This window comes from Mirounga angustirostris, unplaced genomic scaffold (genome assembly GCF_029215605.1).
Source record: "Mirounga angustirostris isolate CCGP_5_RB_7025 unplaced genomic scaffold, mMirAng1.0.hap1 SCAF_16, whole genome shotgun sequence".
Lineage (NCBI taxonomy): Eukaryota > Metazoa > Chordata > Mammalia > Carnivora > Phocidae > Mirounga > Mirounga angustirostris.
This window is the reverse complement of record NW_026991724.1, coordinates 55,275,007-55,419,185: the sequence shown is the minus strand read 5'-3', so window position 1 is coordinate 55,419,185 and position 144,179 is coordinate 55,275,007. Positions and strand designations below refer to the sequence as shown.

Below are 144,179 nucleotides of genomic sequence, written 5' to 3'. Positions count from 1 at the left end.
AAAAATGTTCATCATCATTAGCCATCAGGGAAATCCAAATCAAAACCACACTGAGATACCACCTTACACCAGTTAGAATGGCAAAAATGGACAGGGCAAGAAACAATGAATGTTGGAGAGGTTGTGGAGAAAGGGGAACCCTCTTACACTGTTGGCGGGAATGCAAGTTGGTACAGCCACTTTGGAAAACAGTGTGGAGGTGCCTCAAAAATTTAAAAATAGAGCTACCCTATGACCCAGCAATTGCACTACTGGGGATTTACCCCAAAGACACAGATGTGGTGAAAAGAAGGGCCATATACACCCCAATGTTCAGAGCAGCAATGTCCGCAATAGCCAAACTGTGAAAAGCGCCGAGATGCCCTTCAACAGATGAATGGATAAAGAAGATGTGGTCCATATATACAATGGAATATTACTCAGCCATCAGAAAGGATGAATACCCAACTTTTACATCAACATGGATGGGACTGGAGGAGATTATGCGAAGTGAAATAAGTCAAGCAGAGAAAGTCAATTATCATATGGTTTCACTTACATGTGCAACATAAGGAATAGCATGGAGGACATTAGGAGAAGGAAGGGGAAAATGGGGGGTGGGGATTGGAGGGAGAGATGAACCATGAGAGACTATGGACTCTGAGAAACAAACTGAGGGTTTTAGAGGGGAGGGGGGGATTGGTTAGCCCGGTGATGGGTATAAAGGAGGGCACGTACTGCATGGAGCACTGGGTGTTATACGAAAACAATGGATCGTGGATCACCACATCAAAAACCACTGATGTATGGTGACTAACATAACATAATAAAATTTTTAAAAAATCAGTTTGGAAATTAAATAATATGAGCATTTGGTGGGAAAATATAATCTAACAATATTGGTCCCAGGATTAATAGCAATTCTAAACAGAACAATATCCATGAAGACAGCAAATGTTATAAAAGAGTCACAAAAACAAATGAGGAAAAAAGTTTAATAAGCAGATTCTGAAGGGGAATAAAAGAAGATTCTGCTATTTTAAAAAATATAATTAAATTTATTTCTACTGAGTTTAAGAGCACTGAATAGTTGCCATAGTTCTCACATTTTTGTAATGGGCTTTAGTTTTCTAATTATTGAAGAAACACTGAAAAAGTAACTTCAAACCTTTCAAATTTCAAGGAAACCTATCCATATTTGATCCCTGTCTCCTTCCCAGAGTCACCACAATCCCAAGGCATGGATTAGAGCCATAATAGGAGACAACTTATATTCTATACACACAGAGACCACATCTACACACAGGTACAACCACAAGCCTGTATTAACACTCAAACATTCAACTACAGAATCACATATACTCACACACAGTCACTTGCATACTCACTCAGTCCCACATTCAGAGACACACACACACCACATACAGGCTCCCTTTCAACATACTCCTAGTGAAACACTTATGACCGCACAAACTCACACAGTCACTCTCGGATTCACAAAAATCTCATCCAGTTACATGACAGAAGTGTTTGTATATGGAAAAAAATAAGATTAACTACAGTCCCCTGGATGTATGAAAACAAAAGCTCTTTCTACTCTTTCCAACATAGCAAACCTCCACAAGGACCATATTCACAACATGTGCCACAAAGAGTAAAGAGCACTGCCCCTTTGGGTCAAGGTGCTTGGCATAAAGATGGGGAGTGATACAGTGAAGTCAGAATGAGGGCACAGGGATAAATGGAGTGCACAGAGGCTGGGGGCTTGGGGTAACAGAGCCACAGGGGAAGAAAGGACAGGACCTGGGTTAGTTTCCTAGGGCTGGTGTAACGAATTAGCACAACTGGGTAGCTAAACAAACCAAAAAATTACAGTCTCAGAGTTCTGGGGGTTCTTCAATGTCTGAAGTCAAGTTGTTGACAGGGCCACACTTTTTCTCAAGAATTGAGTCTTCCCTCTACCTTCTGGGGACTGTCAGCTATCCTTGGCCCTCCTCAGCTAGTAGATGCAGCTCTCAGTCTCTGCCTTCATCATCACACACTGTTTTGTGTGTGTGATGGGGATAAAAGGGTGAAGGAAATCATGGGAAGGAAGGGGATAATGGATGAGGAATTAATTGGCAAAAGGGAATTAAGAGGCAAGATTGGGTAAAGAGCATGCAAACCTTATTGCCTATGAAGGGTTAAAGAATATAGGGATGGAAGGGGGATAGTTGCTTGTGAATGGAGTCCAGGGGGTATTCAGTGCTCTAACCAGAGATAAAGGATAGGAAGAAAAGCTGAGGCCTTGGGAACATAATGGACACAGGTAGTTAACGTGGGTGGAGGGGGATCATCAGACCTGCAATAATAGCAGGCATCAGTAAGTGAAAGGGCCCATGAGAAAGACTTAGGGAGTGGGGTCATGAGGAAACTAAGGATTCCTGATAAATGATGGCAGTGGACATAAAGGACACAATAAATGGGCTGAAGTCATGGAATGGGGGAAGATAAATGGCAGTGGAGAAGGATGAAATAATGGAGGATGGAATATTTGAGGACAACAGAAGGGGAGGAAGTTTGGGCTGAGGCCTCTGAGATCAGGCGAAAAGGAGTTTATTGGTATAGAAGTCTAAAATGCACCTGATGGACTTAGAAGAGCAAGGAAGAAGACTGGAAGGGTCATTTGCAGGGAAAGATTGAGGTCTTGTGGATATCTAAAGGTCAGAAGGGTGGAGATATTGAGGTCACAGTGGGGGATAGAGAGAGGTGGAACTGGGGGTGACCGAAGTTGCAGGGGTTCAACTGGAGGTCATTAATTCATTCTCCTACTCATTAATTCTGATTTGCACTTGATTCATAATTGTCAACGGTTTCTAATTTTAGCCCATGAGACAATAACCTTACTTACATAAAATACCCAGAAATCCTTTCAATTAAATATACAGTAAAGGACCAAATTTTGAGTAAACAATGAGAGTCAATGATTTCTCTCTTCTTTGGGGATACCATGCACAAGGTGTGACCATGTAGGGGGTCACATGGCAACCATAAGAAGGAAGTGGATTCTACTGACAACTGAATGGTCCTGGAAGTGACAGGTGACCCAGAGATTCCTGAGAAGATCCAATGCCTCATGAAACATTAATTTTAGCCTTATAAAGCCCTAACTAACGAGAAATCCCAGCCAAACCCACTGAAATTCAGACATATAAACAACAAAGTCATGTTTTTGTTGGCTCTTAAATACCTGCAATTGGTTATAGTAGTGATAGAAAACAACTACACACGGGCATATCATTAATTGTAAACTAAAAATTAAAAAAGTATAAACTTATAAAATATTTAAAGTAAAAATTCCCATTAATTACCCCCAATCAGTAATAGTTTGATCTTCAGACATAACAGTTTGTCAGGTTGAGGTGGTTCCTCCCTCTTATGCAATTTCAGAGTATAACACCCACAGACATGAAAACATTTTGTTCTTGGTTCAATGTTTACATTATTATCATATCAAACTTACTGTCAATCAAATTGCTTTCCTTAATCAATGCTGCATGAAGGTGGCATTTTCACACCAGTAGAAATGGATCTATAGCAACACAAAAACACATCATATCCCACGGTAATTATAAATATAACACCCTTGTTGAAACACTCTTATTTATACAATTACATAGTTGAACGTTATCTGTCTCCTATTACACACCTCATGAAATGTGGCTCTCTGATTTATACACATGTGACTTAACTGGGTAGTTCTGGGACATGAGATTGTTGCACCTTCATGACTGTGCATTCTTACAATGGGTGGACAATTGCTAAACTACCCTTGCAAATGGATTTTTTTTTTAAGATTTTATTTATTTATTTGACAGAGAGAGAGAAGAGCAGAGGGAGCAGCAGAGGGAGAGGGAGAAACAGGCTCTCCGCAGAGCAGAGAGCCCGATGCGGGACTCGATCCCACGACCCTGAGATCATGACCTGAGCCGAAGGCAGATACTTAACTGACTGAGCCACCCAGGTGCCCCGCAAATGGATTTAAAAACGTATAATATCCTACCAATTGTGTTTCCACTGTTAGATAAATTTTTTTTTTTTTTTTTAAGATTTTATTTGGAAGTGTGAGTGAGAGTGCGAGTTGGGAGAGAAGCAGATGGAGAGGGAGAGGCACACTCCCCACCAAGCAGAGAGCCCGACGCGGGGCTCCTGGGATCATGACCTGAGCCAAAGGCGGATGCTTAACTGATTGAGCCACCCAGGCGCCCCAGTGTTAAAGAAATTTAACAGGGAAGCCATTAGACTCAGGTGGCTCTAATGCCTTGGTAACCTCTATAAACAAACCGCAACTTATTCCACAGTCACTGCACTGGAATGGAAGAAAATGAACTTAAGAACAATGACAGTCAACTAGGCCTTCCAAAAATAAGGCAACTGCCTAAGGTATATCCGATCAGACACGGTCTTCGCTTTTTGTTTTTCCTCTCTGGAAAAACCTTACCGCTATCTCCTATAGGTGGACCATGCCTAACCATTTGGATAGACAGATTAACTGGCCAAATTAATCCTTAAAAATCTGAATGTACATGGGGCGCCTGGGTGGCTCAGTTGGTTAAGGGACTGCCTTCGGCTCAGGTCATGATCCTGGAGTCCCGGGATCGAGTCCCACATCGGGCTCCCTGCTTGGCAGGGGGTCTGTCTCTCCCTCTGCCCTCTTCCCTCTCGTGCTCTCTCTCATTCTCTCTGTCTCAAATAAATAAATAAAATCTTAAAAAAAAAAAATCTGAATGTACATCATCAGTTCATCTTCTACCACCACCACCTTTCATTTTGAACACTTATCATCTGGCCTGAACATCTTGCCCACTTGGAAAGTGGAAACAAGACTCAGAGTAAGGCCTTCCCCTGCCCCTCTCCACCCACTTTTGCACATGCACACAACACACCGACATAACTCTGCCCTCACTTGCTTGGACTTCACTCTTGGTAATGGCTCGCCCCAGCGCCTGAGCAGATCGTGTTCCACCAAGTGTTGCACATGCGCAAAGAGGACTTCTGGCACATAGAGGACACTGCCGTTCTCAAAGCCAAACCCACAGTCATGTGTTCCTCCCTTCACCAGCCCAGGTCCCCAGAACACCAGCCCTGAATCCCATCTTAACCAAGCCCACACACCTGAATTCCCAGTTCAGGCAAGCTAGAACCAGAGTCTATGGACGGACCAGTCCTCCCTTTGACCAAGGTTGTTATCATACTTAAGAGTTTTTGATGCCCTCTCCCGTTTCTGCCTTCCTATTGCCAAAACTTCACACATGCACACAGAGAACACGGGTGAACCCCTCAAGGACAATAATTCCGCACCTCCTACAATGCAGGGGACCTCAAAGCAGATGGGGATCAGGGACTGGCCACCCAGGTCACCCTGTGCAATATAAATGCATAAGGCACCCATCAGTCCCATCTCCCAGTGGACCTTCTGATGACCCCGGATTCCTGTTTCATACTTCAGGCCTAACATTGTGGGCACAGAGCTCAGCTGCCCAGGATTTGCATCAGATACATCCCTGTGTCAAAATGGGGCTTGCAGAGCCTAATAGAGAATTGTCAGTTCAGATTTATCAAAAATGTCCTCCGACCACAAAACTGCCAGGGCGCCTGGGTGGCTCAGGCGTTAAGCGTCTGCCTTCGGCTCAAGTCATGATCCCAGGGTCCTGGGATCGAGCCCTGCATCGGGCTCCCTGCTCCACGGGAAGCCTGCTTCTCCCTCTCCCACTCCCCCTGCTTGTGTTCCCTCTCTCACTGTGTCTCTCTCTGTCAAATAAAATCCTTAAAAAAAAAAAAATGACCTGCAACCACAAAACTGCCCTCCACAGCGCCAGTAGCAGTCCCTGATCTTCCCTTTTCAGAACAGCTCCAAGAACAGAGTTCGTGGCAGGTCCACCTCCTGGGGGGTCCTGAATTGGCATCCCCACTTTTCTGAGGCTCATACTGAGATAAAGGTGAGCAGATGACTTACAATTTGGTGAGTCAGCTTCACCTTTCTTGTTAAAACAAAACTTCCAAAGTAACAGGTAGCATCCTGTCTTCCATTATTGGGGTGTCCATTGAAAGTCCACACATCAAAAATTCCAATACACTTACCTGGGTGTATGACTACTGCCTCCTTCCTCTTTATGTCCTAGGGCTCTTTCCTCTTCCAAACAAGGTGACCAGATTCAGGCTAGAAACAGCAAGACCTGTTCATAAGGAAAAGAAACATGACTCTTGCTGGAAAATCTTCAATTTCAAATCCAGCACTATGCACAGTAGAGAAAAGAGCACATTACAGAAAGTTGTAGAAAATTATTTCTCCAAATGCTGTTTCCTGATGGCCTCTTCAGAATACTTAGGCATTTTCAATTTCAGTTCCTTAACTCCACTTTCAAGAACTACTGAATCAAAAATAAGGAACAGATATTAATTTTAAGGTGTGGGCAACAATATTCTATGCCATTTAATGAATTATCACTACCCTAGAGTGATGGTTAGAGGTAACTTCAGAAAAGGGGAAGATTCATGAGGTTTCATCTTAACATTTCCTTCTTTACACCAACAAATGCCTAGTTAATTCCTTAGAATGATTTCATTTATCATTTGTGCTGAGTTACACTATAGAATTTAAGATATTTGAACATACAGAAATTATACAATGCTTGTTTCCTTTTGCTGAAAATAAAAGCAAAGAAAGAAGAAAATGTGTGTGACATTAAGGGTAATAAAATGGAACCTTACTGGACCAAGGACTAATTTAGAACCTTTGCTTACAAAAGCCAGGATCTCCACAAATCAAATATGAGGGACTTCATTTTCCAAAGCAAACTACTAGAAAGAGAAACTAGAAGATGGGAGTTTCCACATTAAATATGATGGTTTATGCACACCTTTCAGTAAATCCCTTCCAGATTCTTATTAATGATAATGGGAACAATACTAACTTTATAGAGGGGGAATCTGGCAGAGAGACCCTCAACCAAGTCAACAAAATTAACAGCTGTAATGAGACAAATTGATATCAGCTGCCTGATGCACATACAAGGACTCATCACTGCTATAATATTGTTTGCAAAATATTAATTCATAATAGGATTCTAATCATGAGAAAACAGTTTTATGCACATTTCAAGTGACACATAGCTCCCATATCCTATAGTCTTTAATGTATTTTAAATAGTAAGTCTTTCTTTGAAGCAATCTAGACAGCAAGGCTTTCTTTTTCAGAATGTTGAGTTATTCTGGGGGCCCAATAGCCACCTTGTTGACCTTTCCTCAATCTAGTTTCCATAGACTCAGGCCATACCAAGACAGAACCTAAATATTATATATACACCCCTCCTTCACTGGAGTCCCCAAACCCAACCCATCTCCAGTGAGAATCTTGGGTACCAACACATCCCCATGTTGATCCATCACAGAGGGAATATTTTCAATAGTTACAGGTCTTGAATTCATGGTAGGAATTCTTCAGACTATATAGAAAACCTTGTTCAAGAGAATGGAGAGATGGCCCCAGGATATAAAAGACTAATATCTAGGGGCACCTGGGTGGCTCAGTCAGTTAAGTATCTGCCTTCAGCTCAGGTCATGATCCCAGGGTCCTGGGATTGAGCCCCGTGTTAGGCTCCCTGCTCAGCTGGGAGCCTGCTTCTCCCTCACCCTCTGTTGCTCCCCCTGCTTGCGCTCACGCTCTCTCGCTCTCTCTCTCTTTTCTGTCAAATAAATAAAATCTTTATTTGGGAAGAGGGAGAGCGGGAACACAAGCAGGAGGAGTGGGAGAGGGAGAAGCAGGCTTCCCGCTGAGCAGGGAGCCCGATATGGGGCTCTATCCCAGGACGCTGGGATCATGACCTGAGCCAAAGGCAGACGCTTAACGACTGAGCCACCCAGGCACCCCAAATAAAATCTTAAAAAAAAAAAACCAAAAGAATATCTAAAGAACTTACTATTATAAACAACAAATTTCCTAGGCAAGAACCCCAGAGGTAGAGAAGTCAATTTTTACACCTTCTAACTATACATTTCAGTAAGAAATGAGGACACAGCCCCTGAGCTAAATCAAGACAAGATTTACCTGAGAAGCAGCCATTTCTTCCTCTCCCTTCTGTTACAGGTTTCTTTCTCAGGTGAGATTATATAGAGAAATCCCACCTGTAAGCCTTTAAAGATCTTAGCATGGCCTCTTCACTCACATCACCTCAGAGGCAGAAGGATCTTGAAATGCACAAAAGGCCACCCTCTCCTTTGCTTTGTCACGGGAAAGATTCAGAAAAAAGGAGCTCCTACGGGGACACTTGTGTGTGTTCCTCCTTCCCGGTTTCAGATGTCCTCCCCTCCCACAGACAGCCACAAATCCTGCCACAGGGAACGGGGGCTGCACTGACCTGCCCCTTCCAAGGGAAGGCCGAACACTCTGATACCTTCTCTTCAACTGAAAGCAGCTCTCACAAATATATCTGTGAATCCTTGTGCTTCACCCTGACCTACTAAGAATCACCTGGGGCACATAGTTAAAGCAGCACTGATGTTCTCACCCTGACCAATAGACAGACTCTGGCAGAGGGCCCAGGTGATGGTGGTTCTTAAAACTCACCCTGGGATCTTTACTGTAAACCCAGGCTGATAAACGATGATGTGTTTCACATTTCATTGTGCACAGAAATCATTCGGTGTTCCAGGTCCCACAGAAGAAATGGTGATTCTGCAGGTTGGGAATGGGGTCTGAGAATTGGCATCTTTCCCAAGTACTTGTTAGTGCTGATGCTGTTCCTGGGGACCCTCGTTTAGTGGCGACACTAGAGAATGCAGGCACAGCGCACCTGAGCCCCCCACACCCACCATCTACGTCAACACAAACAACTCCTGGGGAGTTCCCAGGAAAGAGTTTACTTTTCACTGTTGTGAGTTTACTGTCGGTTCCCAGCAGAGACTACAATCACCATCCTGAGGGACTATATGCTTTCATAGCACTTTAAAGATTACAGAAAGGCTAGTGAATGCACTAATATCTGAGTAAGTCTCTTTTTGGAAAAGAACATCTATACATTGATTACTGCAATTACTGCAATGTTGATTGAGCATTAATTTTCTGTTCACAAGGAAGTTATGGTGCACCGTGTTGGGAACTTCACACATATAATTTCATTCGCATAATACCCTGCGAGCTGGGCACTAGGTGTCCTATAATAACTATGAGGATGTAGATACTGGGCCCTACCTATCTGCCTTGTCCTCAGTTTCCCTATTGGATTAAAAAAAACCCAGCTTGTATACAGTAAGAACTAAATAAATATGAATGGAAGAATACAGAAAGAAAGGGTAGATTAGAAGTTCGGAAAGTTTTCATTGTTGTGATTACATTTTTTAATTTTTATTTTTTTAAAGATTTTGATAGAGAGAGATAGCTAGAGATAGAGAGCGCACTCGAGCACAAGCAGGGGGAACAGCAGACAGGGTGAAAGGGAGAAGCAGGCTCCCTGAACAAGGAGCCTGACTCAGGGCTCCATCCCAGGACCTGGAGATCCTGACCTGAGCTGAAGGCAGATGCCCAACCAACTGGGCCACCCAGGCACCCCATGATTACATTTTTTAATAGGATAGAAAAATGTTTGAGTTCATAAATAAGAGTTTTCCTAACTGGATGTACTTTGTACACTTCCATCCGCAATATGTGATCATTTTAATCCCTACATTTTTACTAAAATTTGGTGTTACCAATTTTGTTTTGTTTTGTTTTGTTTTCAAATTTAGCCATTCTAGAAAATGCAAAGTGGCATCTCCTTGTTTCCCTGCTTTCTAGGAGAAATGGTTAAAGAAAATGTGAGATTATATGTATATATAAAATTCAGCCTTAAAAAAAAAGGACATCCTTCCATTTGGGACAATGTGGATGAGCCTAGAAGAAGTTATGCTATGTGGAATAAGCCAATACACAAGAGCAATTACTGTATTATCTCATTATATCTGGAATCTAATAAAGTGGAACTCATCATAAAAGCAGAGTACAATTGTGACTGCCATGAGCTGTCTGTGGGTGAAGTGAGAGATGTTGGTCAAATGGTACAAAGATTCAGCTCTTCAGGATGAATACATTCTGGAGATCTAAAGTACAGCATGGAGAATACAGATAGGTCTATTATATTTGAAATTTGCTAAGAGAGTATATCTTAGATGTTCTCAACAAAAATTAATTAAAAATTAAAAATCCTAACTATATAAGGTGATGGACATACTAATTAGCTAGATTGTTATAATCATATCATAATGTATACATATATTTATATTTTGTAACTTGAGCAACAGCTAAATCTACAGGAATGGAAAACAGGATTATGGGCAAAAGGCTCCTGAAACACAAGATTTAACGGGAAAAAGAGAAATTAAGACACTAATATATATAATCCTTTTCCGCTATTTATCTGCTTCTGGGTTTCAGGAGTCGTGAGCACCAGCCCTGGAGAGATGAAAGGAGCAGCCACTCAGAATCTGATCTCCTCTAATCTGTCCTGGGAAGGGAGGAGCTCCAGAGCCAGGCCAGACCTGGACACAGCCTCAGAAGGGGATTTGATCTGATCTGGGCTATGGGAGAGCTCGCTATAGGCTCTGATCTCCTAGCCTCTGGGATAATTCCAGCTTTGTCATTCCAAAGCCTGCCCAACAGAAATTTAACTCTGAGAGTTCATATTATTTTAATCTATTTAGTCACTTTCCTGTCTACTTCATAAAATAAAATAAAAATCAACTTAACACAAACATTTAGAATTTCTGGAACAATTATGTTAGAAACTTTTTTTTTTTTTTTAAGATTTATGTATTTATTTGAGAGGAAGAGAGAGAGTGAGTGAGTTTGCACAAGTGGGGGGCGGGGAGGGAGAGGGAGAGAGAATCTCCAGCAGACCCCACACTGAGCACAGGGCCCGATGCAGGGCTCGATCCCATGACTCTGAGATCACGACCTGAGCTGAAACCAAGTCGGATGCCCAACCAACTGAGCCGCCCAGGCGCCCCAGGAATCTTTTATTCTTAACAAGAATGTAAAATAAATGCTACTACTACTGCTAATAAAAGTGCTTTGGTTCATGGATGACCCATCAGGGTGAAGCAGAAACACACAACACAGAAAGGGAACTGTCCCAACTGAAGCAAAGTCCCCTGTATATTACTGCTTCCTTGCACTGACCCTACAATCCTGAATTCAACCATATACCCATTGCTCTAGATTAAAGGTTCCCGGGTGTAGGGATCATGACTCTTCATGTTTTTCTAATGACCAGATGCCATGGAAACAATCAGTTTCTATCTGTTTGCATCTCTACACTTGCTCAGTGTTCTTTACCACAGCACGAGGAACCTGGAGAGACTCCCATCTGGGTACCAAAGTCATGAACAAAGAATATATGGATAATATTTATAAGACAAATGTACACATAATTTTATTGGTAATTGATACATGGCTGATTCCTATTTGAATTAAATCCTACACTGTCGGGGCGCCTGGGTGGCTCAGTTGGTTAAGCGACTGCCTTCGGCTCGGGTCATGATCCTGGAGTCCCGGGATCGAGTCCCGCATCGGGCTCCCTGCTCGGCAGGGAGTCTGCTTCTCCCTCTGACCCTCCTCCCTCTCATGCTCTCTGTCTCTCATTCTCTCTGTCTCAAATAAATAAATAAAATTTAAAAAAAAAAAAAAATCCTACACTGTCTTCAAATGTACTGAGTTGAAAATTGTTATCCAAAAACATAAAACATAGATAAAACAAAAACACAGTAAATTAATATTGTGGAAACTATCATACAAAAGGAAGCAGTGTTATGGAATTGTAAAACAAGACTAGGAAAAAAATTAACCCCCAAAATTCCGAATAAAACATACACTCTTAATTTTTTTTTTTTTTTTTTTTTTTTTGACAGAGAGACACAGCGAGAGAGGGAACACAAGCAGGGGGAGCGGGAGAGGGAGAAGCAGGCTTCCCGCTGAGCAGGGATGCAGGGCTCGATCCCAGGACCCTGGGATCATGACCTGAGCCGAAGGCAGACGCTTAACGACTGAGCCACCCAGGCGCCCCAAAATGTACACTCTTAAAATGATGCTTCTATGTAATTATAATTTTAAACTGGGATTGTGCACCCATGAAAAGTATTTAAAGCACCAGTCAGTGTTATATGGCAGTAAAATTGCTCAGAAAATTCATTACAATCAATCATAAAATGCCCAAATAAAAACTTTATGAATAAGCATTTAAATAACATTGAGAAATTTGTTATTAATACTCCCAGTTTTACACAGAATGCAAAGGCTGCAGTTCATCCTTTAGAAACAACAAAACATTTCTGAATAAACACCATGAGTTGTAAAATATCCTGCATATCACTGGTATATAAACATTTAGGTATTAATTATGCCACATTTCAGATACATTTTGAGGAAAGTGGTTGCAAATGCTGATTGCATTTATATTTATGAAAAAACCTTTTTTTTTTTAATTTAATTTTATTTTTTTATTTATCTGAGAGAGAATGGGAGACAGAGAGCATGAGAGGGGGGAGGGTCAGAGGGAGAAGCAGACTCCCCGCCGAGCAGGGAGCCCGATGCGGGGCTCGATCCCGGGACTCCAGGATCATGACCTGAGCCGAAGGCAGTCGCTTAACCAACTGAGCCACCCAGGTGCCCAGGCGCAGAGCCTTCTTAAACAACAAAAAAACAGATTTTGCACTGACGATATCTCAATAATTCTTTTCTTGACCTTGGGCTCCTGGCCCACATCACATCAGTTTTCACTGGACTTTGAAGACTCTCAGCTTTGTGTGCTAGAGAGAGTGACTTCTGGGACTGGAGGTTCTAAATCAGCCAGACCTCAATCCCATAGGTTTTTATTTTGCTCCACACTCATGTCACAAACATATTCTTTTTTTTTTTTATTTAAAGATTTTATTTATTTGACATACAGAGAGAGCGAGCCCAAGCAGGGGGTGTGGCAGGCAGAGGGAGAGGGAGAAGCAGGCCTCCTGCTGAGCAGGGAGCCCGATGCGGGACTCGATCCCGGGACTCCAGGATCATGACCTGAGCCAAAGGCAGTCGCTTAACCGACTGAGCCACCCAGGCGCCCCGAAAAAACTTTTAACATGGGGATTTTTACTAATTATCTAACTTCTTATAAAACACATGTATATTTAAGCATGTTCTATCAGAACTTTAGAATCTAAAATCGCAGCTGAATTTCACAGAAAACTAATCACAAATTGAAAACATATAGGACACATATAGGAACTTCATATAAATAAGACAAAACTAGAAAATCATAGGTTTTAAGAAATACGGTAACACGCTGTGTCTCTGTCAAATAAATAAAAATAAAATCTTAAAAAAAAAAAAGAAATACGGTAACAACTGACGTCTGTCGTGATGCAAAAATAGAACTTAAAAAATGGCTTAGCATAGAGTTCCTCAGAAATATGCACAGATTTCCGTAGGTCCCCAAAAGTCATAGAAAAGCAGACAGATCACACAGGCCCTCACAGGCTATGGAAGGGTCTTTGGCCCTCCCTGTGAATATGATGGAAGACCAGGGGGGCAGAAGGAGAACCTTGAGGATGTAGGAACATGGGGAGTGTTAGATAGGATTGTCCCTCTGTGATAGCAAGGGAAATGTACTGAAGATTCTGGAAAATTATTTCCATTCAAGCAGAGCTTCCCAAACCACATTTTAAGTTTTGGCTTCCTCCTTGACCTTTGGAACTCACGTGTCATCTGCTTCATTCATTTCCACCTACCTGGTTGTACAGCGACTGTCTTCCTTCACTTCGCATCCCAGGACTTTTTCTTCTGTTCCAAAAAGGGTAAGCAGGTCTGGCTTAGATGTAGCAAGACCTGTTTATTTAAAAAAAGGAATATGAGTTTTGCTGGAGATTCTCTAATTTGGAGTCCAGTATTGATTGTCCTCAGTAAAAAAAGAGGAGATTGTAGAATTCTAGAAAATGATTTCCCAATATACTGTTATTTGATGAGCTTGAATGGAACAGTTTTTAGGGCAATTACAGGTTTTACTAGAACACCAAGAATGGCAAACAACAATCATTTTTAAACATTTACTAGTCACTAGATAGCATTATAACAGTTTTTCATAAGTTAATGCAAAAAAAACCCACAAAAATAATTTATGAGATCAAACATTTTTTTTAAAGATTTTATTTATTTATTTGACAGAGAGAGACACAGCGAGAGAGGGAACACAAGCAGGGGGAGTGGGGGAGGGAGAAGCAGGCTCCCCGCTGAGCAGGGAGCCTGATGCAGGGCTTGATCCCAGGACCCTGGGATCATGACCAGAGCCGAAGGCAGACGCTTAACAACTGAGCCACCCAAGTGCCCCTCAAATATACTATTCTTCCTCTTTTATGAGAGTCTTCTGTCAAACATCCAGTAAATGGAAGAAATGAGGTTTTAATCAAGGTCGTCTGACCTAGAGTTTATGTAACATGACACACAGGTCTATATACAGAGACTACCTTAAAGCAATGTTCCATAGGGGCCAAGGGCAGGCTGTCCCCAGATGGGACACTTTGGCATAAAGTGTTTTTTGAGTTAAAGGCAACTGACATCCTGTAGGCCCAAGAGAAACTTTGGCCCCTCTTAACTATGTAGAAGGATCTACATTAGGGGTCTTTCCCAGAATAAGGGCTATTATCGGAGATAAATTTTATCTAGGTAACCCATCTGTGTGCCAGGTCAAACATCTAATTACCAAACATCTGCTCTTCTTATTGCTTTGCAAAAACATTCCTATCTTCAAAGTACCAGACCATTCTTAGTCCAGGATGCCATATATACTTCATTTGGCTGGACTGACTTTGGGATTTCCATGTCTGTAGGTTTCCTTATACTTATGACATTAAATTTGATTTTTCTCCTCTTCATCTGTCTCATGTCAGTTTTGTTCTTAGTCTAGCTCGAAGGACCTTCTGTCCCCCAGCTAGGGGACAGAAATTCTTGCTCCTTGAAAGTATCAACACAAAATATATCTAATGAAGCCGGCATTGGTCTTGTCAGTTCAGATGGAAGAATGTCCCCTGGCACAGCTGTACCAGATAAGGAACATAGAGCCTAGGCTCAAGAGATAGGAATGTAAGCCACTAATTTACAAGTAATCAGCACTACCCTACAGATATAACTACCAGATGCACCTAATAAAACCTCTACGATAAAGAAGAAAGATATTTTTCGGATTCAAAGTCTTTTGAGATAGAATACACCTCCGGGGTACTAGGTGAGGTAGCACCAGAAGCTATCAAGGACTCAGGTCATGATCCTGGAGTCCCGGGATCGAGTCCCGCATCGGGCTCCCTGCTTGGCAGGGAGTCTGCTTCTCCCTCTGACCCTCCCCCCTCTCATGTGCTCCCTCTCATTCTCTCTCTCTCAAATAAATAAATAAAATCTTTAAAAAAAAAAAGAAGTTATCAAGGAACATCTGCTAACACGGCCTCATGGGTCTCCAAGGAACAGCATCCATCTTCTTAGTGATACCGAACCAAACCGTGCCCTTGGGCTCTCTGAACAATAGAATTTGACAAGAGGCCAAACAGGAGTTTCAGGCAAGGCTTTACTGGGGCTTATGCTCCAGCATGAGGGAGAGAGCACAAAAGAAAGTGTCGTCAGGCTGACTCCCCGAGGAGAGGTCAGGGAGAATTTTTAAAAAGAAACTTAGGTGGGAAAAGAGTGCTGTCTAAGCATAGAGTGGCAGGGATTTATTAGCACCTGCATGCTTAAAGATCATCATGCTTTTTTACATACTGCTTGTCTAATTAACATATTAAATCTCCACTCCTGGGCATGATTTCTGGGATTAGAATGAGGGAAAGAGTCAGAGAAATTTCAGCACTGTGGTCCCTCGTGGCACAACCTGGTTTGGTCCAACCTTCATTAGTGTTCATAGTTAGCATACTTCCTCTAAATTCCTTCAACATAACCTACTTAGGAGGCATAGAGTTTTGGCTTCCCTCCCCGCCACACCAGTCCCCCACCCCGCCTTTATGGAGGCAGCCAAAGAATGCTGGATTTCACAGTCAGCACTGAGAGAGCCTGAGTCCAGTCTCTGCTCTGTCTTGGCCCTTGCCCCCAATTTTCTCCTTAAAAATCTTCGCTTGCAAGCAATCAAGGAGTTCAGGACTTTTGAGCATTAACTTCCCTCTTCTCCTGGGTGGTACCATAACAATAGCTGGAGGAAATATAAAATGGTGGAACTTCTATGAAAAACACTATGCAATTTCCTCAAAACATTACAAATAAAATTATCCTATGATCCAGCCATCCCACTTCCAGGTTTATATACAAAAGAATTCAAAGGAAGATCTGAAATTGATATTTGCACATCCATGTCCATTGCAGTTGTATTCACAAAAACCAATAATAAAGGAAGAACCCACACAAATGCCCACGCACAGATGAATAAATAAATAAAATGTAGCATATACATATCATGGAACACTTTTCAGTATTCCAAAAGGAACAGATTTTGTGACTTGATATAACTTAGATAAGCCTTGGGGACAGTACGTTAAATGAAATAAAGGAGTCACAACAACAGATACAATAGGACTCCACTTTTGTGAGTAATCTAAGACAGTCAAACTCAAAGGAAATTATAGTGGTATGTGCCAGGGACTTACAGTAGAGGGAAAAAATGGTGGTTAAGAGATCTTAAGTTTCACTTTTGCAAAAAGAAAAAATTCCAGAGATAGTTTACACAGTAATGTGAATATACTTAACAACACTAACCTGCCCATCTAACAATGGTTTGACGGTAAATTTTGCCATGTGTTATTTTTAACCACAATTAAATTTGTTAAAATACCTAAAAGAGAACAGATGATGAAACAGTCTTCATTTTCATGACTACTCATCTAGACAGAATAAAGCAACCACTGACCATTAACCAAGAATAGAAATAAACAAGAAGTCATGAACACACCAGGTAATATTTTTATAGACAAAAGCAGATAATTTTGTTTGTAATATACATATAGATGATACACATTTGAATCAAGCCTTACATTATCTTTAAAGTTAGAGTTGAAAATTACGATCCAAAATCATAATATACAGGTAACAACCTAAATTAATCAATATTGGGGATCCTACCAAAACAACACATAGTGATAGTACTGGAACACAAGAGAAAATTTAACAACCCAAATTCTTAATACAACATAGATGTACTATTAAAAACAGTTTCTATTATAACTATAAATATTAACCATGACTGTGAATTCATGAAGCGTAAGCAGTTTGAATCATGGGTATGTACTGTATGGAAGGAACTTTTCACAGGAAATGCTTTATAATCAATCATGAAAAGCTCACATGAAAAGTTCAATGAATGAAAATTTAAAAGGCACAATAGACGCTTATTATGGTGTTAATAGATCATTCCTACTCTTACACTAAATGTAAAGGCTATAAGCCAACCTGTAGAAGAAAAAAAATCCTGTATTTCTAAATAAAGGAACAAATGAAAGCTGTATAATATGGTGAACATCACTAATATATAAAATAAATATTTGGGATTAAGTTATACCATGATACAGATACACATTGAGGGAAGTGGATCAAAAACCTAATAACATTTTGACTAATGTAAATTTAAATTTATGAACCAAATATTTTTTTAATTTTTAAGTAATCTCTATATCCAACGTGGGGCTCGAACTCATGATCCTGAGATCAAGAGTCACATACTCTACCAGGTTAGCCAGCCAGGCACCCCTAGGAACCAAATATTTTAATGAATATGCATGCCAACTATTATCTAACTTTTTTTTTTTTTTTAAGATTTTACTTATTTTTCAACAGAGAGAGTGAGACAGCGAGAGAGGGAACACAAGCAGGGGGAGTGGGAGAGGGAAAAGCAGGCTTCCCACTGAGCAGGGAGCCTGATGCGGGGCTCCGTCCCAGGACCCTGGGATCATGACCTGAGCTGAAGGCAGACGCTTAACGACTGAGCCACCCAGGTGCCCCTATTATCCAGCTTTTTTTTTTTTTTTTTAAGATTTTATTTATTTATTTGAGAAAGAGAATGAGATAGAGAGAGAGCATGAGAGGGGGGAGGGTCAGAAGGAGAAGCAGACTCCCTGCTGAGCAGGGAGCCCAATGCGGGACTCGATCCAGGGACTCCAGGATCATGACCTGAGCCAAAGGCAGTCGCTTAACGAACTGAGCCACCCAGGCGCCCCTATTATCTAGCTTCTTATAAAACATGCGTGCATTCAAGTTCTGTCATATCAGAACTTTTGAATCTAAAGGCACACACAAATTTCACATAGATCCAATCAAAAAATGAGAATATTCAGGACAGTCCCAGGAATTTTTGTACAAAACAAGACAATTATAAAATGACATAAGTTATACAGAAATAAGGTAACAGAGACTGTACTATATGGTGGACAATGTTCTAACTTCCTCTATAGCACTCATTTAAGAATTCTATGAGGTTGGGCGCCTGGCTGGCTCGGTTAGTAGAGCATGCGACTCTTGATCTCAGGGCTGTAACTTTGAGCCCCATGTTCAGTGTAGGGATTATTTAAAAAAAAAATAAAATCTTTTAAAAAAATTCTAGGAGGTAAATAGATACATTAACTATTTTATCATTGTGGATTTGAGCATATAAGTGAAATTTCAAATGATAGTGCATAACAAAAAAAGACATTTTGAAGTAAAATAATTACATTTTCTCATTTTAGGGAAGTTCTCAGTGCTATGATGAAATTACTGAGTCTGAATTTTATGGGGTCATGTTTGAAACTGCCAGAGGTTTGGAAATAATAAAGCAGACAACACATCACTTCTGTCCCCAATGTTTCTGGAATTTCTGCACCAAATCTCATTGACTGCACCACTTTTCTCACGCACTTCCAACAAATTAAACTTAAGAGATAGCTTAATAGAGTTCCTCTATGTGCACAGATGTTCACAGGTACTAAGGACTGAAGAGCAAACAGATCACTGAGGCCCTCACAGTCCAAGGGAAGTTGTTGTTTTTGTTGTTGTTGTTGTTGTTATGCACTGAGGATGTGATAGAGATCTCTGGAGCTGAAGGAGAATTCTTGGAGGATATAAGAGCACAATAGTGTTGGACAGATGACCCTCTGTGAGATGAAGAGAAATGAACTTAGGCTTCTCACAATCATTTCTGTAGAAGCAGAGCTCCCCAAATCACATTTTCAGGTCTGGCTTCTTCCTGGAACTTTGGGCCTCACCTCCATCATCTGCTTAATTCATTCCCACCTACCTGGATGGAAGGATACAGATCTGGCTTTGACACAAGATCGGTTTATTAGAAAAAAAGGAAAATGAGTATTGTTGGAGATTCTAACTTTCAATCCACAACTGAGCTCAGTAGAGAAGAGAGGACATTATAGAATTCTAGAAAATGATTTCCCAAAAGCTGTTGCCCAACAGCCCCTTTAGAACATGCAGAAGGGGGGCCCCCGGTGGCTCAGTCGGTTAAGCGTCTGCCTTCGGCTCAGATCATGCTCCCAGAGTCCTGGGATCGAACCCCCCTTTGGGCTTCCTGCTCAGTGGGGAGCCTGCTTCTCCCTCTCCCACTCCCCTGCTTGTGTTCCCTCTCTCACTCACTCCCTCTCTCTGTCAAATAAATAAATAAAATCTTAAAAAAGAAGAAGAAGAACATGCAGGAGGGATTTCCAATGTTCACATCCTGACCTCCACTTCCAAGTACTACTGCTACGATAAAGAGTAGAAATAGGGAGTTTAAGATGTAGGCAATATCATTTTATGCCACTCAATGTTTAGAATTGCCACTAATCTACACAAGTGATGATGTTACCCCTTTAAGGAAGGGGAAGCTAAAGCTGAAAAGCAAACATCATGAAGATTTTTCTGTACATCTACAAACTCCTACTTATTTCCCTTTCTGCCTGGATCTGAATTCCAGTCATGCAAAGAGGAATCTTCCAAGAGACAGTCTACAATGGAAGGAAGAAAACCCTGAGTGTGTTTTGGGAAATCTGGAAGGAGTTATTCTCACCCAGGAAGAGGAGGTGTCCGTAGTTCTCTAACATCACATCCCTGTACAATTCCCGCTGAACGAGGTTCAGGCATCCCCACTCCTCCTGAGAGAATTCTATGGCCACATCCCTGAATGTCAGCAGTCCCTGCAATAAATACCACAGTGACCAAGTGGCCATTGACAGAGTTCACAGAGTTCTCACAGAGTTCACAGTCCCTAAGATGAAAGAGGAGGTTAATGTCACCAACTAGACCCCAAGACCTGACCTTCACTGCTTACCTGCTTTGTACCCACTGACCCTTGTCCCACATTTTAGTTAACCTCTTCTTTCCACCTTATCTTTTTCTTCAGGCAAAAGACCCCATGTGCATAGTCTCCTGTGATGGAAACAGAAACTACCCTGCAAGTAGTAACAACTGCCATGACAAAGAGCTCATGCTGGTCCCTACCACCCAGCACAGTTTGAGTTTAACCCCTGACTCACACCTGCACAGATGGACCATAGAGTGACCCACAGAGTGACTGACACTTACTTTTACCTCATTATAATACTAAAATCTCTGCTCATGCCTCATTTACATAATATACAAAGTATGTATAGAACTATTTACTTAAGGCGCATGTGCAACCTATGCCCACCTCTACATATGATGACAAGGCTCCCATTTCTAAATATTCATCCTAACTCTAAATAAAAGGAACCCATTCACCCTTGCTTGGGGAGTCAAGGCTTTGGAAGTTATTCCCTGTAATCTCCTTATTTGCTGCAAATAAAATTTCATTTGTGTGACAACTCCACCTGGTGGAGTTTCTATACCTTAGTTCACTTACCGAGGGACAGGTGTCCTGAGTTTCCGCCCTCTGGTTCCCTGGTTTCCAATGGATGGAGTGTTGGACACTGGCAACTCACCCTGGTTAACCCATTCAAGCTACTGGGACAAGGGCAGATTCCTGGAGGGGATGGTGGGAGGTGGGGGGGGATACTCTCACTTTTTTCGTTTTAAGTAATCTCTACACCCAACAGGCGGCTCAAACTCATGACCCTGTGATCAAGAGTCGCATGTTCCACTGACTGAGCCAGCCAGGTGCCTCATGGGAGCTCTTACTTCCTGGTGCTTGTGACTCCCAGCCTGCTCCTCTGATCTCACCTGAAATCTAGTGACCACCCTAATGATTTTTACTTAGAAGGACATCTGTTGTATAAGTTACACCAGATCTGTGCCACAGCTTTCAGAGGTAAACTAGAGTGGTCTCACCAAGTCTGGACAAGCTGACATAACAGGATACTGTGGGGGAATTAAATACTCATTGGAGTGGAGTCTAGACATCCCCAGTGAAAGAAGACCCCATGACCAGCCATTCAGAGGCTTAGATGCTCCATCCTGATGAAACTGGAGTGATCTAACAGAGACTAGTCTAAGGTCTAGGAGAATGAAAGAAATCTCCATCCCACCTGGTTGTTTGGTCTGTTTATTGTTATTCCCAATTTAAATCACCCTGGCTGTTTGGCCCTTGTGCACCTCTTCCTTCACTTAAAATCCAAGACAAAGGAGGCAGCAGCTTCCATCACTGGAAGCATGCACTGGGAGCAGGTCAGAGCTCTATGTAAATGGTTAAAAGACAAAGGTTTAGGAGCACCTGGATGGCTCAGTTGGTTAAGCGTCTGCCTTCAGCTCAGGTCATGATCCCAGGGTTCTGGGATCGAGCCCTGCATTGGGCTCCCTGCTCAGCAGGAAGCCAGCTTCTCCCACTCCCCCCACTCATGCAATCTCATGCTCTCAAATAAATAAATAAAATCTTCTAAAAAATAAATAAATACTGGTGCCTGGGTGGCTCAGTCATTAATGGTCTGCCTTTGGCTCAGGTCATGATCCCAGTGTCCTGGGATCGAGTCCCACATCAGGCTCCCTGCTTGGCAGGAAGCCTGTTTCTCCCTCTCCCACTCCCCCTGCTTGTGTTCCTGCTAGCTATCTCTCTCTGTGTCAAATAAATAAATAAAATCTTTAAAAAAATAAAAAAATAAAATAAAATAAATAAGTAGGCCTTCTCCATAATTCATGCCCATGGAGCCGTATGGCAGGAAAGAGGGCTCCTAAATACAAAAACGGACAAATTCAACATGTCAAGGAAATCCAAAGCCTGCTAGAAGCCATACATACCCCTAAAGAAGTGGCAGCAGTTCATTGCAGAGGCCTCAAAAAGGCAATTCTGAGGTAACAGGGGAAAATAATTTGGCTAATGCAGCCATAAAAAGGATACCCAGGTCTGGGGAGACTTCGTATTTGCCAGTAACTTCTTCTCTACCATTATATAAGTGCACTTCTTCCTACTTCCACAATGAGATAAAAGAGGCTGTAAAATTGGGCTGTCAGTGGTCCCCAACAGTCAGAGGATGGATGATGAATAACAACCTGAGAAACTGGGTACCAAGGAGACAGCTTGTAGACTCCTGAAGAATGCACCTGACTCATCCCATTATGGTAAGGAAGCCTTATACCTATGGCTACTAAAGATTATGAGCACCCCAGTGGTGAAGGAAATTGAGAAAATAACGAACCAATGCGCCTACTGTAGACTAGTAATGTACAAACCAGACCTCTGGTACCCCTCTAGCTAGAGCAACTCAAATTCAGGGGGCAATGCCAGGGGAGGATTGGTGAACAGACTTTACTGTAATGCCAGTGGCCCCTGGAAGGGTCGAATCCCTTTTGGTATTTGTAGATACATTCACTAGATGGACTGAAGCCTTTCCCTGAAGGACAGAAAGAACTAACAAAGTAACAAGGGCCTTGGAAAAGGAGAAAATTCCTGTTTCAGTTGCCAAGGTCAGTCCAGAGTGACAATGGGCCAGCTTTTATATCCAAAATCATATCTGAGGTAGCCAAGGCCTGAAGTATCAAGTGGAGGTTACACTCAGCCTGGAGACTCAGTCTTCTGGGAAGACAGAATGGGCCAGCAGAACCCTAAAATAGACTCTGGCAAAGTTGTGCCAGGAAACAGGAATATTGGTTAAAGTTAGTACCAATAGCTCTCACCAGAATGAGAGCTGCCCCAAAGGACAAATTAAAATCTCAGCCCATATGGGATGATTTATGGGAGCTTAACCCCCTACTTGCCTGCACAGATGGACCAAGGAGTAACCGGCAGTTCTATTTACTTCATTATAACACTGAATCTTCACCAAAGGAGAACAAGCCACATTTATGTAACATACAAAGTATGTGTAGACCTGTTTCTTTAAGACACATGTGTGACCTTATGCCCAGTGCTACATAAGATGACAAGGCTCCCCGTTTCTAAACATTCATCCTAACCCTAAATAAAAGGAACCCACTCAGCTTTGCTTGGGGAGTCAAGGCTTTGGAAGTTATTCCTTGTGATCTCCTTATTTGATACAAAGTTTCCTTTGTGTGACAACCCCACCTGGTGTAGTTTCTATCTGATACTCAGCAAGGAGTGAACTCATGTTCATTTAGTTGTATTAGAACTGGTTCTGGCTTAAGTGAGTTTCTTGCTTTATGCAGTAAGATGATTTTTAGCATGGTAATACGCTTGAATGTATTCTCTAGCTCTGAGGTAAGAGGATGGCATATGATCCACAAAACCAATATAAATACTGTGTATTTCTCCAAGATAAGTTGTAAAATGAAGGCATGAACACAGGCATACACATTGTTGAGTACTGTGTTTATATCATACAGTATAAATTGCGTCTATTTCTTAGATGGAACATTTTGGTGGGTTACAAATATATGTATCAAATTCTAATGTGAGTTAGAATTTCACAATAGTGCATTGGAGATCTTGCTAAAATGCAGATTCTGTTCAAGAGTTCTGGGGTGGTCGGGGCGCCTGGGTGGCTCAGTTGTTAAGCGTCTGCCTTCAGCTCAGGTCATGATCCCGGGGTCCTGGGATCGAGCCCCACATCCTGCTCCCTGCTCAGCGGGAAGCCTGCTTCTCTCTCTCCCACTTCCCCTGCTTGTGTTCCCTCTCTCGCTGTGTCTCTCTCTGTCAAATAAATAAATAAAATCTTAGAAAAAAAAAAAAAGAGTTCTGGGGTGGGATCCTAGTCTGTGTTTCTAATAACGCAGTAGCCTATGGGCCAAGGGATACATTTTTGAATAACAAAGAGGTAGAACTCAAAGGCAAGAATTCTTGGAGGACTTGGAACTGAACGCGTTTTATAGCACTTACAGGTTTACTAGTATAGCAAGAATGGCAACAATACTTTTTGAGCATTTCTAGTTACTAGATAGCATTCTAGCAATTTTTTCATAAATTAATGCAAAATAATAATAATCTAAGAGAGCGAACATATTATTCTTCTACTTTTATGCAAATATTTTGTCAAACAGCTAGTACATGGAAGGGATCAGGTTATTAACCTAGCCTAGAGTGATCTCAAATGACACACAGGTCAATGTACAGAGAAGACTCTAAAGCAGTGTTTCATAGCCGGTGTCAAACCTGAGAAGAGTGTTGGAAACAAGAAGGGATCCACAAAAAATCAGCCTCCCTTTTACATTTTATGTACACATCCATATATTTAAAAAGTAATTACAAAGGGCGCTTGGGTGGCTCAGTTGGTTAAGCGACTGCCTTCGGCTCAGGTCATGATCCTGGAGTCCCGGATCGAGTCCCACATCGGGCTCCCTGCTCAGCAGGGAGTCTGCTTCTCCCTCTGACCCTCCTCCCTCTCATGCTGTCTCTCATTCTCTCTCTCTCAAATAAATAAATAAAATCTTTAAAAAGAAAAAAAAAGTAATTACATGATCTCAGGGTCCGTGGGGAAAATGTCATGGCAATTTAAATTAAGGAACATTTTCAATGACATAAAATTTATGTATCTACTCGTGGAAGATGATGCTTCTTTTAATCACACTATAAAGACAAATGGCACAGAATGATATAAAGAAAATAGCCAGTTTCTGAGTCCAGTATTTGACAGTTTTTGTTTCAGTCATTTGTGCTACATTATGTTTCAGAATTTTAAGACACTTGAACGTGTTAATTATGTTGTTTTATTTTTCTGAAAATACAAAGAGAAGAGTAGGTCTGTGACATGGGTGGAGTAAAATGGAAATTTATAGGCTCAGAACCACCGTTCCCAGAAGTCAGTCAGTATCTCCAGTGCACAAAAGTGAGAGCCTTCATTATCCAGTGGAATTCATATAAGAAAGGAATTTCCAATTTAATTGTGAAGGCTTCTGCACATCTTTCAGTAAATCCATCTCACATCCGCATGAATGATAAAAGGGAAATTATTAACATTATAGAGGAGCAATCTGGCAGAGGGCACCAAGCCAAGTCAACAAAATTAACATCAGCTGTAAGGAAGCAAAATAGTACCAGCGCCTGAGACACACAGGACACATTATTACTGCTGTGTCCTTGTGGCCCACAAAAATAAATCAGAAGATTAATCTAATTATGAGAAAACAGTGGATTTATGTAAATTTCAAGCCACACATAGCTCCCATGTCCTGTAATGTCTAGCATATTTTATTTTTTTTTTAAGATTTCTTTTTTTTTAAGATTTTATTTATTTGACAGAGAGACACAGAGAGAGAGGGAACACAAGCAGGGGGAGTGGGAGAGGGAGAAGCAGGCTTCCCGCCCACCAGGGAGCCCGATGCGGGGCTCGATCCCAGGACCCTGGGATCATGACCTGAGCTGAAGGCAGACGCTTAACGACTGAGCCACCCAGGCGCCCCTTTCTAGCATATTTTAAATAGAGCATCTTTTTTTCACATTCTGAAGAGCAAGACTCTTTCTTTTCCAAAACTTTGAGTCATTCTGGGCCTAATATCCAACCATTCTGCTTATTTGTGCACATTTCTTCCCTTGTGGAACTGTCACAAAGGGAGTATTTTCAATGGTTGCAGGACATTAATTCAAAGTGACAATTGTTGTCACCCTATTGGAAGTCAGGTTGGAGAGAAGGGAGAGAAGCCTCTGAAATATGAGAGAAGTGTTCTAAAGACTAACCTTGAGTATTATTTTTTAAAAGGTTTTAAAAAGTAGGTGAAGGGGCACCTGGCTCGCTCAGTCAGTGGAGCATGCGATTCTTGATCTTGGGGTTGTGAGTTTGAGCCCAACATTGGGTATACAGATTACTTAAAAATCTTTAAAAAGTAGGTGAAAACACTCATGAGGCAGAAACGTCAGAACTAGAGGAATAAACATTTGCAATTTCTAAATGCACAAAAATTCAGAAGGAAAAGATGACACTGCCTCTGACCTGGGAAGCAAGGCTTACCTGAGAACTGGCCATTTCTTTTTTCCTCTTCTGGTCCTTTAGCTCTCTTTCTCGCAAGATACTTGTGGAGAAATCACAGCTGCATCAGGAGAATATGCCTTTAAAGTCACCAACAGAGCTTCTTCACCTGCAAACTGCTAGCCAGTGGGTCAGATTTGCAAATGTAGAAAAGGCCCAACTTCCTAGTCCTTTGTGTCAGGAGCTATTCAGAAACTATGAGCTCCTACTTGGAGACCAATCTCTGACTTTTCCTTCTGTTTTCTGGGACTTCCCTCCCACAGATGCTCACAAATTCAGCTACAGCATAGGAACCCCTTCAGCATAGGAATCGTGTGCTGCTTGGACCCGACCCTCCCAGACTCATGTAGCAGAGACCCTGTTACCTCTCTTAGAGCCAAAGACTGCTCTCGACTCATAAAATATTGCAAAGCCCTCGTGCTTAACCTTGGCCTCACTTAGAATCACCTGGAGCCCTTAATTAACACAACACTGTTGTTTTCACCCAAACCAATGGACAGAATTGGAGAGGGGGGACAGGCACCAGCAATGATCATTTTTGAAACTCCACACATGATCCAGATTGAGATCCATGGCTTCTCCACTGGTCAGTTTCTGGGATGACACATTCTCCCTCTTTCCGCTGCATGGAGGGAGGCACCCTTACAAATGGAGTTTTCCCTTATAAATGCAAATGTCTCTTTCAAAAGGAAACTTTCCCTGGGTTTCACAGCTTTTCCTTTGCTCTTTCTTTAAAATAACCAGCCTAAAATAATTCTTACACCAAAGAGAACTATTTTGAGATGACAAATTCTGCTCTCCTTCCAGTAGGTAAATGTTTATTTTCCTAAGTAACTGCCACACAATTTTCCAAAGTGAATGTACAACTTACCCTCCCATCAGCAATATATGAGAATTTTAATTCTTCAACATTTTCAAGGAAATTTGGTGTTATCCTTTTTTCTTTATTTTAGCCATTCTAGAAAATATTAAGTGGTTTCTCACTGTAAGATATGAAGTGGTCTTGCTATATTTGTCCTGGTGACTGGGATGAATGTGTAGGAAAAGAAACTTTTTTGTTCTTTGCATCTAGATTCTTTGGCTGGTCTAATGATCAAACTGACATAAGACAGATTCACGGGACAAAAACAAATTCATTTATTACAGGAATCCCAAAGATATGAGGCTCAAAGACAGGCAATTGATGCTTATATGCCATTCTGACCTAAGGAGATGGGGGTAGGGATTTACAGTTTCAAAAAGGGGAAGTACATTCACAGGAGAATGGAAAGAACAAATGTTTGGAAAACAAATGTTTGCCACACCAGGCAGGTAATTCTTTCTGATATAAAAAAATTCTCTCTGGTATTAGCTGTCTTCCTGGTAGAGGTCTCCCATCTCATTTCTTCTTGGTATATATATCAGCCTCAGAAAAGAAGAAAATCCTACTTGCAGCAACAGAATAAAACTGGAGGAGACATTTGTTAGGTGAAAGAAGCCACACAGAGAAAAACAGGTACTGTATGAAATCACATATACGCACTGATATGGTTTGGAGTTGTCGGTCTGGAGCCGATGACCAAGAAAGAATTCTTGAGAAGTCTTTGGTGCAAAAAGGTGGTTTCATTGAAGCACAGGGACAAGAAAGAGCTGCACTGGGGTTGTGAGGAGTGACTGATTATATGAGATTTTCTATCCTATGGAGGGGATGGTGATGTTAGGGCAGGAAATTGAGTCTACAGGTTTCTGGAAGTTTGGTTATTGATGAAATTGCTTTTTTTCTTGTAAATCTTTAAGACAGTTGCAAACTGATGGATACTCCAGTCCTGCAGGACTGTGATCTCTATCAGTTAACCATTTGTTTTTCCCTTTCCTTTATTCTAGGGCAGTCAGGGGGCCTGAGGAATGTCACAAGTATCCCACCTGGGGGGGTGGGTAGGGGGAGGTGGCGTTGCGGGGTGTAAGCTAGTGCTTTGCCCTCAGCTTACATTCTGCTCCATCATCATGTGGGATCTTAAGTCAGAATCATAAAAGTGAAGATGAGCATGTTTGTTACAAGGGGCTAAGGCGGTGGGGGGAGTATGTTCAGGTGTTGGTCAAATGGTAAAAAGGTTCATTATGCAGGATCCATGAGCACCAACCATCAAATGTACAGCATGTATAGTTAATAATACTGCATTGTACACTTGCAATTTGCTGGGAAGAGCCTCTTAAGTGTTCTCACCACACACACACAAAAGATCTTAACTGGGGCGCTGGGTGGCTCAGTGGTTAAGCGTCTGCCTTCGGCTCAGGTCATGATCCCAGGGTCCTGGGATCAAGCCCCGCATCAGGCTCCCTGCTCGGCGGGAAGCCTGCTTCTCCCTCTCCCACTCCCCCTGCTTGTGTTCCCTCTCTCGCTGTGTCTCTCTCTGTCAAATAAATAAATAAAATCTTAAAAAAAAAAAAAGATCTTAACTATGAGAGGTGAGGGATATAATCGTTAGCTTGACTGTGGTAATCATTTTTTTCTTACAGATTTTATTTTTAAGTAATCTCTACACCCAAAGGTGGGGCTCAAACTCACAACCCTGAGATCAAGAGTCGCATGCTCTACCAATGGAGTCAGCCAGTGCCCTGAATGTGGCAATCATTTTGTAGCTGGGGCACAGGGGGTTCCCAAACAGACCAGGTTTGGCCATTGGCCCCTGACAAAATCCAAAGGCAGAGAAACAAGCGGTGGTGAGACAAGAAAGGAATTTACTTCCGTGAGATCAAAGGGGATATGCAGGTGGGCAAAACTCTAATTTCCAAACACCTGTTTTTCTTATCACCCTGTGAGGTGCATTCCTTCCCTCTGAAACCCAAGATCCCTACCCCTTTCTCCTTACTCCAGAATGACATATACATCTCATTCTGCCTGACTGTATTTAAAATTTCCGTGTCTACGTGGTATTCCCCATAGGTATGCTATTACATTTGGTTTTCTCACGTTAAGCTCTCTCGTGTCAATTTGAGTCCTTTTTTTTTCCTTCCAATTTGATTCTTAGTCCAGCTAGAAGAACTCTTGAAGGGGACACGAATTCTTGCTCCCCCACAGTGGTAGATTTTTGTCCTGCCAACAGATGGGTCACTCAGATAAAATTTATCTCCTGTAATAACCAGAAAGAGCCCCCAATTTAGATTCCTCTATGTAGTTAAGGTAGGAGCAAAAGTTTCTCTTGAGCCCACAGGGTCTCAATTGCCTTCAGGTCCAAATAATCCACATGCCAAAGTGGCACATTCTGGTGGGGCCTGTCCCAACCCTTTTCAAGGCACTGAACTTAATGAGAAAAACAGAAATCAAGGCACCAAACCATACAATCTTTGCTCTCATATATCTGATTTTGGATTTCAGCAAAATGTTAGCATCTACCAGAGACACAGGAAGAACAGCAAACCAAACCTCTGACCTGGTCTAATCTGCTCACCGAGGGGAGAGCCCAGTGGGGCCACACATGGAAAAGCGTGAGAAGAGAGGATTCTGGATGGAGCTGGGAGGCAGAGGGCTCTAGGTTTCTGATCTCCCTGCCTATGGGATATTCCCAGTTCTGTCTTCGTAAATTTGCCTAGCAGAAGCTTTCTATGATTGTGTTCTACTTAAGCCAATTCCCTGTCCATTTTATAATATAAAATAATAAGCAATTTAACATAAACACCAAAGAGTTTTCTTTCTTTCTTTTTTTTTTTTTAATTTTTGTTTAATCAAATGGTGGAGCTTCTACTGGTCTTTCAACTCTTTTGGTCTTCTGATGGCCGACTTTACTGTGATGGCAGAACTTACTGTGATGGCAGAAGTGGTGTTGTAGGTCCAGGTGCCACCAGTGACAGTTTTCATGCAGGAGCCACAGTGCCAGATCCCCACAGCCCGTCTTTTCATCTTGGTTTTGCCACAGAAGGAGCAAGTGTGCTTGGCGTGCTGGCTTATTTTATAATCTTCACCATTTTCCTGAGGGAAGCACCATAACCGGTCCTGTATTTACCCACGATTCCGACCTTCTTGGTGCGTTTAGCCATGTTGCCGCAAGCCCAGAAAGAACATTCCTAGAGGGCACATGGGTAGCTCAGTCTGTTAAGCATCCGCCTTTGGCTAGGGTCATGATCCCAGCGTCCTGGGATCAAGACCCACATCAGGCTCCCTGCTCAGCAGAGTCTGCTTCTCCCTCTCCCTCTGCACCTCCCCTCTACTCGTGCTCTCTCGCACGCTCTCTCTAATAAATAAAATCTTTAAAAAAAAAAAAAAAGATTCCTAGAGCTGAAAGTTGAAAGAAGTTTCTTCAGCTTGAAAGGATTTACGTATATTTCAAAGATACGGAGAAGGAAATTACAAGATTGCTAAACCGAATATTCTAAGAAAAAGGAGGTGAAGGAAATCTTTTCCCTTGAGCTCAGAGTATTACACTTCCTGTGTTGTATGTGTATTTGTTCTTAGCACAACCAGGTCTAGGGCCCTGATCACCTAGGGGTGGTGGACATCTAGATTCCCACAGGCACAGGATTTGGATAGCTAGGGGTGGCCTTGAGCTCACTGGGCTCCTGCACAAGGGTTTGAGCAGGAAGGAAGGGGTAGCACTGGACAAGGCTCAGCAAGGACACAGGAGTGGGGAGGCAGCACAGGCTTGGTGGAATGACTGCTTTGTGCTGCAGACGCTGACTCAGGTTGAGGCTGTGCTCGGCCTTGTTCCTGTGTGCCTGCAAGCAGATGGCATCATGAGGGGTGGTCCACAGCCCAGGCTGATGGAGGGCCAAGGTTGCTGCAGGAGACTCAGGGCCAGGTTTCCTGTGGGCACTTGTGAGGGTTTGGGTGGAATCTTAGGAGCACAGGCTCTGTAGCCCCACTTCGCAAGAGGGAAGCTGTGTGTGTGTGTGTGTGTTGTGGGGGAACACTGTGTCATTGCTTAGTGTGCATGTGAGTGGGCAGAAGTCACATGGTGACAGCATAGTGGGTGAGGGGGACTCAGTGCCAGAATTCTGTCCTCCAGAAACTCCCCAGTCTGCAGGCCCGGATGACTCCAGGGGAGACATGGAGTCACAGGATGATGAATGATTTGAAGGCCTGGAGCAGGTAGCAGGTTTTCCCTCCAGCCCAGGCCCCCCCGCAACCAGGTCGGATCCAGGGTAATGCACTCGTGTCCTGCCCTAACCAGGCTCACTGGCTGCACACATTGGGTCTAAACGTCAGAGCCTTAGAGCGACAGCACTTCTTTCCTCTGGGAATCCCCCAGGGGGTGGCATCAGGAATTATCACAGCGGAGCATACAGGCGTCTTCACCACAGCTTTGTTTGAAATGAGCGAAGGACCACAACAGGGGACAGTTTAATCATCCGTGGTGGGAACGAAAGGAAGCCTTTGATGGTGGTGCCATAAACACATATTTGATTGTAAATTATGACTGATGTTTAGTAATAAAGCAGGATATAACTGCACTAATGGACCAGATTTTGCTCACTGCTGCTTTGGTTGTATGTGCGTCTGTGTTCTCTGGGAGTTGTGCCACCATAGGTCTTTCATCTCCATCCTTTAGGGACTTGTATTTCCTCACATCTTGAAATAGGTAATAAAAAACTCGTTGAGGAAATACGTGATTCTAGGTCTGGGACACAGAAGAGAGTCTGGAGCATCCTGTACTGGTATAAATATGGAAATTTCCCCCCCAAAATACTGGAACGTATCAAAGCCACATGAAAGAGAAACTTAAAAGGGCTCCTGATGGCCAAAGCTGGAATAATTTGGGCAACAAAATAAACAGTATCATACTGAATTATAATACCTAGTGTAAGTTAGTATATACCAGTTTATACTGACATGAATAAATAATTGAATAAACAAAAAAATGATGGAGAGACAAATCTTCCCGGCAGAAAAATGCTAGAGAATACACACGCACTCACACACACGTGTGTATTGGGTCCAGGGAATAGATATTAACTTAATTCCCCCCAGCTGTTTTTTTTTAAGACTTTATTTATGTATTTGACAGAGAGCAAGAGAGTACACGTAGGCACAGAGACAGGCAGAGGCAGGAGAAGCAAGCTCCCTGATGAGCAAGGAGCCCGATGGGGAACCCGATCCCAGGACCCTGGGATCATAACCTGTCAAACAAGCAAAATTTAAATACATTATGGAGACCCATGTCCCATTAACCACCACTCACCCAGATCTGCCTTCCCCTTCTTTCTCCCTCCGGAGGATTTCTGTCTATTACTCTGTTCATGTCTTTCTCTTTCCTGATTCTCTCCACTGTTTCTCCTTTCCTGTGATTCCCCCGTCTCCTCCCTCGCTTTCTCCCCTTTTCTCTCTTCCTTTCCCTACACCTACACTTTCCGGGGAACTCCTGAGACCTCTTCCACCTTCCCTCACTCTTTCAGCCCAAGCTTCCCGACTGCTCCGATCTCCGTCAATTTCGGCCTCTCTCCCCGCCCCGCCCCGCCCCCATCTGTGTCCTGGGCTCCCCCAGTTCCGTCCCCTCCGCCCCGACTCACTGGCGCCCCCTCTGGCTAAGCTCTCGCACCGCTGTGTCCCTCCGGGCGGTCATCCCTACCGATCGCAGGCTCGCAACCATTTCCTCCCCGCTGTCTGCGCGAAGCACCTCGCCCTGTTGCCCCACTTCCGATAACCAGGGCCCCGACTGTTCCGCTCCCCTTCTTCTGGAGCGCCTCCCTTTCCTCCACACTTCGCTCTTTTCCTTTCTCCGCTTGCGACCTTCCTGAGTTACTGTCTTCGCTCCCACGGCCTCACTGGCAGGTCCCTCCCGCAGCCTCTCTCTTGCCGTCTCTTCACGGGCCGTCTCACGGGTCTTTCCTCCGCCGTTCTCTCTCTCGGGCTCCCCCTCTCTCCCTCGCCGGCCGCTGCCCGGGCCTTCCTTCTGCAGGCACGGCTTCCACGAGGCCCCCCATCCTCGCGGCGGGGAGGGGACGCGCTCCGTGACTCCCCGCGATCTTCCGCCCGAAAGCCCGCACCGAGGACGGCGCCGTCCCCGGGCATCGGTCCTCTCACTGCACGCGGGGCTGCACGGGGGGGATCTCAGCAGGGCGGCGGGGTCTGCGCGATCCCAGGGCCAGGGGGAGACTCCGCGCCTCTCTGGGCCGAGCCGGGCACTCGCCCATCTCCCCGGACCCCCACGGCGCGGGTGCGAGCGGTGCCCAGGGACGGCGTGGAGCAAGGAGACAACGCGGCAGGCGGCGTCTGAAGGCCCGAGGGCCGGGAGACCACAGGCGGGGACCGACTCCGAAAGATGGGGACCTGAACGCACCCGGACCCCCGCGCCGGCAGCGCCGCTCGCAGGGCTCCGTGCGTCTCTCCGCGACGCCCTACTTACCGCGGTGGGAGGCGGGGCTGAGGCGACTCTAACGTGCGCGGAGACCCCAGGCCCCAGGGGTGCAGGCCTGGGGACTGAGACGCTCACGTACAGAACAGAAAGGACCGAAAACAGGCGAAGCCGTCGTAACCTTCTAGGCGACCCAGCCGCTTGAGGGCCCGGAAGTCTGTAAAAAACCGCGCGTGCGCGCTGACGGAAGGGCGGCGCTATGGCGTGGCCTGCGCCGAGCGCTTCCGGCAAAGGGAGGGGTAAGGTAAGTTTCGGGCCAGGGCGAGAATTCAGTGACCACGGGGTGGAGCGTGCCTGACGGAGCGAGCCCGGCAATCGGCGGGTTGTGAAACGTGGCCTGGCCCGACGCTCACCGTCTGAGGGCGGGGCTCGAGCGGGGCCTGGGTGCGGCGCTTCCGGGAACGACCCGGGCACACGCACAGGCCCGAAGTGGGCCGCAGTTCCGGGAGACGGGTTGGGGCGAGCGCTTCCGGTAATGGGAGGGAAACGGATAAGATCCGTCGAGACGGGAGGGCGGGGCCGGGCGGAAGCTGGGCTGAGAGTTTCGGGCTCTGGGCGCGCCCCAGCTATCCCCCTGGCTGGACCTTCAGGGGCGAGGCCAGGACCGCGGGACGGGGGCCTGGGTGGGGCCTGGTCTCCTCCGGCCCGCCCCCAGGACCTTCTTTGGAATTTCTTTCTTTGGAATTTCCAATCCTTTGAGTTTCTGTTGCGTCCTGTGGGACAGGAGTACTGCCTGCCTATTTTAAGTTGATGTCTCCAACAGTCTAAGGTAGAGCTATAGTCGTTTGGACCACTTGTGTTGAAAGCTAACGTGTTTACGTTTTCTCAAGGTGAGACGGTTTTCGTTAAAAACGGTTTTGTCCTAGAGGTAGAGACGCTGCTCCTTGGAGAGGCCACCCAGACTCCGTGGTCTGGGACCCCGTCGTCGGTGGGGAGTCGATGTGGGGCCTCGGCTGGATCCAGGAACTTAGGCTGGATCCAAAATGTGGGGCCAGGGCTGGATCCAGAATTTAAGCAATTTAACTAAGGAAGGAGTGCACCTGTCTGTACAAGGGATGCAAATGGGAATGTGAAATGTGAAAACCTACCGATGCAAAATATGCCATTTTTACCAACATTTTTCCAGCCACAATGCTATGAAACTAGAAATCAGTCATAAGGAAAATTCTGGAAAGAACACAAATACATGGAACATGCTACAATCAATGAGTCAAACAAGAAATCAAAGAAGAGATCAAAACTTACATGAAAACAAATGAAAAAAACCAATAGTCCAAAATATTTGGCGTGCAGCAAAAGCAGTTCTAATAGGAAAGTAATACAGGCCTACCTCAAGAAGCAAGAAAATCTCAAACAACTAACACTTGAGGGAGCTAGAAAAAGCAGAACAGACAAAACCCAAAACCAGCAGAAGGAAGTAAATAATAAAGATTAGAGCAGAAATAAATGAAATAAAAACTAAGAAAACAATAGAACAAAGAAACCAGGAGCTGGTTCCTTGAAAAGATCAACAAAATCAATAAACCTGTAGCTGGACTCCTCAAAAGAAAAAAAAAAAAAGGAGAAACTGTACTCTGATAAACAAAACCAGACATGAAAGAGGAGAAATAACAACTGACACCACAGAAATACAACTGTAAGAGAATATTATGAGAAACTATATGCCAACAAATCAGACAACCTAGAAGATATGGATAGGTTCCCAGAAACTTATAAATTACCAAAACTGAAGCAGCAAGAAATAGAAAATTTGAGCGACCAATTACCAGCAATGAAACTGAATTAGTAATCAAAACACTCCCAATAAACAAAAGTCCAGGACCATATGGCTTCACAGGCAATACTCTGATACCAAAACCAGATAAATACACCACAAAAAAAAAAAAAAAAAAAGGAAAAATACAAGCCAATATCCTTGATGAACATAGATGCAAAAATCCTAAACAAAATACTAGCAAACCAAATCCAAAAATACATTTAAAAAATCATTCACCACAATCAAGCAGAATTTATTCCTGGGATGCAAGCATGGTTTGATATTCACAAATCAATTTGATATATCACATCAGTAAGAAAAAGTATAAAAAACATATGATTATTTCAATAGATGGAGAAAAAGCATTTGACAAAGTACAATATCCAATCATAAAAACCCTCAACAAAATAGGTTTAAGGGGAACATACCTCAACATAATAAAAGGCCTTATATGGAAAACCTGTAGCTAACTCAATGGGGAAAAACAGAGCTTTTCCCCTACGGTGAGGAAAACGACAAGGATGTCCACTCGCACCACCCTTATTCACCATAGTACTGGAAGTCCTAGCCACAGCAATCAGACAACAACAACAAAAATAAAAGTCCTCCCATTACTAAGGAAGAAGTAAAACTTTCACTATTTGCAGATAACGTGATACTATACATAGAAAAACTGTAAACACTCCACCAAAAAACTACTAGAACTTATACATTCAATAACGCTGAAGGATATAAAACCAATGTGCAGAAATATGTTACATTTCTATATTCCAGTAATGAAGCAACAGAAAGAGAAATTAAAACAATCCCATTTACAATTGCACCAAAAATAATAAGATGCCTAGGCATAAACTTAACAAAAGAGATGAAAGACTTCTACTCTGAAAACTATAAAACACTGCTGAAAGAAACCAAGGACAACACAATGAAATGGAAAGACATTCCATGCTCATGCATTGGAAGAATATTAAAATGTCTATACTACCCAAAGCAATCTACATATTTAATGCAATCCCTATCAAATTATCAACAGCATCTTTCACAGAACTAGAACAAACAATCCTAAAATTTGTATGGAACCACAAAAGACCTTGAATAGCCAAAGCAATCTTGAAAAAGAAAAACAAGGAGGGGAGGGGAAGGGAAATAAAAAAAATAAAGAGAAAAACAAAACTGGATGTATCACAATACCAGACTTAAACTTATATTACAAAACTGTAGGAATCAAAACCTTATGGTACTGGCACAAAAACAGACACATAGATCAATAGAACAGAATAGAAAACCCAAAAATAAACCCACAATTATATGGTCAATTAATCTTTGACAAAGGAGGCAAGAATATGCAATGGGAAAAAGACAGTCTCTTCAGCAAATGGTGTTAGGAAAACTGGACAGCTATACATAAAGGAATGAAATTGGACCACTTACTTAGACCATACACAAAAACTCACAATGGATCCATGATGATCTAACTGTGAGACCTGAAACTAAAAATCCTAGAAGAGAGGCAGTGATTTCTCTGACATTGGCCATAGCAACATTTTTCTAGATATGGCTTCTTAAGCAAGGGAAATAAAAACAAAAATAAACTATTGGGACTATATCAAAATAAAAAGCTTCTGCACAGTGAAGGAAACAATCAACAAAACTAAAAGGCAACCTATGGAATGGGAGAAGATATCTGCAAATGTCTTATCTGATAAAGGGTTAGTATCCAAAATATATAAAGAACTGATACAACTCAACACCCAAAAAACAAATAATCCAATTAAAAAATGGGCAGAAGGCATGAATAGACATTTCTCCAAAGACGACATCCAGATGGCCAGCAGATACTTGACAAGATGCTCAACATCACTCATCATTAGGGAAATGCAAATCAAAATTACAATGAGCTATCACCTCACACCTGTCAGAGTGACTAAAATCAAAAACAGGAAAAAAACAAGAGCTGGTGAGGATGTGGAGAGAAAAGAAACCCTCTTGCACCATTGATGGGAATGCAAACTGGTGCAGCCACTGTGAAAAACAGTATGGGGGTTTCTCAAAAAGTTAAAAATAGAACAACCCTATGATCCATTAATTGCACTGCTGGGTATTTACCTCCAAAATACAAAAACAGTAATTTTCAAAAGGATACATGCACCCTGACGTTTACTGCAACATCATTTACAATGGCCAAATTATGGAAGCAGCCCATGTCCATCAACAGATGAATGGGTAAAGGAGTTGTGGTGAATGTATACAATGGAATATTTTTCAGTCATAAAAAAGAATGAAATCTTGCCATTTGTAACGACATGGTTAGAGCAAGAGACTACAATGCTAAGTGAAATAAGCCAGTCAGAGAAAGACAAATGGCATATGATTGCACACGTATGTAGAATTTAAGAAACAAAACAAACAAGCAAAGGGAAAAAAGATAAACTAGGAAACAGACTCTTAACTATTGAGACCAAACTGATGGTTACCAGAGGAGAGGTGGGGGGGAGGTGGGCTAAATAGGTGAGGGAGATTAAGGAATGCACTTCCAGATGAGCACTTGGTGAGGCATGGAAGTGTTGAATCACTATATTGTACAACCTGAAATTTTATTACACTGTATATTAACTGGAATTTAAATTTTAAAAACTTAATAGAACAGTAAAACAAAACAAACAAAAAACACCTAGCACCAAACAATTTCAAGTTTCTGTCTTTACAGGGAGAGGAGAGAAAAAAGAAAGCAAGACTGATGCTAATTTATAAGGCAAATAACTTTTTTTTCTTTCAGCTCTTAAAAATCTGCCTGAAGACCACCAAAGAACACTGCCACATATTTAAAATATCAGCCTGGTTCTCCTGCTCACTCTCCACTCTATGCACTATAATTCAATAAGGGCAGAACGGTGGAAGTGTGCAAGGGTGAGAGGAAACTGGAGACAGATGGCCTCAGGGTGACAGGTAACCCCTGAAACCTGATGGCCCACAACAGTCGATCATTGCACACCTACACGACCTTAGTGCCTCACCCCAAACTCGCAGAAGAGTGCCCATTGAAAAGAAACCACTTTTCTTTGAGGGTTTATCCTGTTTCCTCCAGACTTAAGATTTCAAAGGAAGGTGAAAGGGGGGAAGAGGACTTAAAAAGGATGGTGGAGTAATTAAAAAGAAGAGATGATTTTTCCAAAGCTGTAGCCTCTGCCCTAAAAGTGATCAATCCATACTAACCTGGGAGAAAGTGTTAAAAAGAGCTCCATCTAAGACCCCAAAGGAATACACCCTCGAGAAAGTACAGGAAGACAAAAATGTCAACTTGATTTTCAAGAAGCATCACTCCGCTGGTGTGACCCAGACACCACCACCCAGCACCTGGACCCTGCCGTGCCCCCAGTGAAAGTGGGAAAGGAACTACATGGAAGGTTCCAAGTGCAGACTGTGAGGCCTCCAAGCACCCCGGACTCCAGGAGGCCCTGGTGGGGCCACCATGTGCCAGTTAAGGCCTGGGACTGGAAGGCTCTCCTGTGGCCGCCCCTGGTGGCAGTGAGCTGCAGTTTTCCATCCCAGCATGCTTCCTCCCTCACAGGAGCCTGACTCCCCCTCAGGACGCCCCCCCCCTTTCCCCAAAACATTCAGCTTTCAGCTAAGTTGCTCAGGAAACAGGCCAGCTTTCTCAATGCCAAGCCTCAGTCCTTAGGGCTCCCAAGGGTGTTGGGTGTGGGCAGGCATAGCATCCCCATGTCCTCCCTGGGGTCCAGCCAACACTGGCTATCATGATCACTCAAGTCCCCAATTCCCAGGGGCTTTGGTGGCTACTGGCAAGCTCTCCGGGATCCAAGTGGCTACATCTAGAAAGCGTTCATGCAGCCACCACTGGGGTGGGTGGTGTGCCTACCTGGTTCCAAGGGAGTATGAAAAGGGGACTGTGGATGGGCTCCCAAAGAGTCCATTGTGAGAAAGGGAGAGTCCCAATATGTGGACCCATCGCAGGTACTGGAAAGCAGGAGCTAGGGGAAGTGAAAGTGAGAAGTGCTGCTACTTGTGGGAGTTTTCCTCGTGATAAAAATAATAATTACTGGGCGCCTGGGTGGCTCAGTTGGTTAAGCGACTGCCTTCGGCTCAGGTCATGATCCTGGAGTCCCAGGATCGAGTCCCGCATCGGGCTCCCTGCTCGGCAGGGAGTCTGCTTCTCCCTCTGACCCTCCTCCCTCTCATGCTCTCTGTCTCTTATTCTCTCTCTCTCAAATAAATAAAATCTTTAAAAAATAAAAAAATAAAAACTTAGACTAGTAACATTAACAATAAACATGTCCAGGAACTTATAATATCTTTGAATGACACTAAAGGACCCTGCACTTTGATATGGCTGTTGTGTCTGTTCCTCTTATGTACAAACACATCACCAAGGGGAGAGATGCTGCTAAAAATTATAGAACTATGATCATTTCTAATGGGGAACCAATGGTAAGTGGAGAATATTGAACTGCAGTGGACATGATAAATGCAGCCCATACATCATATTCCCATGCAGGATCCTCTGACTCTGAAGACAAAAGAATTTTATCAGTCACTGTAAGCTGGCAGAATGGCTTCAGGAATGTGGCCGTCGGAACAATCTTCGTATCACAGACAGGATTCACAATCACTGGAAATTTCTCTCTTCTCTACCATTATCTCCTCCTTTACTCTACTGGGCGCAGGGTGAGATCCACAGATTTGATGCTCAAGCACCTGATTAGAGCCAACTCTAGCCCTGCTTTCTAAAGGAGTCCCCAGACAGTGGCAGCTCTTGATTTGAAAGATTTCCTTGATGATGTCAGATGCAAACTTGTTTTCTATCTTCACAGGGTGGGAATGGGTGTGTCCATCAGCAGCACCTGCCTCTTGAGTATCTTCCAGGCCATCACAATCAGCCCCAGAAACTCCACATGGGCAGAACTTAAAAGTAAAACCTCCCAGGCGCATTGGCTCCTTTGTTGCGTTGTGCTGGATCCTGCCAATACTGGTAAATCTCTCTTTTCCTGTGTGTGTGACTGGCAAATGGAACAATGCAAACATCACAATGCAAAAGGATTTGGGATACTGTTCTGGGGTAGGTAAATAACAAAACCACACTATCACTACAGGCAACATTGTTATCATTCTCTGATATCTGCTGCTTGGGGGTCATGCTGTGAGCCAGTGGCTCCATGGTTTCCATCTTGCATAAGCACAAGCAGTGGGTCAGGCACGTTCATACAAACAGTCTCTCCCCAAGATGCATTCCCGGGTCCACAGTCACCCAAAGAATCCTTGTCCTTGGGAGCACCCTTGTATCATTTTATACCGTCTTCCACCTTCCAAGTCTGCACTGTTCTTATTAATAATCCCAGTTGGTTGCTGGTGAACATCTCTGCCTTGAACAACAGATTTTTCCCAACTGTAGGCCCCTTTGTTCTCATGAGCCATGGCTCCAGTGTGTCCAGGCTCTGTTTTGTCTGGTCAAGGAACTAAATCTCCTGATGTCATCAGAAATGTAAAGTGGGCACCTGGCCAGCTCATTCAGTAGAGCATGCAACTCTTCATCATGGTCATAAGTTCAAGCCCCACACTGGGGCTTGAGTTTAACATAAAAAAAAAAAAAGAAATGAAACACAGTTATGTTCATGCACAGCATCCATTGTTTATTCACTCCTCTTCACAGAGTTCTACAGTGATGATAGTCACCTTACAAAAGCTCTTGGACTGAAGTTGTGTCCAATAATAAACCATAAATACAACAACTGTAAATGGAGTACTATGTAATTATTATTTAAATCCTTACATAATTGTTAGTCATGTTTATAGTGGAGCAGTTCGAGTCTATGAAATAAAAAAGACGTGGATCTCACACAACCTGGATATTATGGGGATGTCTCTGAGCATAGAACTTCCAGTTTGACGTAATGTATTTATCCAGAAATTAACTAAGCATGGAATGTCTGGTAAAGTTCCATGGAAAAGGAACAGTATGTGAGATGGCCATTCAAGAAACTGAATAAACAAAATGTTCTCTGGGAAAAATGAAACAGAATGGGGTGAAGTGAAAATGGAAATCAGGTTCAGGTAGTAGGTGTATTTGGGGCCAAGGTATGAAATTAGTACATTACAAACTTATAGAGATGGTGGTTGTTGGAAAGATAATTATATGAAGGGAGAGAAGCACAGTATTTTTTTCCTGTAGATTAAACTGCAGCGGGAAAAATGACAGCACGAAGATGTATGGCTAATTGTTTAAACGACATCAGGTGAGTGAGAGACAAAAAGGCAAAACGTGAGGGTAAAGTGGCATGGATTTTGGCAACTGCAGAGGACAGACTTTTCTGTATCACGTGAAGATGACAATTCTCATGTTGGAAAGAAAGAAACCTGGGGGCACTCATGTCTGTCAGGAGGAAGGAAGTGGAGTTTTTGACTGAACCTGTAGCAGCTCAGGACAGTCATTCAGAAGGAAAGTCAGGAATCCTGTTTGTTTATGTGCAGTCTGTGGCAGGAGGCTTTCCACAAGGACAAAACAGTTGTTACTCAAGTACAGGAAAAATTACAATATAGCTAGCACTGTATTTACCTAATGAAGCTGCAGTAAAATATTAAGGATTCAATAATTTGAAGAGAATTCGTTGGACATAATGAATCTTGTTATATTGAACCCTATGGCACAAAAATAGAGAAATACTATTTTTAAGATTAGAGCCACTCAGAAATATTTATCATGTTAGACCACAAATCAAGATGCAATACACACACACACACACGTACATGTCTCTGTGTCTGAATGTGTACGTGCGGTGCGTTGTTAGATTGTTATTCATCAATAGTACTGGAAAACTGTACATTAATATGAGAATAGTACCACTTGCAATGATTATAATGACAACCTACATTAATCTTATTATACAGTCCTGTTGGCAGTTTACTAGGTTGAAATGCCATGAGATTATATTTCATTATTTTACTTTAATCCTAATGTTTTAACTTGTGAAAAAAAAAATCACTGAATAGGGTCAAACAATATTAGATTGTAACAAGAGCTATTACCAATTTATGTTCAATACAACAGTGGTAAGTCGGGATTAGATTTACCAATATGCAATAGCATGTTCTTCATTACCCATGGTCTATTTTCTTATTTTTCTATCTTCTGTGTAAATTTTCAGTAATTCTCTACTTTACCTTAATTTAGGAGGTTTTACACTCAATATCTTCATATTTCACCTAGGAATTAGAGCACATCTTTTAAAAACAAATTACAGTACTACTTAGTGTCTTTACAATAACAAAAGGACATGAAAACATTAATCTACTTACCTTCTCCTGAATTTTTAAAAATTGGTGATAGGTATTTAAAAACAATTTTCAAGATACACATATAGGTCTTAAGTACAAAGCACAGTAAAATAGCACAAAGTGAACACATCTCTGTATCTATTTTGTAGTTAAAAAAAACCAGAAGATTTTCAACCCAAAAAACCTCCCAGTTACTATCTACCACAGTAAACAGTAATGTGACATTTAACAGCACAGATCACTTTTCAAAGTGCCTGTTCGGCACTTTATAGAAATGGACCCATACAGAATAGAATCTTCTATTATTTGGCTTCACATTCCAAATGGTTTCATGAACTCATTCTTATTAACACATGTTGTAGGTCATTTACTAGCATTAGTTCCATTGTGTGGACTCGTAACATTTAATAGAATTCCATTGTATAAACATCTAACAATTACTTTTAACCCTTCCACTCCTGATGCACATGTGGGTGGTTTTCAGTTTCGGGCTATCGTGAATAGCTCTGCTATGTAAATTCTAGAATTTGTGCTTTGGTGACACATGTACAAATTTCTGTTGGAATAGTAAATTTCATGGTCATAGGCTTACATCTGTTCAGCTTTCATTCATACTTCCAATACTTTTCAAAATGTTTTGCCAATTTTCACAACCATCACCATCTGTATGAGATTCCGTATTTATCCACATTCTTCAGGGTGGGCTGAAGGGAGAACAGTGTTAGTGAAGCAAACTCCCCAGGCATTTCCCTTCAGTGTGTGGGTGAGAATATAGCACATTTATCTCAACCCTCTGCTGTCAGTGTTTCCCTATGTGGATGAATTGTTTGTTGGAAAGTTAGACATTAGTCTCAATAGGCCTGTCTAGGACATTCCTTCTCTGCCAGTAGGTAAGGCTGATAAAATGTAACAAATTCAGAGTCCTTTTCCAATTACAGTTTATTGGAATTATATGGGCAATGTGCAATGCTCATTCTAGCAATAAAGAAAAATACACTGTTGTATCTTGCCCACGACCACCATCAAAAAAACCCCAAAGAGGCCCAGCCCTTTAACAGACTTCTGGAGTATCGGAGACAATGCAAAACTGTGCCAGATTCCACCATTTGGAGTCTCTGACAAAGGCAGGCAGTCTCCATCTGGAAGGCTCCCTTGGGGTTTGGACTCAGGTTTGTTTGTTTTTTAAAGATTTTATTTATTTGAAAGACAGCACGAGCAGGGGGGAGGGGCAGAGGGAGAGGGAGAAGCAGACTCCCTGCTGAACAGGGAGCCTGATGCGATGCGGGGCTCAATCTCAGGACCCTGAGATCATGACCTGAGCCGAAGGCAGATGCTTAACCATCTGAGCCACCCAAGTGCCCCTGAACTCAGGTGTGACATAACTAACAGGTAAATTGCTTTGGAAAAGCAGCCATTAGCTTGCTACCAAACATTTGTCAGAAGTGAAGCATGACCCATTCAGGACTTGTGACTGTCTGGTGTTAACATTCCCATGTTGATGAGGCAACTTGAACCCTACAAGCAACAACGCAGAGAGATCCTAAAAGACTTGCTGGTCAAATGGAGACGGTATGTTTAAGGATGAATCCTGACTGGCATCAGTAACATCTCAGCTCTATAGGAATAAGTCATATCTGCAGCCTGAAGCAGAGCCCCTGGCACCGTGAGGACCTCAGTGATCCCAGATTCCCCTCATTGTCTGACACTGGTCCACTGATGATTCACCAAAGCTAAAACCTCATGGATTCACTGGGCTGGATGTTTAGCCTCTCTGTTGGACATGCAGAAATGAGAGCTGATGTGGTTGTTTTACTCAGTGGTCAGAATCCAGGATCTTGGGCTACTGCCCAAGTTGGAGTTATTTGACCTGCCACTTGAAAAACTACAGACTGAGATTAAGGGCACCAATCTTTGTGTAAGATACAGAAACAAATCATCGGTACTGACATAATCATCTGCGTTCACTCATTCAGAAGCCATGGTGGGCGAACGCCTGTTCACTAAAGAAATGGACTATATTCAAGCTATTGATCAAGCCTGTATTTTCGTTTTTAAACTTTCATTTTTTTTTTTTTTTTTAAAGTAAACTCTGCAGTCAACGTGGGGCTCAAACTCCCAACCCCGAGATCAAGACTCACATGCTCTACCAGGCCAGCCAGGTGCACCAAATCTGTTTTGTAACTGCCACTGCATGGTACCATTGTGGGTCTTCTGTAGGCTGACATGTTTGGGAGGCCCTCATCTGTTTAAAAAGTCCTCTTATTCTCTATCCTAAAGCTTTCTTTCTTCTAACATTCCCTATGAATTCTCTCTCCTATGACAACCCCAGGCTCTACTGCAGTCCTGGGACTGCATCGATCATGTGAGGAAAAGGGATATAGGAAAAAAGAGATTAATCAGCTGTGTCTAAGAAATCGCGGGGGACATGTTACCTCACTTTTATCCTCAGGCAAACCCTCCAGGTTAGGACAACAGGAGATTAGGTTACAAGGGTGAAGGCAGAATGCAGAGGGATGACATGGGAGACTGAGAATAGCTTTTGGGGTGGTATGCTCACAAGATGAAACTGAGAAGCACCTGAATTAGGATACTACATCCCATGACCTGTAACTAGTATAGGAAGGCACATGCATGTACAATGCCTTCCATCAATCATATGATTTCACAGAAAGGTCCCCACACAATGTGCAACTGAGCCTTACAGGGAAGGCACCACCCTGAAGGAGCTATCTGAAACTTACAAAGGTCAAACTTCTCCAAAGTCAGGACCCAGAAGTTCTGCCACCAAACTCAAGTAATAATCCTCACGCTACACCAGAACCAATCCTTATACTCCTATTCTTGTCTCATAATGTGTGAAAACAAAAGAATCTTCCCATTGCCACTTTAGGAAATGTATGTCTGTGTGCGTGCATTTCATTTCAGGGACTGGGGCATTCACCAGTACTCCACAGTATCCTCCTAGAACACAGGGACTGCAGAGACGCTGCTCAGAGAGCTTATGTGCACAGTCATGATATTAGAGACCTACAGAAAGCTGGTTGTCTTGTGTGAGGCTAGCTTCCCTCCCCAAGGCAGGACCTCACCTTGTGTAGATCTGCCTCTTCTATCGCGTCTCGGAGAACTCTGTCCAGAATGAGGAGTTTCTGACCCTGTTCTTAAGGGAAAGATGGAAGCTTCATTCATGCAGACAGTAAGAGAATTTCAATGGTACTTCCGGACTCATCTTCCCCTTTCCTCAGATCATCTGCCCACTTCATGCAAGATTAGAGGTGGTTCTAGAACAAAGTATCCACCAATGCATAATAAAGCAAACACTTTAAACACCCAATCCTTTGGTTCTACTCCTGGGCTGCTGATTCAGTTCTTAGAAGCAGAGTAAGCCGCATGTTATGTGGGGTGGAGGCATATCCCATTTACGGTGTTCTGGAAAATTACCAAGGAGGTGACAAGTTTTAAGAATTTAAGTTTTAAGAAGGATTTTTGGATGTACCTATAATGTCCTTTATTCTCATATGAACAAAGAGCTGCACCTGAACTTTCTAAAAGCCACAGCATATCATGTTGCCTTTCGTTACTCTTTATTTTGAAGTTATTACAGATACGCAAAATGTGCAAAAATTGTATGAAAAAGTCCTTGTAAACTTCATCCCTTCACCCAGGTTCCTCAGTTACATGTTACATAATATAGCACAGTATCACTCTATGACCCAGCAAACAAATTTACATCCAAAATCAGGGAAATGTTCCTACCCAAAAGCTGTCACTGTGCTCGAGATTCCTGTAAAGATGATGACTAAGGAGCTGGCTACAAACAGGTGCTTGACACTCAAATCTGTGGACCTTAACCTTCACCTATGACAAAAAGGAAGATATACTGGTAAAGGAAGAAGAAAGAAATTCCCCAGGATTCTAATCAGCATCTGTGATTAAGAAGACCATTCCTACTGCCAAAAACCTGGAGGCCATCTGATGGTTCGCAATGAGTGACGTTCTTCCTTTGGGGGATGCTGCATGGGAACCTGAAGTTTCGCCTATATTTACCATTTCAAGTGTAAACCAATATTCTTCACTTATGCTTACTTCCCATTAAGACATACTTACTTTAGGGGTGCCTGGGTGGTTCACTGGGTTAAGCATCTGCCTTCGGCTCAGGTTATGATCGTGGGGTCCCAGGATTGAGCTCCACGTCAGGCTCCCTGCTCAGCAGGGAGTCTGCTTCTCCTTCTACCTCTGCTCCTCCCCACTCTCTCGTGCTCTCTCCCTCTCGAAAATAAATATAATCTTTAAGAAAAAAATATTTAATTTTAGCTTCATTAAGAGCCTTCTAAGAGTTGAATGGGGAATTCTAAAGAACACTCACAATGTAAGAATCTCTGCTGTCAAGGCACTTAAAGTCTTCATTCATCAAAAATCAGGGATGGGACTACTACTAGTTTCATTCTAAGGAGGAGAACTTAGGCACACAGGGTTGAGTGATTTCACTATCTCCACTCCTTGTTTAGCAGCAGACTGGGGACTTAAAGTTACTGGAGGAGGTATCAAAGCACATGATTTAACCATTATGATATACTGAAAAAGCTGGATAGCTATGTTCTTATAATAATCTAGATCTACACTTAGGTGTTTTCATAACTTGTACTCATATTTCAGATTACTGGCATATTATTTATAATTTTGGCTGTGACCAGTTTCCATTTATGTGCAAAGATTTTTTTTTTATATGCCAATACCAATGATGCATGAAGCTTCCAAGACCTTAATAAACCGGATACTCTGATTGCAACACAATACGTCCAGAATTTGCACCATGACCAAGTTGAACTTAATGACTGCAAGACTCAATCAGTATTAGTATGGTAACAGAGTCCTGTGTTTTTATGCCAGGAACAAGACACCTGTCACCAGAACTTCAGAACTATCTCATACAATGCGCCACAGTATGGTAGAGAAAATACTAATGTGCAATTATACCAAGACTGCAAGATACAAGGTCATAATACAAAAGTTAACTATCTTCCTAGATATCAGCAAGAAACAAGTGACTTGAAAATTAAAAAAAACCAACATTCACATTAGGACCAAAACAAGAAGTTCCATTACAGACACCACTGTGGCAACCCATGGAAAGTCTGTGATGAAGACATAACATCATTCACAGACTTCCAACTACAGGTCCAAATTCAATAATAAAGTAAATAAACCTCATCACGCAATCTAAACGAATAAAATGACTGTATAAACTGAAGATAAGTGGGCATTTCCATAGATGCCCCTGCTCCTTTGATACCCATTGTCTCAGGAATTTTAAATCATTCTTTTAATTTTCCCACAGAGTCTGACATTTGATTTATCTTCAAGAACTAGATTTAGTTCTCACTAGTAAGAATTCTCTCATGCACAGTACAGTGTACCACCTACTTAAGCAATTTACCACACGTTGTGTTTCTAGGGTTTTCCCCAACATGAAATCTTTGGTGATTCCTGAGGTCAAGTCATGGCACGAAGGCCATGCCATTGTTTTGTAAAGTTTCTTTGCAGTATGCATTCCCTCATGACTCCAAATGTGAGAACATTTAATAAAAGCCTTACCACAGTTTCTACATCTTTATCTTCATTCTATGTATATTCTGGTGTCTACTCAGGCTTGAATACTGCTTAAAGGCTTTCCCACATTCATGACATCTGTAAGGCTTCTCCCCAGTATGAATCCTCTGATGAACTGTAAGGCTTGAATTCTGACTAAAGGCCTTGTCACATACATTACATTTATACGGTTTCTCTCCAGCATGAATTCTCTTATGTTGAGTAAGATTTGAACTCCCGGAGAAGGCCTTTCCACACTCATTACATTTGTAAGGTTTCTCTCCAGTGTGAGTTCTCTCATGACCCCAAAGGTGTGAACGAGTGATAAATTCCTTACCACACTGATTACATTTATAAGGTTTCTCTCCAGAATGGATTCTTTTATGTTGAACAAGATTTGAACACTCAGAAAAGGCTTTGCCACACACATTACATTTGTAAGGCTTCTCTCCGGTATGAATTCGCTCATGTCCCCAAAGGTGTGAACGTATCATAAAATCCTTACCACATACATTGCATTTATATGGTTTCTCTCCAGTATGGATTCTCTGATGCCTCGTGAGGTTTGAGAACCTGTTAAAGACTTTGCCACACTCATTACATTTGTAAGGTTTCTGCTCAGAATGAATTCTTTGATGAGTAGCTAAGGTTGAGCAATGGCTAAAAGTCTTCCCACACTCTTTACATTTGTAAGGTTTTTCTCTTTTCGGTGTTTTTTGGTGTTGTGTCTGTAATGAAGAATGTGTAAGAACCTTCCCATATTTGTTAAAAATGTTGGTTTTGACACTAGAAGGAATTTTTTGAAGTGAAACTGAAGTCTTTTTGGTAGACTTCTCAACTTGATTACTTTCATGAATTTCCTCTTCGGTTTGAAATCTTTGCAGTTCAGCCAGATGTGAATGAAAGCTTAATCCAAGCCCACTGTCCAAACAGTTCCTATACTTGTTTCCTGAAGAGCCTACCTTGTTTTTTAGTGCCTTATTCGTCATATCATGTTTATAATATTGAGATTTACTATTTCTTATGGAAACACTATGCTTTACAGCGAAATTATTCCAGAATTTGTGATGTTGTTGGTCTTCTCTACAAGTGAGATTTTTATAATGGGATGTAGTCATTCCTTTGTAATTTTTTTCTTCATATAGCCACTGAGTCTCAAATTTGTTCACATCTTGCTGGACTTCCCTCAAACCAAAGTCATCAAAGTCATGACTTACATGTCTTTCCAAAATCAACGCTTGGAATAATTCTCCATTATTAATGTTGTCTTTTGGTGGTAATTCTTTGCTCATACATCTAGTAGATATATCTGTAATATATAAATAATGACAGGCTTCATATTAACCAGAGTTTAAAGACAGATATTTTATATGAAAAAGTATTACACCAGGGGCACCCGGGTGGCTCAGTCATTAGGTGTCTGCCCTTCAGCTCCGGTCATGATCCCAGAATCCTGGGATCAAGCCCCGCGTCGGACTCCCTGCTCAGTGGGGGGCCTGCTTCTCCCTCTCCCTCTCAAATAAATAAATAAAAGATTAAAAAAGAAAAGAAAAGAAAAAGTATTACACCAAAAGTAGAATTCATAATTAACAGAGTTATCAAGCTTCTCAACCATGGTGTGCAAATGTTCAGAAACACAAAAAAACATAAGATTCCTCAGTAATGAAAGAGTAATTACATGTAGTTCAAATTATTTTCAGGGAAGCCTATTTAAATGCTCTGTGATCAAAAGTTCCAGTGCCCTGAAAGACAGGAATTTTCCACAGGCACCCCAAAGCCTAAAAGCCTGATAGGAGGGATAGAGGTGAATCATACTTGAAAAAAATATATATATATATTAAAGTCAATTCTGGAGGGGCGACTGGGTGGCTCAGTCGGTTAAGCGTCTACCTCTGGCTCAGTTTATGATCCCAGGGTCCTGCGGATCGAGTCCCACATTGGGCTCCCTGCTCAGTGGAGAGCCTGCTTCTCCTTCTCCCTCTGCACCTCCCCCTGCTCATGCTCTCTCTCTCACTCTGCAATCTCTCTCTCAAATAAATAAAATCTTTAAAAAAAAGGTCAATTCATTACATAACAATAAAAAAATTTTTAAAAAAAGGTCAATTCTTGAATACTTGTTGTCTACAATATTAAAATAACATTCAAGGATAATAAAATATTCTTCTGAATACTTCTTCCAAAAATATAGCCAGGCAAAAGAGGCATACTGCAATGTAATAATCAGTGAATTGTGATTATATATCATAATATATGTAGAAATTAATTATGTGTTAATCATAATAAAAAATAATAAACATGTTAGTAACCCAAGGCAAATCCAGAAGTAATTAATAAATACATTCATTTATTTAAAAATGTATATAGACTTCAGAATTCTAAAGAGCTCACCCATAAGAGAAAAAGAAAGAGGCTGAATTTCAGGAGAAGCACACAATATCATAAACGGAAAATATGTTGAAATCATCCATTGTGAAACAGAAGTTCTGATAAACATGTAATAGTATAGAGATTAACAGTGGGGCTCTGTGACATGGAAATGGCAAAGAAGGGAACTCCAGGAGACTCCAGCAGGAGATGAACTACCAAAAACTGTCAGAATGAACTTTATAAGAACCCTGGAAATTAATCATGGGATTCCAGCAACAAAGGCACACTCTTAATCAAGAAAAAGGTAGCTGTTTTAACTTGCCCTGACTCTGTGCCCTGCATCCCAGCTAGGAAGTGGCCTTGAAGATGGCAGTGTGCAAGGGATACAGGCTTCCCAAACCTCAGGGAAGAGATGGCATCTTCAAAGAATTCTGACTGGTTATTTGTTTGTTTCTTTAATCTGCCTGCTGGCTCCCTGAAGGAGTGGCTCAAAATGCTTGCTTTCTTTGGCCTACCTCAGATCTCTACCTAAATGGAGATAATGACCAGGTGCCATTCGTCACAAACATTTAAAGGTAAGTCTAGTAGCCACTGCCACCTAGGGCAGGGATAACAACCGAGGCAAACAATGGGCAAACTGAAAACCCTGAGGAAAACACTGGGGAGTGAGGTGCACTGGGGAGTAAAGGCTTTGAAAATCCCCCACATATTCCAGGGACCCTAGAAGGTTGCAGGCATGCCCAGGACTAGACACATGAGAAAAGACCTGAGAAACCCCCAAGCATTCCTGCTGACCAGCAGATTCTGAGCAAGCAGTAGTGAAGGATAAGGCACTAAGGCACTGTTGTCTTAAACTTGTACCCTGTATGGTTCATGCACTCCCCAACACACACACACACACACACACACACACACACACAACTCATCTACAAAGGGTGAAAAGTTGGTTTATTTTGTGTTTGGTTCCAGCAGTTTCAAGAAATCTGCTGAATCACTAGCTGACCAATAAGCTAACCAAAGGCACCAATGGCTACACGTAACAAAGAAAATACGCCACACAAAATTTGTTGAGGGAAACAAACACACACACAACAACAATCACAAGAGACATAAAAAAAATACACCACCCTTGGAGGGAGAATATTATGATTTCCAAAGTTTCAACATATTCAAAATGTCTCATTTTAAACAGAAGTTACAAAGAGGCAACACAACAATAAAGCAGGACCCATACAGAAAAATAAATATTTAATAAATAACAAAACTTGGCCCTAAGGAAGCCCAAACTTTGGACTTACTAAACACACACTTTAAATCAACTATTTAAGCTAAAGGGAATGATGGACAAAGAATTAAAAAGCAATCAGAAAAATACTGTATCAATAAACAGAGAATATCAATAAAGAGATAGAAGGTGGAAAAAGAAACTAAACATATTCTGAAGCTGAAATGTAAAATACCTGAATTGAAAAATTTCATAGAGAGATTCAATATCAGGTCTAATGAGGTGGAAGTAAGATTCAAATAAGTGGCAGGGAGATCAGTTGAAATTACCCTGTATGAGGAACACAAAGAAAAAGACTGAGTATAAGTGAATAGAGTCTAATGGTGCTGCAGGACAACATCATGTGGGCCAACATATGAACAATGGGAGTCCCAAAAAGAAAGGAGAAAGAGAAGGAGGCAGGATTATTGAAGAAATATGGTAGACAATTTCTTAAATGTTAAAAGACAAGAGTCTACAAATCTAAGAATTCAGTGAACATGCAATTAAGAAAAACTGCAACAGAGACGCACACTGCAACAAATCATAATCAGTATGTGGAAAGACAAAGGTAAAAAAGAGAACTTTGAAAGTAGGAAGGGAGAAGCATCACATACAAAGGACGCACAATAACTTTCAGAGCTGATTTTTTAGCCAAATCACAAAGTCCAGAGACAATGGGATAACGTATTTAAAGTGCTGACAAAGGAAAAAACAAAACAAAAATCTGTTAATCAATTCTATCCCCAGAAACACCGTCCTTTGAAAATATGGGCGAAATTAAGGCTTCCAAGAGAAACAAAAGGTGAGAAAGTTCCTTGTAAGTAAAACAGCACTATAAGAAATAAAAGATGGAACACTTCTTACTTTATTCTCAGAGGCCAACGTTAATCTTATTTCCCCCCAAAGATTATTTATTTTAGAGAGAGAAAGTGAGTGAGTACTGGAGGGGAAGAGCAGAGGGAGAGGCATGGAGAGTCTTAAGCAGACTCCACGCTCAGCATGAGAGCCCGACAGGGTGCTTGATCTCATGACCCTGAGATCAGGACCTGAGCTGAAACCAAGTTGGACCCTTAACCGACCGCACCCCCTTGGTGCCTCTGAGGCCAACATTATTCCAATACCAAACCAGACAAAGACATCACAAGAAAAGAAAACTACAGAATAATATCCCTTATAAATACAGATGTAAAAGTCTTCATCAAAACACCAGCCAACTGGGGGTGCCTGGGTGGCTCAGTTGGTTAAGCGACTGCCTTCGGCTCAGGTCATGATCCTGGAGTCCCTGGATCGAGTCTCACATCGGGCTCCCTGCTCGGCAGGGAGTCTGCTTCTCCCTCTGACCCTCCCCCCTCTCATGTGCTCTCTCTCATTCTCTCTGTCTCAAATAAATAAATAAAATCTTTAAAAAAAGAAAAACCACCAGCCAACTGAATAGAAAGTTTTATTAAAATTATACAACAAAGGGACACCTGGACGGCTCAGTGGGCTGAGCGTGTGCCTTTGGCTTGGGTAGTGGTCTTGAGTCCATGCTGGGCTCCCTGCTCAGCAGGGAATCTGCTTCTCCCTCTTCCTTTGTCCCTCCCCCTCCATGCTCTCTCTCAAATAAATACATAAAATCTTAAAAAAAAAAAAAAAAGAAAAAAGAAAAAAACTTACACAACATAAATAAGAGGGACTTGTTCCAAGAATTCAACAGTGGAAGGTTCAACCTATAAACGCTTATAAATGTAATAATCCATATTAACAGTAAGACAAACAGAAAAAACCGACATAATGATCTCATTCTATGCAGAATATTTGAAAAATTCTAAAACTCTTATGACAACACTCAGCATACTCAGAAGAGAAGGGACTTTACTCAACCTCTTAAAGATTATTTATTAAAACCTATAGCTAATATCCTAGATGAAACAGTAAAGATTTCCTCCTGAGATAAGAAATAAGACATGGACATCCATTTTCATTGATGGTATCTAACATTATTCTGCAAATTCTAACCAGAACAATAAAACAAGAAAAAAAAAAAAAAAGCACAGATATTGGAGGGAAAAAGGAGAATTATCTGTGTGTGAAGATGTCATAGATTTACATATATAGAATTCCATGAAATATCCCCTGAAAGACGTAAACACACACACACACACACACACACAAAATCTTATGTTATAAGTGATGTCAGGAAAGTTGCAGGATACTCAGTTGTGCTTTATACAATATAACGAACAACCCGGAAAGGAAATTTTAGAAATGATACCATGTAAAATGTACCATCCAAAGAATAAATGCCATGAAATAACCAAGGAGGTGAAAGACCTGTAAGGCTGAGAACTGTAAAATGCTGCTGAGAGAAATTAAACATGTTTACATAAAGGGAAAAGACATAGCATACAATGGATTGGAAGATTTCATATTTTTAAAGATGGTAATATTGACCAAAGTGGTCTGGAGATTCTACACAGACACTATCAAAATTCCAAAAACTATTTTTGTAGAAGTGGAAAAACATGATCCAATAAATATGGAACTGCAAAGGGCCCCTAAGAGTCCAGACAATATTGAAAAAGAAAAATTCCGTAGAATACATAAACAGAGACAAAACACAGGCTGGTAGTTTCCAGGGACTGGGAACAGAGGAAAATGTGGAGAAACTGCTTAATGGGTAAAAAACAGTAAATTGGAGGGTTGGAAATATACAACCAGACAGAAGTAGTAGTTGAACAACTGCTAAATGCGTGAAATGCCAATGAACTATTCACTTTAAAATGGCTAGTTTCATGTTATGTGAATTCCACTCTAATAAAGCGTTCCTTTTATTTTATTTATTTATTTTTTAAGATTTTATTTATTTATTTGAGAGAAAGAGCACGAACAAGGAGAGAGGCAAAGGGAGAGGGAGAAGCAGGCTCCCCACTGAGCAGGGAGCCCAACACGGGGCTAGATTATGACTGGAGCTGAAGGCAGACACCTAATGGACTGAGCCATAAAGGCACCCCTAAAGTGTTCTTTTTAAACTAGCTAACAATCTAAGTGATTTATTTTGCAACAGATCTAAAAATAAATATTTTCCAATTTTAATATGTTAAATTTTGAAACTAAGTCTGATTATATTAGGTAAAAATAATAGTTTTTCTTAGGCTGGCTTCCTCTCATTACCTGAAATTCTATCATGGATCTCTCAACATAATTCCCCGCACATGAAACAGAAATGACGTGAGGGAGGCTTTTACTATATTAGTAAACATATAATTATCATGAAGAAAAATTACTGTGCACGTGCCCAAAATTATTAAATCCTGAATTCACGAAGATTATCAGGAGACTATAGGTAACCTGAAGAGTCACTGCATCGAAAACAAGGAATAACTTCTAATGAAGGCAGTATTATCAGCAGCAGTTAAGGGCAAAAACAGGATTTGCCAGTTCCAGGAGATTCATGCAGCACATGGCTGTGCAGAGGTAACCCAGCAACATAAGAAACAATAGTGGCCAGAGAACAATAGAACACTGAGATATGGGTCAACAAGGACAATGTGAACACTAATTAGAGTTCAGGTTAAATAAAAGATGGAAAACAAAACAATCATCATGAGTTAGCTGAAAAATGGGGATTTCCAGAACCTTACAAAATTTTGTGGAAAACTGTATCATAAGAAACAGTGATGAAGTACATGAAGTGCAAGAAATTGGTATTTATCTATAAAATAAAATTAGATATTTAAGTATTAGTTCAGTGTACGAAGAGTTTCATGGCAAATCTAGATAGGGAAATGATTTCTTAAAATAAAACACCTGAACCAAAATAAAAGTCTATACAACTCCTATAAAACCCAACAAGATATGTTTAGACAAATTAAAATAAACCATAGAAAAATGAAGGTATCTTATATAACTAATTATGGATGAATCACCTCTAATTCTGGGAGGAACACAGTCACTTCAAAACAAAAGTATATTCTCAAGATATCCAAGTTTCCCCATTTAAAAAATCCAAATTCATTCAAATGAGAAAAGTATTTTCTTAAGCTTATTTTTTTTAGCAATCTCTACACCCAAAACGGAGTTAGAACTCATGACCCTGAGATCAAGAGTCACATGCTCTTCCGACTGAGCCAACCAGGCACTCCAAGAAAAGTGTTTCTTAATAACCAATTATAAAGTCAAGCAACACTCATGGAAAAATTTAACTATGAATATATTTTCTCTATTCTAGAAGTTATATAGGTTTTGGGAAAACAGCTGATCAGCTATAACCCTTAACATTCAGGAAAGAAATCTTTTTTTTTTTTTTTTAAAGATTTTATTTATTTGACAGATAGAGACATAGTGCTCCCCAAGGTTGAACCAGTAAAGGGCCCTGGGGGGGCAGGGAACAGCATGTCTGGGTCATGTTAAATACTGTCCTTGTCGCTACAAGAGTGGGAACACAAGCAGGGGGAATGGGAGAGAGAGAAGCAGGCTTCCCGCAGAGCAGGGAGCCCGATGTGGGGCTCGATCCCAGGACCCTGGGACCATGATCTGAGCCGAAGGCAGACACTTAACGACTGAGCCACCCAGGAGCCCCAGGAAGGAAATCTTATAAAATATATGAACCAACATTCATTCTTTGATCAAACAGTCCCACACAAAAAAAGGGTATAAAATAAAGAACACCGAGAAGTGTCATCAAATACATAACCAATGATTAAATACAAAAATAACAAGTTTATAATACATGGAACCCTGCAGATCAAAGTACAAACATTTTCAAATATAGAAATGCGGTAGAGTTCAATAAGGTAGGCATCATGAACTCATAAATTCCCTCAACACAATAAATCAAATCTTATTTGTTGAAGAAGGAACACAGCACACACATGGAATGAACACTGTTGCATGAACGATAGTTTGGACAGCAGCCTCACAGATGAGGTTATGAAGGCAGAAAATTTTCTCCCTAGAATAAATTCCTGTACCTGTTCACAGGGCCTGGATGGCTCAGTTGGTTAAGCCTCTGCCTTTGGCTCAGGTCATGATCCCAGGATCTTGGGATCAAGTCCCTCATTGGGCTCCTTGCTAAGTGGGGAGCCTGCTTCTCTCTCCCTCTCTCCTCCTCTCTCTGGTAAATAAATAAAATATTTTTTAAAAAATAAAGGGGGTGCCTGGGTGGATCAGTCGGTTAAGCATCTGCCTATGGCTTGGGTCATGAACCCAGAGTCCTGGGATCAAGTCCTGCATTGGGCTCCCTGCTCAGTGGGGAGTCTGCTTCTCCCTCTACTCCCCCACCCCGTTCGTGATCTCTTTCTCTCTCAAATAAGTAAAATCTTTAAAAAAAAAAAAAAAAAAAATTCCTGTACTTGTTCATGCAAAATCAAGTATACTCCTTAATGTACTCCATCAACATTGCCACAATGTCCTCAAGACACACTTTGGTGACACACCAAAAACCGGAAGGACAACTGGAGCCATAAGCCAGGCTCTTATGCTACACTCAATGTCAGCATCCTGGACCATGCTGACCACACTACTCAGATGCTTCAGGGCCCACGTCTCTACTTAGCAGGATGATGCTCTGACATCTAAATGTATGTGTTCTCCATCCAGAATGTTCTTTTACCCAGTAAAATTCCTCCTGGCAGAGTTCACCACAGAGCCCAGTTGTCCAAAATATGAGGATAAAATTTCAGATGCTAAGGAACTGTATTTCAGAACCAAGAAAATTTCACAGGCAACACCATACAAACTTAGGAGACCAGGAAATCAGGGACAGCCAAGGGTTTCCCACACTCCCAGACTAAGGAGGAGCTACAAGAGGGAGACAAAGACAGGAAATTAAGGAAGGGGGTCTGATGTTGTGGGATGTTCAAACAGGCCTAGGGTCTGCCTACGGACTCCAGGCTGAGGGCCCAAAGCCTGAGATACAGTCCCCTTGAAAGACTGGGAATCAAAGGTTTTCCCCACCTTCTCTATATATAGCACTGCTGAATAGCAATTTCAAAACACCCTTCTATTCCCAGTACACATGCTCCTGAAGGGCGAAAGTGGAAATGAGGATATGGTAGAGGCACGGAATAGGCAGAGGGCCTGAGACAGCCCATGCTCCTGCCTGGAGTCCCAGATGCAAAAGAGCAGCCGATGTTCCCATCATGACAGGTCACTCAGCACATGAAATGGGATGCAAGCTGGAGAAGGCCTGCAGTCAGGACGAAGGGGAGCTTCAGATCAGATCTGTGTGGACTGAGTAGGGAAGGAGAGGCTAAGGAAGGAAAAATACCCCTTACAAAGAGCCCTTCATGTGTTCCCCAAGGTTGAATCAGTAAAGGGCCCTAGGGGGGGCAGGGAACAGCATGTCTGGGTCATGTTAAATACTGCCCTTGTCGCTACAAGAGCAGCAGAACCACCGAGGAGGGCAGGAAACACACATACAAAGAAGAGAGTGAAGGAGAGGGAGAACGACAAGTTCCTTTGAGAGCCCATGAGAAATCAACTCTTCTTTTCCAACCACCTCTCCTATCCGGGGGGAATGTTCCAAATGACATTTCTGGAAGTCACTTTCTCTCTGCCATCTATCCCTACTTGTGTTCACATCTTTGACACCTTCCCACCCACCTGGGCTTTGTTGCTTGTTTTACCCCACTCTTAGCATTTCAGAGCAAGTACTCTCCACAGTGGAGATAATATTCAGCTCAGAAAGAGATTCCTGCTGATATGGAAAACAGCAGATGATGTCCTGGGGTTTTCCCAGTCCTTTGTCAGCTGAGACCAAGGACATTCATTACAGGCGGGTCTAGAATAGCATTTCACAAATTTGTTCAGTGACATTCTTCTTCCTAATGCTTGAATGTTTGACATATACAGATATCCAGCTCTCTTCCCACAACGACCAAATCAAAATTACGGGTGTAAAACCAGGGAATGTGGTATTTTAAAGTTTTGACATAAGGTCTTGTTCCTTCTAGCACCACCACTACCTGCATGATCATCTGCGTTTAAAATCCAGATACCACACTGGGAAGCTTTTCATTTCTGAATCAGCAGGGCTTCGATCTCAGTCAAGCAGGAAAGGGGCTCCCAAGAAATCCCCAAGAAAAACACAGATACACCAGAGCAGTACCCAACCTCTGTAGGGAAACTAATCCTCACCCAGGAAGACCAGGTTCCTGTAGTTCTCCACCATCACGTCCCTGTACAAGGCCCTCTGAGCAGGGTCCAGGCACTCCCACTCCTCCTGAGAGAATTCTATGGCCACATCCCTGAAGGTCAAGCGTCCCTGAAATGAAAGCACATTTCACCAAGAGGCCATTAGGGAACTACTTATTTCATAAAAATGAGAGGAGGAGAGAGGTGTAAGGGTCAAATAGAAATGAGGGCTTCAATAGGTCCACAAAAGATCATTTTGAGCAAGTCCTATATCCCTGATTTGGATTTGTTACACTTTTCCATCACAGGATTTCCTTCAGCTAAACTGAGGATTTTACAATATCGTGCCAGATAAAATACACAAATGCAAAAACATCTACAAATGGTAAACTATATGCAAGTTCTAGATAGTATGTTGTACGCACCAAATGACAAGCAAATTTCTGCATGAGCAGTGTCTTCAGGGTTGACAAAGTCTATAGTAGTGTTAATGAAAGGTGTACATTGCAAAATGGGAATCTCATAATAATAAAACCATCTGAAGTTCTGAACACTTCCCGTACGGTAAGCATTACTCTAATGCTTTACAAGTGTTAACCTGTATAAGGACATTGCATCCCATTAAATTAGTATTTGTTCCCATCTTACACAGGACCCAACTCTGTCACACACACTCTAATGTACATGCTTCTGGTCAAAGAGATATAAATGGCAGAGCCTGCACCTGAACCAAGTGGTCAGGCTTTAGGATGGAACTCACAGTGCCACACAGTGAAGTAATGCATGCAACAATAAACGTGTGGTGACAGAGGGTTTGCTAATGAAGAAAACCTGAAACAAGTTCAAGGCTGAAACATAAGCCTGGATAAAAGGTCAATATATATGCCTGCACACACATATGCACATACACCATATTCCTACTGCTATTATCTCATTTCCATGATGGTGTAGAAATAAATTTAAGGCCATGGAAAATGTCTGACGTACTTCCAATGTTAAAATAAATAAAAGTTATTTATGAAATGTCGTCTTTTTTACACACCATGGGCTAGTGTTCACACACACGTGTGGACAGAAAACACATACATTGAAAATAACTGAAATCAAAACACTAGTTTCTAAATGACATCTTTTTTTTTTAAGATTTTATTTATTTATTTGATAGAGACACAGTGAGAGAGGGAACACAAGCAGGGGGACAGGGAGAAGCAGGCCTCCCACTGAGCAGGGAGCCCGATGTGGGACTCGATCCCAGGACTCTGGGATCATGACCTGAGCCGAAGGCAGACGCTTAACCGACTGAGCCACCCAGCCGTCCTTAAATGACATCTATTTTTACATACATCTTTATTATCTATCATTTTTTACTCATGTGCATTTCTGGTACAAGAACATGTGCAAATTGTATTAGATGTAAATAAAACTGTCAGTGTTATTCTACTTAGTCTGCTTACAAAAACAACCGTGTAAACACAATTTTTTTAAAAAGTATTTTATTTATTTGAGAAAGAGACAGAGAGAGTGCGAGAGAACATGAGCAGGGTGAGGGGCAGAGGGAGAAGCTGACTCCCTGCTGAGCAGGGAGCCCAATGCGGGGCTCGATCCTGGGACTCCAGGCTCATGACCTGAGCCAAAGGCAGACGCCCCTAAACACAATTTTTTTTTTAAAGTAATCTCTACCAACATGGGGCTCAAACTCATGACTTCCAGATCAAGTCTCATGATCTACCCACCAAACAAGCCATGCACCCCCTGCAAGATTTTTTTTAAAACTAGAAACAAGTGGGGCGCCTGGGTGGCTCAGTCGTTAAGCGTCTGCCTTCGGCTCGGGTCGTGATCCCAGGGTCCTGGGATCGAGCCCCGCATCGGGTTCCCAGCTCAGCGGGAAGCCTGCTTCTCCCTCTCCCACTCCCCCTGCTTGTGTTCCCTCTCTCGCTGTGTCTCTGTCAAATAAATAAATAAAATCTTTAAAAAAAATAAAAAATAAAAAAAAATAAAACTAGAAACAAGTACTTTTGATCTCCATTAAATTGATACATGGAAGTGTATGAGCTGCAATCTGCAGGCAGACAGAGGGGCTGAGGGCAGGTCCTGGGGTGAGCATGAGCAAACATGTCAGGAGGGACACTTCAGAGTGTGAGAAGCCCAGCCACGTGGAGGTTAGGACACAGAGGACAGAACAAGGAACTGAGATATGACTTTACCTGAGAATGAGTCATTCCTGACTCTCTGGGCTTTCCTCCTCTCCCTCCTCTGGGCTTCTCTGCCAGGCAAGATGGGTCTTGAGACGTCAATCCTGAGTGTCAAATATATGCTGTTTAGAACTTGGTCAACATACACCTTCCTGTACCACAACCACACACACAGGGAGATCCCCCCGCTCTGCTGCCCACTGCCACAGGAGGGATTCAGGGACAGTGTACTGCTACATGGAGACCAGCAAGTGAGTGTTGTGACCTCTTCCTGCAGAACTCACTCCCCTCCTGGGGAAGCACACACGAGCTGCAGCAGTGGGGATCTGGGCTGCACTAACCCTCCCTTTAAAGTCACAGACCTGCCCTGATAACACTCCATGTAGAGAACAACGCCCCTCACCTCTCTCGAGATCAGGGGCTGCTTTTAGTTCTCATTAATGGATGAGCTGGAGTCCTGGTGCTCAATGCTGGATATAGATTAGAATCAGCTGGGGCACTTTCAACACCACTGAGGCTGAGCCCCATAACCCCAAACACAAGAAGAGAAATCTCTGGGGACTGGGCACAGGAGGAATGTGCAAAATGCCTCACAATCCCATGGGAAGTCAGGGTGGGGCACCAGAGGAGACCAGTCCAGCACCCCACCCACCTGTGGCTCTGCTCCCTCCTAGGGCCCTGTCCCCTGTATCCAGACAGTGGAAGAGCAAGGAGCAGAGAGACCCATGCAGAGCAGGCATTACACGCCAGAGTGGGACGCTCGTGTGAGGCTGGAATGGGACATGGCAGTGTCCCAATGGGCCATCAGAGATGGCCCCACGAGAAGGTGATATCACAACCAATACCTAGTGCACCACCTGCATTTGAAAAGTCAGAGAATTCTAGACAGAGGGACCACCCTTGGGAAAGCCCTGGGGCAGTGCTGACCCTGGCCTCAAGAGCAGCAAAGACATCTGTGGGCCTCAATCCCAGTGAGGGAGGAGGAGACAAGCAGGGGATCAGGTCACAGAAATAGATCAGGAATGTCCAGCCATGGACTTCAGGCAATGTTCTCCTCCATCTCAAGTGAATTTTGGAAGCCCTGTAGTCTTTCACCCAGATTAAAGTCTTTTTTTTAAATTCTATCATAAGTGAAAACACACACAAACAATATACTGTGTATTTTGAAAACATGCCAAGATGGTCACCTATGCCCCAGGAAGGATGGCACTGCTCTTAACTGGGAGGTGGAGGACTGGAGGGAACACAATTGGGGGAGTTCAGGAGGTCATGTTTGGACACTAAGGTGGAGATGCCTGTTAGATGTCCCAGCAGAGATGTAGAGTAGACAGCTTAGAACACAATTTGGCGTCTAGGGCAGAGGTCTGAGATGGAGTGTGAACCTAGGAGACCTCGGGGTGTTTAAACCCTGAGATACGGTGATATGGAAAGTCACCAAGTGTAGACAGAGAAGAAGTCCAAGACTAGCCAATGGGGTACTCCTCCAATCAGAGTGTTGAGGACAAATATGCAGAGGAAACTGAAGTTAACAAGGTGGAGAGGAGAAAACTGAAACACACACACACACAAATGATAGGTAAGATATGTCAATACTGTAATGTCCGGAAAGCCATAAAAAAAAAAATGTCTTCAAAGGAAGGAGTGTTCACTGTTCAACATTTTGCTGATCAGATGAAAAAAGTCAATTACCCAGTAGATTTAGAAAACTGGAGGGCATTACTGCCTCTGACAAGGGGAATGGAATGGTAGATCAAAGTCTGTTTGACGGTCAAGAGTCAAATTCAAGCCCAACTGCAGAGTACAGACAAATTTTCAGTGTTCTGCATAGAAGAGCTCTTTGTAGCTTTTCTTTTCTTTTTTTTTTTAAGATTTTATTTATTTATTTGAGAGAGAGAATGAGAGAGAGAGCATGAGAGGGGGGAGGGTCAGAGGGAGAAGCAGACTCCCTGCTGAGCAGGGAGCCCGACGCGGGACTCGATCCCGGGACTCCAGGATCATGACCTGAGCCGAAGGCAGTCGCTTAACCAACTGAGCCACCCAGGCGCCCCCCCCGTTTTTTTTTGTTTTTGTTTTTTTTTTGTATCTTTTCATTATTGTGAGTAATGCTATGAACATAGAGTACAAATACGTGTTCTGGTCCCTGTTTTCAACTTCTTTGTGAATATATACAGAAGTAAATTTGGTGGATTATATGGTAATTCTATGTTTAATTTTTAAAAGCTATTTTATGATGCAAATAATTATAAAATGCACGAGCCTTATAAACAGTAATTCTCTTTCTCAACTGTCCAATTCAAACGAGCAAATTTAAAGTTAAATACATTATGGAGACACAGGTCACTGCATCACAACTGAATCACCCATGACTCATTAACCACCACTCACCCAGATCTGCCTTCCCCTTCTTTCTCCCTCCGGAGGATTTCTGTCTATTACTCTGTTCATGTCTTTCTCTTTCCTGATTCTCTCCACTGTTTCTCCTTTCCTGTGATTCCCCGGTCTCCTCCCTCGCTTTCTCCCCTTTTCTCTCTTCCTTTCCCTACACCTACACTTTCCGGGGAACTCCTGAGACCTCTTCCACCTTCCCTCACTCTTTCAGCCCAAGCTTCCCGACTGCTCCGATCTCCGTCAATTTCGGCCTCTCTCCCCGCCCCGCCCCGCCCCCATCTGTGTCCTGGGCTCCCCCAGTTCCGTCCCCTCCGCCCCGACTCACTGGCGCCCCCTCTGGCTAAGCTCTCGCACCGCTGTGTCCCTCCGGGCGGTCATCCCTACCGATCGCAGGCTCGCAACCATTTCCTCCCCGCTGTCTGCGCGAAGCACCTCGCCCTGTTGCCCCACTTCCGATAACCAGGGCCCCGACTGTTCCGCTCCCCTTCTTCTGGAGCGCCTCCCTTTCCTCCACACTTCGCTCTTTTCCTTTCTCCGCTTGCGACCTTCCTGAGTTACTGTCTTCGCTCCCACGGCCTCACTGGCAGGTCCCTCCCGCAGCCTCTCTCTTGCCGTCTCTTCACGGGCCGTCTCACGGGTCTTTCCTCCGCCGTTCTCTCTCTCGGGCTCCCCCTCTCTCCCTCGCCGGCCGCTGCCCGGGCCTTCCTTCTGCAGGCACGGCTTCCACGAGGCCCCCCATCCTCGCGGCGGGGAGGGGACGCGCTCCGTGACTCCCCGCGATCTTCCGCCCGAAAGCCCGCACCGAGGACGGCGCCGTCCCCGGGCATCGGTCCTCTCACTGCACGCGGGGCTGCACGGGGGGGATCTCAGCAGGGCGGCGGGGTCTGCGCGATCCCAGGGCCAGGGGGAGACTCCGCGCCTCTCTGGGCCGAGCCGGGCACTCGCCCATCTCCCCGGACCCCCACGGCGCGGGTGCGAGCGGTGCCCAGGGACGGCGTGGAGCAAGGAGACAACGCGGCAGGCGGCGTCTGAAGGCCCGAGGGCCGGGAGACCACAGGCGGGGACCGACTCCGAAAGATGGGGACCTGAACGCACCGGGACCCCCGCGCCGGCAGCGCCGCTCGCAGGGCTCCGAGCGTCTCTCCGCGACGCCCTACTTACCGCGGTGGGAGGCGGGGCTGAGGCGACTCTAACGTGCGCGGAGACCCCAGGCCCCAGGGGTGCAGGCCTGGGGACTGAGATTCTGACGTAGAAATGCGAAAGTTAAAATCCCTCAGCTGCCGATTTGACCTTCGCTCCCGGCTAGCCGCTTCCGGGTCGGCGAAAACCTGCGCGTGCGCGCAAGTGGGACGACGGGACTGGGAAGGGTCTGTGGGGAGTGCTTCCGGTAATGGGCGGGACGCGAAGTGTGGCCTGGCCAGGACGCTCACCGCCTATGGGCGGAGTTGGGGCAGAGCCTGGGTGGAGCGCCTCCGGCAGCTCGGGGAAGCTTGTACTGGCCAGGCCTTCGCCCTGAATTCGGTGGGCGGGTTGGGGCGGAGATTCGAAGAAGCATTTCCGGTAATGGGAGGGAAACAGATACGATCTTTGGGGCCAGGGCGGCGGTGGGGCGGAGCCAGGCGGAAACTGGGCGTAGAGCTTCCGGAGGGGTGGCCCTGTCTGGGCCGTCGGAGTCGAGGCCACGGCCGTTGGGCGGGGCCTGGGTAGGGCGTCGCCGGGGAGATTCGGGCCTTCTGGGAGCCCCAAGGACCAGGGCCTGGATCCTGGGGACGTAACCGGGATCTCGGGTAGGATCTGGATGGGGCCTGGTTTCCTCTTCCCCTGCCCCCAGTACGTGCTTTTTAAATTTCCATCCCTTCCAATTCCTGTCACGTCTTGCGTAACAGGACTGTTGCCCGCTCATTTAAGTTGACGTTTTCAAAAGCTTGAGGTAAGGTTGGAGTTTTGTGGGCCACTTGTGTTGAAAGCTAACGTGGGGGCGCCTGGGTGGCTCAGTCCTTAAGCATCTGCATTGGGCTCAGGTCATGATCCCAGAGTCCTGGGATCGAGCCCCGCATCGGGCTCCCTCCTCGGGGGGAAGCCTGCTTCTCCCTCTCCCGCTCCCCCTGCTTGTGTTCCTGCTCTTGCTATCTCTCTCTCTGTCAAATAAATACATAAAATCTTTAAAAAAAAAAAAGTAAGAAAGCTAACGTGATTACCTTTAATTAAGGTGAAAGTGGCATTCCTGAAAAACTGTTTTGAGGACAAGGAACAAGTGTTGGCAAGGATGTGGACAAAAAGGAACCCTCCTGCACTGTTTGTGGGAAATCAAACGGGTACAGACTCTGTGGAAGACAGTCAGGAGTCTCATCAGATAAAAGTAGAACTACTTTCTAACCCGTAATGGAACTACTTGGTATTTACCCAAAGAATATAAAAACAGTAATTCAAAAGGATACATGCACCTCTATGTTTATTGTAGCATTATTTATAATAACCAAGTTATGGAACAGAGACGTAATGGATAAAGAAGTTGTACATATATATATACACACACACATCATGGAGTATTACTCAGCCATAAAATAGAGTGAAATCTTGCCGTGTGTAACAATAATGGATCCAGAGAGTATTATGCTAAATGAAGTAAGTCAGAGAGACAAATAGCATATGACTCAGTAATATGTGGAATCTAAGAAACAAAATAAATGAACAAAGGGAAAAAAGAGAGATAAACCAGTTTAGGACTTTGAACTACATAGTACACACTGAAGGTTGCGGGGGAGGGGGGGGAGTGGGGAGGGGGATGCGAGAAATAGATGACGGCCATTTAAAGCACCCTTGTCATGATGAGCACTGTGTAATGTATACAATTGATGAATCATTAAATGGTATACCTGAAACTAGTATAACAGTATTAACTATATTTGGTATTAAAATAAAAAACTTGGGGCGCCTGGGTGGCTCAGTCCATTAAGTGTCTGCCTTTGGCTCAGGTCGTGATCCTAGAGTCCTGGGATAGAGCTCCATGTCAGGCTCCCTGCTCAGTGGGGAGTCTGCTTCTCCTTCTCCCTCTGCTTCCCCACCCCTGCTCTGTGCTCTCCCTCTCGCTCTCAAATAAAATAAATAAAAATAAAATAAAAAACTTAATGCAAAAAAACTTCACTTAGAGATAGACATGTGCATCCTGCGACAGGCAAAATGTACTGACTGAGTGGTCTGGGACCAGGTCCTCTGTGGGGAGTGATGTGGGGCCATGGCTGGATCCAGGAATGTCTCCTGCATTAGCATGTAAGCAATTGAAGTAAGAAAGGAGTGCAGCTTTCTTTGCAAGGGATGCAAACTGAAATGTGAAATGCAATCTCTACCAATGTGAAATATGCCATTACTGACCAACATTTTTCAGAATTTCATTTCCATTTCTAGCCCCATTCATCATGGGCTCAATCCTGTGTTCATATCTAGAGCTGTTCATAGGCACAAGACCTGGTGTGTGGGAGATGGGGGTTGAGACATGTGATATTTAGGTCACCATTCACTGTTTAGAAAAAAAATTTTTTTAGAGTATATATCTAATTTGAGTTCTTTATGTTTATCAACGTATTCCACACTTTAAGTGACAGATAAACTCGAGGTAAACTTTTGTGACCTCATAATTCATTTCTCAGTAATTTCTAAATATAATTGCAAATTCACTTTAGTTTTTTTATGGAGATTTTTGTATTGAGAAAGTTAAGACGGGTACATAAAACCCATTTTGGGGAGAAAATGAAAACACACAATAGAAAAAGTAAATACTGTTTGGGCCATAGCAGAACCCAGAGAATACATTGTTTTAATTGAAAAATTCTAGGCACTTCATAATTGACCTTTTGGTACAAAATGACCTATTAAATTTACTTTTATCCAGAGTATCACTTTCATAAAAAATTATGTTAGCATTTTTGTTTTTCTATTTCTAAATGTTCTGTCAGGTGTGGATTATAATCTTGCTCTTTTGAGTATATATTCTCTCGAAGACTTGAGTTTGATGTCAGTTAAAGAATACTTTTGCAATATTTCCAAGGCCATTTGACAGGCATGTGAGTTTTCTTTATATGAACACTAAGGAAAGTGAAGTTAGACTGTCAATTTTCCAAAGGTCTGATTTATGCCTTCAATAATCTTTAAGGCAATATCCATGAGTTAATATCCACGTTTCTCTAAAATCCATACGTGTTAAAGATGAATTCTACAGTAAGAACTGAGGAGATAAAGGCATTTTGGATAAAAAGGCTTTTAATATATTAAATTTGTAAGGTTTCACTCCTGTATACATTATGTGGTGTTTCATAAGTTTTAAGCCTGCTTATGGCTTCTGAAGTTTATAATATTTGAATTACTTAACATTTACTAAGGCTTGAGTATCATTACTCATAAAATTCTTAAGTTTTCATTCCAAAATTAATATTGTGATAACCTCACAAGGATTGAATTTTGGATGAAAACGTTGCGCTATATATTACATTTGAAGATTACTCTGAGGTATTTATTTATGGAATGTTTAATAATGTTTGACTTGGTTAAATACAGTGCCCCACTGTGTATAATTTTAAGATCTCTCCAGTATGAATTTCTGATTAGTAAAGATTCATCCTGTCTAAAGATTTTCCAAGTTCATTACTTTTGCAGTTTCTTTGTAATATGTAGAACTATATTATTTTGCTATCAACAAAAAAGGGATCAAAACTTGCCCACCCTTATGCAAATGTTGGTTTTGACACTAGGAAGGATTCTTTCAGGTTGTGACACTAAAAACCTTTTTGATGGATTTCTTTGCTTGAGTACATTTACAATGTGTATCCTGTTTTAAATGTCTTCAAATAACCTAGATATAACTGAAAGAGAATCCAGTCCTATTATCAAATCATTCCATGCATTTGTTTCCTGCATATTAAAAAAAATACAGTGCTGGGGATAGATGAGAACCTTCAGAAGGTAATTATGTAGATTATGCTGTATTATATAATATTGCCTACCAGCCATGTTGGCATGAAAGAGGTTTCACAGCATGGACTCCCATGATCACAAATAAGTGACTTGTAGAACTTTCAACAAACTCTCAACAGTTGGGGAGAAGGCAATTATACGTGGAAGTCATGGATCCATTTTGTTTACGGGGAATTTTGCTGCTTGTGAAATTTATATTATCCTGCATCGTAAAGATTTCCATCATGTTACATTCCCTATGAATTCTCTCTCCCATGATGACCCCAGGCTGTACCACAGCTGTGGAACTGCATCAGCCATGTGAGGAAAAGGGATACAGGAAAAATCAATCAGGTTTGTCTAAGAAATGGCAGGTACCATGTTACCATTTTTCCCCCTCAGGCAAACTCTTCAGGAAAGGACAAACACCTACAATGTCAAGAATCTGTGCTGCAACGACAGTTAACTCTATTCATCACAAATCTGGGGGTGGAAACTACTACTTCCATTCTAAAGAGGACTATGAAGCATAGTATTAAGTGATTTCAGTAACTTCATATCCTGTTTAGCAGCAGACTGGGGACTTAAACCTACTGGGGGTGGTAACAAATCACATCATGTAATCAACACGATATACGGAAAAAGGTGGTTGATGATGTTCTTCCAGTAATCTAGATCTACATTTAGCTGTTTTCATAAGCTGTCCTTGTAGTTTAGATTCTGGTATGCTATTTATAATTTTGTCTGTGACCAGCTTCCATTTATATTTAGAGATTTATTCTATATGGCAACACCAATTATGCATAAAGCTTCTGAGATTTTTTTCTAAGACATATTTATTTATTTAGAGCAAGAAAGAGACTGCGGGGGCGGGGGCGGGGGGGGGCTGGGCAGAGGGAGAGAGTGCCTTAAGCTGGCTCCACACTGAGTGCAGAGTCAGACGCAGGGCTTGATCTCATGACCCCGAGATCATGATCTGAGCAGAAACCAAGAGTCAGATACTTAACTGACTGCCCCACCCAGGCGCCCCAGCTTCTGAGATCTTAATAAACTGCAGATACTCCGATTGCCACAGAATACAATAGGAACCTGCCCCATGACCAAGTTGGACTTAATGACTGCAAGATTTGCTTAATATTAGTATAGTAAGAGAGAGTCCTTTCTTTTTATTCCAGGAACAAAACAGTGGTACCTGTCAACACAGCACTGAACAATTTAATGATGCCCCAAAGTATGGTAGATAAAACACAATATGGAAACTATAGCAAGGCAGCAGGATACAAGGTTAATGATCAAAAGTTAACGGCCTTCCTAGATACCAGAAATAAACAAGTGAATTAAAAATTAAAAACAAAATACCATTTACATTAGGACCAAAACAAAAGGAACCATCACAGACACTAGTGGCAATTCATGAAAGGTCTGTGTTGAAGACATAACATCATCAACAGATTTTCAACCACAAATCCAAAGTCAATAATCAAGTAATCTCATCAAGAAATAGAAAATAAAAAGATCGTATAAGCTGAAGATAAGCAGGTTGTTCCACAGATATCCCTGCTCCTTTGACACCCATCATTTCATGAATTTTAAAACATTTTGACTTTTAATTTTCCTGCAGAGTGTAACATTTGATTTGATTAATCTTCAAGAATTAGACTTAGTTCATACTACTAGAATTCTCTGATGCATAGTGTATTGTGAAACCTGCTTAAGCAATGTACCAGCACTCATTGTATTTGTAGGGTTTTCTCCGACATGAAATCTTTGGTGAATCCTGAGGCATGGCATGAAAGCTGTGCTACATTCTTTGGTGAGATTTCTTTGCAGTATGCATTCCCTCATGACTCCAAATGTGAGAACATTTAATAAAAGCCTTGCCACATCTATATCTTCATTCTATGTATAATCTGGTGTCTACTCAGGCTTGAACAGTGCTTAAAGGATTTGTCACATTCATGACATTTGTAAGGTTTCTCTCTGGTATGAATTCTCTCATGATTCCAAAGGTATAAACATTTAATAAAAGTCTTTTTTTTTTTTAAGATTTTTTATTTATTTATTTGACAGAGAGAGAGAGAGCGAGAGAGGGAACACAAGCAGGGGGAGCAGGAGAGGGAGAAGCAGCCTTCCCGCAGAGTGGGGAGCCCGATGCGGGGCTCGATCCCAGGACCTGAGCTGAAGGCAGACGCTTAACGACTAAGCCACCCAGGTGCCCCCATTTAATAAAAGTCTTACCACACACTTTATATTTGTATCTTTACTCTATGTGTATTATGGTGTTTATTGATGCTTGAGTAGTGCTTAAAGGCTTTGCCACACTCATGACATTTATAAGGTTTCTCCCCAGTATGAATTCTTTGGTGAACAGTAAGGCTTGCATTCTGACTAAAGGCCTTGTCACATACATTACATTTATAGGGTTTCTCTCCATCATGAACTCTCTTATGTTGAGTAAGATTTGAACTCCTGATAAAGGCCTTGCCACATTCATTACATTTGTAAGGTTTCTCTCCAGTATGAATTCTCTCATGACTCCAAAGGTATGACCGTGTGGTAAAATCCTTACCACACTGATTACATTTGTAAGGTTTCTCTCCAGAATGGATTCTCTTATGTTGAGCAAGATTTGAACCACTAGAAAAGGCTTTGCCACACTCACTACATTTGTAAGGCTTCTCTCCAGTATGAATTCGCTCATGACCCCAAAGCTGTGAAGGTATCATAAAATCCTTACCACATACATTACATCTAAATGGTTTCTCTCCAGTATGAATTCTCTTATGAATACAGAGATGTGAACGTGTGGCAAAATCCTTGCCACATTGATTACATTTGTAAGGTTTCTGTCCAGAATGGAAATTCTTATGTTGAGCAAGATATGAACCATCAGAAAAGGCTTTGCCACACTCGTTACATTTGTAAGGCTTCTCTCCAGTATGAATTCGCTCATGACCCCAGAGATGTGACTGTGTGGCAAAATCTTTACCACATATATTACATTTATATGTTTTCTCTCCAGCATGGATTCTCTGATGCCTTGTAAGGTTTGAGAACCTCTTAAAGGCTTTGCCACACTCATTACCTTTGTAAGGTTTCTGCTCAGAATGAACTCTTTGATGATTAGCTAAGGTTGAGCAATGGCTAAAAGCCTTCCCACACTCATTACATTTGTAAGGTTTTTCTCTTTTGGGTGTTTTCTGGTGTTGTGTCCGTAATGAAGGATGCATAAGAACCTTCCCATATTTATTAAAAATGTTGGTTTTGACACTAGAAGGAATTTTTTGAAGTGAAACTGAAGTCTTTTTGGTAGGCTTCTCAATTTGATTACTTTCATGAATTTCCTCTTGGGTCTGAAATCTCTGCAGTTCAGTCAGATGTGAATGAAAGCTTAATCCAAGTGTACTGTCCGAACAGTTTCTATACTTGCTTCCTAAATAACCTACCTTGTTTTTTAGTGCCTTACTCACTGTATCATGTTTGTAATATTCAGATGTATTTCTTCCTATGGAAACATTGTGCTTTACAGGAAAATGATTACAGAATTTATGGTGTTGTTGATGTTCTCTACAGGCGAGATTTTTGTAATGGGTTGCAGTGTCTTCTACATAATTTTTTTCTTCATAAAGCCACTGAGTCTCAAATTTGTTCACATCTTGGATTTTTCTCAAATCAAAATCCTCAAACTCATGTCTTATGTGTCTTTCCAAAATTAATGTTTGGAATAATTCTCCATTATTAATGTCTTCTTTTGGTGGTAATTCTTTGCTCACACATCTGGTAGAGATATCTGTAAGATATAAAGAATCATAGGCTTCCTATTAACCAGAGTTTGAAGATGGGGATTTTATAATGAAAAGTATTACACCAAAAACAAAACTCGTAATTACAAAGCTATTACATTTGTCAACCATTGTATGCAAATGAACAAAAACACAAAGGATAAGATTTCACAATAAAGAAAGGCTGATTACAGGTAGTTCAAATTATTTTCAGAGAAGCCTATTTATAAATGCCCTATGATCGAAAGTTACAACAGCCCTGAAAACTTCGGAATTTTCTACAGGTATCCCAAAGATCATAGCAACCTAGAGGAGGCATAAAGGTGGCTCATATTTAAAAGAAAAATACCTATCAAACTCAATTATCAAATACTTACTGTACACAACATTAAAACAAAGCTTTAAGAATAACAAAATATTCTGAATACTTGCTATAAAACTGCATCCATGTAGAAGAGGCATACTGCAATGTTAATAATAACCTGTACTTATATTCCATAATCTATGCTGCAATTATCTATTAATAATGAAAAAATAAACATGTTAGTAACCCCAGACAAATTCAGCAGTTATTAAGGAATATGTATATTTGTAAGAAATATATATAGGCATTAGAATTTTAAACAATTCACCCATAAGAAAAAAAAGAAAGAGGCTGAATTTCAGGAGAAGCACACAATATCATAAATGGAAAATATGTTGAAATCATCCATAGTGAAACAGAAGTTCTGATAAATATGTAATAGTATAGAGATTAACAGTGGGTCTCTGTGACATGGAAATGGCAAAGAAGGGAACTCCAGGAGACTCCAGCAGGAGATGAACTACCAAAAACTGTCAGAATGAACTTTATAAGAACCCTGGAAATTAATCACGGGATTCCAGCAACAAGGCACACTCTTAATCAAGAAAAAGGTAGCTGTTTTAACTTGCCCTGACTCTGTGCCCTGCATCCCAGCTAGGAAGTGGCCTTGAAGATGGCAGTGTGCAAGAGATACAGGCTTCCCAAACCTCAGGGAAGAGACGGCATCTTCAAAGAATTGTGACTGGTTATTTGTTTGTTTCTTTAATCTGCCTGCTGGCTCCCTGAAGGAGTGGCTCAAAATGCTTGCTTTCTTTGGCCTACCTCAGATCTCTACCTAAATGGAGATAATAACCAGGAGCCATTCGTCACAAATATTTAAAGGTAAGTCTAGTAGCCACTGCCACCTAGGGCAGGGATAACAATTGGCACAAACAATGGACAAACTGAAAATCCTGAGAAAAGCATTGAGGAGTGAGGTGCACTGGGAAATAAGGCTTTGAAAATCCCCCACATATTCCAGGGACCCTAGAAGGTTGCAGGCATGCCCAGGACCAGACACAAGAGAAAAGACCGGAGAAGGCCCCAAGCGTATACCTCTAGCTGACCAGCAGATTGTGAGCAAGCAGTAGTGAAGGATAAGGCACTAAGGCACTGTTGTCTTAAACTTGTACCCTGTATGGTTCATGCACTCCCCAACACACACACACACACACACACACCCTCAGCTACAAAGAGTGGAAAGTTGATTTGTGTTTGGTTCTAGCTGTTTCAGGAAATCTGCTCAATCACTAGCTGACCAATAAGTGAACCAAAGGCATCAATGGCCACACGTAACAAAGAAAATACGCCACACAAAATTTGTTGAGGGAAATAAATACGCAACAATCATAAACATAAGAAACCCTGGGAAGGAATAATATTATGATTTCCAAAGTTTCAACACATTCAAAATGTCCCGTTTTCAACAAGAAGTTACAAAGGAGGCAACACAACAATAAAGCAGAACCCATACAGAAAAATAAATATTAAATAAATAACTAAAATCTGGCCCTAAGGAAGCCCAGTTTTGGACTTACTAAACACACACTTTAATTCAACTATTTTTTTTTTTAAGATTTTATTTATTTGTTTGAGAGAGCAAGAATGAGAAAGAACACATGAGAGGGGATAGGGTCAGAGGGCAAAGCAGACTCCCTGCCGAGCAGGGAGCCCGATGCGGGACTCGATCCCGGGACTCCAGGATCATGACCTAAGCCAAAGGCAGTCACTTAACCAACTGGGCCACCCAGGCGCCCTTAATTCAACTATTTAAGCTAAAGGGAATGATGGACAAAGAATTAAAAAGCAATCAGGAAAACTGTTTAAATAAACAACAGAATATCAGTAAAGAGACAGAAGATGGAAAAAGAAACCAAACACATTCTGAAGCTGAACCCGAATTGAAATATTTCAGAAGGGCACCTAGCTGGCTCAGCTGGTTAAGCGTCTGACTTCAGCTCAGGTCATGATCTCAGGGTCCTGGGATCGAGCCCCACATTGGGCTCCCTTCTCAGCAGGGAGTCTGATTATTCCTCTCCCTCTGCCCTTTCCCACGCTCATGTTCTCCCTCTCTCAAATAAATAAATAAAATCTTAAGAAAAAAAGAGAAGAAAAATTTCATAGAGAGGTTCAATATCAGGTCTAATGAGGTGGAAGTAAGATTCAGATAACTGGTAGGGGATCAGTTGAAATTACCCTGTATGAGGAACACAAAGAAAAAGACTGAGTATAAGTGAATAGAGTCTAATGGTGCTGCAGGACAACATCATGTGGGCCAACATATGAACAATGGGAGTCCCAAAAAGAAAGGAGAAAGAGAAGGAGGCAGGATTATTGAAGAAGTATGGTAGACAATTTCTTAAATGTTAAAAGACCAGAGTCTACAAATCTAAGAACTCAGTGAATATGCAATTAAGAAAAACTGCAACAGAGATGCACACTGCAACATATCATAATCAATATGTGGAAAGACAAAGGTAAAAAAGAGAACTTTGAAAGCAGGAAGGGAGAAGCATCACATACAAAGGACGCATAATAACTTTCAGAGCTGATTTTTTAGCCAAATCATGAAGTCCAGAGACAATGGGATAAGATATTTAAAATGTTGACAGATAAGGGGGGGGGGACAAAAAAGTCAACCAATTACAACTTCCAAGATAAACAAAAGGTGAGGAAGTTCCTTATAACTAAACCACCACAACAAGAAATAAGAGGGAACACTTCTTTTTTTTCCCTCCCAGTCCCCCCAAGAATGAACACTTCTTAACTCATTCTCTGAGGCCAACATTATTCTGATACCAAACCAAAAACAGCACATGAAAAGAAAATGATAAACCAATATAACTTATTAATATAGATGCAAATATCTTCATTAACATACTGTCCAATTAAATACACAGTAGGTTAAAATTACACAACATAAACAAGTGGGACTTACTCCAAGAATTCAAGGATTGACAATTCAACATGTAAACATCTATCAATATAATAACCTAGATTAATAGTAAAAAGAAAAAAAGAAAAACCTATACAATCATCTCATTGTCTACAGAATAGCTAAAAAAACCTAGAACTCTTTCATGTTAAAAACACCAGCATACTGGGGTGCCTGGGTGGCTCAGTCGTTAAGCGTCTGCCTTCGGCTCAGGTCATGATCCCAGCGTCCTGGGATCAAGCCCCACATCGGGCTCTCTGCTCTGCGGGAAGCCTGCTTCTCCCTCTCCCATTCCCCCTGCTTGTGTTCCCTCTCTCGCTGTGTCTCTCTCTGTCAAATAAATAAATAAAATCTTTAAAAAAAAAAAAACAAAAAACACCAGCATACTTAAAACAGAAGTGAACTTCCTCAACTTCTTAAAGGTCTATTATAAAAAACCCACAGTTCATATCATAGTCAATGGTGAAAGAGTAATACTCTCCCCCTAGGATAAGGAATACGTGATGGAATACTGACTTTTATCAATGCTATCCAACACTGTATTGCAAATTTTACCAGGACCAATAAGACAAAAAAAGAAAGAAAGAAAAAATTTTAAATATACATATTGGGGAAGAAAAAGGACAATAATCTCTATGTGCCAATGACATGATACTATGTATAAAAAATTCCATAAAATACACACACACAGGGCGCCTCGGTGGCTTGGTCAGTTAAGCCTCTGCCTTCGGCTTAGGTCATGGTCCCAGGGTCCTGAGATCCAGCCCCAGGACGGGCTCCCTGCTCAGCGGGGAGCCTGCTTCTAGCTCTCTCTGCCTGCCCTTCCCTCTACTTGTGCCCTCTCTCTCTCTGTCAAATGAATAAATAAAATCTTTAAAAAAAACACACACACACAACCTACTCTAACAATGTGTCCTAATGATGTCAGGAAGATTGCAGGACACAGTATCAACACATGAAAGCAGTTGTGCCTTATAAACTATTATGAACAATCTGGGAAGGAAATGTTAAAATACTCCATATATAATGAAACATCCAAGAAATAAAATACCTAGAAAAAAATCTTAACACAGGCAGTGAAAGACCTGTAGACTGAAAAGCATAAAATGCTTTTGAGAGAAATTAAACACCAAAATAAATAGAAAAGACATTTCATATTTATGGGTTGGAAGATATCATATTTTTAAAGATGGTAACATCTACCAAAGTGGTCTAGGTATTCTATATACACATTATGAAAATTCTAGAAACCTTCCTTGGAGAAATGGAAAACATAATCCAATACATATGGAACTGCGACAGGCCCTGAAGAGTCCAGACAATATTGAAAAAGAAGAAATCTATAATGAATAAACAGAGACACAATGCAGACTGGTAATTTCAGGGACTGGCAATAAGAAAATGTGGAGAAACTGATTTATGGGTAATGGACAGTAATTTGGAGTGATGGGAATGTTGTGCACTTAGGCAGAGGTGGTAGTTGGACAACTGGTAAATGCACTAAATGCCACTGAAATGATTCCGGGCAAGATGGCGGAGGAGTAGGGGATCCTATTTCAACCGGTCTCCTGAATTTAGCTGGATATGTATCAAACCATTCTGAGCACCTATGAAATCAGCCTGAAATATAAGAATATCTATCTGGATCTCTACAAGCAGAAAATCTCCAGCAGTCTCGAGGTATGAAGGGTGGAGCCGTTGATTCTGTGGGCAGATATCAGAAAACAAACAGAAGGGGGAGGGAGCAGCCAGGAGCTGGCACTGGGAAGGTGATAGAATGCCAGAGAACAAAAGCTCAAAAAAACAGTTTTCACTGAGCCCAACGCCCCCCCCCCACGGGGGGGACCGCAACTCTGCCCAAGCAGGGTTGCCTGAGTAACAGCACAGCAGGCCCCTCCCCCAGAAGACAGGCTGGAAGAACAAGAGGAAGACAACCCTGAGGTCCCTATAAAACAGGTGCATCTTGTTTGGGTCATGGTTAATACTTTGGACTCTGTACATTCCCTCAACCACCCTCAAAAGAATGACTAAGAGAAGGAACCCACAACAAAGAAAAGAATCAGAGACTATGGCCTCTGCCCAGACCTAATGGATATGCATATCAGCAAGATGTCAGAGACAGACTTCAGAGTAGCAATTATGAAGTTGATAACAAGACTTGAGAAAAATATTAGTGACAATATAGAATCTCTAAGGGCAGAAATGAGATCTAATCAGGCCGAACTTAAAAATGCTATGAATGAGATGCGGTCTAAACTGGATACTCTGGCAGCTAGGGTAAATGAGACAGAAGAACGAATTAGTGAGCCAGAAGATAAGATGATAGAAAAGAAAGAAGCTGAGGAGGCCTGGGATAAACTCCTGAAATCCCAAGAGATCAGACTGAGAGAGATTATTGACGCCATGAAATGTTCCAATGTCAGAATTACTGGGATCCCTGAGGGGGTGGAAAGAGAGAGAGGACTAGAAGATATATGTGAGCAAATCATGGCTGAGAACTTCCCTAATCTGGGGAATGAAACAAACATTCATGTCCAAGAGGCAGAGAGGACCACTCCCAAGATCAAACAGAACAGATCAGCGCCTCAACATATAATAGGAAAACTCGCAAATCTTAGAACCAAGGAAACAATCCTGAAAGAAGCTAGGGGGAAGAGATTTCTTACATACACAGGGAGGAACATCAGAATAATGTGAGACCTGTCAACAGAGACCTGGCAAGCCAGAAAGGGCTGGCAAGACATATTCAGGGTACTAAATGAGAAGAACATGCAGCCAAGGATACTTTATCCAGCAAGGCTGTCATTCAGAATGGATGGAGAGACAAGGAGCTGCCAGGACCGGCAGAAACTGAAAGAGTATGTGACCGCCAAGCCAGCCCTGCAAGAAAGGGGGGGTCTATAAAAGAAGAAAGAACCCAAGAGTAGTCTAGACCAGAAATTTACAGAGACAATTTATAGAAACAGGGACTTCACAGGCAACAGGATGGCACTAAAATCGTATCTTTCAATAATCACTCTCAACGTGAATGGCCTAAATGCTCCCATGAAACAGCACAGGGTTGCAGACTGGATAAAAAGACATGACCCATCCATATGCTGTCTACAAGAGACTCATTCTGAACCTAAAGATACATCTCACTGAAAGTGAGAACCATTTTTCATGCCAACAGACCTCAAATGAAAGCTGGGGTAGCAATTCTCATGTCAGAAAAATTAAGATTTTAACCTAAAGACTGTAGTAAGAGATACAGAGGAACACTATATCATTCTTAAAGGGTCTATCCAACAAGAAGATCTAACAGTTGTAAATATCTATGCCCCCAACATGGGAGCAGCCAACTACATAAGCCAACTGTTAACCAAAATAAAGGAAACCTCAACACTCCACTCTCAGCAATAAAGAGATCTAAGCAGAAGATCAACAAAGAAACAAGATATTTGAATGACAAATTGGACCAGATGGATCTCATAGATATATACAGAACATTCCACCCTAAAACAACAGAATACTCATCCTTCTTGAACGTACATGGAACTTTCTCCAGAATAGACCACATACTGGGTCACAAATCAAGTCTCAATCAATACCAAAAGATTGAGATTATTCCCTGCATATTTTCAGACCACAGTGCTTTGAAATAATTTGGAAGGAATTCAACACTTGGAAGCTAAAGACCATCCTGCTTAAGAATGTTTGGATCAACCAGAAAATTAAAGAAGAACTTAAACAATTCATGGAAACCAATGAGAACGAAAACACTTGGTCCAAAACTTATGTAATACTGCAAAGGTGGTCCTAAGGGGGAAATACATAGCCATCCAAGCCTCACTCAAAAAAGTAGAAAAATCCCAAATGCACAAGCTAACCTTACACCTAAAGGAACTGGAGAAGAAAAAGCAAATAAAACCTAAACCAAGCAGGAGAAGAGAAATAATTGAGATGAGAGCAGAGATCAATGAAATAGAAACCAGAAAAACAGTAGAGCAGGTCAATGAAACTAGAAGCTGGTTCTTTGAAAGAATTAACAGATCAATAAACCTGTGGCCAGACTCATCCAAAAGAAAAGAGAAAGAACCCAAATTAATAAAATTATGAATGAAAGGGGAGAGATCACAACTAACACCAAGGAAATAGAAACCATTATTAGAAATTATTATCAGCAACTATATGCCAATAAATTAAGTAACCTGGAAGAAATGGATGCCTTCCTGGAAAGTTATAAATGACCAAGACTGAAACAGAAAGAAATTGACAATCTGAACAGACCAATAACCAGTAGCATAATTGAAGCAGTGATCAAAAACCTCCCAAAAAACAAGAGCCCAGGGCCAGATGGATTCCCAGGGGAATACTACCAAACATTTAAAGAAGAAACAGCACCTATTCTGCTGACACTGTTTCAAAAAAATAGAAACAGAAGGAAAACTTCCAAACTCATTCTGAGGCCAGCATTACCTTGATCCCAAAACCAGGCAAATACCCCATCAAAAAGGAGAATTACAGACCAATGTCCCTAATGAATATGGATGCCAAGATACTCAACAAGATCCTAGCCAACAGTACTTTAAAAGGATTATCCATCACAACCAGGTGGGATTTAATCCTGGGATGCAAGGGTGGTTCAGTATTTGCAAATCAATCAGTGTGATAGAACATATTAATAATAGAAAAGAACCATATGGTCCTCTCAATTGATGCAGAAAAAGCATTTGACAAAATACAGCATCCTTTCCTGATTAAAACTCTTCAGAGTGTAGGGATGGGGGAACATTCCTTAAGTTCACAAAAACCATCTATGAAAAGCCCACAGTGAATATCATTCTCAATGAGGAAAAGCTGAGAGCTTTTTCCTTAAGATCAGGAACACCACAAGGATGCCCACTCTCACCACTATTGCTCAACATAGTAGTAGAAGTCCTAGCAACAGCAATCAGACAACAAAAAGAAATAAAAGGTATTCAAATTGGCAAAGAAGAAGTCAAACTCTCTCTCTTCCCAGATGACATGATACTCTATGTGGAAAACCAAAAAGACTCCACCCCCAAATTACTAGAACTCATACAGCAATTCAGTAATATGGCAGGGTACAAAAATCAATGCACAGAAATCAGTTGCTTTCCTATACACTAACAACGTAACTGTAGAAAGAGAAATTAGGGAATTGATTCCATTTACAATAACACCAAAAACCATAAGATACCTTGGAATAAACTTAACCAAAGAGGTAAAGTATCTGTACCCTAGAAACTACAGAACACTTATGAAAGAAATTGAAAACACAAAAAGATGGAAAAACATTCCATGCTCATGGATCAGAAGAATAAACATTGTGAAAATGTCTATGCTGCCCAGAGCAATCTATTCTTTCAATGCAATCCCAATCAAAATACCAATGGCATTTTTCAAAGTGCTGGAACAAACAATCCTAAAATTTGTATGGAACCAGAAAAGACCCCAAATCGTTGAAAAAGAAAAACAAAGCTGGGGGCATCACATTGCCTGATTTCAGGCTGTATTACAAAGCTGTGATCACCAAGACAGCATGGTGCTGACACAGAAGCAGACACATGGATCAATGGAACTGAATAGAGAGCCCAGATATGGACCCTCAACTCTATGGTCAACTAATCTTCAACAAATCAGGGAAAAATATGCAATGAAAAAAAGACAGTCTTTTCAATAAATGATGCTGGGAAAATTGGACAGCTATATACAGAAGAATGAAACTCGAACATTCCCTTACACCATACACAAAGATAAACTCTAAATGGATGAAAGACCTCAATGAGAGACAGGAATCCATCCAAATCCTAGAGGAGAACACAGGCAGTAACCTCTTCGACCTCAGCCACAGCAAATTCTTTCAGGACATGTCTCCAAAGGCAAGGGAAACAAAGGCAAAAATGAACTTCTGGGACTTCATCAAGATAAAATCTTCTGCACAGCAAAGGAAACAATCAACAAAACTAAGAGGCAACCCACGGAATGGGAGAAGATATTTGCAAATGACATTACAGATAAAGGGCTGGTATCCAAGATCTATAAAGAACTTCTCAAACTCAACACCCAAAAAACAAATAACCAGTCAAAAAATGGGCAGAAGACATGGATAGACACTTCTCTGAAGAAGACATAGAAATGGCTAACAGACACATGAAAAAATGTTCAACATCATTAGGCATCAGGAAATTCAAATCAAAACCACATTGAGATACCACCTTACACCAGTTAGAATGGCAAAAATTAACAAGACAGGAAACAACAAATGTTGGAGAGGATGTGGAGAAAGGGGAACCCTCTTACACTGTTGGTGGGAATGCAAGTTGGTACATGCACTTTGGAAAACAGTATGGAGGTTCCTCAAACAGTTAAAAATAGAGCTCCCCTATGACCCAGCAATTGCACTCCTGGGTATTTACCCCAAAGGTACAGATGTAGTGAAAAGAAGGGCCATATGCACCCCAATGTTCATAGCAGCAATGTCCACAATAGCCAAACTGTGAAAGAAGCCAAGATGCCCTTCAAAAGACGAATGGATAAAGAAGATGTGATTCATATATACAATGGAATATTACTCAGCCATCAGAAAGGATGCATACGCACCATTTGCATCAACAAGGATGGAACTAGAGGGGTGGAACATAAGGAATAGCACGGAGGAAACTGGGGGGAAGGAAGGGAAAACTGAAAGGGGAGAAGTCAGAGGGAGAGATGAACCATGAGACACTATGGTCTCGGGAAACAATCTGAGGGTTTCAGAGGGGAGGTGGGTGGGGGATGAGTGATGGTTATTAAGGAAAGTACGTGTTGCAAAGAGCACTGGGTGTTATACACAAATAATGAATCATGGAACACTACATCAAAAACTAATGATGCACTGTATGGTGACTAACATAACATAATTTAAAAAAATAAAACATAAATGGTTAATTTTATGTCATGTGAATTCCAGTTTGATTAAAAGTTCATTTTTTTTTAATTTTTTTTTTAAAGATTTTATTTATTTGACAGAGATAGCGAGAGCAGAAACACAAGGAGAGGGAGTCGGAGAGAGAGAATCAGGCTTCCCACCGAGCCAGGAGCCCAATGTGGGACTCGATCCCAGGACCCTGGGATCATGACCTGAGTCGAAGGCAGACACTTCACGACTGAGACACCCAGGCGCCCTAAAAGTTCATTTTTTAAATAACTAAAAATGTGAGTGATTAATTTCACAGTAGATTTAAAAAATAGGTATTTTCTGATTTTAATATGTTAAAATTTTGAAGCTAAGTCTGCTTATATTATGTAGAAATAACAGTTTCTCTTAGGCTCGCTGCCTCTAATTACCTGAAATTCTGTTACTGAATCTCTCAACATAGTTTCACACACGAAACGGACATGAGGTGAGGGGTGTTACTGTCATATGGATTTGTAAACATAAAGTTATCATGAATAAATAAAAATTAATGTCCAGTTGCCCAAATTAATAAATCCTGACTTCACAAAGATTACCAGGAGACTATATACAACCTTAAGGGTCATATGACCAAGATCAAGGAATAATTTCTAAGGCGTTATTATCAGTAGCACTTAAGGGCAGAAACAATATTTTCCAGTGCCGTAAGATCCATGTGCAGAGGTGGTCAACATAAGAAACAATAATAGCAAGACTATAAAACACCTGAGAACATAACAGTCTTCATGGGTTATGAATAAAAGGATTTCCAGAACTTTACACATTTGGTGGAAAACTGCGTCAAAAGTCATAGTGACGTAAAGTACATGAAATGTAAGAAATTGGCTATGTTTCTATAAAATAAACTTAGATATTTAGGTATTAGTTTAGCATACCAAGAGTAACATGGTGAATCTGGATACGGAAATGATATAACAATAAAGCATCTGAATTGAACTTTAAAATATCTCTATAAAATTCATATAAAACCTAACAAGTCATGTTTAGTAAACTTAAGATATACTATAGAAAAACCAAAATATAAAAGAAATTATTAATGAATTTCTTTGTGTATTTCTGAGGTTGAACACAGTCACTTCATAACAAAAGCATATTCTCAAGATACCCAATATGCTCAATTTTAAAAATCCAAATTCATTCCAATGAGAAAGGTATTCGTCAATAAGCAGGTATTAACTCAAGAAAAACAGATATAGGAAAGATATCTATGATTTTATTTTCACCAAATTCCAGATAAAGGTTTTTGGACTAAGACTGCTCCTCCATATCCCTTAGTACTCAGGAAGGAAATCTTGTAAAATACATGAAACAACATTCATTCCCTGATCAAGCAGTCCCACAAATTACAGGTATAAAACAAAGAACACTGATGAGTGTCATCAAAAACACATAATCAATATTCAAATACATATATAACAAGTTCATTTGTAATACATGGAACCCTGCAGATCAAAGGAACTTTCAACTACAGAAATGCAGTAGAGTTCAATAAGGTAGGCATCATGAACTCATAAATTCCCTTAACACAATAAATCAACATCTTATTTGTTGAAGAAGGAACAATGGCACACACATGGAATGAACACTGTTGCATGAATGATAGTTTGGTCAGCAGTCTCACAGATGAGGATATGAAGGCAGACATTTTTCTCCCTAGAATAAATTCCTGAACTTATTCACGCCAAATTAAGGGGGATGATCCTTACAGTACTCCATCAACATTGCCACAATGTCCTCAAGACACACTTTGGTGACACACCAAAAACCGGAAGGACAACTGGAGCCATAAGCCAGGCTCTCATGCTACACTCAATGTCAGCATCCTGGACCATGCTGACCACACTACTCAGATGCTTCAGGGCCCACGTCTCTACTTAGCAGGATGATGCTCTGACATCTAAATGTATGTGTTCTCCATCCAGAATGTTCTTCTACCCAGTAAAATTCCTCCTGGCAGAGTTCACCACAGTGCCCAGTTGTCCAAAATATGAGGATAAAATTTCAGATGCTAAGGAACTGTATTTCAGAACCAAGAAAATTTCACAGGCAACACCATACAAACTTAGGAGACCAGGAAATCAGGGACAGCCAAGGGTTTCCCACACTCCCAGACTAAGGAGGAGCTACAAGAGGGAGACAAAGACAGGAAATTAAGGAAGGGGGTCTGATGTTGTGGGATGTTCAAACAGGCCTAGGGTCTGCCTACAGACTCCAGGCTGAGGGCCCAAAGCCTGAGATACAGTCCCCTTGAAAGACTGGGAATCAAAGGTCTTCCCCACCCTCTCTATATATAGCACTGCTGAATAGCAATTTCAAAACACCCTTCTATTCCCAGTACACATGCTCCTGAAGGGCGAAAGTGGAAATGAGGATATGGTAGAGGCACGGAATAGGCAGAGGGCCTGAGACAGCCCATGCTCCTGCCTGGAGTCCCAGATGCAAAAGAGCAGCCGATGTTCCCATCATGACAGGTCACTCAGCACATGAAATGGGATGCAAGCTGGAGAAGGCCTGCAGTCAGGACGAAGGGGAGCTTCAGATCAGATCTGTGTGGACTGAGTAGGGAAGGAGAGGCTAAGGAAGGAAAAATACCCCTTACAAAGAGCCCTTCATGTGTTCCCCAAGGTTGAATCAGTAAAGGGCCCTAGGGGGGGCAGGGAACAGCATGTCTGGGTCATGTTAAATACTGCCCTTGTCGCTACAAGAGCAGCAGAACCACCGAGGAGGGCAGGAAACACACATACAAAGAAGAGAGTGAAGGAGAGGGAGAACAACAAGTTCCTTTGAGAGCCCATGAGAAATCAACTCTTCTTTTCCAACCACCTCTCCTATCCGGGGGGAATGTTCCAAATGACATTTCTGGAAGTCACTTTCTCTCTGCCATCTATCCCTACTTGTGTTCACATCTTTGACACCTTCCCACCCACCTGGGCTTTGTTGCTTGTTTTACCCCACTCTTAGCATTTCAGAGCAAGTACTCTCCACAGTGGAGATAATATTCAGCTCAGAAAGAGATTCCTGCTGATATGGAAAACAGCAGATGATGTCCTGGGGTTTTCCCAGTCCTTTGTCAGCTGAGACCAAGGACATTCATTACAGGCGGGTCTAGAATAGCATTTCACAAATTTGTTCAGTGACATTCTTCTTCCTAATGCTTGAATGTTTGACATATACAGATATCCAGCTCTCTTCCCACAACGACCAAATCAAAATTACGGGTGTAAAACCAGGGGATGTGGTATTTTAAAGTTTTGACATAAGGTCTTGTTCCTTCTAGCACCACCACTACCTGCATGATCATCTGCGTTTAAAATCCAGACCCCACATTGGGAAGCTTTTCATTTCTGAATCAGCAGGGCTTCGATCTCAGTCAAGCAGGAAAGGGGCTCCCAAGAAATCCCCAAGAAAAACACAAAGATACACCAGAGCAGTACCCAACCTCTGTAGGGAAACTAATCCTCACCCAGGAAGACCAGGTTCCTGTAGTTCTCCACCATCACGTCCCTGTACAAGGCCCTCTGAGCAGGGTCCAGGCACTCCCACTCCTCCTGAGAGAATTCTATGGCCACATCCCTGAAGGTCAAGCGTCCCTGAAATGAAAGCACATTTCACCAAGAGGCCATAAGAAGAGTACTTATTTCACAAAAATGAGAGGAGGAAAGAGGTAGAAGGGTCAATTAGACAGAAATAAATAATCAGATAAATACATTAAAGATAATTTTGAGCAATATGGATTTGTTCCACTTTTCCATCAGGGAATTTCCATCAGCTAAACTACTGAATTTTATAATACTATGCCAGGTAAAACAGACAAATGAAAAAACGTCAACAAATGGTAGACTATATGTAGGTTCTAAATAGTATGTTGTATACACCACATGACAGCTAATTTCTACATAAGCTAGAGCATGAATTAGGTCTTCAGGGATGACCAAATGCATAGCAGTGTCAATGAAGGATGAAAACTGGAAAAATGGAAGCTGATGAGAACCAAGCGGACTAAAAGTTTTGAACACTCCCCATATGGTAAGCATTACTCTAATGCTTTGCAAGTGTTAACTTGTTTAAAGACATAGCATCCCATTAAATTAGTATTTGTTCCCATCTTACACAGGACCAACTCTGTCACACACACTCTAAGGAATGTGCCTCTGGTCAAACAGGTAATAAATGGCGGAGCCTGCACCTGAACCAAGTGGTCAGGCTTTAGGATAGAACTCGCAGCAATCAGAGAGTAAAGTAATAGATACAACAGTAAAAGTCTGTTGACAGAGGGTTTTCTAATGGAGAAAACATGAAACAAGTTCAAGGTTGAAACATAAGCCTGGATAAAAGGTCAACATATCTGCATGCACACACACATGCATAAACATAGTTAGTATTCTTACTGCTATTTATTTATTTATTTATGTGGTGGTGTAGAAAAAATTTAAGGCCATGAAAAATATTTCAAACAGGGCGCCTGGGTGGCTCAGTTGGTTAAGCGACTGCCTTCGGCTCAGGTCATGATCCTGGAGTCCCTGGATCGAGTCCCGCATCGGCTCCCTGCTCGGCAGGGAGTCTGCTTCTCCCTCTGACCCTCCCGACCCTCCCCCTTCTCATGTGCTCTCTCTCTCAGTCTCTCTCTCTCAAATAAATAAATAAAATCTTAAAAAAAAAAAATTTTCAAACATACTTTCAAAGTTAAAATAAAATTTATTTATGAAATGATGACATCTTTTTACATACTATAGGCTCCTGCCCATACACATGTGTGCACACGTAAACACACACTGAAAGTAACTGAAATCAAAGCTGGAGTCTCTAAATGACATCTATTTTTAGAATAAATCTTCATTATCTCTCATTTTTTACTCATGTGCATTTCAGTATTTCTGGTACAATAAATGTGAATAAATTGTATTAAATGGAAATAAAATTGTCAATGTTATTCTATTTAGTCTGCTTACAAAAACAACCCTGCAAAAAATTTTTTTAACATAACATTTAACTTCGATCTCCATTAAATAGATATATGGAAATGTATGAGCTGGAATCTGCAGGCAGATAGAGGGGCTGAGGGCAGGTCCTGGGGTGAGCATGAGCAAACATGTCAGGAGGGACACTTCAGAGTGTGAGAAGCCCAGCCACGTGGAGGTGAGGACACAAGATGACAGAACAAGGAACTGAGATATGACTTTACCTGAGAATGAGTCATTCCTGACTCTCTGGGCTTTCCTCCTCTCCCTCCTCTGGGCTTCTCTGCCAGGCAAGATGGGTCTTGAGACGTCAATCCTGAGTGTCAAATATATGCTGTTTAGAACTTGGTCAACATACACCTTCCTGTACCACAACCACACACACAGGGAGATCCCCCCGCTCTGCTGCCCACTGCCACAGGAGGGATTCAGGGACAGTGTACTGCTACATGGAGACCAGCAAGTGAGTGTTGTGACCTCTTCCTGCAGAACTCACTCCCCTCCTGGGGAAGCACACACGAGCTGCAGCAGTGGGGATCTGGGCTGCACTAACCCTCCCTTTAAAGTCACAGACCCGCCCTGATAACACTCCATGTAGAGAACAAACCCCCTCACCTCTCTCGAGATCAGGGGCTGCTTTTAGTTCTCATTAATGGATGAGCTGGAGTCCTGGTGCTCAATGCTGGATATAGATTAGAATCAGCTGGGGCACTTTCAACACCACTGAGGCTGAGCCCCATAACCCCAAACACAAGAAGAGAAATCTCTGGGGACTGGGCACAGGAGGAATGTGCAAAATGCCTCACAATCCCATGGGAAGTCAGGGTGGAGCACCAGAGGAGACCAGCCCAGCACCCCACCCACCTGTGGCTCTGCTCCCTCCTAGGGCCCTGTCCCCATATCCAGACAGTGGAAGAGCAAGGAGCAGAGAGACCCATGCAGAGCAGGCATTACACGCCAGAGTAGGATGCTCATGTGAGGCTGGAATGGGACATGGCAGTGTCCCAATGGGCCATCAGAGATGGCCCCACGAGAAGGTGATATCACAACCAATACCTAGTGCACCACCTGCATTTGAAGAGTCAGAGAATTCTAGACAGAGGGACCACCTTTGGGAAAGCCCTGGAGTAGTGCTGACCCTGGCCTCAAGAACAGCAAAGACATCTGTGGGCCTCAATCCCAGTGAGGGAGGGGGAGACAAGCAGGGGATCAGGTCACAGAAATAGATCAGGAATGTCCAGCCATGGTCTTCAGACAATGTTCTCCTCCAACTCAAGTGAATTTTGGAAGCCCTGTACTCTCCCACCCATACTGTCTTTTTTTTTTTCTTTTCCACTCCTTAAGGGAAAACACACATGGATAATGTAATATACCGTATATTCTGAAAATATGCTGTGTATTTTGATGGTCACCAAAGCTCCAGGAAGATGGCACTGCTCTTTTCTGGGAGGTGGAGGACTGCAAGGAACACAACTGGAGGAGTTCAGGAGGTCATGTTTGGACACCGTAGGTGGAGATGTCCCAGCAGAGATGTCAAGGAGACAAGTGGACAACACAAACCGTTCAGGGCAGAGGTCTAAGATGGACTGTGAATCTGGGAGACCCCTAGGTATTTAAAGCAATGATATATGGTCACATGGAAAGTCACTGGGTATAGAGAAGAGAAGAGGTCCATGACTATTCTGTGGGGTGCTCTTCCAATCAGAGAGCAGGGAGTTAAGGAAAAATCAGGAGAGGGTGGAGAGAAGAAAACTGAAACAGACGCACCGATGATAGATAAGATTTTTCATAGCCATGAAAAAACATGTTTAAAGTAAGGAGTGATCACTGTTCAACATGTTGCTGATCAAAGACAGTGAATTAACCAGGAGATTTAGAAAATGTAAAAATACCTGATCACTTTCCTGTTTACAATTTCTTGGGGTATGTACCCACCATAATTCTATGTTTACTTTTTTAAAGAAATCACTAACTTTTTTTTATGGGAATGCACCATTTACAGTGCTTGGGGCAGTGTACAATACTTTTAGTTTCACCCCATTCTCCAGGGCTTGTTCTTTTCTGAGCCATACCCCTTTTTTGAATATAGTCACACAACTGGGTATGAAGCAGTATCACCCTGTGGTTTTGATGTGCAGTCCCCTAATGATTAGGATCATTGAGCATGTTTGCATGAGCTTATTGGCCATCCATCTGTGTATCTTCTCTGAAGAAATGTCTATTGTGGTCTTTTGCCAACTTTTTTACCATTTACCTATTTTTCTTTTGTTGTCTTGCTTTCCACTGTCATACCCAGGAGTCTGGATTTTTTTCATGCGGGTGATGGGAAGCCAATGGAGAATTAAATGCTGGGAACTGACATGATCTAACTTCAGATTTACTCTATGTAAATTTATTCTCTGGCTCTGAGCTACGCCTTGCCTCTTTCCTCACAGTATTTTTTGTTGTTGTTGGGCTAGGCCCAACTTAATTTTCTAATTACAACTGGTAACCCTCCAGCAGAAAAATGCCACACAGACACACATGCAAAATTTCAATCACTTTAGGGATCGTGGTCACTCAGATTTCCTGCTCTTGTACTTCATCTCCATGACTGAGGCCTAAGAGGGAAGCCTTTTCACAAGTTACCTTGAGAACATGAGTTCAGTGAGAACTGCATGTAACTGGAATTTTGAAAGGGTGGCCTAAATGAAGCATGGGGCACTTTGTCTTTATCCTTATCATCTCAACTCCTTTTCAAAAATTCAAAGATCAGGGTGCCTGGCTGGCTCAGTAGGTACAGCATGAGACTCTATCTCAGGATTGGGAGATCAAGCCCCACACTGGGTGTGGAGCTCACTTAAATAAGTAAGTTAAGTAAGTAAGTAAATAAAAATAAATAAAGTGCACTCCTTAAAATAAAAAATAACATTAGAAAAGAAAAATTCCAGGATCATCCAAAATATGCCTGACCAAAAGAAACTTCTTTTGTTGTTTTAATCAATGGGGAAATATTTATTTATTTTTAAAGATTCCACTTACTTATATGAGAGAGAGAGCAAGCAAGGAGAGGGAGGGAGAGGGAGAAGCAGACTCCCCGCTGAGGAGGGAGCCCAAGATGGGGCTAGATCTCAGGATCCCAGGATCATGACCTGAGTGGAAGGCAGAGGCCCAGCTAGCCGACTGAGCCACCCAGGTGCCCCATCAATGGGGAAATATTTTAAACATATAAAATGATAAACACAGAGATTTAGTACTGAACACTTTGAAAGAGAATCAGCTACAGAAGTAAGCTCTGAGCATATTAACTTACCATGAATAGGTCAGTTCTACTGGAACAAAGTTCAGAGTCAATCCAGCCCACCTTCAATATGTTCATACAATGGACCTGAGGGACCTGAAGGGACATCTCCTTTGGAGCTGACACCTCACTAAGTAGACAAATGACATCAAGGAAGAAGAGACCCTGTGGAATATTACACTAACTTACTAAACTAGGTTGTGACTGTTAAGATTATGGGCACCCTTACCAGATTCACACTGAAATAGTCCAGAGTTATTTACTAACTACCAAACAATGTTCCAATATATGATGATGAGTAGAAAGAATGCAAGGGTTCTCACCTGAATTACATACAATATATTTTTTAAAAAACCAGGTTGGAATTTTTTTAAAAATCTAGTATCTAACGGGGTCAAAGCTTTTATTGGTTGACTGAGAGGGAGAGAGAATTCCAAGCAGACTCCATCCCCAGTGCAGAGCCCTGGCTGGGGATGGATCTCACAACCCTGAGATCATGACCTGAGCTGATATCAAGAGTTAGATGCTTAACTGACTGAGCCACCCAAGCAATGCTTGGGGGTCAAAGCTTTTAACATTATGCAACTACCTAATATTTAGAAAAGAATCATAAGAGCTGGTTTAAGATTTTACCAAAACTTATTGCAGAAGTTAATGATTATTTACAGAATAGCAAATATCCAATACACTAACATTTACCTCAATTTGGCTTAAAAAATGAATTAAATGCAAGAGACGTAGAAAGAAAAAGTAAATCCATTTCAAAGAAAAAGAAGCACTTTTAATATTGCTTTAAAAATCATCATGCAAGGAGCGATTCAGGAATTTCTAGTTCTAGTCCATCTCCCCATAGGATCCCAGGATAAGAGGGTGACCCATAAATGACTGACACAGGTCTCTCCCCTCTCTCTGGCTGATTAAGGGTTGCAAATGCAAGCTATCTTATGATGCTAATAATTATAAAATGCACGAGCCTTATAAACAGTAATTCTCTTTCTCAACTGTCCAATTCAAACGAGCAAATTTAAAGTTAAATACATTATGGAGACACAGGTCACTGCATCACAACTGAATCACCCATGACTCATTAACCACCACTCACCCAGATCTGCCTTCCCCTTCTTTCTCCCTCCGGAGGATTTCTGTCTATTACTCTGTTCATGTCTTTCTCTTTCCTGATTCTCTCCACTGTTTCTCCTTTCCTGTGATTCCCCGGTCTCCTCCCTCGCTTTCTCCCCTTTTCTCTCTTCCTTTCCCTACACCTACACTTTCCGGGGAACTCCTGAGACCTCTTCCACCTTCCCTCACTCTTTCAGCCCAAGCTTCCCGACTGCTCCGATCTCCGTCAATTTCGGCCTCTCTCCCCGCCCCGCCCCGCCCCCATCTGTGTCCTGGGCTCCCCCAGTTCCGTCCCCTCCGCCCCGACTCACTGGCGCCCCCTCTGGCTAAGCTCTCGCACCGCTGTGTCCCTCCGGGCGGTCATCCCTACCGATCGCAGGCTCGCAACCATTTCCTCCCCGCTGTCTGCGCGAAGCACCTCGCCCTGTTGCCCCACTTCCGATAACCAGGGCCCCGACTGTTCCGCTCCCCTTCTTCTGGAGCGCCTCCCTTTCCTCCACACTTCGCTCTTTTCCTTTCTCCGCTTGCGACCTTCCTGAGTTACTGTCTTCGCTCCCACGGCCTCACTGGCAGGTCCCTCCCGCACCCTCTCTCTTGCCGTCTCTTCACGGGCCGTCTCACGGGTCTTTCCTCCGCCGTTCTCTCTCTCGGGCTCCCCCTCTCTCCCTCGCCGGCCGCTGCCCGGGCCTTCCTTCTGCAGGCACGGCTTCCACGAGGCCCCCCATCCTCGCGGCGGGGAGGGGACGCGCTCCGTGACTCCCCGCGATCTTCCGCCCGAAAGCCCGCACCGAGGACGGCGCCGTCCCCGGGCATCGGTCCTCTCACTGCACGCGGGGCTGCACGGGGGGGATCTCAGCAGGGCGGCGGGGTCTGCGCGATCCCAGGGCCAGGGGGAGACTCCGCGCCTCTCTGGGCCGAGCCGGGCACTCGCCCATCTCCCCGGACCCCCACGGCGCGGGTGCGAGCGGTGCCCAGGGACGGCGTGGAGCAAGGAGACAACGCGGCAGGCGGCGTCTGAAGGCCCGAGGGCCGGGAGACCACAGGCGGGGACCGACTCCGAAAGATGGGGACCTGAACGCACCGGGACCCCCGCGCCGGCAGCGCCGCTCGCAGGGCTCCGTGCGTCTCTCCGCGACGCCCTACTTACCGCGGTGGGAGGCGGGGCTGAGGCGACTCTAACGTGCGCGGAGACCCCAGGCCCCAGGGGTGCAGGCCTGGGGACTGAGACGCTCACGTAGAAAAGAGAAAGTTCAAAACCCTCAGAGGCCAATTTGACGTTCGCTCCCTGCCAGCTGCTTCCGGGTCGGTGAAAAGCTGCGCTTGCGCGCCGGTGGAACGGCGGGATTGGGCAGGGCCCGCGGAGAGTGCTTCCGGTAATGAGCGGGGTGCGAACAGTGGCCTCGCTCTGACGCACACCGCCTGTGGGCGGGGCTGGGGCGAGGCCCAGATATTGCGCTTCCGGCAATAGGGGAACTCACGCCCTGCCCACACCTTGGCCCTAAACCCAGGGGGCAGGATGGGGCGGAGCTATGGAAGAGCGCTTCCGGTAATGGGAGTGAAACTGAAATGTCCCGCGGAGCCAAGATGTTGTGAGGGCGGGGCCAGGCGGAAACTGGGCGGAGAATTTCCGGCACTTGCCGAGTCGTCAGGTTTGCCCTAGCTAGGATTTCCGGAGAGAGGCCAGGACCCCTCAGCGGGGTGGGCGGGGCCTGGCTTCTTCTGGGGCCCGCCCCCAGGTCGTGTCTTTCTTGGAATTTCTAGTTTCTATTTCTTTTGCGTCCAGTGGGACGGGAGTACTTCCTGCCAATTTAAGTTCATGTTTTGAACAGTGAGGTAAAGATTGGAGTTGTGCAGTGAAATAAGTCAAACAGAGAAAGACATGTATCATATGACCTCACTGATATGAGGAATTCTTAATCGCAGGAAACAAACTGAGGGTTGCTGGAGTGGGGGGTGTGGTGGGAGGGAAGGGGTGACTGGGTGATAGACACTGGGGAGGGTATGTGCTCTGGTAAGTGCTGTGAATTGTGCAAGACTGTTGAATCTCAGATCTGTACCTCTGAAACAAATAATGCAATATATGTTAAGAAAAAAAAGAAGAAGAAGAAGAAGGTAGCGGGAGGGGAAGAATGAAGCGGGGGAAATCGGAGAGGCAGACGAACCATGAGAGACGATAGACTCTGAAAAACAAACAGGGTTCTAGAGGGGAGGGGGTGGGAGGATGGGTTAGCCTGGTGGTGGGTGTTGAGGAGGGCACGTTCTGCATGGAGCACTGGGTGTTATGCACAAACAATGAATCATGGAACACTTCATCTAAAACTAATGATGTAATGTATGGGGATTAACATAAGAATAAAAAAAAGAAGATTGGAGTTGCGCAGGACACGTGTGTTGAAAGTTAACATGGTTACATTTTAAGGGTGAAAGTGGCTTTCCTCAAAAACTGTTGTGAGGGGCGCCTGGGTGGCTCAGTCATTAAGCGTCTGCCTTTGGCTCAGGTCATGATCCCAAAGTCCTGGGATCGAGCCCCACATCGGGCTCCCTCCTCGGCGGGAAGCCTGTGTCTCCCTCTCCCACTCCCGCTGCTTGTGTTCCTGCTCTCGCTGTCTCTGTCTCTGTCAAATAAATAAATAAAATCTTTAAAAAAAAAAAAACAACAACTGTTGTGAGAATAAGAAACAACTTTTGGCAAGGATGTGGAGAAAAAGGAACCCTCCTGTACCGTTTATGGGAATGCAAACTGGTGCAGACACTGTAGAAGACAGTATGGATTTACTCCAAAATAGAAGTACCTTACTACCCAGTAATCGAACTAGTGGGTATTTACCCAAAGAATAGGTAAACACTAATTCAAAAGGATATATGCACCCATATGTTTATTGTAGCATTGTTTATAATAACCAAGTTATTGAAGCAAAGAAGTGTCCATCGACTGATGATTGGATGAGAAGATGTTATATATATATAATATATATATACGGAATATTACTCAGCCTTAAAATAGAGTGAAATCCTGCCATTGCAAGCATGCACAGCATGGATGGAACTAGATGGGATAATGCTAAGTGAAATAAGTCAGCCAGAGAAAGACAAATACCATATGATTTCACTCATATGTGGAATTTAAGAAACAAAGCAAAACAAAGGAAAAAAGGAACAAAAAACCAAACTCTTAACTACAGAGAAAAATTAATGGTTACCAGCAAGGAGGTAGGGGTGGGGGATGGGAAAAATAGGTGATGGGGATTAAGACTAAACCTATCATGAGTAATTTATAGGGTTGTCAAATCACTATATTGTACACCTCAATATAACACTGAATGTTACCTATATTGGAATTAAAATTAAAAACTTAATTTAAAAAAACCTCTTTTGATGAAGAGATAGAGATGCATGTCTTGGGAGAGGTGAGCTGGAATCGGTGGTCTGGGACCAGGTCCTCCATGGGGAGTTATGTGGGATCATGGCTGGACTATCTCCTGCATTAGAATTTAAGCAATTTAAGCAAGCAAGGAATGCACCTGTCTGTGCAGCATATGCAAACTGAAATGTGAAATGCAAAACTATGCTAAATGTACCATTATTTACCAACATTTTTCAGAACGTAATTTCCATTTCTATCCCCATTAACCATGTACTCAATCATGTACTCATTTTCAGAGACGTTCACAGGCATAAGACCTGGAGTGTGGGAGATGAGGGATAGATTTAGGTCACCAACTACTGGTTTAAAAAAAAAATTTTTTTTAAGGTAGATCTAACTCAAGTTGTTCTTTATATTTATCAACACATTCCACACTTGAGGTGACTGATAAACTCAAATTACTTTCAAGTAAACCTTTGTGACATCATAATGCATTTCTAAACATTATTTCTAAACATAATTTCAAATTCACTTTACTTATATATAGTTTTATTAGTATATATAATTAGTATATATTAGTATATATATTAGTATTGTATTATTAGTCTATATATTAGTATTATGTTATATTAGTACATATATTGGTATATAAGTATATATATTAGTATTATATTAGCAAATATACTAGTATATGTTAGTTTATATTAGTATATGTTATATATAACTATATGTAGCTATAGTTTAGTATTATGTTATATATTATAGCATATTATATATAATTATATATATTATTTTATAATTATATTTATAATATAATTAATATAAATAATTATATTATGGCAAGATTTCACTCTTTTTTATGGCTGAATAATATTCCATTGTGTGTGTATATAAATCAATATGTATTATATATTTTAATTATATATTTTATATATATATATCTCACATCTTCTTTATTCATTCAATTCTCAATGGATACTTGTGCTGCTGCCATATCTTGGCTATTGTAAATAATGCTGCTTTAATCATATGGGTACATATATCCCTTTGAATTAGTGTTTTTGTATTCTTTGGGTAAATACTCAGTAGTGTGATTGCTGGATCGTTAGGTAATTCTATTTTTAACTTTTTGAGGAATCTCCATACTGTTTCCACAGTGGCTGCACCAGTTTGCATTCCCACCAACAATAGTGCGCAAGGGTTCCTTTTTCTCCAAGTCCTTGCCAACACTTGTTGTTTCTTGTGTTGTTGATTTTAGACATTCTCACAGGTGTGAGGTAATATCTCATTGTAGCTTTGATTTGCATTTCCCTGATGGTAAGTGATGATGAACATCTTTTCATGTGTCTCTTGGCCATCTGGATATCTTCTGCCAAATTCATTTTACTTTTATCCAAAGTAAATAATGTATTTTCATTAAAAAATTATTTTATATTTTAGCACTTTGTTCTTTTTCTATTTCATTTTGTATAAAAAGACTTTTAATATATTAAATTCATAAGGTTTCATTGCCATATACATTATGTGGCATTTCATAAGCTTTAAAGCAATGTTTATAGTCTTGATGTTCGTTACATTTGAATTCCTTAGCATTTACTAAAATTTGAGTTATTATTGCTCATAAAATCTTAAGTTTTCATTCCAAAATTAACATTGTGATGATCCCACAAAGATTGAATTTTGGATGAAAACATTGCCATGTATATTACATTTTATGATTTCTCTGAGGTAGTTATTTACTGATTTTTAGTAATGTTTTACTCTTGCTTAAATATAGTGCCCATTCAGTATAATTTTAAGATCTCCCCGGTATGAATGTCTGTTTAGTGAAAATTCATCCTAAAGGCTTTGCAAGTTAATTACTTTTGCAGTTTTTTTTCTAATAACTGTGATATTTTGTTATCAATAAAGAACCTTTATGCAAATGTTGGTTTTGACACTAGGAAGAATTCTTTCAGGTTGTAACAGTAAGGAACCATTTTGACATATTTCTTTACTTGATTACATTTATAATGTGCATCCTTGTTTTTAAATGTAAGTCACCCAGATATAACTGAAAAGAGAATCCAATCATATTGTCATATCATTCCATGAATTTGTTTCCTGCACATTAAAAAAAAAATAGTGTTGGGGATAGATTTGGGGATCTTGCAGAAGGTAGATTATAGAGATTAGCTGTACTATGTAATATTGTCAACCATCCATGTTGGTTTCAGCATGGACTCCCATGTTCACAAGCAAACTTCCATCAAACTCTGGACATTGTGGAACTTTCATCAAACTCTTAATTGGGGGGAAGCCAATTATAGGTGAAAGTCATGAACCCATTTTGTTTATGGGGAATTTTGTTGCTTATAAAATTTACAAGTCAGCAAAATGAACACATTCACAGGGGGAAAAAGAATATTTCCTCAGTCACAGGAAAACATTGATATGTGTCGTCCTGTTATATCATTATAAAACAGATGCAAATTATTAAAAATTGAAGATTTCAAAATCATTAGACTTCAAATTTTACTAGTTTAACTAGGTGAACTAAAAATTAAACTCTATCACAAAAACAGAGTATACATTTTTTAAGCACACATGGGACATACGATATTTATCACTATCAAAATTTTAAAATCTAGGGGCACCTGGGTGGCTCAGTCATTAAGCATCTGCCTTCAGCTGAGGTCATGATCCCAGGGTCCTGGGATTGAGCCCCACATCCAGCTCCCTGCTCAGCGGGAAGCCTGCTTCTTCCTCTCCCACTACCCCTGCTCGTGTTCCCTCCCTCGCTGTCTCTCTCTCTGTCAAATGAACAAATAAAATCTTTTTTTTTAAAGATTTTATTTATTTGAGAGAGAGAATGAGAGAGAAAGAGTGTGACGGGGGGAGGGTCAGAGGGAGAAGCTGACTCTCCGCGGAGCAGGGAGTCTGATGCGGGACTTGGTTCTGGGACTCCAGGATCACGACCTGAGCCAAAGGCAATCACTTAGCCAACTGAGCCACCCAGGCGCCCATAAATAAAATCTTTTAAAAAAATTAAAAATCTAGGCTTAGATAAGGAGAGACATATACAAAACATTCTTGCAATAGAGAAATTTCTCTGATCACAAAATGTACACAGGTCTCAAGGTCAGACAGAAGAAAAGGTTTTCTTTTCTAAAAAGGAGTAAACAACACTAGCAAGAAGAAGAGATGTGGTAGCATATGAGCAGCAACCTATAGTTGATCAGGGAAAAGATTTTTATTTATTATAGAGAGAGAGTGGGGAGAGGGACAGAGGGAGAGGAAGAGAGAGAATCCCAAGCAGACTCCCTGATGAGTGCAGAGCCTGAAGCAGGGCCTGATGCAGAGCCATGGGGGGTTTGATCCCAAGAACCATGAGATCATGACCTACACCGAAATCGCAAGTCAGACACTTAACTGACTGAGCCACCCAGGTACACTGATCAGGGAATATTTTACCCTGAGGTCAGCCCTCTCTTTTCAGGGGCTATTAGCAGGAAGGGTTTTTCCTAATTACAATGCTTAAGGATAGGCCAATGTTCAGGGACCTTGGGAGAAGGAGAGAAAGAAAGAAAGAAAGAAAGAGAAAGAAAGAAAGAGGGAGAGAGGGAGGGAAGGAGGGAGGAAGGAAGAAAAGACATTTCATGCTAAGGGATTGGAAGAACAAATATTGTTAAAATGTCTATACTACCCAAAGCAATCTACACATTTAATGCAATCCTTGTCAAAATATCAGCAGCATTTTTCACAGAACTAGAGCAAACAATTCTAAAATTTGTATGGAACTGCAGAAGACCCTGAAGAGCCAAAACAATTTTGAAAAAGAAAAGCAAAGCTGGAGTCATCACAAGTCTGGACTTCAAGTTATATTACAAAGCTGTAGTAATGAAAACAGTATGGTACTGGCACAAAAATATTCACATAACTCAATGGAACAGAATATAAAGTCCAGAAATAAACCCATAATTATGTGGTCACTAAATATGAGATCTGAAACTATAAAAATCACTATGAGACCTGAAACTGTAAAAATCCTAGAATAGAACACAGGCAGTAACCTCTTCCACACTGGCCATTGCACTTTTTCCTAGATATGTCTCTTGAGGCAAGGGAACAAAAGGAAAAATAAACAAATGGGACTTCATCAAAATAAAAAGCTTCTGCACAGAGAAGAGAACAGTCAACAAAAACTCAAAAGGCACCCTACAGAATGGGAGAAGATATTTGCAAATGACATATCTGGTAAAGGGCTAGTATCTAAAATATATAAAGAACTTATAAAACTCAACACCCAAAAAACAACTAATCCAAATTAAAAATGAGAAGACATGAATAGACATTTCTCTAAAGAAGACATCCAGATGGCCAAGAGACACATGAAAAGATGTTCATCATCACTTACCATCAGGGAAATGCAAATCAAAACTACAATGAGATATCGCCTCACACTTGTGAGAATGTCTAAAATTAACAACACAAGAAACACGTGTTGGCAAGGACTTGGAGAAAAAGGAACCCTTGTGCACAGTTGGTGGTGGGAATGCAAACTGGTGCAGCCACTGTGGAAAAGAGTATGGAGATTCCTCAAAAAGTTAAAAATAGAAATACCTAATGATCCAGCAATCACACTACTGAATATTTACCCAAAGAATACAAAAACATTAATTCAAAGGGATACAAGCCCTCCTATGGTTATAGCAGCATTATTTACAATAGCCAAGATATGGAAGCAGCCCAAGTGTCGACTGATTGATACATGGAGTGTGGTATATATGTACCTTGAATTATTCAGCCATAAAAAGAATGAAATCTTGCCATTTCCAATGACACGGGTGGACGTAGAGAGTATAATGCCAAGCAAAGTAACTCAAAGATAAATAACTTATGATTTCACTCATATGTGGGATTTAGAAACAAAACAAATGAGCAAAGGGAAAAAGGAGGGGAGGAGGGGACAAACAGAGAAACAGACTCTTCATTATAGAGAACAAGCTGATGATTACCAGAGGGGAGGAGGGTGGGAGGGATGGGTTAGGTAGGTGATGGGGTTTAAGGAGCGCCCTTGTGGTGAACACAGGGTGATGTATGAAAGTGTTGAAACACTATATTGTACACCTGAAGCAAATATAACACTGTGTTAACTAACTGGAATTTTAAAACTTTTAAAAAGTAGTCTTCAGTTCCCTTAATCTTTTCTATTGTTTTTTCCTATTTCATTTATTTCTGTGCTGATCACTGTTATTTCTTTCCTTCTGCTAACTTGGGGTTATTTTCTTCTTTTTCTTGTGCCTTGAGGGGTGAAGTTTGAAATTTTTTTTCCTTAATGTAGGTATTGTTATCAACATTCCTCTTAGAATTTCTTCTGATCCATCCCATAAGTTTTGTCAGGGTGTGTTTCTATTTTCATTTGTTTCAGAATATTGTTTCTCTTTTGATTTCTTCTTTGACTCCTCAGTTGTTGAGTAGTGTGTTAATTTCCACATATTTGTGACCTTTCCATTTTTAATCCTGTTATCATTTGTTTCATACTATTGTGTCCAGAAAAGATAATTGGTATGATTTCAATCTTATATTTACTAAGATGCATTTTGTAGACCTAACATAGGACCTATCCTGGGCAATGTTGTGTGTGTGCTTGAGAAGAATGCATATTCTGGTTCTGTTGTATGAAATAATCTGCATATGTCTGTCAGGTCCTTTTGGTCTGAAGAATAGCTCAAGTCCAATGTTTTTGTGTTGATTTTCTGTCAAAATATTCTAGCCATTGTTGCAAGTAGGGTATTGAAGTTTCCTACACTTACTGCTATTTATTATTGCCTTTAGATCTGTTAGTATTTGCTTGATATATTTAGGTACTCCAGTGTTAGATGTATATATGTTTACAATTGTTATATCCTCTTGATGAATCGATCCCTTTTTATTATATAATCACTTTGTCTTGTTACAGCTTTGGACTTGAAGTTTATTGTATCTCATATAACTAGAGCCACTCCTGCTTTCTTTTGGTTTCCATTTGCATGGAATATCTCTTTCCATCCCCACACTTTGAGGCTATGTGTATCCTTAAATCTCAACTCTTTTGTCAGCAGCATTCACTTGAGTGTTTTTTGTTTTTGTTTTTTTGAGTAAAGTGATAGTAGTTTATTAAGTGAAGATACAGAAAAAGCTCTCAGTAGTGAGAGGGGTCCCAACAGGGTTGCAAAGGGAGAGGTTTTTTTTTTTTTTTTTTTAAGCCATCCAGTCACTGTATGTTGATTGGATAATTCATTCATTTACATTCAGACTAATTATTGATAGGTAAGGGCTTAGTGATGCCATCTTACCAATTGCTTTTCTGGCTAATTTGTAGTTCCCTTATTCCTCTTTTTCCTCCTTCTGACTTTCTTTAGGAATTGATAATTTCCTATAGGGGTATGTCTTAATTTCCTTTTCTTTTTATGTGTATGTATTGTAGGGTTTTGCTTTGTTGTTATCACAAGGCTTACACAAACCATCTCATAGATCAAAGTCTATTTTATGCTGATAACTTAAATTTGATTGCACATAAAAACTTTACTATTTGGGGCACCTGGTTGGCTCAGTCGATAGAACATGCAACTCTCGATCTCAGGGTTGTGAGTTCAAGGCCCACAGTAGGTGTAGAGATTACTTAAAAAATGAAAAATTTTTTTAGAAAAGAACTTTATTCTTTATTCCCAACATTTTGTTTTTGATGTCACTCTTTTTACATTGTAAGTGCATTAATGAACATTGTGTGTGTGCGTATATATATATGTGTATATATATATGCATATATTTTTTTTCTTTTGCCTTTCATAAAGTATTCTGAATTTGACTATATACTTTACCAGTGTTTTCTATTTTCATATTACTAATTTCATTCTCATTTCAGTTTGAAATCCAAAGTCTGCGCATCCTCAAAACAGTTTCTCTTAATTTCTTTCTTCTCCTCCTTCTTTTTCTTCTCTGTGACTGAGCCATACTTTTGTTTCTTTGCATTCCTCACAATTTTGTTGAAAACTTGCTTTTAAAATATAATGAGGAACTCTAGAAATCAGATTCTCCTTCTTCTTTAGGGTTTGTTTTTGCTGATTGTTGTGGGTTATAATTTGTTTAGTGACTTTTCCAAACAAATTTTGTAAAGGCTCTCTCCATTATCATGTGTGATAAATGTAGTCTCTCTTCCATTAGCTTAGTTATCATATTGTGGTTTGACAGAAATTTCACCAAATGCCTAGAGCTAAAAGAAAGAAAAGAGGAAAAGAAAAAGAGGAGGAAAAGAAAACAGATTATTTTCCATTTGTTTGCAGATTTGCTCTTAGTTGTGATACTCCAACTCTTAGCCAGGCTATTTAACACTCTGTCTTTACCTTCACTTTCTGTGTGTGCAGAGCCAGATGAAATAGCTTATGGTTTTCTCAGGTACTTTATTCTCCAGTATCTGTGGACTTTATTCCACACACATTTTTTTCTCTTCAGTCTCTCCCCATGCGTTTGGTCTTTCTAATGCTTGTCCCATCATCCCTTGTCCCAGTCTGCTATGGTCCATACTTTTGCTTTTAAATGCTGTATGATTCTCACTGAAGTTTGCCAATGAGAAAAACCTATATGGAATTTGGAAGGCAAAAGTGAAGCAGAAAATGTTAATCTCAGGAGAAACCAGTGACCAGATAAAGATTTTGCAGACCTTCTCACCAGCTCTAACTACATATTTAAGGCAACCAGAGGCAGTAACTTCTCAAACATATGCATGATCTTTGGCTTCTCCACCCACCATGGGGCTTTAGGATGTAGTTACCAGTGACTTACTCTATGATCCACCAGTTTTTCATACATTTCACTGCTCAAACTCCTTCTAAACTCTTGACTTAATTTATATAATTCTTACTCTTATATAATTGTATGTATATGTTCTCCTGACCAAACACAGATTGTTACAATACCTCAGAATATTACTATTTCTGTATTTTCAAAGTCTAAAAATCTCAACCAGCATGACTGTATTGGTTCCATGGCCCACTGGTCCTATCAATTCATCCCAATGAAAGAGCAATTTTGATATTTCAAAATCTAGTAAAGGAACTCTGATGCTTAAAAATATTGAATGGATGGGACAACTGGAAATCTACATGGAAAAGAATGAAGCTGGACCCCTACCTCATACCATATACAAAAGGTAGACACAAGAGGCCACACATTATATGATTTCATTTATATGAAATGCCCAGAATTGGGACAAACATAGAAATTACAGTGCTGGTTTCCAAGGGGTGGGGGTGTGGAGTGTTAAGAGTATGGGGTTTTTTGTAGGGTGATGAAATTGTTCTGGAGTTAGTACTGATAGGTTTTACAAAATTGTGAATAAACAAAAAGCCACTTAATTGCACACTGTTAAGGTATCAATTTTATGGCATGTGAATTATATATAAATAAAATGAACAAATATCTAATGTATTTACATTGAATTCAGGAAAACATTCTGACAGACTGACTCTGGGCTCAAGACCTTGGAGATATAGGGCCCAATCTCCACTGCAGAAGTGATGATGATAGCAATTTTAATGGCAGGAAAAGAATGAATTTTATATACTTTTCCAGTGAAATGAGCATATTTTTAACCAAAATTCCAGTGTGACTTTCAGGGAAGCATTTAGATCTCCTGCCTTCACATTTCAAGATGTCAGTTCATCTTGTACCACTGCAGTTATTAACACTGAACTAAAGACATAAAGGACCCTCTTTCTTTACATTCACAAAGCACTTATTTTGTACCTCCCATTTTTATGTTACAGAAGTTTCAAAACCACCCCTTTGTCATACAGCCTCCAAATTTTTTACTGACTAAAGGGGTGAAATGTAAATTACATATATAAAAATTGATTTAAAACACGTGGAGGGAAAAGTGGTAAGGAAAAATTTTATAAGAAAATTAAAATGAATTTCCAACACAGTTGAAAAAGAACCATGAACCATAAGGCTTGTTACCATAATTTCAAATTTAGATTTTTCTAGGCTTTAAAAAATTGCTCTCCTAGTAAAATCCTTAAATCATATTTATTGTCTGATAAAACTTCTACACATTAATTTTCATGAAAATACCACAAAAATATCACAATTTATCTAAAGAGTATTTCACAAACATGTTCAATAACATATTGTATAAAGAATCCTACCTGTGCAGCAGCAAAGGAAATGCAGTTATTAGCATGAGGAAAATTGTGGTCTTTCCCAACCAAGGAGTGAGACACTTCAAAAGTAAATGTTCAGTGTTGAATTAGTCTAACCTCATTTTTATTATTTGACTATTAACAGCTTTAAGTCTCCCATCCCTCCTCCCATTCTACCTCACACCTATGTAGGCTGATTAGAAAGGCTGTGTACTCTTTCTTTGTCACCGGTGGAAAGTTTAAGCCACATTCAGTACCCTCTCCTCAGCTCCACCATAAAAGCCCCATAACAACAAATCTGGAGAAGAGGGTCCTTAACACATTAATCATGACTTAGATCATAGTTTTACATCTCTTATATGCCACTCATGCTGTCATTCAAATTTATATTATATTGGATTATAAATTCAGTGTTCTTGTTCTTCCAGGAAATTCTGGACATGAATGAACATCACCTAATGAAGTCTGCCCTTTTATCTTATTAAACCTTTCCAAGAGATCTTCATGGTAACATGAAAGGACTGTAATGAAAGTATATTATCAACAGATTTCAAACCTCAGGATGAAAATCATTGATAGTAATTTGGCCTTTTCAAGAAACCCGAAAGAAACTATTTAATAAAATGAAGGTAACAGGACCTTTCCACGGGGATCCTTGTAACTTTGACAGCCATTATAGGTATTATAATTTTGATTTTTAATTAATCAATTATCAATTATTAAATTTATTTAGAATTTAATTGAATAATCTTTCAGAAGAAGAGACTGTTTTCTCTACTATGAATTATCTGATGTGTAGCCGATTGTGAGAAATGGTTAAATAATTTATCACATTCATTACAGTTTTAAGGTTTCTCTACAATGTAAATTCTTTGGTGAATCCTGAGGTCAGATCGTTGTCTAAAGGCCTTACCATTTTCAATACATTTTTGTTTTCTCTCTGATGTGAATTCTCTCATGACCCCTTGGGTAAACATCTGAACATCTCATAAAAGTTTAACACATTCATTACATTTATAAGGTTTCTCTCCAGTAGGGGATAATATTACATATGCTTGATCTTTGGATAAAAGCCTTGCCACACCCATTACATTTTTGTGCTTTCTTTCAAAGATGCATATTCTGGTGTCTAATTAACTCTGAGCCCTGGTTACAGGCTTTGCCAAATACATGACTTTTACATGGCTTCTGTTCAGTATGGATTCTTTGATGTCGAGTAAGGCTTGAACACACATTAAAGGTTTTGCTACACACATGACATTTGTGAGGTTTCTCTTCACTACAAATTCTCTGATAATCCCCAGTGCTTGATCTTTGGATAAAAGCATTTCCACATATATTAGGTTTACAATGTTTCTTTTCAGTATGCGTTTTCTGATGTCTAATAAGATTTGCAAATTGGGTAAAGGCCTTGTCACATTCATTACATTTATAAGGCTTCTCCCCAGTATGGATTCTTTGATGTCGGGTAAGGCTTGAACACACATTAAAGGCTTTGCCACACTCATTACATTTATAAGGCTTCTCTCCAGTATGAATTATCTGATGTATGACAAGGTTAGAGGACTGGTTAAAGGCTTTGCCACATTCCTTACATTTGTAAGGCTTTTCTCCACTATGGATTCTCTTATGTTGAGTAAGGCTTGAACGCTCCATAAAGGCTTTGCCACACTCATCACATATGTAAGGCTTCTCGCCTGTATGAACTCTCTGATGAATTATAAGATTTGAATGTTGACTACAGACCTTGTCACATATATTACATTTATATGGTTTCTCTCCAGTATGGATTCTCTGGTGTCTAGTGAGGTGTGATATGCGGTTAAAGGATTTGTCACACTCATTACATTTGTAAGGTCTCTGCCCAGAATGAATTCTCTGATGATTGGTGAGATTCGAGCTTCCTCTAAAAGTCTTCCCACATTCATTACATTTATAAGGTTTCTCTCCAGTATGGATTCTCTTATGTCGAGTAAGGCTTGAATACTCAGAAAAGACTTTGCCACACTCATTACATTTGTAAGGTTTCTCTCCAGTATGAATTTTCCAATGCCGTGCAAGATTTGAATTTTGACTACAGCCCTTGCCACATATATTACATTGATATGGTTTCTCTCTGGTATGGATTCTCTGATGTCTAGTAAGTTTTGCAAATTGGGTAAAGGCTTTGCCACACTCATTACATTTGTAAGGCCTCTGCTCAGAATGAATTCTCTGATGACTAATGAGGTTTGAGCTTTCTCTAAAAGCCTTCCCACAGTCATTACATTTGTAAGGTTTTTCACTAAGAGGTGTTTTTTGATGTGTAAGTAATGAAGCATGCATAAAAAGTTTCCCAGATTTATTACAAATGTTCATGTTGATGCTAGGAGGAATTCTTTGAAGGGGTGAAACAGAACTACTGTTGATCAACTCCTCAACTTGATTATATTCATAAATTTTCTCTTCAGTTTGAAAATTCTGAAGGTCAGCCAGATGCAACTGAAACTTTAATCCAATTCCATTTTCAAAACATTTTATATACTTGTTTCCTGCACAGGTTATGTTATTTTTTAGTTTTAACAAATACCTTTTATATGACTTCTCATGTTTGTAATATTGATAAGTACTTTTTCTTACAGAAACACTCTGCTTTAGAGGGAAATCATTCCAGGATTTGTTATGCCGTTGATCTCTTCTACCAGTGAAATTTTGGTTATGGGCTGCGGTTACTCCTTTGTAATTTGTTTCATCATATGTATACTGACTTTCAAACTCATGCATATTTTGCTGGACTTCTCTGAAACCCAAATCCTTGATGTCATTTCTTTTGTGTCTTTCCAACATCAATGTTTGGAATAATTCTTCTTTGTTAATATCCTCTTTTGGTGATAATTCCTTAATCATACTTCTAACAGAGATATCTGAAAGATATAAAGAACCATAGGTTTCCTATTAATAGAGTTATAAAGTGAATATTTTATCTTGAAAACATAATATTAGGCCAAAAGTAATGCTTATATAGTTATAAAACTTCTCAACCATAGTATGCAAATATTTAGGAATAAAGGGAATCGGATTCCTCAATCAAGAAAGGGTGTTTACACATAGATAAAATTATTTTCAGGAAAGCCTAGTTCCAACACCCTATGATCAAACCACTTAGAGTATTTACATAAGCCCTGAAACAAGTGGTATCTTTCTGTTGCCACCCCAAAGTACTCACCAATTGGCACTAGACATTTGGGTGTTTCATATTTGAAGGAAAGCAATATTATATTAATGCATATACACATACCTAATTATTTAGGTACAATTATAAAGGCTAAAGGAGAGGACTACATACTGTAATGGTAAATACTATCTTAAACTTATCTAACAAAAAATGGCAATTCACAATTATAAGATAAAAATAGCACTGAGAAAATGAGAACCTGATAAAACACCATTGTAAGAATAACAAAATATTGGTCTGAATTTCTATAATTAAACTATCTATATTCATGCAGAATAGGCATTTTACAACATTAACCATTGGTGCATGACAGTCATAATACATAAAAGATATTTAAAAACCATTACCTGTAAGTCATAGTAAAAATGAATCACACATTTTAGAAACCCACAGTAAATCCAGAAGATAAATAATAAGCCAACACAATTACAAACCATTATAATCTGTGGCATTCTAAAGACTTCTTCCTTCAGAACAAAGGATAGGGCTCCTATTCCAGAAGGAATACATAATATGAGCATTGAAACCTATGTTAAGAACCACTGACTTTTTAAATATCTGGTTCAGGTACATACATAATATTTTAAGATGAAGAATTTGGGAAGGCAATCAGAAATCAGAATTATGATTTCATACCTGCAATTAACAACCAATAGAGCTATTTTCTTTTCCTTTTCTTTTTAACTTAATTTTATTATATTATGTTAATCACCTTACATTACATCATTAATTTTTGATGTAGTGTTCCATGATTCATTGTTTGCGTGTAACACCCAGTGCTCCATGCAGAATGACCCTCTTTAGTACCCATCACCAGGCTAACCCATCCACCCACCCCCCTCCCCTCTAGAACCCTGTTTGTTTCTCAGAGTCCATAGTCTCTCATGGTTCATCTCCCCCTCCAATTTCTCCCCCTTCATTTTTCCCTTCCTACTTTTTTTTTTTTTAAACATATAATGTATTATTTGTTTCAGAAGTACAGGTCTGTGATTCAACAGTCCTACACAATTCACAGCGCTCACCATAGCACATACCTTCCCCAATGTCTATCACCCAGCCACCCCATCCCTCCCACCGCCCCCCCCCCTCCCGCAACCCTCAGTTTGTTTCCTGAGATTAAGAATTCCTCATATCGGTGAGATCATATGATACATGTCTTTCTCTGATTGACTTATTTTGCTTAGCATAATACCCTCTAGTTCTATTCACGTCGTTGCAAATGGCAAGATTTCTTTTTTTTTTTTTTTTGATGGCTGCATAATATTCCATCATGTGTGTGTGTGTGTCTTGGCTCTTTCCATAGTTTGGCTATTGTGGGCATTGCTGCTATAAACACTGAGGTGCACGTACCCCTTTGGATCATTACATTTGTATCTTTGGGGTAAATACCCAGTAGTGCAATTGCTGGGCCATATGGTAACTCTATTTTCAACTTTTTGAGGAACCTCCATACTGTCTTCCACAGTGGCTGCACCAGCTTGCATTCCCACCAACAGTGTAGGAGGGTTCCCCTTTCTCTGCATCCTCGTCAACATCTGTCGTTTCCTGACTTGTTAATTTTAGCCATTCTGACTGGTGTGAGGTAGTATCTCATTGAGGTTTTGATTTGGATTTCCCTGATGCCGAGCGATGTTGAGCACTTTTTCATGTGTCTGTTGGCCATTTGGATGTCTTCTTTGGAAAAATGTCTGTTCATGTCTTCTACCCATTTCTTGATTGGATCATTTGTTCTTTGGATGTTGAGTTGGTAAGTTCTTTATAGATTTTGGATACTAGCCCTTTACCTGATATGTCATTTGCAAATATCTTCTCCCATTCTGTCAGTTGTCTTTTGGTTTCGTTGACTGTTTCCTTTGCTGTGCAGAAGCTTTTTATCTTGATGAAGTCCCAATAGTTCATTTTTGCCCTTGCCTCCCTTGCCTTTGGCGATGTTTTTAGGAGGAAGTTGCTGCGGCTCAGGTTGAAGAGGTTGCTGCCCGTGTTCTCCTTTAGGATTTTGATGGAGTCCGGTCTCACATTTGGGTCTTCCAACCATTTTAAGTCTATTTTTGTGTGGTGTAAGGAAATGGTGCAGTTTCATTCTTCTGCATGTGGCTGTCCAATTTTCCCAACACCATTTGTTGAAGAGACTGTCTTTTTTCCATTGGACATTCTTTCCTGCTTTGTCGAAGATTAGCTGACCATAGAGTTGAGGGTCCATTTCTGGGCTCTCTATTCTGTTTCATTGATCTATGTGTCTGTTTTTATGCCAGTACCATACTGTCTTGATGATTACAGCTTTGTAATAGAGCTTGAAGTCCGGAATTGTGATGCCACCAGCTTTGCTTTTCTTTTTCAACATTCCTATTCGGCTATTCGGGGTCTTCCCTGGTTCAATACAAATTTTAGGATTATTTGTTCCATTTCTTTAAAAAAAGTTGATGGTATTTTGATAGGGATTGCATTAAACGTGTAGATTGCTCTAGGTAGCATTGACATCTTCACAATATTTGTTCTTCCAATCCATGAGCATGGAACGTTTTTCCATTTCTTTGTGTCTTCTTTAATTTCTTTCAAGAATATTCTATAGTTTTCTGAGTACAGATTCTTTTCCTCTTTGGTTAGATTTATTCCTAGGTATCTCATGGTTTTGGGTGTAATTGTAAATGGGATCGACTCCTTAATTTCTCTTTCTTCTGTCTTGTTGTTGGTGTATAGAAATGCAACTGATTTCTGTGCATTGATTTTATATCCTGCCACTTTACTGAATTCCTGTATGAGTTCTAGCAGTTTTGGGGTGGAGTCTTTGGGGTTTTCCACATAAAGTATCATATCATCTGCAAAGAGTGAGAGTTTGACTTCTTCTTTGCCAATTCGGATGCCTTTTATTTCTTTTTGTTGTCTGATTGCTGTGGCTAGGACTTCTAGCACTATGTTGAATAGCAGTGGTGACAGTGGACATCCCTGCTGTGTTCCCGACCTTAGGGGGAAAGCTTTCAGTTTTTCCCCATTGAGAATGATATTCACTGTGGGTTTTTCATAGATGGCTTTTATGATATTGAGGTATGTACCCTCTATCCCTATACTCTGAAGAGTTTTAATCAAGAAAGGATGCTGTACTTCGTCAAATGCTTTTTCTGCATCTACTGAGAGGATCATATGGTTCTTGTTCCTTCTTTTATTAATGTATTGTATCACATTGATTGATTTGCAGATGTTGAACCAACCTTGAAGCCCAGGGATAAATCCCACTTGGTCATGGTGAATAATCCTTTTAATGTACTGTTGGATCCTACTGGCTAGTATTTTGGTGAGAATTTTTGCATCCATGTTCATCAGGGAGATTGGCTGGTAATTCTCCTTTTTGATGGGGTCTTTGTCTGATTTTGGGATCAAGGTAATGCTGGCTCATAAAATGAGTTTGGACATTTTCCTTCCATTTCTATTTTTTGGAACAGTTTCAGAAGAATAGGTATTAATTCTTCTTTAAATGTTTGGTAGAATTCCCCTGGGAAGCCATGTGGCCTCGGGCTTTTGTTTGTTGGGAGATTTTTTATTACTGCTTCAATTTCCTTAGTGGTTATAGGTCTGTTCAGGTTTTCTATGTCTTCCTGGTTCAGTTTTGGTAGTTGATACATCTCTAGAAATGCATCCATTTCTTCCAGATTATCTAATTTGCTGGCATATAGTTGCTCATAATATGTTCTTATAATTGTATTTCTTTGGTGTTGGTTGTGATCTCTCCTCTTTCATTCATGATTTTATTTATTTGGGTCATTTCTCTTTTCTTTTTGGTAAGTCTGGTCAGGGGTTTATCAATCTTATTTATTCTTTCAAAGAACCAGCTCCTAGTTTCGTTGATCTGTTCTACTGTTCTTTTGGTTTCTATTTCATTGATTTCTGCTCTGATGTTTATTATTTCTCTTCTGCTGGGTTTAGGCTTTATTTGCTGTTCTTTCTCCAGCTCCTTTAGGTGTAGGGTTAGGTTGTGTATTTGAGACCTTTCTTGTTTCTTGAGAAAGGCTTGTATTGCTATATACTTTCCTCTTAGGACCGCCTTTGCTGCATCCCAAAGATTTTGAACGGTTGTGTTTTCATTTTCATTGGGTTCCATGAATTTTTTTAATTCTTCTTTAATCTCCTGGTTGACCCATTCATTCTTTAGTAAGATGCTCTTTAGCCTCCATGTATTTGAGTTCTTTCCGACTTTCCTCTTGTGATTGAGTTCTAGTTTCACAGCATTGTGGTCTGAAAATAGGCAGGGAATGATCCCAATCTTTTGGTACTGGTTGGGCCCTGATTTGTGACCTAGGATGTGATCTATTCTGGAGAATGTTCCATGGGCACTAAAGAAGAATGTGTATTCTGTTGCTCTGGGATGGAATGTTCTGAATATATCTGTGAAGTCCATTTGGTCCAGTGGGTCATTTAAAGTCTTTACTTCCTTGTTGATCTTTTGCTTAGATGATCTGTCCATTTCAGTGAGGGGGATGTTAAATTCCCCTACTATTATTGTATTGTTGTCGATATGTTTGATTTTATTAATTAATTGCCTTATATAATTGGCTGCTCCCATGTTAGGGGCATAGATATTTAAAACTGTTAGATCTTCTTGTTGGATAGACCCTTTAAGTAGGATATAGTGTCATTCCTCATGTCTTATTATAGTCTTTGGTTTAAAATCTAATTTGTCTGATATAAGGATTGCCACCCCAGCTTTCTTTTGATGTCCATTAGCATGGTAAATGGTTTTCCACCCTCTCACTTTCAATCTGGAGGTTTCTTTGGGTCTAAAATGAGTCTCTTGCAGACAGCATATTGATGGGTCTTGCTTTTTTATCCAATCTGATACTCTGTGTCTTTTGATTGGGGCATTTAGCCCATTTACATTCAGGGTAACTATTGAAAGATATGAATTTCGTGCTATTGTATTCCAATAGAGCTATTTTCTAACTGTGAAGCAGCCTTTAATAATGCAATCCTGCAGTCACAGAATACATATACTACAGAGTATGTGCCTTGAAAATTTACTAAGACAAACAATATTGAGATGAAACAAATTATAAAATGAATACAAACATAATATAATGTAGGCAAAGGTCAATCACATATTAAACATAGGAGGAGGTCAAGAAGTATTAGTAAAGAAAGGTAAATTTCCAGAACTTGCTATATGTTATACAATGTTCAAAATCTAACAGCATTAACATATTTAAAATATTCTCAAGACACATCATCATATTTCAGATAAAAACAACGGGCCCATCGTGTTTACGTACCCAACACTAATTCACACAGAAAAAAATGTGAAAGCCAAAATTTGAACCTGGGCCTGCAGGCTCAGACCACATGTTCTTGAGCACTAAACATTACTACCCACTCAGGAAGTGAGCAAAGGTCATAGCAAACCCCACCAGCATACAGGGAAATGCTTCAAGAAAACTACAGGAATTGAGTTGTGTTACTAATATCATTACTGACTCATCCCACCTGGATAAGAGCATCTGAGTCATCACTTCCTGAATGTGTTGATTTAGACAGTAACCAGGCATGGTGCTATCCTGAACTAGCTGTCCTCTGGAAGAGTAGGGATCTTTATAAAATGCAGAAGGGGTAAGGATAGGGGGCGCTGAGGAGACTGGGGGGTCCAAGGGCTCAAAATTAATATGCTAAGGAGAAAACAGTGTGCTTCATCCAGATCAATGAAGAATATGAGGGAAGGTGGAAGAACAGAGCCTGTGCTTGCAAATTTATGGGAATACAATTGCACTAGGGCGTAAAAATCTTTATCTTAGAAGACATGAACTGGGCAAGTGGCACAATACTGACCCATTCTGTGGGAAATGTACTATGGGTGAGGGGGGACGGGAGAGAATGGAAGCGATGAGGAAGGCAATTAGCATGATACGGTGGAAGGAATACAGGTTTACCTCTATTCTAACATCTTCCCTGAAATTTCTCAAATGGGATATCCTTGGCTTTCTATTTATAAGCATTTACTCAAGAGAGTCCTACATATATATTCCATGAGACATGTAAAAAGTGTTCTTAAAAGGCAAGCAAAAGTCTGGACATGGCCATCAAGGGGAGAATGGATGAACTCACTCTACATACACATACAGATGCCATTAAAGTCTGTCAAGAATTCAGCAATGGAGAGTGACATGGATGCAAGATGATGAATCCCTGGTGGGGAGGACAAAGAGTTTGGTGGAGGGAAACAAAGTTAGCAGGTTTTGTCAAGGTCTGAACTTTGGGGGAGATGTGGATAGATTAGCTAAAAAGAAATAACATACCAACCAAATTATTAATTACATAATGTTTTATAAATAGAAATTTACCAATTTGGCGTGCTAACCTTTTTGAGGCTAAGTGTCCTTGTTTGTTATATAAAAATGATAGTGCTTCTTGGGGTGCCCGGGTGGCACAGCTGGTTAAGCATCCAACTCTTGGTTTCAGCTCAAGTCATGATATCAGGATCCTGGGATTGAGCTGCACGTCGGGCTCCATGCTCACTGCAGAGTCTGCTTGAGAGTCTTCCTCTCCCTCTGCCCCTCCTGCTCATGCTCTCTCTTCCTTTCTCTCTCTCAAATAAATAAATCTTTAAAAAAATAATAATAGAGCTTCTCTTGCAGCCTCCTCTAATTATCTGAACTCATATATTTGGATCTCTCCACACAATTGCTGGCATAAGGAGACATGAGGTGAGGGACGGTCTTACCATATATAAGTGGATATATAGTCATTATTGTGGATCAATGGAAGTTATGTGTACTTATCCAAAATCAATAAATTCTGACTTTGTTAACTATCACCACAACATAGGCAACCTCAAAGGGAAAATAACTTAATGACACACAGTGAGGAATGGATTTTACTGAAGGGCAGTGTTAGCAGAAGGGGACTGCAGGAGCAGCTTCTGGCAGTGCCATGCAGGAGTTAGATGTGCACAGAGATGGCCAGTAACATAAGGAGTTGGCTGTGGTCAGAGAGCAGGAGAGTACTGACATGTGGGTCAACAAGGACCAGGTGAACTTTTTATGGAACCCAGTTTAAAAGATGAAGATCAAAACAGACTTCAAGTGTTAACTGAAGAATGTAATTTCCAGAACATGAAAAATTTTGTGGAAAACACAACGAGTTATAAGCAATAGTGGTGAGGATGTACATGGAGTGGAAGAGATTATCTAACTTCCCAATAAAATACAGTGAGAACGTCAAATACTAGTTTAGTATACCAAGATGTGTACATGATGAATCTAGACAGGGAAATTAATTATTAGAATAAAGGATTTTGTACCAAAATACAAAAAGTCAGTAAAATTCAAATAAAATCCAAGAAGTTATATTTAGAAAACTTAAAATATACTATAGAAAAAGCAAGATATCCTATATAACAAATTATGGCAAATCAATTTAATGATTTCTGGGATGAACACAGTAATTTAATTAAAAAAATATTTTATCAAGATACCCAATATTCCCAGGCGCCTGGGTGGCTCAGTTGGTTAAGCGACTGCCTTCGGCTCAGGTCATGATCCTAGAGTCCTGGGATCGAGTCCCACATCGGGCTCCTGGCTCAGCAGGGAGCCTGCTTCTCCCTCTGACCCTCTCCCCTCTCATGCTGTTTCTCTCTCTTTCAAATAAATAAATAAAATCTTAAAAAAAAAAAAAAGATATCCAATACTCCCAATTTTACAAATCCAATCAATCTGAGAAAGAGCTACTTTAATAATAGGTAAATCATGTGAAAGAGAAACAAAGGGACTAAGATAATTTTTTCACAAAATTCAGGAGTTTGAATAGGTTTTGGGGAAACTGTTGCTGAGCCATAACCATCAACACTCAAGAAGCAAATCTTGTAATATATATTTTAAAATATTTACTCCTTGATCCAGCAGCCCACAAACCAGAGCTATAAAACAGAATTCTGAGTGTCATCAAAAATATGTAATTAATGATTAAATTTTTTAAAGTTCATTTTTAATTCATGGAAATGTACATGATGAAAACTGTAGGAGTTTAAACATAACAAATTAGAATTTAAAAATGGAGGCATAATATTGTACACCTGAAACTAATATAACACTGTATGTTAACTATCCTGGAATTAAAAAAAAAAAAAAAAGAAAAAAGAAGCATCATTTAACTTCGTAAGTTCCCTCATATGCATCACAATCATATTTGTTTGGAGGAAAGAACACTGTTGCATGCAGTGGGTGAACAATTTGGCACAAACCACAATTTGGTCAAAGCCTCACAGATAAACGATTGCAACAATGTTCTCCTTGGGATAAGTTCGTACATCTATGATTGCTGGCTCAAAGGGAATAATCCTTAGGTATTTGATCAACATTGCCACACTGCCCTTGAGAGACTCTGTGACACTCCACAAAGAGCAGAAAGAGAACTACAATCACTCATCAGTCAGACTCTCCTGATACTTTCTATCTCAGCCTCCCTCGGACTTGCTGACCACGCCACTCAGTGGCTTAACTGGGCACTTCTGTAAGTGGCAGGACAGCACTGTAGTACATTAATCAAAGTGTTCTTCAAAAATTTTGTTACCCAATAAACCCCCTCCACAGATAAGTCCACCAGAAGTTGTCCGTCAACTAAAAGTGGGTTATCACAGCAGAAAAAGAGGATATTTCAGACCCTAGGAAAACATGTTTCAAAAGCAAAATTGCAGACTTAGGAAAATATAAAACCTGTCCGAGCCAAATTTTGTCTGCATCACTAGCCTAGGCAGAGCGCAGGAAGGAGAATAAGGCAAGATAACAGAAGTAAAGCAATGGGGTTCGATTTTGCAGGGTCTTTGAGAAAACCAAGAGATGTAGGACTGGGTTTCCAGGAGACAACCTCTCTGTCCACTGTCTGTAGAGTACTGCTGACTACCCATCTCAGAAGATCCACCCCATTGCCTGGTTATACTCTTGATGTGTGCCAAAAGCAGGCCTGACAAAATGGCTAGGAGGCCTTGAGACAATCCCATGCAGCCTTAGGGCCCCAAGTGCAATGGAGGAGGAGCCAATGTTTTCCTATCTCCCAAACACAGGAACTGAGGATGAAACCCGGACAGGTCCTGGAGTCAGGACTGTGGAGGAACTGATGGATCAGCTGGAATCAGATGGCATCAAGTATGGAAGGAGAGACCAGAGGAAAAGAGGACCCCTATGAAACAGCCCTTCTCATCCCTCTCAAAGCCAAGGGATCAAAAAGGTCACAGCAGCCAGATAACAGTGTTGCAGGTCATGATAAAGACTGCCACTGGAATGTCATGTCTGCAGAACAGAGTAATGGGGGAGATTTCCTTTGAGTGCTCACAAGTACTTTTCTTTTCTCCTAGACCTCTCCTCTTTGGGGAATGTTTCTCAAACAATATTTGATGAAGCAGTTTCATCTCTGACCATCTCAGCTGTTACCAGTGTTCACATCTTTGATATAGTCCCACCCACTTGGTTTTTTCTCTATTTTCACCTCACCCTCCACAGCCCTCGGCTCTGTCCCTTGCTCCAAAATGGAGATAACGTTCAGGTCAGAGAGATTCCTGCTCACAAAAAAGGAGAGTTACGTGCTGGGGCTTTTCCAGAATATAATCCCAGCCCTTTGTTCAGCAGAGGACGGAAGATGTTACAGATGGGTCTACACTAATTTCGTCCACTGACTGGCTTAGGAAATATTTTACATATACAGACATCTAGCTCTCTTCTGGAATTACTGACTCAAATGCAGGAGAGTAAAACCAGGGAATCCAATACTTTAAAATTTTGCTACAAGGTTTTGTGATTACTCAAGTGGAAAAAGCAACACTAATCTAGTGAGGAGTGGGCAGATCGTCTGAAGAAAGGAGATGAAAGTCCAGGTGCCACCTCATGAAGCTTTCAATTCAGAGTCAATATAGCTTCAATCACAGTCTAGTAGGGCAGGGGCCCCCAAGAAACTCACTAGGGCAGATCCCAACATTTAGAGGGACATTATCCTCACCCAGGGAGACCAGGTTCCTATAGTTCTCCAACATCACGTCCTTGTACAAGGCCCTCTGAGCAGGGTCCAGGCACTCCCACTCCTCCTGAGAGAATTCTATGGCCACATCCCTGAAGGTCAACAGCACCTGTAACGAAAAACACATTAAACTAAGAGACCACAGGGAGAATTCTTATCTTCACACAAATTATAGGAGAGCGGTGTAAGGACTGATTTGGCTGTGGTGAAAAATCAGTATAAGGTAATTTTGAGCAAATCATATATCCCTAATTTTGTGTTATTATACTTCTCAACCAGAATACATAAATCCACAAAATCACTGTGCATTCCACAATTTTGTGAACAACAAAATATATAAATAAAAAATGCATCACAAGACGGACTATATAGAAGTGCTAGATAATACATTTTACACACCAATTATTCTCTGATGAGCTACACTGAGTAGTGTCTTTAAAGATTACAAAGTTGACAATGCCTTTTAAGAAAGCTTAAAATGTAAGAATGTGATGACGATTATAATGGCAGAAACAAAAAGTTTTTAAACATTCATGATGTGCTAAACATTACTCAAATGCGTATTATTTTGTGTAATAATATTAGAGAAATATCTGTGTCCACCTTATAGAGGAGGCAACTGTCACAGAGACTCTAAGAAACTAGCCTCGGGTCAGATAACTAAGAAATGGCAGAGCCGGCACCTCAACCAGGTGTTCTGAACTTAGAATTGAACCTGAAGAATCACACAGTTAAGTGACAGATACAGTGTTAAAAGTAGTTCTCTACTTTTAACGGGTTTCCTAAGTGAGAAAACATGAAACAAGTTCAAAGCTAAAAACAGGGACCTGCAGAAAATGTCATTATCTATGCATATATGTAGTATTTTATTATTGTTACCACTATTAATTCACTAATGAGTTAGTATAGAAAAAAATTTAAGGCCACGAAAAATTCGTAAGAACAATTTTCAAAGCTTAAAATAAATATAAAAGTTATTTATGAAACAATGCATCTTTTATACACACCATAGGCTTCTGCTCGCATACACCCACACACACATAAACACAATTTCAGTAAAAGTAGTCCTTTCAGACAGATTTTTGGGATGAATTTTTTTTAAATATATCTTTTTTTTTACTCGTGTATTTCAGTATTTTTGGTAAAACGGACATTTAGAAATTGTACCTTTTTTTTCTTTAAAGATTTTATTTATTTATTTGACAGAGAGAGACACAGTGAGAGAGCGAACACAAGCAGGGGGAGTGGGAGAGGGAGAAGCAGGCTTCCCGCCGAGCGGGGAGCCTGATGCAGGGCTCGATCCCAGGACCCTGGGATCATGACCTGAGCTGAAGGCAGACGCTTAACGACTGAGCCACCCAGGCGCCCCTGAAATTGTACTTATTTTTAATTAGGTTGTTGTCAACATTACTCTGTACTAGCCCAGTTAAAAAAATACAAAAATGAAAATAGAAAACTTTACCTTTTCCACTAAACACCTGTATGTAAATATCAAAATTTTGTCCATTTAAATGTCCATTTAAACATAAGCCAAGTGGAGTTTATCCAATAATAAAACAATGCTTGAAGATTATAAAATTTATTAATATTCTACATTATTTAATAAATTAAAATAGAAAAAAATGAAAGCATTAATCTTTTAAGAAATTATTGGATAACTAAAAATCATGCTAAAAAAAAAATTAGAGGCATCAAGTAAGGAAATTCCAGTAAACATCATGATTGACAGTAAACAACAGAAGCATTTCCACGAAAACTGAGGCTGACACAAGGGATGATGGCCAGGACTCCTGCTATTCATCACTGCACACAATGCCTGGACATTGTGAACCACGTGGGATCCATGTGTCTTCATCCAGAGAATGTTTTAATGAGGATCTAAAAGAACAAGCTATCTCTATGTGTATTAGCACAAAAACAACTCCAAGATATGTATACAGAATAAAATATCACAATATAACATTCAATGAAGAATTTTAACTAAAATCTGCTAATGACAGGCAAATGCATTTTTATAAGACATACACTTAATCTTCCACAGAACAGGCAATAGTGATTACAAAGGTGGTGAGTGATGATGGAGGGCATGACAGGGAAGGAGATGTTTTACTTCTTAGTCCAAAATGTGCAACACTGTTTGTGGAGTCTGACCTCAAAACAAAGATACATGGCATGTAATGTTTAAAACAGGGGCACCTAGGTGGCTCAGTCGTTCAGCGTCTCCCTTCGGCTCAGGTCATGATCCCAGGGTCCTGGGATCGAGCCCCGCATCGGGCTCTCTGCTCAGTGGGAAGCCTACTTCTCCCTCTCCTGCTCCCCCTGCTTGTGTTCCCTCTCTCACTGTGTCTCTCTCTGTCAAATAAATAAATAAAATCTTAAAAAAAAAAAAGTAATATTTTAGTAACAATTGGTGGAAACAGAATTTGGTTCCATCCACTCTGATGACAAAGACTAATTTTTTGCTCCAGTGTAATGGCTGAAACATTTTTAGGTAAAACACCTGCTACACAAAAGTCCCTGAATGAACAAGGGTCTTCATGGGATGGATACGCTGTGAGTGATATTAAAGAACGTACTGTTAAAACAAATTATACAATAAAACATCCTTTATCATTGATATGTTTCAGAACTTCCCACTGTAATCCAAATCATTAATATTTTAGAGACAGAAACATGCTGATTCACTTGTTTAGCTTCAAATGCCTTGTAAAATCAGGGACAATAGGTTTTCCCTTCTCAGTCTTATTTTCCAGCTGTTCCTGCACATTAATATGGCTCATTATTGTGCAGTTCTTTTTTTTTTTTCCTTTTTTTTTTCAAATTTGTATTTAAGTTCTAGTTAGTTTACATGTAGTGTAATATTGTTTTCAGGAGAATTTAGTGATTCACCGCTTACATGTAACACCCAGTGCTCAACGGGACAAGTGCCCTCCTAAATACCCATCACCCACCTACCTCCCTCCATCACCCCTAAGTTTGTTTTCTATCATTAAGAGTCTTTTATGGTTTGTTTCCTTCTCTCTTTGTTTTTCCCCTTCCCATATGTTCATCTGTTTTATTTCTTAAATTCCACATATGAGTGAAACCATGTGATATTTGTCTTTCTCTGCGTGACTTATTTCGCTTAATGCTGTTTTTCTTTTTTTTCTTTTTTTCCTTTTTTTAAAAGATTTTATTTATTTATTTGAGACCGAGAGAATGAGAGACAGAGAGCATGAGAGGGAGGAGGGTCAGAGGGAGAAGCAGACTCCCCGCCGAGCAGGGAGCCCGATGCGGGACTCGATCCCGGGACTCCAGGATCACGACCTGAGCCGAAGGCAGTCGCCTAACCAACTGAGCCACCCAGGCACCCGATAGGTCTTCTGGTTTTGTTTTGTTTTTTTTTTTTTTAAGATTTTATTTATTTATTTGAGAGAGAGAGAGCATGAGAGGGGGGAGGGTCAGAGGGAGAAGCAGACTCCCTGCCGAGCAGGGAGCCCGATGCGGGACTCGATCCCGGGACTCCAGGATCATGACCTGAGCCGAAGGCAGTCGCTTAACCGACTGAGCCCCCCAGGCGCCCCTTAATGCTGTTTTTCTTAATGCAGTTCTTCTTAATGCTGCTCTACAACGAACTGACCGTGCATTCACATGCAACTCCTAAAACAATCCCCTTTGCCAACCTCACTGACACCAAAGTCCCACCCCCAGTTTCTGATTCACACCAGAGTATGAAACCCTCCCCAAGAAAATCCCCCAACAGGGCCTCTTCCCAGGTTCCATGCCTCTGGGTCATGGTGAGATGGACTGTAAGTGGAGATGCGAGGCACTGAGGCGAGGCCGGGGTGAGTTCCAGCAAACGTTAGGCAGGACCCTTGAGTGCTTGAGAGTACATCACCAAGTCCAAAAACCCAGCATTTCAGGAAAGAGAGAAGCAACAACCAAGAATGTGAATTTTACCTGGGAACGCGACATTTTGGCCTCCTCTTCCTTTCCTCTTCTCCTGGACTTACTTCTCGGATAAGATCAGTCTTGACAAGTGGACGGTGAGGGCTGAACACGGGCTGTTTAATGCCTAGAATGCACATCCCCCTTCCCGGGACACAACCACACACAGAGGGAGGACCTCAACACGCGGAAAGACACTCCTCCGCCGCCCACTGCCCCGGGAGGGCCCGTGAACAGAGACAGGCCGGCGAGGCGGAGTCTCCCCTTTTCCTCGCAACTCCCTGCCCGGCTGTGAAGCCCACGCGCTCTGCGGCCGCACCGGCCCTCGGCAAGCGCCGCACACAACGGGGCCCCGCCCCCCTGGATCCGGGACGGAGGAATGCGAGGGCAGGGAGGCACCGGAAGCGGCGGTCTCCACGAACCGAGGCGGTCTCCACAAGGACGCCGCGACCCGGCGCTACCAGGCCTCGGCACGTCTCACGGCGACGCCGGGACTCATCGTGGGCAGGAAGGCGAGGGCCGCCGCTGTAACCTCCAGAGGGCCCCAGTGTGGACGGCTGGAGGCTGTGGGGCCGCGGAGCGCGGCGGGCTTGAAACTGACCATCCGGAATTCACTCACCCGAACGTTCCTGTCGCTCAGCCCAATTCACTTCCGGGTCTGCCGGCAACTGCACACGCGCAGACGCGAGAGGAGGTTACGGGGGGCGGGGCTTGGGCAGGGCCGCCAGGAATGGTCGAGACTGGGCCGGAAGCGCGCGTGGGGGCGGGGCGAGCTTGTGGGTCTGTTCGTCCCTTCCGGCTGTGCTTGTTTCTCAGCCTTGTGATCGCGGTGGGGGAGAGCTGCTTCCTGCCTGTTCCAAGTTAATGTTTATAAATTTAAAGTAAAAGAGTAGAGTTATGAGGGCCGCTTGTATTAGAGGCGGAGGTATCCTCAACAAGTTGAGAATGGCTAAATGGCTAAATTCAAAATCTTTTGGTGCGAGCAGGTGGAGATGTGTGTCTTGCAAGCGGTGGAAACTGGAATGTGATCACTCAGGTGATCGTCGGGACGAAGCCTCTCCTTGGACCTGCTTACAACAGGGCAGCTGGCTTCCCCCAGGGCAAGGGGCTCAGGAAAGAAAGAGGGGATCTCGGGGGAATCCATTATCTTTCATAACCTAACCTCAGAAATGACAGACTCTTACTTCCGCCAGATTCTGCTGGGTCACACAGGCTCTCCTGTAATTGCCGCAGCTCAGGCAACCAGCTGTCCTGCTTTTCCCTGGCCTGACCAGGTTCCTGAGAAACAGGACTTTTCGTCCTAAAACTGGGAAAGTCCCGGGCAAACTGGGCCAGCGGAGCACACTAGCTGATGTGCCACTCACCTTCGCAGCCACACTCCACCCAGTCTGTTTTCTCTCCTTCCCTCCTCTTCTTTTCCCCACCTCCACCCCTTCTGTGTTCTCTCCTCTCCTTTGCTCCCCTTCTCTTCCTTTTTTGTCACCTCCAGGTGTGAAGAGAGGGTGGAAAACATACTCCTGGCCTGGGTCCTAGTGAAATTTTTGGATGCTGGGGTATGATATATACCATCTGAGATAGTTACTAGCTTGCTACTGGGTGTTAGTTAAGATGGCCCCTGGGACTGAAGGACACAAAATAATATTGAGACATGAAATTCTGATAAGGTTTTGGACAATGTTGGAGAAACGCTGTAATATGGGACGCAGTGCCCATAAGTATTCCACAATGAAAAGGAAACCATTTTTACAACAAAGAATGGAGAGGTGGGTGTCACCCTCAAATGTGTAGAGCTTGTCAGGGGGCATGACAGGGAATAAAAGCTGACCATGAGAAGCAAGCCCTCAGAAGTTCTTCTAACGTGAAAACAAGCACAAGCCAGACAGGCTCTTCCCACTTTGGGCCATCCTTGTGTCCCAATACCTGCAGTTGGTACCCTCACCCAGGATGTTCACAGACACTTACTGCCTGTGGGATGGGGTGGGTGGTCAATTATTCCTTTACCAACCAACTCATCAACTGATGGAATTAATGAAGTTAATGTAAGGTGTTTCCTGGAGGTCCCCAAACAGAGTGAGGTGATAAAGGGTCTGCCTACTGTAGCAAACTGACAGAAATTTGAGAAGGAACATACTGTGGGTTTTAAGACTAGGTTACAACATCTATTTGGCTAGCAGAAATCTCATCCATTAGACAACAGCCAAAGCTGTGCTTTGTTTAGATGCTGTGAAAATTAATAATGAGAAACCTCACTAAAATGGAGTTAGGAACTTTTGGCAGGGGGAGCTCTCATGCCCTACCCCTCCTGATCAATTGCAGACCCAATAGGAAAAGACGGACTTGACCTTGCACTTGGATACCACTCTACTACTCTAATCCCCCCAATCTGGGCAACAGCTCAGCCAATGAAAAGCTGCCATACTTTGAACTCCCAGTTGACACCAATGGGCTGTTAGTTTGTTATGGCCTTTCCAACTTAACCCTTTTCTCCTTAAAAAGCATATCTTAAAAACAAACAAACAAACAAATCTCTCCTTTGTTCCCCATTCTTGCTTAGGGTTTTGCAGTAGCTTGTTTGTCCCAGATTGCAATTCTCTTTTATTCTCAAATAAACCCATCTTTTGTTGTAAAATAACCAGCAGTTTTTATTTTTAAGGTTAACAATGCTAAATTTTATCCCTACATGTGTGGGAAACACAACCCTACAGGAAGCAAACACGCAGAAAGAAATGTGGTGGCACTGAGGGGCAGCTGCCATTACAGGTCATCTTCTAATGGGAGGAGGAAAAAGCTGTGGGTGGTAGGATTTGTTGGTGCAGAGTTTAGTAAAATCCAGTCTGTTTCTAACTTGAACATGGTGGAGAAAGGTGGAAAGGTGATGAGGCTAAGTGGCCACGAGCCACGCTGGGACCGTTGTGAACTTTACTTTTGGAAGAAGAGTTCATTAAACTCAACCCACCAGCTAGAAAATAAAGATGACGATGAGAAACCTGACCTTACCTTGAATCACCAGGGACCATGGGACCATAGTCTGCTAAATTAATCAGGGTGAAGAATGAAGCAGCACAGACTATCCTGGTGACATGTGTGAAGCTGGCATGCTGGTACCAACAAATTCTCTGTACAATAGCCCTGTATGACCCATGAAAAAAGTAGATGGCTCATGGAGACGAACAACAGACTACTGAAGCTTAAATAAAGCAATGCCACCCATAGCATCAGCAGTCCCCCACATGATTCCAACAGGGCAAGAATTTCAGCAGGCTAAAAGAGACTGGTCCTCACTGATTGTGCAAATGTTTCTTTTCTCAGCCTTATCTCAGAAAAGAGCTAACTACAGTTTAGTTTCATGTAAGAAGGATCATAGTTTACGTTTGCTCCATTGCCACAATTACTTGAATTCACCAGTTAGCTGTCTCAATTTGGTTAGAAGGGATTTGGCTTTAATATAGGTCCTGAGTGTAATAATACGCTATACTGGTGATATAAGAATTTCAGAAACTGAAGAATAAGCTAGGTGGAACTGACCTAAATGCATTAGTGGCACCAAGAGACTCGTTAAATCCAAAAGATCTAGGGACTTGCCCAAATGGTGAAATTGTTAGGAATATTCTGGGCAGAAGCCACCCATGATGATTCACGGATGACTAAAAAGAAACTGATATCTTTACCTACCCCTAGAACTAAACAAGAAGTCCACTGTTTGGTCTATTTGTACTGGGGAAGATGCATATTCTACATCTGGGAATATTGCTAACTCCTAGCCATGAAACTGTTTCCCAAAGGAGTCCATATTTGAATTAGGACCCAATAATGACAGGTCATTTCTGGTTTATAAAAAGTAGTGTCTCTCAATCTCTGTCTGTCTGTCCTTGGACCCCTGTGATCCATTCAGAAATGATTTTGGGAATGGTTGCAATGCATAGTAATGCAAATTGGAATTAATGGCAAAAGCCTTTGAGTGTCACCTAGTGGTGACCACTAAGATTTGGGATCAGAAAATTTTGGGGTGCTGGGGTATGATATATACCATCTGAGATAGTTACTAGCTTGCTACTGGGTGTTCATTTAGATGGCCCCTGGGACTGAAGGACACAAAATAATATTGAGACATGAAATTCTGATAAGGTTTTGGACAATGTTGGAGAAACGCTGTAATATGGGATGCAGTGCCCATAAGTATTCCACAATGAAAAGGAAACCATTTTTACAAGAGCATCTACAGGGGGAATGCAAGCAGGCAGCCATCATATCCACAGTCAGAAACCTCTTTTCTCATAGGAACAGCTTTAGAATCCTCTGAGTTGCTGCCAGAGCCTACGGTCACTTGTTTTTGTGGATGGAAATCTATTAAACAGAATAGGGGTAAATGATGGGTTTCTGACAACCAGTAGGCATCTTACAGTGGGTCTGAATTCCCCTGGAAACTGCCACACCCTGAGCCTAGGAAGGCAATGGGAAACCCAGTGACATACTCAAACTAAATTTCATCTAGGTGTAACTACTATGCATTTAACTCTAGTATGGGGGATTCAACATTTTTGGATACAAAACATGTAACACCCCCACATACATACACATATGTTGGTGGGCCTTTATTCGTATTGCATTGAGTTTATAAATTACTATTGTTAAGAATTTATATATTCGTGTCATAATGTCCTCTCATTGACAAAGATGATCTTTATTCAAGTCTTTCTCATATCCCTTCCCTCTGACACTAACTTTCTTTGAGACTTGTCCCACATAGATAATCTAAGATATTCTCTTCATCTCAAGATCCTTAATTTAATCACATCTCAAGCAGGCTCCCCACTGAGTGTGGAGCCCAACATGGAGCTCAACTTCATGACCTGAGATCATGACCTGAGCTGAAATCAAGATTCAGATGCTTAACCAACTGAGCCACCCAGGCACTCCCACACATATTTACATATTTTTAAAATGCAGAAAAATTAATATACATTTATACTCTACCCCTCTAATTCTGAAAAGTCTGTCTCTATAGTCCAGAGAAGATTCATAGCCACAAACCTTTAATAGCATTCTATTTTGAGAAACATCTATATTTTTCAGTTTGATGAGTGAAATCACCATGTCACTGCTGTTTGCTTTTCACTCCCTCTAGTAAAAACTAAATCAAAGGTTATTAAATGTTTATTGAGCATTTTCACTTATTCTGCAAAGTGCCTGGTTATATTTTTGTCTACTTTTAAACTTTCCTCAATTTTATAGATTTCAATTAGTCCTGACTTTATTGTAAGATATTTAATCCAATATAGATATTGTTGTTTTACATACTATTATATTTATTTTATATAGTTTGTATATTATCACTTTGAACATTCCACTAGTATCTTGGAATCTTCATATGTAATTATATACATGATAATATAATAATTATTATGTATCATATAATTACATCTATATAATTATACATTATATGTACATAACATGTATATAATTTTCATTCCCCTACTGAACCCAGCATTTTGACCTTTGCTTATTTCTTTATTACATAATGAAATAAATATTAATATTTTTCTACATTTTTTTACATTTTAAGTTATTATGGATTTCATCCATGCAGACTTCATTTTACTACATATGTGAGGTAAAGAACAGCTCTCCCCTCACCTGCCTTCATTTCTACTCTGTGCTCCCTGGGCCCCACAGCTCTTATAGATATGGCATAGCCATTTATCATCCCAGTGGAAAGGGCAATTCAAATCAGTTTAAACCCATGATAGGACTTCAAATCATACTAAGCAAAAATGGACAGAGTTAAAGTGAGAAACAGGTGAATTCACAACAGCAGGGTAAGAATATAATATCCCGAACTCATGAACTAATATAACAAATAGATTTTTTTTTTTAATTTAATCTGTAAGACCGGGAAGCCTGGGTGGCTCAGTCAGTTAAGCATCTGCCTTTGGCTCAGGTCATGATCCCAGGGTTCCGGGATCTAGTCCCTCATCGGGCTCCTTGCTCAGTGGGGAGCCTGTTTCTCCCCCTGCCTGCTGTTCCTCCTGCTTGTGCTCTCTCTCTCTGACAAATAAACAAATAAAATCTTTTTTAAAAAATCTGTAAGAATGCAGGAAATGTGAACAACCCATTCACCATCTTGACCTAATGGACAAATACACATCTCTGTCCCCATCAGTGAAAAATCTACTTGTTTTTTTTCCCATGCGTATGTATTATAGCTACTAAAATTGATTACATGTTGGGCTATAAAGAAAACTTCAGCAGATTCTGATAGACTGATTTCAGATTGGGTCATGATCTCTATGTCGTGAGATCAAGCCCTTCATCCGACTCTGCACAGCGCATAGAGAGCCTGCTTAGGATTCTCTCTCTCCTTCTTTCTCTGCCTCCACCCTGCACACGCTCTCTCTCAATAAAATAAAATAAAATAAAGTAAAATAAAATAAAATAAAAATAAAAGTACATGTTGTCCTGAATAAAACTGCATGGATTTAGGGATCTGTGGGAGTTACATCTTGGTCTACTATGCAAAGATGTCATTTGGGCATGTTGGCAAAAAACAGTTTCTGTGGTGCACTCGCTGGTCTCTGTGGTGAGGAAATAAGTTTACTTAGGGGCCTTTCATTAAACCTGAGTAATGGGGAGTAGCCATTGGAAGAGTACGTCATGGATCTATTTTGTTAATTTGGAGTTTTTGGAGTAAGGTTGTCAAAAGATGAAAATGGATATTTCTTCAAGTTTATATAGAGAGAGGCCTTAACTGGGCTCGGTCATGTATACCGTGTGGGTATTCTCCACATCACATCACCATCTCAAGACTATGTCCTTAGAGCAGCTTCTGGGAGCAGGAAAGGCAAGTGGAACCCACATTCCAAGGACAGGCGAGCAGGTGAGGAGCCTCTGAGTGCCCAAGTCAGTGGTCACATTTTATCTTTTTTTTTTTAAGATTTTATTTATTTATTTGAGAGAGACAATGAGAGACAGAGAGCATGAGAGGGAAGAGGGTCAGAGGGAGAAGCAGACCCCCCGCTGAGCAGGGAGCCCGATGCGGGACTCGATCCCGGGACTCCAGGATCATGACCTGAGCCTAAGGCAGACGCTTAACGACTGAGCCACCCAGGCGCCCTATACTTTATTATATTTTGTTGACATATGTGGATTTTATTTTATTTTATTTTAAGATTTTATTTATTTATTTGAGAGAGAGAGAATGAGAGCGAGCGAGTACATGAGAGGGGGGAGGGTCAAAGGGAGAAGCAGACTCCCCACTGAGCAGGGAGCCCGATGCGGGACTCGATCCTGGGACTCCAGGATCATGACCTGAGCCGAAGGCAGTCGCTTAACCAACTGAGCCACCCAGGCGCCCCACATTTTATCTTTTTGATGACGTTCCCCAACACTCCTGCACTCCCCCACCATCATTCCCCATGGTGTCTGCACCCTCCCTGTATGCCCATTCCCCGTATCTTCATTTTACCTTGTGCTTGTTCACTCTGTCTCTGTCTCTCTCTTGCTCTCTCACTCATACAAACACACACACACAGTCACTCCCTTAACATTCCACCCTTCCTGCTATGTACCTAGACCTGAAGTAGCCATGCTTACCGCACCTTCTAATGTTGCACATTCTAAATAATATCTTTGTGGGTTGTTCAGGGATAGAAAGAGTAAAAACAGTAAAAAGGGCTCCCCTTTCTGTACCTCCAGAAGTCTGGACGTACCATGATGCTGACACATGTGAACACCTTTCTGAGATACAAATGTCTGTGTTGATGGTGTGAGTGTGACTTTATGAATATAAGTGAGCTGTGTGTGTCATAATGTGCATGACACACTGTGTCTTTATATAGTGTGTGTGTGCTTGTATATAGTGAGTTTTGGATGAGTGAGAGTTTGTTACAGAAAGTGCATGTATATGTGTGAGCATGTGTGACTGTATTTGTGTATGAATACACATGTGCATGGTATCTGTGTATAAGGCTGTAAAACACATATAGACTAGAGACTGAGCACCATCAGGATTCTAATCTTGCACTGGGAAACTGGGGGCTCTGGATAGTGGAGCTGGATCAAATTGTGCATTTGTATGAAAGAAAAACAAAAGGATTGGGGAGCCTGGGTGGCTCAGTTAAGCATCTGCCTTTGGCTCAGGTCATGATCCAGGGGTCCTGGGATTGAGCCCTACATTGGGCTCCCTGCTCAGCCAGGAGCCTGCTTCTCCCTCTCCCTCTGCCTGCCGCTCCCCCTGCTTGTGTTCCCTCTCTCGCTGTGTCTCTCTCTGTCAAATAAATAAATAAATAAAATCTTTAAAAAAATAAAAATAAAAAAATTAAAACCACGTTGCTTTAAAAATCCTTCTAAGGCACGTTGTCTGGTTTACATTCTCAACTTACCACTTAAATGATACAACAGAGTAGTGGTCTGAAAATTAGTTCAGGCTCACTTTTGGGAGGAACAGCTTCTCAGGGGAGTAGAGAATCCAGTGAGCACCTAAGCCTCCCTGCTGGTCCCACACGTGTCTGACCTCAGTATTTGTTCCCTCGCTGTGAAACCCTGTCTACCTTCACAGATCAAGGAGATAATGACTAGAAACCCATCAAACCTGTTGTTGTTTTTGGTAACCACCGGCTGGGAGAGGAAAAAAAAAAAAAGTTTTTTACAAATATTCTCAGTTCCCCAAGCCTGTGCTTCCACTGTGGCCACAGGCAAAAAGATAATTCTGCAGGGAGGTGAGGTCACAGAACTGCAAGCCCATATCCCACGGTCTGGATGCCTCCCTCCCTGTCCCACAAACACTGCTGGTTGTAACCAGCACATGGAGCCCACCGTCCCGGCAGCTAGAGGGAGTCAAGTGAGTATTGTCTATTTCAACCTGAGAGGCAGAGTCTGCAAGTGCAGTGAGGTATCAGGAGTCTTGGAAAGTGATTATATCAGAAAAAGAGATTCTTCTGGTCCAGTGCCAAGCCACATGGGAAGGAGGAATAATTCTGAGGCATGAGCTGAGTTAGTGAGGGGAGATGGGTTTCTAGACCTACATCAACCCCTGATGGCTCCTGATATGATTTCGTGTAATTCTCACTGATGGTGACTGTTGGCGTTTAATGCAAGTTATAAGGACACATGACTTTAAAGTGCTTAAGGACTGTCATACTAAGATCAATCAGCCTGCCTTCCAGGAATTAGACTGCATTTTCAGACTAGGATCAGTGTGACTGTAATACCTCCATGCTTGTAATAAGGATTAGGATAAATCCACAGGAGTTCTCTACATCTGTGCAGAAACCATACATCCAAATGGCAATTGCTGGAATGGAAATGATTTCTCTAATTCTGGGTGTCTGAAGAGCTTATGGAGATAATAGCTGTTTCCTCCTGATTATGTCCTTGGTCTATCGATTCCGGGGAGACTGTTTTCCATCTTCAAATTAAGGGGGAAGCAATTAAGAACATGGTAACATTACAAAATGGGTTTCGGATATCAACTATTAGCCCGGAAAGATCTTGTGATGTCTTCTCTGGTTTAAAACTATTTTCATGTTAACGCCAAACTCTACAATTTCTTTTTAACTCTACAATTTCAACTTGTAAAATACGCAGACTTTCAAGCTTAGAAATTATTTTGTATATGTCTTATATTTTGATTTTTCACAAATCTTATTGCTCATACTTTTTCTTAAGTGATGTTAAAGATATGAGCTTAAGATTTGAGATTAGTAGTATTGAGTTGCTGTTCTACACTAACTTATCATATATTGGCATTTCAAGTCTCACAATTTAGGGCACGACATTGGAATTCAGTGGTTCCCATGGTAGGTGTCATAAAAGCAAAATAATGGGTCAGTTGCCAATACACTATAAAGCTAATAGTGGACTCTTTAAACACAATTTGTCATGGAACAGGTCCTTAGAATTTTACTATAATCCGTGAGTCTACATTTTGTGGAGGTATTTAAATATTAATTCATTATTGTAAGTGGTCAATACAATAAATCTTTAAACATAAATGAAAAATTGTTAGAAAAAAATAACTACTACTTATCTAAAATAAGATAACGAGGTATGAGAATGTCCTAATCTGCACCTGTATTTTGAAGAATACATCTAACTAGCTTTGTTAGAACAGCATTGTGTTTAAATGCATTGCCATAACGCCAGACCAGTCAGGGGCAAATCTCCCCATTCCCACAAAAACAACTTGAACTTGACAAATCACTGAACTTTCTCTGCCTCGGTGCTCCTTATCTTTTCCATGAAAATACTAACACTGACTCTCATCAATTTATGAAGAATACAGGATGGACTACATACACGTCCTTTAGAGCAATGATCTAGATTGTGTAAAAAGCTCTTTTAAGTGTTACAAATTCAGCCCTTGGAAACTTGTTTAAAGCAAATATTGTAAAGAATTGTTTCCAAAGCGGAACTACAGGACGTAGAGAACATTGGATTTTAGCCAACATGATGCATGTATCTCACGCCTCGTGTTCCCATGCAGGAATCTGGCTCAGAAGAATCTCACTCTCTGGGATTTTACAGAATGACCACCAGGGATTCGGTGTTGGGAATGAGCTTTTATTGCAAACTATAGTTGGAATTCTGGGGAATTTCTCTGTTTTTTTTTTAATCATTATCTCTTCCTTTATCTGACAGGATACAAGCGTAGGTCCACAGATTTGATTCTCAAACACCTGACTGTAGCCAAACTCTTATTTTTTCTAAAGGAATTCCTCAGACAATGGCCGCTTTTGGGTTGAAACATCCCCTTGATGATTTTGGATGCAAACTTGTTTTCTATGTTCACAGAGTGGGCAGGAATGTGGCCGTTGGAACCACCTGCCTCCTGAGTGTCTTCCAGGTGATCGTGATCAGTCCTGGGGACTCCAGGTGGGCGGGTCTTCAAATAAAAGCTCCCAAGTACCTGGGCACCACCAACATCCTCTGCAGGATCTTGACTATAATGCAAAGTATTTTGGTTCCTTTTCATGTGACTGACAAAAGGAATAGCACAAACATCATAAGGAAAGCAGATCATGACTACTGTAATGCAGTATATTACAGCAAAATCACAGAGTCACTCTATGTGCCATTCCTATTATTCCATGATGGTTTCTGCTTGGGGCTCATGGGCTGGTCCAGGTTTTCATCCTGCAAAGGCACAGGCAGTGAGTTCAATACTTTCATAGAACACTGTCTCCCCGAGATCCTCCCCTGAGACCACAGCCACCCAAAGCATCTTTGTCCTGGTATGCTTCTTTCTTTTTTTATGGACACTGTCCTCTATCTTCCATGTTTGTCGGTTATTAACAACCCCCGTCTGTGGCTGAGGAATGCTTTTACACTACTCGCTGCATGTTTTCCTACTGTCAGTCCCTACATTCTCATGAGCCATGACCCCAGAATGTCCACCCTCTGCGCTGCCTGGATAAGGAAACAAAATCCCCTAAACTTATAAGGAATATGTAAGTTATATGCATATTCACAATGGTTGTTTATTTATTAGCCCCTTTCAATGTATAAGCACATTTATAAAATATCTACATTACAAGAGAGGGATAAACAAGACAAACTGAGCTCCTGCTACTAAATAAACAACATCAGTAGCATTTATAAATGAAATGTGGTGTATTCATCAGGTTAATGTTTAGTAGTCCTCCTTACCCAAAGTCTCACTCTCTGCAGTGAGTTCCCTGAAGTCAACTGCAGCCCATGAGCAGACAATCCTTCCTTCTGATTTATTGTCAGAAGGTCAATAGCAGCGGAGTGCTCAATCACAAGCCTACCATATTCATCACACCTCATCTCATCACATAGGCATTTTTATCATCTCACATCATCATCATCAGAAGGGTGAGTACAACACAATAAGATATTTTGAGAGAGGGAGAGAGAGAGGGACCACATTCACACTTTTATTACAGTATATTGTTCTAATTATTTATTTTATTATTACTTATTGTTGTTAATCTCTTACCATGCCTGATTCATAAGTTAAACTTTATCATACATATGTATGTATGGAAAAAACAAAGTATGTATAGGGTTCAGTACTATCTGCAGTTTCAAGCATCCACTGGGGGTCTTGGAACGTATCTCCTGTGGCCAAGGGGAAACAATTATGTATTTATATGTATATGTTGTCAGATTAATATTTTCCCATCAAATAATATTGGATAATTGCACATTCAGGAACATCAAAATAATTCTTATTCAAATAATTGCAAACTGCTTTTTCTTTAAATTCTTTTTTATCTGATATTTATCTCACCATGCTGTTAGGAGTTAATTGGACACTTAGGACCAGGGTCCCCAACAAGAAAACAGGGGGCCAGGACAACTAAGACAAAACCACACTGGCATCCTGTTTGACAGCTTAAACAAGACCAGGATAGCATCCTGTTGAGCAGCCTCTGCAGAAGTAACTTTTGCAAAACATCCCGAAACAAAACAATTAACCGTAAAACATTGATCACTATCACAAAGTCGAGGCAGTTAGTCACCATATGTCAGCCCAAAAGACCATCAACACATGAACAATAACCCAATAGGTAGACAGGGGCATGATCAGAGTCCTGACTGGCACACCTTAGTGGCCAATCCACAGGGGCCCACTCTCAGGATGCTCAAGATAGTTCTGCAAAAGAGCTTACAAAAACCCCTAGATTTGAATGCCAAAATGGCAACCCTCTCAGGTCCCCTCCCTCTCTGGGAGCTTCGTACTATGGCTCAATAAACTTTGCCTTGCTGCCCACCAGTCTTTAGCTGGTCTACCTCTTAATTCTTCAAAGTGGCTTAACCAAGAACCGCAGGTTCTAAGGCAATAAAAATCCTGTAACACTAATTAATTTGGAAGTGGAGGTGATATGGAAATTTTTTAGCAACACAATTTATGAATATTGACCTTTCCCAACCTCCAGTAGGGATAAAAAGTCTAAACAGAATATCCATGAAAGAAATGGAAAAGTGTCTCTTACAAATAAAAGCCCTGGAATCAGAGGGTTAAATGGACATTCTAGAAGCCTGGGATAAGCAATGCTGCTTACTCATTTAAATAGCATTGAGTGGTTACCACATTTTTCCACACCTACTTTTTGCTGAATGTGCAGTAATCACCTGGGATTGCTTTTGTAATTAAGAAACATAAAAGGCGTTCAAATTAATTGTTTTTCCCTAAAAAGTAAATACACAATTTGATGTCCACTATCAAGTACTCCTCATATCCTAGTCAGAGACTAGAGGTATAAGGGTAGATAACCCTTAACTGAACACACATGCAAACATTTGCACATAAACAACACATGTGTATACACAACATATATTCAGATACAATCATATACCCTCACATCTCACACACTCTCAAGTATTCCTCCATAACTCCCACTGAATACACCCACCCTGACCACACCCACCACCATTCACATTCGTAAAACCACATTCATGCAATCAAGGTGCAATTGTGTATCTTGATAGTATGGGCATAAATGGGAAAGGAGGGTGTGTTATAAGGTATTTGCTCATGAGACTAATGGAGGCTGAGAAATCCCAAAACCTGTAGTTTGTAATCCAGAGACGCCACCTGTCCAAGTCTGAATGCAAGAGAAAACCTATGTCCTGGCTCAAAGACAGGCAGAGAGGACAAATTTTCCTTTACTCAACATCTTTGTTCTATTCTGGACTTCAAGGAATTGGAGGAGGCCAACCCACACTGGGGAAGGCAATCTGCTTTAGTCTATTGATTCAAATGTTAATCTCATCCACAAACACCCTCAGAGACACACACAGAATGATGTTTAACTAAGTATGGGGGCACCCCATGCCCCAGGCAGGCTGACCAATAAAATTGACCATCACATCATTTAACGAGACAGCTATCTTGCCACTCAGAGAGAGAGCCATGTGGTGATGGGGTGGAGTGGGAAGAGAGGAGGCTGGGTCTGACAACTTCCTGGAATACCTGTCACATCTGAACGGCAACCTCTAGGCATCCTATTACATGAGATGATAAACCTTCCTCTTGGTTTAGTCATCACTGCCCAGGTGTTCCTTCCTCCTCAAACCTCCATCACCGTCCACGTGCTCTTTCCTCCTCAAACGTCCATCACCGTCCAGGTGCTCTTTCCTCCTCAAACGTCCATCACCGTCCAGGTGCTCTTTCCTCCTCAAACCTCCATCACCGTCCAGGTGCTCTTTCCTCCTCAAACCTCCATCACCGTCCAGGTGCTCTTTCCTCCTCAAACCTCCATCACCGTCCAGGTGCTCTTTCCTCCTCAAAACTCCATCACCGTCCAGGTGCTCTTTCCTCCTCAAACCTCCATCACCGTCCAGGTGCTCTTTCCTCCTCAAACCTCCATCACCGTCCAGGTGCTCTTTCCTCCTCAAACCTCCATCACCGTCCAGGTGCTCTTTCCTCCTCAAACCTCCATCACCGTCCAGGTGCTCTTTCCTCCTCAAACCTCCATCACCGTCCAGGTGCTCTTTCCTCCTCAAACCTCCATCACCGTCCAGGTGCTCTTTCCTCCTCAAACCTCCATCACCGTCCAGGTGCTCTTTCCTCCTCAAACCTCCATCACCGTCCTGGTGCTCTTTCCTCCTCAAACCTCCATCACCGTCCAGGTGCTCTTTCCTCCTCAAACCTCCATCACCGTCCAGGTGCTCTTTCCTCCTCAAACCTCCATCACCGTCCTGGTGCTCTTTCCTCCTCAAACCTCCATCACCGTCCTGGTGCTCTTTCCTCCTCAAACCTCCATCACCGTCCAGGTGCTCTTTCCTCCTCAGACCTCCATCACTGTCCAAGTGCTCCTGACCAACCCCCTCCGTGGGTTTGATCAACTTGTTAGAGCTGCTCCCAGAGCTCAGGAAAACAGTTTACTCACGAGATTAGGGGTTTACTATAAGAGGGTAGAACTCACGAACAGCCAGACGGAAGAGGGGCCCAGGGCCAGGTATGGGCAATAGGCACAGAGCTTCAGTGTCCTCTCCAGGCCTGGGAAGCTGCCCGAGTCCTGGGAACATTAGGATTCTGGTGAAGCAAAGGCAAGCCCTTCCCTTACCTTGAGGCAGATGGGTCCAAATGTTCAAGCACAATTCTTTGAGAGGAGGTTCGAATTACTCTTTCTGGCATCAGCAATAAGAACAGAAGTGAGGGGCAGGCTTGTGACAACAGGCAGGCCATTTAATACACCCCAGTGCTCTTGCTTTCCTAGATCAAAGCACCATCTTCTTCCGATAGAAAGCCTTCTGGTTGGAATTTTTTCTTTGTTGCACATTTCTGCAAAAGTTGATTCTGACAATGTTTGCCAGCTCATCCGTTACTTCTGGGGACAGAGGGAGCCTGGAGTTTCATTCAGTCATGCCACCATTTGTTTTGTTTGCGGCAAAAAGCTTAATTGTTTCCATTTGGTCCACGGGGCTTGGGAGAGGGCTCCAGGGTGGTTAAAAAGCTGTCTCGTGGCTGCAGGGAGAGGCTGAGGCACAAACTCTGGCACCAGGGGGCTGTCAGAGGGGCCCCCTCAAAGGCTGCTGGTCTCCACCTAGTCGTGCTTGAGAGTGAGCCTCTCGAAGAGATGCTCGCCCAGTCCAGCCTGGGGGCCGGCCAGCCTGCGGAGGTTAGTCAGGTGGTCGCCCATCTTCTTGATGAGTTTCACCTCCTCATCTAGGAAGTGGTTCTCCAGGAAGTCACAGAGCTGAGTGACAGAAGAGGAGAAAACGTTGGCCATTTACGCATCCACAGTGTGACAGATGGGGAAACGAGGCTCAAAGGGAAATTTGCCCATTTAAATGTGGATGAAAGGAGTACTTACATGGGGGTCTGCACGGGCAGAACCCAGGGCATGCAGATCCAAAAGGGCCTGGTTCAGGCTCTTCTCCAGGACCACAGTGCCCCATTTCATTGGAACTCAGCTACGCCCTGTGTTTACATACTGCTGATCCAACCAGGGCAGGATGGAGTGGTTGCCCAGAGACTGCACAGCTTACAAAGAGTAAAAGATGTACTATCTGGACATTTATAGTAAAAAATAAATGGCCATTTCTGAGGCGGATTCACATTTTGTCATGTACATGGAAAGCTATAAAACTTCAGAAATATAACACAGAAAAATCCACTTTAGAGTAAATATTAAGTGAGGATGACACAAAATTGGTCTCAGCTGGAAGAGGAAACCTGCATTCATTCAGAGCCACAAGGTGTTGTATTGAAAAAAGGGAGACTAGAGAGAGGAGGGCTTATATTGCAATTTGGTTGAAACTACAATTTTTTTTAAGATTTTATTTATTTGACAGAGAGAGACACAGCGAGAGAGGGAACACAAGCAGGGGGAGTGGGAGAGGGAGAAGCAGGCTTCCCGTGGAGCAGGGAGCCCAGTGCAGGGCTCGATCCCAGGACCCTGGGATCACAACCTGAGCCGAAGGCAGACGCTTAACAACTGAGCCACCCAGGCGCCCCTACCAGGTGGATCTTTAAGTCAAGATTTGCCAGTGGGTTTTTCGTAGTTCTTGTCTCTAGATCACCTGCCTCAAGAACACTCAGGACACTAACACAGATCACAGGTTCCTGGATAAACGTAATGAGAATTTCTTTTGTGGAACCTGAATTTCCCATTTATCAAAGCACTGCTGGTGATTGTAGGACTCACGTTTCCAACTGCTCTTGGCTTTCTCCAACATGCTGAGCAAGCCCAGGGACAGAGGAGCCTGGGGACTCACTGAGACTTGGAAGCTAATGGCTGTATCATATTGTTATTCTGCAGTCCCTGATGGGGGCTCTGGAGGTGTTATTTCTGTTTCAAAGGAATCCTCATTAAAGCAACCTGGGGAGCCCCAAGTTGAAGAACCCGCACGGGTAAAGAGTCTCTTGATTTCCCTCCATCTTTTCCTGGGTTTGGGGCCCCCGACCAGGAGGCAGCCTGGACAGTCCTATCACACTGCCTGTTAGGAATATGGCCCTGGCAAGACAGAGAAGCTCTCCTGAGACAGAATCTCACAGGGAGAAAGGGGACATCTGGTTTGCTCCCCGCCCCCCCCCCCGGGAAATCCCACACTGAAGAGAATGTGAAAGTTGAAATGACATGGTGTCACTTATGCCCAGTGGTTTTCAAGTGGAGCCAGGAGGTCATTCAGGAGGCGGGCCTTATGCCTGTCCTCACCTGGTGGAACCATGAACTTTGAATGGGCCAACCCACAAATATCTCAAGGACTATGCACGAACACACCTGCAAGTTCTTACAGTAATGGACTTTAGCAACCAGTTATGGTAAGCCAAGATTCGTTTTCTGCCATCGACACCAATCAAAATTCTTTGTAAGCAACGTATTCAAGCATTCACTTTTGTCCTTAAAAACCCCTGACTTCTGCTCCCTAGTGAGACACTCTTTGGGTTGCCACCCACATCTCTGTACCCTGCATTGCAATTCTTTGATCCCAAATAAATGCTTTTGCTTCGATATTGTCTCCTGACAATTTTAGGTTGACAAGTGTCATTTGCTCTTTTTGATTCAGGACAGAGTGTTCCCCAAAACAGTTTCATGTAGTGTTCTCTCTGTGCTCTACCTCCAGCTTCCTAACCTTTGCTGTGCATTACAAATAACCACAAAAGGGGGCGCCTGGGTGGCTCAGTCGGTCAAGCATCAAGCATCGGACTCTTAATTTCAGCTCAGGTCATGTTCTCAGGGTTGTGGGATCAAGCCCCGCTTAGGGCTCCACGCTCAGTGGGGAATCTGCTTGGAATTCTCTCTCCCTCTCCCTCTGCCCCTCCCCCTGCTCACTCTCTGTTCTCTCTCTCTCTCTCCCTAAAATAAAATCTTTAAAAAACAAACAAACAAAAACCCCCAAACCACCACAGAGGGTTTGACACTCAACTTCCACACAGGCAAGGAAACAGTTTCCACCTCCTGTGTCCCCTTTACTGTCACACGGAGTCCTTCTGACACTTTTGCACTCCCCCCCCCCCAACCCCACCGCACCAACAAGCAAGCCTCCAACCAGCTGGGTGTCCAAGAATTCAACTCAATTCTGCCACCGTCTACCCCAAGACACATCAGGTCCCACGGGTGAGGGCTCAAGTCCCCACGAGAAGCCCCCCCACACACACACATTTTGGGCTTCTGAGCGACCAGCTATAGATCAGAGGTTCCAACAACCCCCTCTTTGAGTTTGATTAATTTGCTAGAGCAGCTCACAGAACTCAGGGAAACACTCACGTTTATCAGTCTCTTAAAGGACTGAGGTGTGTCCCTCTCCTGGTGTGGATGTGTTCGTCAGCCTGGAAGCTCTCCAAATGCCCTGCTACTGGGATCTTATGGAGGCTTCCTCTCGTGGGCATAATTGACCATTGGCTCCATTTCCAGCCCCTCCCCTCTCTAGAGAAGGGGGATGGGGGTGGGTCTGCGAGTTCCCAAGCTTCTGATCATGGCTTGGTCTTTCTGATGACCAGCCCCACCCAGGAGCCCACCCAGAGTTGTCTCATTAGCACAAGAGATGCTCCCAGGGCCCTCATCACTTAAGAAATTGCAGGGATTTTAGGAGCTCTGTATCAGGAACCAGGGGCAGAGACCTATATTTATATTTTTTCTATTATCTCATGCCACGTTTCAAACCAAACCCAACAAATGAATATCCCTGGAGGGTAGGAACCACTCGTTATGGTATTTAAAGCTCACCAGGTGATTCTGATGTGCAGACTGAGAACCAGTCTCTTTTTGCACTTATCACACTTCAACCTGCATATGAAACACCTGGAATTATTATTAAGAACCCCCAGATACTGGTTCAGTAGGGCTGGCTTGTGCCTGAGAGTCTGTATTTCTTAAAAGTTACAGATCCGGGCACCTGGGTGGCTCAGTTGGTTAAGCGACTGCCTTCGGCTCAGGTCATGATCCTGGAGTCCCTGGATCGAGTCCCGCATCGGGCTCCCTGCTCGGCAGGGAGTCTGCTTCTCCCTCTGACCCTCCCCTGTCTCATGCTCTCTCTCTATCTCATTCTCTCTCTCAAATAAATAAATAAAATCTTAAAAAAAAAGTTACAGATCCTTGGATTAGACTGTATGAACCTCCTCTTTACTCAGGTAAAACTGGATGAAGAAAAAATAAATGGACCCGAGGTAATAAGGAGGAATAAAAAAAGCCGTAATACATGTTCTGTTTCAGAGAATTTTATTAATCCTGAAAGTAATCAACCATAACACTGCAATGGTTTTTTAATAACAAAATGTAAAGGTTAAAAGAACATCCCCCATTCCCCAAGGCAAAGAGAATTCCCACTGAAACACTCCCTCAAAGTGGAAAATTCTACACCCAGGAGGGGGCACTGTTCCAGGGGTGCAGCGCTTCTCCACAATCATCTCCCAGTTACCCAAGTTTTCGTTGTTTGCCCACCCACACAGACGAATTTCATAGCTTTCTATTATTAGGGTATAACACGGCTTCCCCATGTTGACTCAGTTTCTTAAACACCTGATTTACAAAGGACAACAAGTGACAACTTCATAAGCTCCATTTTAAATACAACTTAAAGGCACAAAATTTAAAGGCGGTGTCTGCCTGGTGACCCCCAGTGTCACCTCCACAGGTGCCTGACTCACAGGACACAGAAAAGAGGTGCTCCTGCCTCTTTTCCCGTCTTTTAGCCACTTCCAGTGAAGGGACACTGGATGCCCAGTCTTCTCTCCACGGGGCCACCCTCAGGCATTCTCCTCGGTGGGGGAAGAGAAGATCCTCTCACTGGGACCCTGGGACCCTGTCTTTCTGACGCCTCTAAGATGTGAGGGCTCTGACCAGCAGGTGTAGACTTCTCTGGAGGGAGACAGGAGCAGTTGAAAACCTGGAGCTCCGCCATCCCGTGCCCCATCTCATGTCCCATCCTTGCCCCCACTGGCCTGGAACATGCCTGGGTGGTGGAGGTTAGGGCCGGCACAAGCCTGGACAGGGCTCAGACCAGGTGAGTTGGGTGGGGCTTGGGGGTCAAAGCTGGGCATCTGGGCTGGTGTCTTCCCGGTCACTTGGGGTATCTGTTTGGATCCAAGAGAAGTGTACTGGGGAGAAGCTGAAGAGCCCGGACAGCCCCCAGACCAGGTCACCGGGAACTCAGCTTGGGGGTTTAGAAGAGGCTGAATCTTGCTTTCTTTGGAGGGTTCTGGCAAGTCTGGAGAGCGACCTGAGGAGACGTCTTACCCGGCGCCTGGATGCCGAGTTTGGCCTTCTGGCCACATTTTCCCACGATAGGCTGCGGGTGGGGCCTCGAGGCCACGGGAGGATGCTTGGCTTCTGTCTGGGCCAGTGTCTTCCTGGAAGGCTGGGGAACATCAGGGGAGACAACGTCAGGCCTCCTGGCTGTCAACTTGGCAATGAGAGGCGGGTCCTGGCAGGAGCTTTTTAGAGCTTGGCAGGGCAAGTCCACCCCACACCTTTGGGCTGGTTCACAGGCACGCACTTCCGGGGCTTTACTGAGAGGCAGTGTAGACCGCATGTCAGGTGTCACGACTGGTGGCTGACCTGTGGGGACGGGGCCCAGGACAGATGGCTTAGTATTTGTTTGGACGGGCAGTGGCCTGGTGGGGCGCTGTGGGAGAAGGAAACTCGTGTTAGACCCTCAGGACTCACAACTCAACCATCCGTCACACAGGACTGACGCACTCAGCCCTATCACAGTAGAAACTGGAAATCAGAAGCAACGGAGGACAAAGGTAAAACAGCAGACTCAGATAATAAATAGGGGGAAGTACGTAATACTCAGGATTTTCTCTACATCAGAAGGAAAAAAAGGAGCAACCCAATTTAAGCAGACAGCACATACAAAACTAAACGTCACAGCAAAAGACGTGCAAACAGTCATCACACATTTGCAGAGATACGCTCCTCAGAGGTGGGGGGGGACAATTACAATACCCGTCTAGTTTTTGTTGCCTATCAGATATGACAATTAAAACTTTCCTTATGCCGTTTGTTGTTAAGATCCAGGGAGCATACAACGCGCAGAGTGTAAATGGCAACCATCCTTTTGAAGGGTAATTTGGGAGTATTTACAGAATTTTGAAAGATGCCTTGTCTTGATTTAAGATCACAGAAGGCATCTGATAGAACCCTTCGCCTGGGCACAGAGACGCCTCCACAAACACTTGCCGGCCAGACTTGCACAAAATAGAAAAAATACGTCCTTCAAATAAAGAAACTGGAATAGGAAAAATACGGAGGAGTCCTAGGCGGTCCCTCCAGGCCAGCCCGGGTTTGAATGTAACCCCGCACACCCGAGCGGCACAGAATGAAGCGGAACGCAGATGGAGGCCCGGAGCAGGGAAGCAGAGACTCACCCTCAGGTGGGCACCCACGTCCGAGGGCTCCTTCCCGGAGCTCTGCTGCTTCTGTGGCCGTCTGACGGGTGGTCTCAGTGGCCGAGCCTCCCTCTTCTGCTCTCCTGGCCTGCAGAGCAAATCATGTGAACTGTCCGGACGCCCCTGACCTTCCTGCCCACACAGAGACCGGGAACCAGGAACACTCCTGGGGCCCAGACCTTGCCCTTGTTTGGGGGAAAGGGGGGCTCCACTGCCCACGAATCGCTCTGACCCTGTGATTCCGCACCTCTGTCTTGGTTCCCTCCTGCTGTCCGTCCTGTGGAAGGACCCTGGGATCTGTAAGTCCTGAGGCCTCTTGGGTTCCAAGTTTTCATTCTTACTGGAGCCCAAGGGCTGGGGGGCAAGGTCCCATGCCCAGCACTTCACGGGGCACCTCCTGCTGCTGGCCAGGTGCCCGAAGGCCCCACAGTTCTTGCACTTCACCTGCGGACGGAGGGAGAGAGTGCTCAGTGAGACAGCAGAAATCAGGGGCGGCTTTCAGAGGTTCATGTCAGGACAGATATTTGGAGTTGGATATTCGTTTGGGGGAGAGGACACAGACCCAGTGCCCATGTTCCTGAAACACTCAAGCTCCCACTTACCCTGGTATATGCCTCTTCTGGGGAGGGATTCCTTTGCCCCACTGGTCCCCTCTGTAGCTTCTTCATGTTCTGAGCGATAAGGGGTCTTGGGGGCCGCTGGTATATGCAATCCCCTGCCAGACCCTCGGGCTTCTGGTCTTTCTCCCTCAGGGACGGATTGTTGGATTCTCTACTCACAAGAAAAGGACCAAAAAGAAAAAAAAAAAAATTATGTAGACACAGAGACAGAAGTCCCTCATACCCCTGCTTCTCTGCCTGGATTGGATGGGGGGCTCACTGATCACTAAGTACACCCACAGTGATGTGGTCTCTCATGAACTCATGTCCCATTCTGTGCCATTCTGTGACGTTTTTCCATCATTACTTACTCCCAGGATAGGACACTGCCTGAGAAAAGGCCACTTGGTCTATAAATGGTGAAATTAGATTTGCAACCTGAACGCCTGTCCAGGTCCTCCCTGAAAACATCACTGTAACTCAGGCCGGCGACCTGGGTTTTCGTCCAGCCGCTCCCTCCAAGCTTAAAGCCTCGTCCCGTATTTATCGAAACCAATAAGCAGGGGCGCCTGGGTGGCTCAGTCGGTTAAGCGACTGCCTTCGGCTCAGGTCATGATCCTGGGGTCCCGGGATCGAGTCCCACATCGGGCTCCCTGCTCGGCGGGGAGTCTGCTTCTCCCTCTGACCCTCCTCCCTCTCGTGCTCTCTGTCTCTCATTCTCTCTGTCTCAAATA

At 42.0% G+C, this 144,179-nt stretch overlaps 4 protein-coding genes, 1 long non-coding RNA gene and 3 pseudogenes across 17 annotated transcripts; 2 read left to right on the top strand and 6 right to left on the bottom strand.

Annotated features, from left to right (window-relative positions):
• Positions 1 to 3,481: 3,481 nt before the first annotated feature.
• LOC135362897 (uncharacterized) lies at positions 3,482 to 26,412 on the bottom strand. The gene is made up of 5 exons (XR_010408306.1): positions 26,266 to 26,412; positions 20,025 to 20,151; positions 13,759 to 13,855; positions 6,100 to 6,194; positions 3,482 to 3,550 (listed from the first exon to the last, which is right to left on the bottom strand). It is a non-coding gene; the product is annotated as an uncharacterized LOC135362897 (long non-coding RNA).
• A 2,200-nt stretch (positions 26,413 to 28,612) lies between these two features.
• LOC135362895 (large ribosomal subunit protein eL43-like) lies at positions 28,613 to 39,676 on the bottom strand (annotated as a pseudogene).
• Positions 39,677 to 39,840: 164 nt separating this feature from the next.
• Positions 39,841 to 40,839, top strand: LOC123856115 (vomeronasal type-1 receptor 4-like; annotated as a pseudogene).
• A 109-nt stretch (positions 40,840 to 40,948) lies between these two features.
• On the bottom strand, positions 40,949 to 64,886 carry LOC123842156 (zinc finger protein 677-like). 8 transcript variants are annotated; one of them, XR_010408298.1, is made up of 8 exons: positions 64,729 to 64,885; positions 61,192 to 61,283; positions 58,991 to 59,117; positions 49,455 to 49,546; positions 46,405 to 46,506; positions 45,738 to 45,808; positions 42,538 to 42,579; positions 40,949 to 42,015 (listed from the first exon to the last, which is right to left on the bottom strand). XR_010408298.1 is itself a non-coding variant. In XM_064581805.1 (8 exons), the coding sequence occupies exons 2-7, from the start codon at positions 61,204 to 61,206 to the stop codon at positions 42,544 to 42,546; spliced, it is 438 nt and encodes a 145-aa protein (XP_064437875.1). In that variant the 5' UTR covers positions 61,207 to 61,283; positions 64,729 to 64,886; the 3' UTR covers positions 40,949 to 42,015; positions 42,538 to 42,543. The 8 variants fall into 8 exon arrangements, 7 of the variants coding, with proteins under 7 accessions (XP_064437875.1, XP_064437874.1, XP_064437878.1 ...); XM_064581805.1 differs by having other exon boundaries at positions 45,738 to 45,803; positions 64,729 to 64,886; XM_064581804.1 differs by having other exon boundaries at positions 41,997 to 42,579; positions 45,738 to 45,803; positions 64,729 to 64,886.
• Positions 64,887 to 66,002: 1,116 nt separating this feature from the next.
• LOC123856150 (zinc finger protein 677-like) lies at positions 66,003 to 93,333 on the bottom strand. The gene is made up of 4 exons (XM_064581787.1): positions 93,040 to 93,333; positions 87,718 to 87,809; positions 85,999 to 86,125; positions 66,003 to 72,304 (listed from the first exon to the last, which is right to left on the bottom strand). Exons 2-4 carry the CDS (start codon positions 87,730 to 87,732, stop codon positions 70,761 to 70,763), a joined length of 1,686 nt encoding a protein of 561 aa, XP_064437857.1. The 5' UTR covers positions 87,733 to 87,809; positions 93,040 to 93,333; the 3' UTR covers positions 66,003 to 70,760.
• A 9,293-nt stretch (positions 93,334 to 102,626) lies between these two features.
• On the bottom strand, positions 102,627 to 122,215 carry LOC123840945 (zinc finger protein 677-like). Of its 6 annotated transcripts, none has more exons than XM_064581774.1 (4): positions 121,555 to 122,215; positions 117,598 to 117,724; positions 106,013 to 107,320; positions 102,627 to 102,854 (listed from the first exon to the last, which is right to left on the bottom strand). In XM_064581774.1, exons 1-4 carry the CDS (start codon positions 121,567 to 121,569, stop codon positions 102,769 to 102,771), a joined length of 1,536 nt encoding a protein of 511 aa, XP_064437844.1. In that variant the 5' UTR covers positions 121,570 to 122,215; the 3' UTR covers positions 102,627 to 102,768. The 6 variants fall into 6 exon arrangements, 5 of the variants coding, with proteins under 5 accessions (XP_064437844.1, XP_064437845.1, XP_064437842.1 ...); XM_064581775.1 differs by having other exon boundaries at positions 102,685 to 102,854; positions 106,164 to 107,320; XM_064581772.1 differs by having other exon boundaries at positions 102,711 to 107,320; positions 121,555 to 121,686; positions 122,162 to 122,193.
• A 9,849-nt stretch (positions 122,216 to 132,064) lies between these two features.
• Positions 132,065 to 132,979, top strand: LOC123856119 (vomeronasal type-1 receptor 4-like; annotated as a pseudogene).
• A 7,897-nt stretch (positions 132,980 to 140,876) lies between these two features.
• On the bottom strand, positions 140,877 to 143,606 carry LOC135362802 (putative protein FAM90A26). Its single transcript, XM_064580609.1, has 3 exons — positions 143,449 to 143,606; positions 143,026 to 143,290; positions 140,877 to 141,684 (listed from the first exon to the last, which is right to left on the bottom strand). The coding sequence occupies exons 1-3, from the start codon at positions 143,512 to 143,514 to the stop codon at positions 141,368 to 141,370; spliced, it is 648 nt and encodes a 215-aa protein (XP_064436679.1). The 5' UTR covers positions 143,515 to 143,606; the 3' UTR covers positions 140,877 to 141,367.
• Between the last annotated feature and the right edge of the window lie 573 nt (positions 143,607 to 144,179).

What these genes read in the sequence shown, in the direction of transcription:
- LOC123856150 (XM_064581787.1), bottom strand. An exon ending in CAGGAACCTGGTCTTCCTGG is followed by an intron (nt 72,305 to 85,998) that starts GTGAGGATTAGT and finishes TATATCTTACAG; the next exon opens with ATATCTCTACCAGATGTGTG.
- LOC123842156 (XM_064581801.1), bottom strand. An exon ending in CAGGAACCTGGTCTTCCTGG is followed by an intron (nt 49,547 to 58,990) that starts GTGAGGATTAGT and finishes TATATATTACAG; the next exon opens with ATATATCTACTAGATGTATG.
- LOC135362802 (XM_064580609.1), bottom strand. Translation starts at nt 143,514, where the DNA reads ATGAAGAAGCTACAGAGGGGACCAGTGGGGCAAAGGAATCCCTCCCCA. An exon ending in CAGAAGAGGCATATACCAGG is followed by an intron (nt 143,291 to 143,448) that starts GTAAGTGGGAGC and finishes CTCCGTCCGCAG; the next exon opens with GTGAAGTGCAAGAACTGTGG. An exon ending in TTCCCCCAAACAAGGGCAAG is followed by an intron (nt 141,685 to 143,025) that starts GTCTGGGCCCCA and finishes GCGCCGGGTAAG; the next exon opens with ACGTCTCCTCAGGTCGCTCT.
- LOC123840945 (XM_064581771.1), bottom strand. An exon ending in TAGGAACCTGGTCTCCCTGG is followed by an intron (nt 107,321 to 117,597) that starts GTGAGGATAATG and finishes TATATCTTTCAG; the next exon opens with ATATCTCTGTTAGAAGTATG.